Source organism: Xenopus laevis, chromosome 9_10S (genome assembly GCF_017654675.1).
Source record: "Xenopus laevis strain J_2021 chromosome 9_10S, Xenopus_laevis_v10.1, whole genome shotgun sequence".
Lineage (NCBI taxonomy): Eukaryota > Metazoa > Chordata > Amphibia > Anura > Pipidae > Xenopus > Xenopus laevis.
In genome coordinates, this window is record NC_054388.1 from 25,590,279 (window position 1) to 25,734,457 (window position 144,179).

The 144,179-nt window shown below is 41.2% G+C and overlaps 1 protein-coding gene across 6 annotated transcripts; it reads right to left on the reverse strand.

Moving 5' to 3' along the window:
• Positions 1–36,113: 36,113 nt before the first annotated feature.
• slc16a3.S (solute carrier family 16 member 3 S homeolog) lies at positions 36,114–99,119 on the reverse strand. Of its 6 annotated transcripts, none has more exons than XM_041577657.1 (7): positions 98,975–99,119; positions 86,522–86,679; positions 73,082–73,301; positions 59,852–60,093; positions 49,094–49,237; positions 38,167–38,937; positions 36,114–37,035 (listed from the first exon to the last, which is right to left on the reverse strand). In XM_041577657.1, exons 4-7 carry the CDS (start codon positions 60,072–60,074, stop codon positions 36,755–36,757), a joined length of 1,419 nt encoding a protein of 472 aa, XP_041433591.1. In that variant the 5' UTR covers positions 60,075–60,093; positions 73,082–73,301; positions 86,522–86,679; positions 98,975–99,119; the 3' UTR covers positions 36,114–36,754. The 6 variants fall into 6 exon arrangements, with proteins under 6 accessions (XP_041433591.1, XP_018096013.1, XP_018096012.1 ...); XM_018240524.2 differs by having other exon boundaries at positions 73,082–73,315; XM_018240523.2 differs by lacking the exon at positions 73,082–73,301 and having other exon boundaries at positions 98,876–98,993.
• Between the last annotated feature and the right edge of the window lie 45,060 nt (positions 99,120–144,179).

Below are 144,179 nucleotides of genomic sequence, written 5' to 3' on the forward strand. Positions count from 1 at the left end.
AGCTCACCACAAGCCAGAGGCACAAGGGGTCAGGATAAAAATGTGAGGGCAATGGACTGAGCAGCTTTCTCTGTAATCCCTTTGGCAATGTGTTAACCCAGTCTCCTCTTCCCCCTGCGCACCGTTAATACGCAGCAATACTGTGCTGCACACAATTTAGAACTTCTTCCACATGGTAGATATTTGTTAAAAGACCATTAAAGCGATACTGACACGTTCCTTTAAAAATCATAGGCACGTATCAGTATCAAATTTTAACATGACATGAAGCATCATGTGACAACAGAGTAAGCTTGAAATCATGGAGAAGGATTCGGCCAAATACCGAACCCGAACCCTAATTTGCATATGTAAATTAGGTGCGGGAAGGGGAAAATTTTTTGTTGTTTTGTGACAAAAAGTCATGCGATTTCCCTCCCCGCCCCTAATTTTCATATGTAAATTAGGGTACGGATTCGGTTCTGCCAGGCAGAAGGATTCCGAATCCTGGATTCAGTGCATCCCTAAAATAAATAAATATATATATATATATATACTGTATATATATGCAGCTAAAGTAGAACTAAACCTTTAAAATAAATGAAAGCGAATTGAATTGATGTTATGCTAAAAAGTTTTGCACTGTACATTATTTTTTTATTTCAAAATATTTGGGTATACATGTTCTGTTAACATAAATTAATTGTTACAACAGTGCCACGTGCTGGTCACTTTCCAACCAATCTGACCACCAGTAGTCAAGGAAGTTGTCAGGAGAAACAAAGAGGACTGCACTGATTTGTTATTATGGTTAGGAAAGATGTGAGAAAGGGTTACATTTTTTTCTAACCAGAAGAACATTAGAGCAGCCCTCTTTCTTTCTCCTGACAACTTCCTTGATTATTTGGTGACACTAGCAGGTGACACTGGTGTAACTAAATTCATTCTGTTAACAACAAATGTATGTTACAAAAGTACCAAGAAGTTTTACACACTTATTTTAAAGGTTCACTTATCCTTTAAATCTATTGGTTATTAATTCTCCCTGTAAGGTTTAGACAATGGTTTAACCATACTCCAATTGCCACACTTTCAGCATCACTATACAACACAGGAGCGGATACATGAAACCCATTTCCTCACCGGCCCTGCTCTCCAGTTTCTGTCAGTATTTCAGTCTAATACGTATTTTTCCCATATAAAACACGCTACTGTACAGCCATACGCACTACATTAGACAAACTAGTTGTGCTAAAATAGTAATCACGTGATGCAGATGGCTATGGAAGTGAAGGTGGTGTTATCCATGGCATTAACTACAGATACAACTTGGTCTTTGATACGGTCAATTGTAACGGTGCCAACACCTCCACTCTCTGCCCAGCCCCAAAGCCCTGCTAACCCAAAAGCCTCTCGAACGTGCCGCTTCCTCTTCCCATTGCGAATCCGGACAATTACAAACACACAGGTCCCCAAATAGCTCCTCTTCCGCTTCCGGTACCATCTGTGAAAATGAAAGGGAGTGACATTCTAGGACCAAGCAGCCCTGCTATTAGCCTGTCACAACTACTGTAACTAGGGGAATGTTAAAAAAAAAAATGTGTATGGGGAAGTTAAAAAGTGAGGGGGGAGGGGCAGAGTGGCGACTCAGTCTTTTAGGAACGTAAAATGTAAGTCATGCTTGCAGAGCAGCCTCGGTTAAGTATTTATTCCAGCATGTGTCTGCTTCTCGGTGCTCCCGGTGTTGGGAAAACTTTTCTCATGAAGATGTTAATCCTTTTGTTTAATGTAATATGATTCTTCCAATTAGAACACTGCCTCACTGGGCGCTGACAGCTGCAAGTAAGACTGGTGAAAACCAGTCTTACTTTAGTGTATCAGACATAGTGTATCAGACATAGCATCAACAATACACATTAAATATTGGCATGGTAATGTTTTCACCCTCACTGCAACACTGTACATTATGGTTACGTTTTATCGATGATGTATTTGCACTATGGGCGGGGCCACTTTGGACCTTGACAGAGTTTCACCATCAGATTAGCTCAAGGTTACCACATATAAAATTTACATTGCATAAAAGTGAATCAGAGATAGCCTTCTTGGACACCCTTGTGCTCAATTGTGGTGATAATTTAAAGGTGGTTCTTTTCACCAAACCCACTGATAAAAATACGCTTTTACATTTTGATTCTTTTCATCCGTTTTCAACCAGGAAATCACTTCCAAAATCTCAATTTCTACGTGTGAAACGTATTGTGACAGATGAGGATAGATCAAATAGAAGGTTGGATGAAATGCAACAAAAATTTCTTGAGAGAGGATACCCCATCTCCTTACTAAAAGAACAACGCAGGGATGTGGATGGGTAGAATGGGTATCGAGAACAGAAAATTAAAATCTAAAAATAAAAGAATTCCATTTGTTTCTAAATACACTGTATTGAGCCAAGAGGTGTCCAAGAGATGGCTTACCAACTATTGAGGCTTTTCATGATTCACCCCTCATGTCATATAAGAAAAATCGAACCATTAGATCCATATTGGTCAAATCTGATATAGGGGGTAAACAGCTAAAACAAGGTGTACTACGTCCAAAAAATGATGGCACTTTCCCCTGTTTATCTTGCAACTGTTGCTCCAACTGTCAAAAGGGAGACACATTATATCATCCCCGAAAAGGGAACCCGATCAAGATCAGGGGATATTATACATGTACATCTACTTTTGTGGTATATGTTATAAAATTCCCCTGCGGATATTTATATGTGGGACAAATCACACGAATGATAAGAGACAGAATCAGGGAGCATTAGATTAAAAAAGGTGGAGCAGGCGGTTGCATGTCGTTTTACCGAGAAAGGCCATGGGGTTCAACAACTTAAATTCCAGGTTATAGATAATGTTCCGATATTCCATAGAGGAGGTGATAGAAATAAAGAATTACTCAAAAAAGAAGCCTGGTGGATACGATACTTAGAAACAATGGAACCCCATGGCCTCAATCGGGAATATGATTTACACTCCATATTCCGATAAAATTGTTTTTAATTTGGTTTTATTTATGTTTTGATTTTACAGATATTGAGACACAAGAATCGTCTTGATAATTAGTGGACAGAATTGTTTCACCAACCAAAATGTGAATATTTGAAAATTTATCTGTACTGTAATGCTTTTCCAGTATTTTGCCACAAGATGGCGCTATGATATATAGTATAAAATGTTTCAACATGTGTGTAACATTAGCTTGATATAGGGCCATTGTTTGGCTTGAAACGTTGTAACTGTCCTGATCATTAAGCCTAAGCAAAGCAAAATAAAGGCTTTTTAAACAGATATTCCTGTTGGTGCTGTCTGCTACAGTGTTTGTGGATTTTCAGAGTCGGTTGGAGTGGACACCGAATGACGTCCACCTAACTACTAAATGGGAGATTTGAGTTCCTGGTGAGTGCTGGCTGAATTGTATTTTGTTGAATGTCTTCACCCTCGATAGACACCAGACTGGGAATCCCATCCGTAATTTAGCGCCATTTTAAGAGTAGACAAGACTGGAAAGTTGGGCAGAAAAATCAAGGACGATAAATGAAGGATTAAATCCTTCAAGCATTATTATCTTATCTAAAATGCTGCTATTTATAGTGAGCAGCGCATATCTTTACATTGTAATTCCACTCTACCTGGTAGAAAATATAATCTGAGGGTGCTTAATGGATAGACCAAATTGCCTGTTGCTAAGTAGTACTTAAAGTACTACCGTACTTTTTATCTGACACTGATCACCTGTTATTTTTAGATCCAAATAATCAATTGTAGTGTGATTAAAGGATCAAGTGAAACCTAGATTGAAACTGTTGTGGTTAAGATCTTCAAAAAACTTCATAAAAACAATCTCTGACCCTAGCCATATAAACAAAAGGTCATCCACATACTGCTTGTAAAGTTAGATGTCCTTAAATAAACTCCACTCCTCTAAAAATGTGGATCTCCTTCCATTAACTCATTTACAGGTTGGTGTAGGTGGGCGCAAATTTTGCCCCCATTGAAGTACCACGCAATTTGAGGTAGAAGACGTGAAGAAATTGTTTGTCAAAATAACTGTACTCTACGTTGTCCCATATAAAGTTGTCCAAAGTGATTAACACATCTTTTGAATCTCTCAAATATGAGTCTTAACGTTTCACTAAGGGCTGTAAAAACATAAGCTCAGCCAAATTCTCATTAAGGGACCCTACACAAGAGACAATGGGTCTACCCTCAGGTGGCCTTTTCTCCTTCTCGGTAAAATACGAAAAATGGACACATTGGCTTTATCAGGTACCTTTTGATGCTCTCATTATAGACACCTTCACAAAAAACTTCTTCGGCCAAGGCTGTTAACGCTTTCTTAAAGGAACCCTGTGGATTAAACCTTTTCACTTCATCAAAGTAATCCGACCTATCCATAACCACAACTTTTCCTCCTTTATCATCTTTACAAATAACGATATTAACATCAGATTTCAACTCTTTCAAAGTTGTTCTTTCATCCATTGACAGATAAGAGGAGAAATTATTCTTATCAATATCCATTTTCAGTTGTTTCAGGTCACTCTCCATGAGATCCTGAAAGACATCTTATGGCTTCCTTCACACATCCAAACTTCGGTCCAATGTCCCCTCCACGTTCCCATCACTTTTTCCCCAGTACATCACCCCTTTTTCTCACACATATGGGACCCATACATACATATTACACGTTTCATAACACAGGAAACACCACACAGCACAGTTCACATACAATATACTCATTCACCATTTCTTTTAGCTCAACACTTACTCACACTCTTATCCAATTTATTAATTTTTTCATTGCACATTCCCGTAAATCACTTTGACACTTCACACACACAGTAATTGCACTCGTTATTTGTTCTTCGGGAGGATGCCACCTAGCAACAGCTGTAGGGTTAGGCGGCAGCCTCCCGAATTTATCGCTGGAAACTTCTGATGCTCTGAAAAGAGCGGGAAGAAGTTACAGGAACAGGATTTCTTAACTCTCGCGAGATCTTGTTCCTGTCAGAATTTTTCACAGCGCTGTGATGGAGGACACATTTTCTGTAACGGCTACTGAGTCGTTAGAAATTTCTCCTCACAGACAGTTTAAAAATGTTAAGCAAAGGAGACGAATTCAGTCTCCAGATAATTCTTCATCCTCGGAAGAGGAATTCATAAAAAATAAGAAAAAGAAAAACTATAATATTCAAGACTCTTCCTCAGACTCTGGTAAGAGTTCAACAGACAGCTCTCCTAAGGCAAAAAAGTCTCATTTGAGACAGAAAGGAAAGGAGAAGAAAAGAAATTTGGTCCCGTTTGGGATTTCACAAAAATTACCCAGAAAGGGTCATTTTAAACATTATGATAGCAGCAGTCATTCTTCATTATACTCTGAAGCGGTTGCTTCTGATTCTGAGCCCGTAGCTGGCAAATTCAAAAATCTCTGAGGTGGACTGGGATTGTGAAAAAACAATGAAATCTTCAGCATCCTCTGTAAGAGGGAAAATAAGTGACACACAAATGTCAAGAGTTGATCTCCTGGGAAAAACACCTCCACCAAAGTTATTTAATGCCAGATGGGCACTTAATGATAAATCTGAGGTGTATGATTTCACAAAGTATGCCTTTCGCTCTTCTTTAATGAAAGAAGATGACTTGGTTTTAAGAAACCATATTGGAATCCCTGATATACAGGCTATGTTAGCACCAGAAGTAGACCCTGCACTACCCTCTATTACTGGTACAGTAACCAATAATGACAGGATGGATCAGTGCTTGCGCAACATCCAATTTAAAATTGCAGATGCAGCCGGTCCTTTGTTACTCATGCTTGATAAAGCAGAACAAGAAGGACAACAGTCCAGAAAGAATATTCATTCCTTGCAATCTTCAAAATTAGCACTTCTTAAAGCATCCACCAGGGCTGCATTGATGATTGGCCAGGCTTTTAACCATGTCACAAGTGTGAGAAGAGCTCGTTGGTTACATACTATGGGCATGTCGGACCTGGCTCCAAAATCACATGAATTTCCAAATTTTGAGGACTCTAATTTATTTGGTCCAGATTTTATTAAGGAGGTAAAATCACGCTATAAGGCAAGTAAATCATTTGGGGACTGGAAAAGACCTTCCTTTTTCAACAAAAAACCCTTTCGTGGAGAGGGACGTCCTTACAGAGTTCAGGGATCGTCCCGTGAAGCCTCACAGAGCTATAAAAGACCTTTCTTTGGCCAGAGAGTCCAGTCCAGTGGACGAACAACCAACCCAAAGTGGTCTACTGGTTATAAGAAAAGAGTGCCAGGTAAACAAAACTCAAGCATTTTCCCAGTCAGAAATTATACATTTATGGCAAACAATAACCACAGACAAATGGGTTTTAAACATAATAAGAAGGGGCTTGTACCTTCCTCTAAAATCTTTCCCACTTCAAATCTCAAACAGATACAGATACACCAGTGCAGTTCTAGACGGTGACTTAGAAAAGGCTTTGCTAGAGGGAAAGATAGAACTCTCAGACCTTTCACAGTCAGGCTGGATAAGTCATCTTTTCCCAATACCAAAGCCAGATGGTTCTGTCAGACCAGTCCTGAATGTGAAGTCTTTAAACAAATTTTTAAAAAGGAAACATTTCAGAATGGAAAGCATTGCAGATCTCACATACCTCTTGAAAGAAAATGCTTATTGCATAAAGATAGATCTAAAGGATGCATTCCATGCTATCAAAAAATCACAAAAGGTTTTTGAGATTCCAGTGGAAGCAAAATATTTACCACTGGAATGTAATGGTGTTTGGCCTCTCCAACGCTCCATACACATTTTCCAGGGTAATGAAATCAGTAATTTCTCACATAAGACAAAAAGGGATAACATGCATTTTTTATCTGGACGACATTCTTATTCTTAATCCAGATATTTCAGTTCTCATAGACCAAAGACTTTCATCACTTTAATGCAAAAATTAGGATTCACAATAAATTGGGAAAAATCAGTACTAAACCCTTGCCAATCAATAACATTTCTGGGATTCACAGTAGATACAACAAGGTTAACCCTTTCCATTCCCAAAGAAAAGTGGGAACATATTCAGGTTTTCATAGCCCAGTTGCTACCACTTCATCAAGTTTCCCTATGTTTAATTGCAGCAGCAATAGGGAAAATAATTGCTTTGTCCCCAGGATGCACTCAAGCACCTCTTCTGTGTCGGCATTCACAAATGTGGCTAGCACAAAAATTAAGGGAAAATATTCACTGGAACAAAAAATTAACACTTCCAAACAAAGTAAAAAGGGAACTCGCTCTGATAACCTGGAAAACCCAGCCTTTCCCAAAGCCACTTATAAAAAACGATTACGACATTATCATAACAACGGACGCCTCCTTAAGAGGTTTGGGAGCTTACACTCAAAAAGGAGCAGTCAGAGGTCTTTGGTCAGGAAAAAAAAAAAACACTTCACATAAATGTATTAGAGCTAAAGGCGATGTTATTAGGCTTAAAGGCTCTAATATCCCCAAATATTCAAAAGTCTGTGTTAATTCAGTCAGACAACAAAACAGCAGTTTCATATGTAAACAGAATGGGAGGAACAAAATCAAAAACACTTTGTTATTTGGCGTTAGACCTTTGGGATTGGGCTTTTTCCAATCAAATCACATTACACGCCACATATATTCCCGGAGAGGAAAACGAATTAGCAGACGCTTTATCGCGTCAAAAGATAACACTATCACAAGTCTCACTAAAAAAGGACATTTTCCACAAAATAGAGACACAACTGGGAGAAAGATCAATAGATTTATTTTCATCCCAGACATCAGCTCAAACAAAGAAATTTGTAGCCAGAACCTGGACAAGCAATGCATGGAGAATGGATGCACTTTGCCTTTCCCCCTCCATATATTCTCCCGAATGTTCTCCAAAAAATTCAAATTGAGGGAGTCAGAGATCTAGTCCTGGTGTATCCAATTTCGCCATCCAAACCATGGTTTCCACTGATACAACCCCTAATTTCAGGCAGGAAGGTTCCATTGGGGTTCACTCAGGACTGTTTTCAGGGTACACAAGAGATACTGAAGAACCTACCAACACTAATGTGGATTGCAGCTCCAATTTCTTATACCAAAATCCTTCATTGAAACATTCTACCATAAAGCTGATAAATTCTTCCCTTCGATCTAGAACATGTAAAAAATATAATTCCCTCATTGCGGAATTTAAAACTTGGATGTACCCTCATTTACAGGACTCAAATAAAGGGATTTCACTACACTCGGCATTAGATTTTTTAGCATACAAGTTTGAACAAGGGACAGCTTCTAATACCCTAAAATCATACGGTTGAGCACTAAATTTCTTAATTCCAAATTTCACGGATAGTAAACTCTATTTGAGATTAATCAGAGGAGCTTGTTTATCAAGAACAATTTGTCCTAAATATGACAACACTTGGGACACCGAACCTCTGTTGCAGTACCTATCTACGATAGATAATCAGAATGCAGACTTGAGAAGCCTTACTATAAAAGTGACTGCTCTCTTAGCTTTAGCTCTAGCAGCAAGAGGGGCAGAACTAACTCTCATCCACATAACAGACCCATGGTTTTTCTTCAACCCCAGGTGGTTTCCACATTATTCTTAAAGGTAGAACTAAAACGCTAATTGAAAACTCATCTCCAGTGGAAGTGGACTTAATAAGAGATGAAGAAGATACATCTTTATGTATTGTATCGGTTTTATCCACCTACTTAGAAAAATCTAGGGAGGTAAGAGGTGATATGTCGCAATTACTCTTGACAACAAGAAATCCTTTTCGTCCCGCTAAAGTAAACACAATAAGAGGGTGGATACTGCATGCTATGAGTCAGGCCTCGATTGATACTACCATATTTAAAGCACACTCACTAAGATCAGCCACAGCCACAAAGGCAGCATCAAAGGGTGTATCACTTCCCATCATACTTAAAGCCCCCAGGTGGTCTTCTCAGAGGACATTTGCAAAATATTATTGGAGACCTACAGAGCAAGAAAAACTCAATTTCATTCGGGCAACCACCAGGTGTGTGCTATTCTACCCAACAGCTGTTGCTAGGTGGCATCCTCCCGAAGAACAAAGAGGAGTTTGCAGGAATCTATGATCTGCGAACTCTATTTGTTCTAGGGAATAAGAATAGCCACCTAGCAACAGCGCCCATCCCACCCACCCAAGTTAACTGGTGGTTTAGTTTTACATGTGTTAAATTGATAAACAGAAAATAAACAAAGATTTTCTTTTCTCTTCAGGATTCAACAAGCCAGCTAAGGTGGACAATAACTCATCTACTAAAGATACAAAGTAGAAGATATTTCAGTCAAACAAGATACACACTGAAATTGTATTTCAATTGAATTACAAAGTATCTCATACCAAATGTCACTAAAGAATGTAATTTGTTACAATTGCAAATATCTTACAAAAAAGTTTCTTTATTATCTCTTCCTCTCAAGGAATAAAGAGTTACACTGTTTATTTCAAAAATGTGTTTTTCCCTCTTATTTGAAAACAGGTATACTTAAGGATAGTCATCACCAGTCTTCCGAAAAATTCTGACAGGAACAAGATCTCGCGAGAGTTAAGAGATCCTGTTCCTGTAACTTCTTCTTTTCAGAGCATCAGAAGTTTCCAGCGATAAATTCGGGAGGCTGCCGCCTAACCCAACAGCTGTTGCTAGGTGGCTATCCTTATTCCCTAGAACAAATAGAGTTCGCAGATCATAGATTCCTGCAAACTCCTCTATCTTTTCCGCTTGCACACTGAACACACAATAGATTAGTGTACACATGGTGTACAACACACAACATTTTACACTAACACGTTACCAACACCTTCAGGCTAGGTTTTTCCATTCCTCCCACCATAAGTCACACACACGGCCACACAATACTGTATATTCACGGCAATACACGCTCACATGCACTCAAGTTTATTTTCGCATTACACCACACACACTTTCATACATTCAGTACCCACATAGTATACACCCACAGCAGTCACCGATCTTAGTCATAACATTCACGCATGCCAACCACTTTTGGATATGAGGAATTGTGTCAAACAATATTGCTTCCCTTTTAAACAGCTTTGTTGTGTGAAGTATTTCTCCTTCATCAACTTATATTTTCATACAGTGAAATTCAGATCTCTCCCAATGAATTAATGTTCATTCAAATGAAATACCTAATTTAAACCATGTTTTCAAATTCAATTTCCATTGCTGTCATAATCCTCTTCGGAGCTTTTCTTCACTTACTATTTTCTGTTGTTTCAATTTCAGGCCGTAGTTCACAAATGCAATATATTTGTACACTTAGATATAGGGATATAACTCCAATTTTTGGCTTGAAACTTTTACGGGTCTTAGTGTAACTTATGTGCATAACAAAAACTTAGAAAATAATATGCATGGCTCACTTTCAACATAAGTATTGCATCCTTTATATAAATATGGTTACTTGAATAGAGATGCGGTTTTTGGTGTGTTTTCAACTTTAACCCGCTCTCTGCATCTGTTATTCCCCATCTAGCCATTCAGCTGCTCAAAAAAGATTTTTCTGCTTTATTAATTGGATTAACGTGTTAAATTAATGAACTTCATGACGTTTATGTATCTGAATTAAAAAAATTAAGTTAATGAATTCCATGCCGTTTTTGTATCTGACCAATGAACCTAATAATGATTAGTGATGGGCGAATTTATTCGCCAGGCGCAAAGTCACGGCGAATTCGCGCGATTCGCCGCCAGCGCATACATTCGTGAAAGGCCCGTGAAAATTCGCCGGCGTCAAAATTTTTTGAAAAAAAAAACCGCGCCGGCATCAAAAACGGCATCCGTTTCGCAAATTTTTCACTGTTTTGCGAATTTCGTGAATTTTTCAGCGAAGCGAAACGGCGCAAATTTCGCCCATCACTAATAATGATCAAATCATTGTGTAATTCTGCATTTAATAATTTGATGATCTTGCTGCTAAATTTATGAAGTGTAATTAATTTAACAATTGAAAGAATTTGGAAGCTTCAAATCTCGTATTTGAAAATTTGAAAATTTTAGAATTAAAATTTAAAACATTTGAAAGCCTTAAACCTCATACTTTAATGAACGTATATCAATGGTTTTATCAATATATTTATCATTTATTATATATCGTAGTTATATTCATACTTCCTGTTTGTTCAAAACGTATTTCAATAGTAACAATGTCCATTTTTTTGTAATGTATATTTTATACTTTATATGATTATGGTGTTAGAATAATAGACATTGAATTTATGTACCATAGGGTTAAATGTTTTTAATGAGATTCATTCTCACGTCATTTCCTCTTTTGAGGTTTAAAAAAGAGTAAAGGTTCATTTTGAATTTGTACCTATGACTACGTATCTTTGGATACGAAACGCATCAGGACGTTTGTTTTTACCCATGGAATAAAGATCTAAATTTTACAAACCAGGTGTGTCACAGGAGTGTGCGTGCCTTTCTACACATCTTCTCTGTATTTCACCCCAAGCTACGGGTTTGGGGCGCTGCACCCGGGCCACTCCTCATCATTGGTGAGTGCGAGCATTTTCATATTGACTGAATCACATGGTTTGGATTTTACAGTTTATTACACTACACCCTAAAAAGACAGACTTGGGGCATCGCATCCAAGTCAACCCTATCATCGGGTGAGCTTTTTTGGTTATTTGGCTTATAAATGCCATTCAAGATAAATTTTACTTGTTTGGATAGAGCTGCGAGTTTTTTTCTGTTCCCATTAAAAATTGCACAGCCTTTATAACTTTCCGAATAACTTTCTGAAACTCTGTTTCTGCTCCTCTTCTGAAAAGGCGACAGGGAGCGCTGGATTTCTTCTCCCTGGCTATCTCTCATATTCCACTGACAGCTTGTGAAGCGAGGCGAAGCTGCGCATCAGGGGCTAGTGATCACCCGGGCCTTCAAGTGCACTGGAATCTGGCCTTGCAGTGCTGCGCAGTGGCCCCTACCCCACATCCCGTGACTGATTTTAACGTTTAGTTTGTCTTGGGTTTTTTTTTCCGATGTATACTAACAAATTTTTTAAAAACTTTTTTTGATGTTGCTGGTCCTTTAACAACAGCTGAAAAAAGCATCTAAATCAGTGATCCCCAACCAGTGGCTGGTAAACAACATGTTGCCCTCTGTCGCCTTGGATCAGGTGCTTATTTTTGAATTCCTGGCTTGGGAGCAAGTTTTGGTTGCATAAAACCAGAAGTACTACCAAGGACTTCCTGTTCCGCGCCTGAGGTGATGGAAGCACAGAGGTAGAGCTCCTGCTTACCAGGGTCGAGAGTCGGCACATAGAAGCTGTTCTCTTCATTTGAAATTTGTTCGTGTTGGTTCCCGGAGTGAGGAGAGCCAGAGGAGCAGAGAGGAAGCAGGTTTTTGGTGGTTTGGCTTCGTATGACTGCTGAGGTGTTCCTGATGTGCTGAGCTCTTTAGTTACCTCAGATTCTGCCATTGCATTTGTCAAGCCCACGCTGTTTTCGAGATTCACCTGTGAACTTGCGGTTCTCTTAACCGGGGGCTCTGCTGCATACTGGTTATATACTACATTTTGAGTCAGTTGTGGCAAGTTCTAAGCAACATATTTGTAACAAAATGGTGGCCTCTGATTTCCTGCTGGGACACTGAGTTATCAGCTAACTTAGTCAGAGCTGCTTGCTGAGTTCTATTTTGTGTCACATTGTTTCAATTTTAGACAGGAATTTGTCACAAAAAAGCAGTTATCTCTCTGCTGACTAAGACTAAACATTGTTAGTGATTGCTGTCCTTACTGATACTTTTGTTACACCTTTATTGTATACAATGTTGCAAATGCTTGAGGAGGCTGATAGGCTTTCTTTAATTCTTCCCTCTATAAACTCCGAGGCCCAAAATGGTTTTATTAAGAATAGATCAGGAGTTAAAAATATTAGAGCTCTGATTCATATTTTATATTACGCCAAAAAACACAAAATTCCTAGCTCTATTCTTGGTATTGATGCTGAAAAAGCATTTGATAATATTACCTGGGAACATCTATTTTTTTGCCTTAAAAAATTCGGTATCACGGGCCCCTTCTTCGAATACATCAAATGTCTTTACAAAAATCCCAGAACTCAAGTACTTTTGGGGGGAGCTAGGTCGTCACCTTTTGAAATATTTAAAGGGACGAGACAGGGCTGTCCTTTGTCGCCACTTTTATTTAATATTGCATTAGAACCTTTAATTCGTTTCCTTGAACAATCCAAGTTAATTAAAGGAATTACTATTAATAATAGACATCTTAAGGTATTAGCCTTTGCTGATGATTTATTATTAATTATAAAAAATCCTGAGTCTTCACTAAAGGTTGTTTTTGATTTATTTCAAGACTTTCAGTCTTTTTCTGGTTACAAAATTAACGCTGAGAAATCGGAAATAATCAATATATATGGTTCGTTTTCCAATTCACTACTTAAGAAATTCCAATTTAAAAACCCAAAGAATCAAATTAAATATTTAGGATTAATAATTCCTTCAGATCTCAATAATTTATATTCTTTGAATATTACCCCAGCCTGCCAGCCTTCCATGTGTGAAAAATGGGCCAATTCTCCCCTTAATATTAAGGGACGATCGCTCTTTTTTAAATCCTTAATATTTCCCAAGCTAATATATCCATTGATTAATCTCCCTTTGCTTATAAAGCATTGCGATATCAAGAAACTTGACTCTGCCTTAACTAAATTTACTTGGAATGGTAAAAAGGCAAAAATTGCCCTCTATAAATTGAGAGCTCCAGTTAAACTTGGAGGATTAAACCTTCCTGATTTCAGAGCATTTAATCTATCAGCCCTCACCAGATATCTTATTGAGTGGATCTCTCGAGGCAACAAATTTATAAACCCCGACATTGAGATCTTTCAAGAACCCTTTTTTGATATACTATCTGTTTTGCATAGCAAATGGAGTAATGTCCCTTACGACTTTAAGAGGAATCCTATCTATCGTGACTCTATATATGTGTGGAAACATTTATTCTCTTGTCATGGTTATAGCTATACAGAAACCAAGGACATGCCAGCCAAACTCTTACTTAAACCTTCAGATTATCAGAAATCTGATACTTTTATATTTTCAATTAAGAGAAATTCACTGGTTTTGGTAAAAGATATATTTGATCCGCTTAAGAAAGCCTTAATGACTTGGTCAAAACTCAAAGAACAATACAAGCTTCAGGATTCTGACAGATACTATTATTTAGCATGTCAATGTCTCTGCTACATAATAATAAAAACCTGGTTTTAGCTGAGCACAAGCTTGCAGACGATTTGGCAGAGTTTTTGGAATTCCCTGGTCTGGTCTCTATTAGCTCTCTTTCTAAACAATTTTGGAATGTTTATAGTTCAGATTCTCACCCGTTATTGAAACCATCCACTAAATGGTCTGAGTTTTTACATTGTCAAATAACTCCCTCAGACTTGGTAAAATCTATTAGGGATTACAATAAATTCATTTTAGAAGAAAATTGGAGGATACAACATTTTAAGGTTATCCATCTAGGCTATGGAAAATTATTTTCAAAAACTTCCTCTAATGGCCCTATTTCATACTGTCCTAAATGTGATGAGACTAATGTGTCACTTTTTCATTATTTATGGTCTTGCCCAAAGATTGATATATATTGGAGGGAAATTTTTGGGTTTTTGAATTATCAATTGAAGATAAGGATTAAATTGTCTCCATGCTTTGCTTTTTTGCATCTAGATAATGTAGTGTTTCCTTCAGTTCCCAACACAAATTTTATTTCCCCTGAAAATAAATTATTGACAGTTTTTTTTCTAGCAGCTTCCAAGAAAGCTTTATTTAATTCTTGGTTACTAAAAGAACCCCCTTCGTTAACAGACGTTATTTCTTTTATGAACCAGCTTAGTTGGCAAGAAGCCTTATTAACCAAAACCAAAGGAAATAATTCCATTGACTCTTTTAAACTGATTTGGTCTCCCTTTTTGAACCTTGTTATTCTAATATAGGTGATCAAATAGGACGGTTTCTCAATTTATAAGATGTGCTTTCAGACATTCCAGTCAATGACTGGACATTTTTCTTTATTTCTTTCAAGATGTTTACATCCACTGGCTTAGTTAATTTTAGTTAGTTGTTGTCAGTCTCATTAAATGGTATTTAGTTTTTAATAATTTTATGCCATTGTATCGATTATAACTTGTCTTTCATCTGCATAAAATTTGCTGTCATACTGTTATTATTTGTTTATCATGAAAATCAAATAAAATATTTTCAAAAAAAAAAAATAAGAAGTACTACCAAATATGGTCTACCAAGATGGTCTCTGGGATTGTTACTGTGGGATAGTTTTTAGTAAGGTCTCAGAGAATGTTGCTGTTACTGTGAGATAGTGTTTTGTAAGGCAAGATGCTGTCCGGAATTGTTGCTGTAACTGTGGGATAGTGTTTAGTAAGGCAAAGTGGCAAGATCGAATAGTGTGTAGTAAGACAAACTGATATCCAGGATTGTTACTTTTTTGTTAGCATAGTGTTTATTAAGGGCAGATGGTCTCAAAGATTGTTGCTGTAACTGTGTGATAGTGTGTATAGTATGGCAATATAATCTCCCAAATTGTTTCTGTACTGTGGGATAGTGTATAGTAAGGCAAGATGGTCTCCGGGATTTTTGCTGTTACTATGGGATAGTGTTTAGTAAAGCAAGATGGTCTCCGGAATTGTTGCTGTTACTATGGGATAGTGTGTATAGCCAACTTCCCATGACTTGTAGAAGAACGTAGGGGAAACGTGTGATTGGTGAAAAACAAAAATCAGTTCATACAGAGACCAACATTAACAAACAAACGCAGCAATGAAGAATATTTATACATACAGTGAGTGAGAATTTAATCTGTATTGTCTGCCTTGTGGCTAGCCTACCTGCTTAAAATCACTAAAATACAAACCCTCAGCACTGCAAAAATGTGACTTGGGGGATCCCAGTATTTACTCCTAAGCAGGACTGTAACAATTTGGTGGAAGACAACCATGTGACTGATTGGGGGATTAGGGTTTTTATTGAAAACTTCACGTTACTACTATGACTTAGACGGACATGCCAGCCAACGAAATACATTTTTACAGACAGCGAAATTCACCTCCCCTCGGGACACTGACCAAATGCCCTGATGATGACAGACAGGCAGAAACAGCCTCAACCCAGATATCTTTGTTGCACCCGGTGGCCTGAAGTAGCAAAATTCAATGTAGCGTTGTAGGTGTTTCAGTGGAACTCATGCACAGTATCACGATATGTGTGTGTGTCTAACAGTTCAACCCTTTAATGTACTGTAGTTTTGAGAACCCAAAGTGATTTGGATGTGGCACCAATTATTTCCAGTTATTCTACTGACCCTAAACTGAGTACCTGCCAGGGATTTTTTAACAATAAAAATGTAAACATTTAACACAAATGACTGTGAAACCGATATTTATAGGCATCTTTCAAGCAGGTGGATAAAGAAACCACTGTTGTTTGTACACTGCTTGTAACCCCTTTACAAAGTGCTATTTACCATAAGGCTGGCCTTGGGCAGGTAGGAGAAGGGGGAATGAGTGGGTAGAAGGGGAGGATGTGGAAATAATAAAGGAGCAGGAGCCAGAGGGAAGATAGTGCTCTCCATACCCCTTGGGCAAAATACATGATTGCTGTATTGGGCTGGCAGTTGAAGAGTACATTTTGTCTGCTGAAGTCTTCTGGTTGGCAGGACCAAGTCCAGAGTGAGATATTTCAGTTATTTCTTCCAGTTTCTCTCTTTCCTCATGAACTTGAGCACTGATTATAATTTAATCCCATTAATTGCGGTCACTCTAATTAATTTAAATACCATACTTATTTATTCAGCACTACTAAGCACTTTAAATCCAATGAATTAATTCCTCAAGTTTATTTGATGGGGGAATAGAAGTATCCAATTTTCAAGCAACGTTGCTATTTACAATATTTTAGTGGTTTATATCCCAGCTAAGGGAATCTGGTGGTTTATAATTGGTTCAAGCTTGGGCATCAAATTTTGCCTTTTAAAATCGAATCACTGAATGAATTATATTGCACTGCATTTTATTAATTTATTAAGAATCAACTTTAGTAATTGTTTTTTTAAATGAATTAAATGCAATTATAGCACTGCACTTTATAATTTAAATCTTTATTTATAAGGTAATTGAACAAGGCTACAGATTAGCCTAATCTGTGACTGCTGTTATTTGTGCGATTAAGCGGGGTACTTTTTCTCTTTCTGATTTAGGTCAGACCTCTGCATTAATATAGGGATAAAAATCTGTATTATTTTACAAGGGTATCACTGGTGTGTTTGGGTTGGTGTGTTTTATCCTCATTTGTCAGGGGGATTTGAGAGTCCAACAATATGAACCAGCGCTCCAAAAAAATCGGGGGGTAGAGAGAAAGGTAAAGAAAAATAAAAAATATAGTGTAGTATTGTTTTGATATCACACCCGTTTTGTGATAACACTCTAATAGTGGCTTTGTGAGTTTTCCACACCTTGTTAGGTTAGGTTGTCCATTAAACGAAAAAAGTGTTTCACACTGCAGAGACGGTATAGAATTGAGATCAGAAGACAGAGGAAGACAAGACATTTCCCTGGGACACTCTCATGGTATGTATTATGACTTTGGTCGATACAGAACAAGCTTAGGCTTAGTCAGCATTGCCTAATAAGGCAATTTCTGGTAGTGGGCTGTAGAAGAGCTTCATAGATAATGGTTTAGAAGTTTTTTTATTATACTATACAGCAGATAGACAGCAGCCAGATATCCATTTATTTGGCAGGCAGTGTCAGAACTGGGGGAACATTATTACTGATTTTCCAACGCTTGGCTCTACATTGTCCTTTCAGATCCAAATTCTTTCTCTTGCTAATGAGGGGAGATTGTGGCCCCTCTGCTGCCTGAGGAAGCTTGCTGCTGCCCTCCCCCTCTTGTGCACTAACCTTTTCGCAACAGAGGGAGTTGAAGGGGAGGCCCACAATGTTGGCGGAGGGTCCAGGGGAAATGAGCTCTCAGCATTAGTGTTTAGGTTTTTTTTTCTTTTTTTCTTGGTAACTCATAGTATTTGGGAGATAAAATACTTCAAGGTGGAAGCTTTGAGGTGATTTTTGGTAAAGTAACCAAATCGAAAAATTTAGGAAAGGTTTGCGGCTTGGTGCTTTGTAGTAGAAAGACAAGCATACCTAATTTGTATTTGGGGGAATGTGTACTTTCTAAAAATATCTGTTTTGGGGTTAAAATAACATTTTTGACATTTGCCCCTTAAAAAAAATCTGTGTTCATTTTGCAGGAATGACAGAACTGATAGCTCAAATGGGGTGTCTTCCTTTTGGGGCCCTCATATGCCACATGTAAACCTGTACGTATACATGCCCGACCACAGAGCCAGCCTATATCAGTGGTACAAGGATATCTAATAGGAATAATTTCATAAAAATGTTATCTGTATTTGTACAGAACTGTCTCTTTGTTGTGACAGCTTGGTGCCACCAACCAGTGTGTCAATCAATAGGAGCTGCAGCCGCAGAGTGCTGTCCATGGTACTAAATGGAAAAGGCAGTTTAAGCTTCCCTCAATGGCTGCATTCGTTATTGCAGTATATGTACCATAAGTCATATGTTAGATATGTACTTACTATAGCAAATGTGTTTTATGTAACATAGTAACATAGATTGAAAAGAGACACAAGTCCATGAAGTTCAACCTTTTAAGTCAATATATAACCTGCCATTTGAAGCATGAGTCATATGTTAGACATGCACTTACTAGAGCAAATGTTTTTTATGTAACATAGTAACATAGATTGAAAAGAGACACAAGTCCATCAAGTTCAACTTATGTTATTGCAGTATATGTACCATAAGTCATATGTTAGATATGTACTTACTATAGCAAATGTGTTTTATTTAACATAGTAACATAGATTGAAAAGAGACACAAGTCCATGAAGTTCAACCTTTTAAGTCAATATATAACCTGCCATTTGAAGTCAATATATAACCTGCCATTTGAAGCATAAGTCATATGTTAGATATGTACTTACTATAGCAAATGTGTTTTATGTAACATAGTAACATAGATTGAAAAGAGACACAAGTCCATCAAGTTCAACCTTTTAAGTCAATATATAACCTGCCATTTGAAACCTCTCCAATTTGCCTCAGAGGGGAAAAAACAAGTTGACATCTGACTTGTCCCTGGATCAACTTGGGCTATGAGCTATCTTCCATAACCCTGTATTCCCTCACTTGCTAAACACTATTCAACCCCTTCTTAAAGCTATCTAATGTATCAGCCTGTATAAGTGATTCAAGGAGAGAATTCCACAAATTCACAGCTTTCATTCAGCTCTGGCGCTCTCTATACCATAGCTCTCATATTAGGTGCAATGTGTTGCTGATTTTTAGAGATAAATCACTTGTTCAGGACAGTGGAGATCCGTTGATGGCTAGAGGGCTCCCTAGGTTTTCCAACAGTTTGTGCAGGAGACAGAGGAAAGCCATATCCCTTGGCAGTGGCTTTGCTAACATTGATTTCCCTCTATTTCCCTCAGTTTATCAGAAAACTAGTTACAACACTTGCAAACTCTTCATTTGGCACAGTTTGCCCTGGGGCTTGTTATATCCTACAGACTTGTAGCAATCAATCCTGCCCTCCCCTTTACAGGGAACCCGCCTGCCTGTTTACCCACACAGGGGAGCCCGCCCACCCGCCCCTTTACCCACACAGGGAGCCCGCCCACCCGCCGCTTTACCCACACAGGGAGCTCGCCCACCCGCCGCTTTACCCACACAGGGAGCCCGCCCACCCGCCCCTTTACCCACACAGGGTAAATGACACCAAATCCTTTAGACTTCTGCTCTCTTCTGCATTCTCCTTATGATTACATGCTATTATACCCCAGGCCACCAAATTTTATATTCCAACTACCCCTTTTCAATAGGCAATAGGTTGTTTTCACCTCTCTCTCTGTCACTGATTGGTTTCTAAGGCAAATGCGACCCTAGCAACAACACAGCAGCTTTTAAACTGATTGATATTGGGGCTATTTGATACACTCTCCCATCTGCCTCTCCCTGTATATGTTACCTTGGCTTTTTTAAGGAACAACAAACCTTTATTCCCAGCCCCCCAATACCCAGAATAAACACACACACGGCTTCTTTGTGGTTAATCTGTGTAAGTCTCAGCTTTATTGATGGAATAAATTGGGCTTTTCGATCCTGAGGAAGGCAAAACCTTTGTGAAGCTTGGTCTAATCTGCTTCACTAGAGAGAAAAATTCCTTCCTGACCCCTTAACGGTGATCGGTTTTGCTCCCAGGATCAAAGCTCCATAGTTAAAGAAGGGAAGAAGGGTGAGGGACACAGAAAGAAATTTGGCAGCATACACATGGGCTCCATTAAGCTTCTAAGTGAAGGCTGCATTCCTCTTCATTACATTGGATCCCAGGCAGCCTGCATATCCTGCCTTTTGTAGTTTGAGGGATGGAATGAAAAGCAATACAGGGTCTGCTGAGTTGCTTAAGGGTGCTTCTGTGTATGAAACCATCTTGTAAGGGGGCACTGCTGTTGGAATTGTGGTGGAAGGAAGGGAAACAGAAGGGAATATGGCAGCATATTAATGAGCGCCATTAAGCTGCTAGGTGAACGTTGCATTCCTTTCAATTCCATTGGATCCCAGGTAGCCTGGAGACCCCGCTTCTACAGCCTGAGGATGGAGTTAAAAGCAATGCAGAATCCACCGAGTGGCTTAAGTGTGCTCCTGTATATAAACCATATTTTGGATGAAGGGAGGAGCACCGCTGGTATAGAATCATATTCTCCACAAATGCCAAAAATCTTGGTGAGTAAAGAGTTTCACCGAACAGCTCCAGAACCTTGGTTCAAGGAGCTGGCACCTTTACCCTGTTTGGATAGATGTAGTAGGGAAAACCAAGGAGATGGAAGCCTCAATAAAAGAATATTCAGTTAACAATATGTTTCTCAAATACAGTGATACTAAGCTCTATAGTTAGTATAGGTATGGGTATATAGAATTTATGTAAAAGTAGGGAGGGGTGTGTGTATGGATGCTGGGTTTTCATTTGGAGGGGTTGAACTTGATAGACTTTGTCTTTTTTCAACCCAATTTAACTATGTAACTATCTATGTAACAATGTGTTTGAACAAGGGGCTAAAACAGGGAAAATGCTAGCCCACTTAGCAAGGGTGGAGTCTGCTCCCCCTATTATTTTAGCAATTAGGAATATAGCAGGGGACATAATAGAAGATCCCAAGGCGGTTAGTACGAAATTTGGAACCTATTATGAACAGCTATACCAATCTCGTTTAGAACAGGATGGTGACCAAATATCCATCTACCTAGACCAAACTCAACTCCTAGTCCTACAAATTGAACATAGAAACAGTGACATAGAAACATAGTATTTGATGCTAAATTAAATTTCCTAAAATTAGAAATATTAAGTCCTTCTTCACATTTAGACTATCTCAATCTCACTAAGAAGATTTTTTTGTTTTTTGTTCTGCCAAAGAAAATTGCTCAAAATGTGGTCTAATTTTTGCACATCTGAATATTTCAACAATAAAGGAAGATTAAGGATGGGATAAACAATTTTCAGAAAAATTAACAATTTAAATAATGCCACTCTTAAATTAAGTGGGCTATTAATCAATTCCTAGCAAAGGGCATTCATATTCTGGATTAAAGGAGTATAATTTAAAGAGTATATTTAAAAAAGGACTGATGGGATTAGAATACCAAGGTATTTTATTTTACCAGAGGGTGGTTTAAGTTGAAGATCTACCAGTAATTGTTGTGGAATAGCATTACAGATATTTAATATGTCAGTTTTACTTGAGTTAATAATATAAGCTGAAAAAGTTATATAATAATCAAAAAAATTAAAGATATTTTAAGTGATAACATAGTATTACTGGGGGCGTGTCCTGATGCCAGAGTGAACAGACGCACTACATGAGAGCTCCGTCCAGGCCTGGACTAAATTTTCGAATTTCTGCTACTTAAAAGAATCATGAGGAGGCAAACTCGCCCCAACACCACGAACGCGACTCAGCGCACCCCACAATCCAGAAAAGATAAAGAAATTGACAGTTTCTTTGCTAAAACAGGCACTCCGCCGGACGAGCGGGAAGAATCCAATATGGCCGACCAGCCGAAGGAACAAAGGGCCCGACCCTCCCTAACACCGAGCCAAGAACGGCCCTTTCCACAACTGCCAACAGAATTGATGGACGCTATCTCTGCACTGCCACAGAAAGGTCACTTAAGTCGCCTCTTGGAGGAAATAAAAGCCACACAAAAACAAGAGACGGCTGAAATAAAGGCCGAACTGGGCGTCCTGACGCAGCGATTAGAGGTGATCGAGGAAGACCATCGCACTCTTAAGGACCGGGTGGCACACCAAGAAATGGAGGTTTCCGACCATGGCAAGCAATTGCTGGAACTACGTAGGCTGCTGGAGGACGCCGAAAACCGCAGCCGGAGGAACAACTTGCGGATCCGGGGCCTACCAGATGATGTCCAGACACCCGAAGCCAAACAGCTGCTGACCCAACTTTTTAACCGCTTACTAGACAGAGATCCCGACACCGAGATTCTGATAGAACGGATCCATCGAGTCGGAGCACCGAGAAAGGGCCAACCGAAGGACATGCTGTGCTGTCTCCATAACTACGCACTGAAGGAGCGAATTCTAAGAAAGGCCAGAGAGGCCAAAACCCTCAAGATAGAAGATGATGATATTGAACTTTACCAAGATCTCTCCTACTCCACTGTCCTGCAGAGACGGCTCCTCAAACCCCTAACTACCTTGCTGTACGATAAGCAGGTGAAGTATAAATGGGCCTTCCCTTTTGCCTTGCATGTATTCGCAGGTGGCCGCGTACATATCGTCAGAGACCCGCACGATGTCCCGCAACTTTGCGAGAGGCTGGCCCTTCCGAAGACGGACCTTTCCAGATGGACGACCTACCTCTATGGGCAGGGCTGGTCCTATCAAATGTGGGGCCCAATTGGGACCATGTTGGCGGGGCCCCTAGACAAAGTGTTGCTGGCTACTGACACACCAAGTATTTAGGAAAATAAGGGCATACAGGCACAAAATAGAAAGGAAAGGGGCAGACAAGGTAACATAATAGGGGCACACAGGGTAAGAGAGAGAGGGAGGAAATAGGAGAGTGGACTGGGCCAATTAGTTTGGGGCTGGGCCGATTCAGCTTGGGAGCAGGCTTGGTTGGATTGGGGGCAGGCAGGGCCTATCAAGGTTGGAGGAAAGCTGGGCCTATGAGAGTTGGGGGCAGGCTAGACCTATGGATTTGGGGATGGGCTGGACTCTCAAAGTTGGGGGCAGGCCAGGCAGCATCATGTGCTGAGGGAAATATTATCTGTGCTGCCCTGTGGTGCGGGGCCCCCCAGAGGTGCGGGGCCCAATTGGGCCCAATTGGTCCAATTGGCCTAAGGCCGGCCCTGTCTATGGGGACCTCCGCCCACCGTTGCGCGACGAACCGAACGCTACGGACTAGGAGAGGCCCGAACGCCTACAACGAACTGTAAGTAGCAACCCAGCCGGGCTTCCCCACGCACCCCCTCGATACCAGGATTAGCAGCCCCTCGAGACGACACTTGTTGTGAACTTTGCTCGTAGTTTCCCCACGATTTTTGAGACAGAGACGCTGCCTGCACCTGTACGATAACCCCGCTGTGCGACAGGCTGGTCGCGTCTGGCCTACTAAACGTTCATTTTAGCTAACCCTGTCGGTTAGACAGAGAAGATTGCCCTTATATCAGGTCAGACATCAGAACACTCTGCTTCACTTCTCGGATTCTGGACTTAATCGCAAGGACATAAATACTAATCACTACTACAGTGTTCGTTTATATGTATATTTGGAATGTTTAATGCCCTCATCGGGATGCCTTTGACCCAGGTAGCAGTTCATGCTGGATGCAAGAGTAAGTGGGAGAGGGGACAAAAAAAAAAAGAAAAAAAAAAAAAGAATTTACAATCAGAAAATAACATATAACAGGGGGGAATCTTTGTGAACATCTTTAGATTACCAAGTGCCCAGGCTGGCAAAGCTACTCAGCTATTCAGTTGTATTTGTTATTCATGTTCAACCTTATCGGTCCGCAGGACAACGTGCTGATCTAGTTCTGCACTTGGTTTTTTGTATATTAAATGTTGCAGGACTACTCTACATACGACGAGGTTCACATTATTGCATAAATGTGTGTTATTGAATTGTACTACGTTATTTCCCCGTTACTATTGTTGCATTGGTTCAGACAGTTCCCACGCAAAGGAGTAAGTCTCCCACTATGTTCCCAGGCGAGAGGTCCTTGTCTGTGACGGAGCTCTCAGAACCTTCATTACTGTCCCTACCTTACTTGGTCTTTACGGCTGAGACGACTTCCCCGGACCCCCCCCCAGATTAGAGCCGTGATTCACTACACTAGGTGCGCCTACAGTGCCTCCTGGGGTAGCGGCACATAACCTCACCCACCCCCCACAACTTTAACCCCCTTACTTCCCCCCCCCCCTTTTTTTTTTTTTCTCTTTTTCCTCCCTTTGTCTTTCTTTCCACGCATCCTTTACTCTATCCTTCCCTCTTTCTTCATCTTTTCTCCACTGGGATCCCACCTGCAGACACAAAACTACCGAAAAGATGACAACGCCCACTGTCAAAATACCAAATCAAGACTACACTTTTAACTTGGTGAGCATAAACACAAATGGCCTTAACTCTCCAGCCAAACGGATTCAACTTTCCGCCGAACTGCAAAGAGCACATGCAAATGTTGCATTTGTACAAGAGACTCATTTCAAAGCAAACTCCGTTCCGACATGGAATAACAGACACTTTCCAGAGGCTTATTTCAGCTTCCCTCAACCGACTAAAACCAGAGGAGTCGCCATCCTGTTCTCTAAGAATTTCCACTTCCAAGTTACTGCACACGAAGAGGATGCAGAAGGGAGATCGGTATTCGTAAAAGGTCTCATTGAAGGCCACAAATATACCTTTGCTTGCATATACCTCCCAAACACAGACCAAATGACCTCCCTGAGACAAATAACAGACGCATTTCGCAACTTCTCAGAAGGCACCCTGATTCTTGGAGGAGATTTCAACTTCCCTCTTGACCCTACGCTGGACTGCTCCAGAGGCAGATCCAGTATCCCCTATAGACACATTGCGAGAGGAAGGAAGTTGATCCATGACCTCCAGCTGATGGATGCCTGGCGGATACAGCACCCGAAAGAACGGGACTACACCTACTATTCCCACAGTTATCAGCAATTCTCTCGGATCGATTATATCCTCATCCCACAACATATTCTGTCTAACGTCCTCAATTCAGATATACACGTAAGGTCTTGCTCAGATCATTCTCTGATTTCTATACGACTTCGACTCCCTAATAGAAAAGCGACCAGCCCCACTTGGCGCCTCAACGAATCTCTTTTGTCACACCCGACCGACGTCGAGACCTTAACGCATACAATAGAGAACTATTTCACTGAAAACCGTGCAGATGATACATCCCCGCTAAACAACTGGGAAGCTCACAAATGTGTACTGAGGGGGCAGCTCATAAAAATGGGCTCTATCAAGAAGAAAGAAAGGGAACATAAAAGGACAACGTTGCTTAATAGAATAGTACAATTAGAAAGAACCCAGAAGTTATCACAGGTCATTCAAGCATCTCCTGATCTACTACAAGCAAGACTTGAACTGCAACAAATGTCAGACTTGTTCACCCAAAGAGCCATAATGTCCATGAAACACAAGTATTACGAGCACGGCAACAAATGTGGCAGAATGCTTGCGAACCTGCTAAAGATTAAGCAACGCCGCAATTATATTCCCTCGATTAAGACAAAAGAGGGGGCAACCGTGCATACCTCAGAGCAAATAGTGACTACTTTCACCGAATTCTATTCATCACTATATAATATCAGAAAGGAAGCCACGCAAGGCGATAATGCCACTCTGACAGACAAAATACGAACATTTCTATCCAGTGCCCCTCTTCGGACACTACACCCTACGGAAACAGAGGTGCTAGAGCAGGATATCACTTTAGCAGAGGCAGCGCAGGCTTTAAAGGACACCCCTTCAGGGAAATGCCCGGGCCCAGACGGCCTGTCCACAGTCTACTACAAAGCCTTTCAGAAACAACTCCTGGCACCTATGGTACTTGCTTTCAACTATCTGATGCAAGGACATGGTTTTAGTAAACAATCATTGGAGGCCCATATTACTGTCATCCATAAGACGGGGAAGGACCCACAGGAGCCAGGCAACTACCGCCCAATTTCTCTGATTAATGGGGACGTCAAACTACTGGCAAAAATTCTCGCGAGTCGACTGCAAAAGTATCTCCATAACCTGGTAGACGCAGATCAAGTCGGGTTCGTACCAGGAAGGGAAGCCAGAGACAATTTGAACAGACTTATCAATCTGATGTTCTACAATAAACAGAACAAAATACACAGCCTCCTCCTGTCTACGGACGCGGAGAAAGCATTTGATAGGGTGAGCTGGCCCTTTATGTTCGAATGCCTTCGACACTATGGGATAGGTCCTAAATTCCTAAGCTGTATTGAATCTCTATATGCCTCTCCAACAGCAAGACTAAAAATCAATCAAATCATTTCGAAGCCTTTCGATATTTCTAACGGTACCCGACAGGGCTGCCCTCTCTCCCCGACGCTGTTCATCTTGACTCTAGAGCCGTTCCTCGCCAGGATCAGACAGAATCCGAATATTACAGGATCCGTGATAGGAAACGTAGATCATAAACTAGCGGCTTACGCTGATGACCTCATCTTTTTTATAACGGAACCTGAAAATTCCCTAAAACACTTAGAACTTGAGCTTAACACTTATGGCGCACTGAGCAACTTTAGGATTAACCCGACCAAATCCTTCGCTCTTAATTTGTCTATACCGGAAGACCGGATAGACCAGCTGTCCAGGACCTACCACTACAACTGGAGGCAGACTACTATAACGTATCTGGGAGTGATGATCACAAAAGATTACAATGAATGGACCCATATTAATTTCTCGAAGATGCTGAGACAGATAACGGCGGACCTGAATAGATGGACTGTGAAACCAATTTCCTGGCTAGGACGGATCAATGTGATAAAGATGAATACACTACCGAAGCTACTATATCTATTTCAAACAATCCCACTGCATATACCCAAGAAATTATTTGTGAGCCTCAATGCTCTTATCCGGAAATTTATTTGGGCTGAAAAACACCCCAGGATAAGCTTTGCCACACTCACGAGACACAGAGATAAGGGAGGACTGGCATTACCACATCTTGAAAAGTACTATCACGCCGCCATATTAAACAGAATCGTAGACTGGTCCCATCACGCTGACTCCAAAAAGTGGATCCAAATGGAACAACAAGCGACTTTCACCTACTTACTGCACCTCCCCTGGATAGACTTAATCCATAGACGTATCAGATACAGGGACCACCCGGCCTTAGCCACCACAATGGATATATGGGACAAAATCAGATCTAAAGGGGAACTTCATAAACATCCTTCCCCTCTCCTTCCGATTATAAACAACCCTGCCTTCCCACCGGGACAAGGTGCCTCAAGGTTCCAAAAATGGCTCATCCACGACAACTTGCAATTAGTGCATTTTATGGAAAAGGGACAACTTATCCCGATCGATAAGCTCTCGCAAACGCACCCACTGTCCACGGCCAATTTGTATGCACTCTCCCAAATTCGACACTACCACGGCAGCTTGGGAGGCGACAGAGTACTCAACCGGGAATTATTACCATTCGAACATATGTGCTCAACAGTACACCCTCCAATGAAAACGATGTCAGCCTTATACAAAATGTTACAAGATCTGCCTCAGACATCACTGCCGGCAAATTTGCTGAAATGGGGTAGAGACCTAGAAATAGACTTAGAAGAGTCACAATGGAATACAGTAACCCGACTGCTAATGCACAGCTCAAGATGCTGCAGAATGAAAGAGACCAACTATAAGCTACTTTCGAGGTGGTATCTCACCCCGTCCAGACTCCACAAAATATGGCCAGCCACTTCAGACAAATGCTGGAGATGCCAGCAATCCACAGGAACTTTACGACATATTTTTTGGGACTGCCCCAAGATAAAGCCTTTCTGGCAACAAGTCAGGAGCCTGTCAGAACAGATCACCAAGTCTCCTATACCAGACGACCCGGCCTATGTGCTGCTATTTCATTTAGACAAACCGATATCACAATTCGTATCGACTATAGAACCACACCTCTTGAACTCTGCCAAAATGTTGATCCTGACAAACTGGAAACAGACTCAACCTCCGAAGATCCAAGATTGGCTGTCCAAAGTGAACGAGATTTACAGGTTTGAGGAACTTTCCAACCCTGCCCCGGATCAGATGACGAAATTCATTAACAGATGGGTGCACTGGGCTTCCTTCAAAGACTCTGATGAATACAGATTCTGGTTCCCTACGTTAGAGTGCTAGCCACTCAGAATTGAATATCCTCATCTAAATCCCAGGACATGCACTCTTCCTCTTTCATTCTTCCTCCTTCATGGCCTTTCCTACATTTACTCCCACTCCTTCCTATCCAAGCCTATCACTGGGTCCCTCTTTCCCCTCCCCCCCCCTTTTTTTTTTTTCCTTTCTTCTCTCTTAGTTGTTCTGTTCCCCCTCTCCCTCCCCCCGATTTGTTGTAAGACAGACACGTTGCACAGAAAATAACTTGCCTAAGATGCCTATTTTGGAACGACTGTCACTAGATTCTTTTGAGTTTACCACAGTTGGAAATCCAGAAATTGTTCCATGAAACATGTCTGCCATGAGACTTTGCCTTGTTGATGTGTACCATCGTGCTTTACTGTCTTATTGTACGCTGTAATAAAAATCATAATAAGAAAAAAAAAACATAGTATTACTAACAACCAAAAGGAGATCTTTCGCATATGCTAATGATGTAATGTGCTTACCATCAACATTGAAAAAGATTAGAAGAGTCTAAAAATCTGATCAGAGGTTCCATAGAGATATTAAACAAAAGAGGGGACAGCCTTGACGAGACCTCTAAAAAGACCAAAAGTTTCTGAAAACTTTAGGAGTTGAATAAACAGAGTTAAGTAAAGTAATACATTTCCCTCTAATTCCAAATCGGTCACAACATTCAGTAAGATATTTCCATGAAACATTATTGAAAGCTTCTTCAGCATCTAAACTTCATACTGAACACGGAGTCATAGATTTCTTGGCTTTATAAATGACATTCAACAAAGTACGTATGTTTTTAACACCCGTTCTATTCTTCACAAAGCCATTTCGTTGGGGAGAAATAATACTAGGTAATACCTATGATAATCTATCAGATATTATTACAATAAATTTAATTGTAAAGGTTTGTTAAGAAAGGGGCTATTTCCAGTTTTAATAACTCATAAATTGGAGATGTTAATCCATCTGGACCACCTGCTTTAAAATCATTAAATGAATTAATAATGAAAAGCACTTCCTGCATATTAATAGGTTGATTAAGTAAATCTAATTGTTCCTCAGATAGTTTTGGAAAGCTAATTTTTGAAAGAAACTGCAAACTTTCAGCAATATTTGTATGTGAAGGAGAATAAACAGATTCAAAATATTTTTTAAAAATATTTACTATATCTTTAGGTAAGTTAGTTGGTTTAAACTATTTCTAAGAAGTATTGGTTTATGTGGTCTATTACTAAGTTAGATAAAAATCTTGATTTATTATGTAAATTATTACATTTAGCCTTATAATATACCATTGAGATTTGATCCCTCAAATTAGTCCAATGTTTTAGATTATCTAAAGATTCTTTATATGTCTCGCTAATTCTTTATTTATTTTCCTCATAAAATGAATCTTATAAGATGTAATTTCTCCACGAATAACCGCTTTCCACGAGTCCCAGAACAATGGGAGTTTATCCTGATGTTCAACATTCTCCTTTAGGAAAATATTCCATCTGTCTTTTAGCATGCTTTTAAATTCTGGATTATCTTTGAAATAAATAGGATAATACCATGGTATATATGATTTTGGTAAAGGGCCCAATTCCATTTCAATCAGGACTGGGGCATTATCTGACAAGTTAATATTCCCAATAATTGCTGATCTAGTCTCATTTAGGATATCAATAGATGAAAATAAATAATCAATTTGAGTCCCAATCCCATGAGGATGAGAAAAGAAATTAAATCCCTCTCTGATTGGTGTAACATTCTCCAAATATCTACTAACTTAGTCTGATTTCCTAAGAGGTTGCTTTCGGGCTGGACAGCTTTTGTCTAAAGGCCATAAATAAGATTCATTAAAATCCCCTCCAATTATCAACTTGTTTTGTGGATAGGATACAATTTTCTGAGTTATCTGAGCGTAAAATTCCTCTTTACCTGAATTAGCAGCATAAAGAGAACCCACTTATGAAATGGAAAAAGCTACTCCGCCTTTCTTTTTCTTTACAGGAGAATAAACTATATTTCCAGCCCATTCCTTTTTCAGTTTTTCAGATTCGCCTTCAGAAAGATGAGTCTCCTGGAGCATGACCACATCTGATTTTAGTCTTTTCAACTCTGCTAAAATCCTTTTCCTCTTAATAAATGAATTAAGCCCATTCACATTCCAGGTAATTACATTAAGCATTGTAACTCAGGGAAATGATATGTTAATACCATAGAGAGAAAATTATTGAAAAGTGTCAAGCAAAGGGAAATAATTAGGTCCATAACAAGTCAAGGTCTTATAATATCTATACCTATAGAATAATATCTTCATAACAAACATTTAACATAAAAATACAGAAGTAAAATGCTAATAAATGTAAACCAAATAATGGTAAAATTCAAAACTACCACCCGACCTTGAAGCTTGGTAGCTTCTTGAACTTGGTATTATTGTACTAATACCTAAAAACCAAATAAAGTTAGTAAGGCAAAGCACAGAAAGTAAATCTATACACACACACATTACATATATTTTTGTTTCATTGTAAAGTAACCAGCAACATGGATATCAAACTGCAAAAGTCTCAGCAGTTTAGTTTATAAAAAATCTCACATCACAGTCCAAAATGACATAAAATGGATCCTAAGTACTTTTAATTAAAGTTTTAGCCAGAACACTACTTCCTGTTTTTCAGCTCTCTTGGTTTACACTGACTGGTTACCCTGGTTATCAGGCAGTAACCAATCGGAGACTTGATGGGGGCCACATGGGTCATATCTGTTGCTTTTGAATCTGAGCTGAATGCTCAATTGCAAACTCACTGAACAGATATGTACCATGTGGCCCCCCTTCCTGTCGTTGACTAACTCAGAATTATAGAGCTGAAAAGCAGGAAGTAGTGTTAGACATCCAGTCACTCCAGTCTTTATAGATTTTTGGCTAACTAACTATATTAGAAACATTTTTTATTTTGCACAGCCTGTCTATTTACACAGTTTTTATTTTCACACTGAACTGTTCCTTTAACATGGTAATTTAAAATGTGGCCTTTTCCATTAACAAATAAAATGACATGCACAGTAGTAGCACAGCTGTTGGATAAATGATCAATAAAGTAAAATGAATGTGTTTGATTAATTGTACTTTAGTTGTATTTACCAGTATTTCCATTAAATGTATTTATATTTCATATTATAGCCCAGCAACCTTTGGCTACCAACATTTTGCCTTATTGTTCTAATTTCCTAATTCTATTATCTTCAATTGAAAAAAATTAAAATGTTATTATGTATATTGACTGGCAAATAATTAACATAATAAACAGAATAACACCCCAATCCTGTCTATGTGTGAATTTATTGGGTAACATTGTTTCCCCTCTTGCCTTAGCAAGGGGGGGGTGGACGGGGGTAGAAAGGGGTGGGGAGTAGGAAATGCATGGGTCTGTTAGTAGAGAATGAGAGGGTCTATGAAGATAATTTGAGACAGGGGTTGACAAATGACTGTTACCTGGGTCCACAACTGTTGTATGTGAGGGCATTGCCAAACTAGCTGTATAAAGGTGGCAGGGGAGGGAGAGCTTGCATTTGGGACATACTGGTATGTAATTTACCCCGGGGTTGTTGTTAAATAAGATCTGATCATTTATTTTTAACAAGGTAAGTACTTTATTTTTTCAGGAATAAGGGCAGGAACACCTCTGGACCATTGAATGTACAGTTTTCCCAGAGGAGGTTCTGGAGGGTTGCTTAACACCAAGTAAAATTTCTTCAACTTAATTTGGTACTGTATCAATCTGTGACTGCCTAAACTGGGTTTATAGAATAAGGTGTAGTTATATATACAGAAAATACAGTACATAGTATAATTTCCTATATTAATCTAAAGCACAACAAGTGTTGCCTACACCACACACACTCTGGGGCAGATTTATCAAGGGTCGGATTTCGAAGTACAAAAAACTTCGAAATTCGACCATCGAATTAAAAAACTTTGAATTCTAATATCGAATTCAAAGTTTTTTCAACAATTTTGGCAATTCTGCGGTCGAATAAAAATCATTTGATCGAACAATTAAATCATTCGAAATTTTTTAGCGATCGATCGAAGGATTTCTATTCGACCAAAAAAAACTTAGAAAAGTGCTCTGGAAGGTCCCCATAGGCTAACATTGCACTTCGGTAGCTTTGCACAAAAATTGCTTTGTCCTCTGTGAATGTTATAATTTGTGAAATAGAGAGGTTTAAAATACTAACCTGACATATATTTTGGCATGGTCAATTCCAATTAGTCTGCCCCTCATACAGTCCTACACAGGCCTGGATTTGTGAAGAGGCCACCAAGGCCCAGGCCTAGGGCGGCAAGATTTTAGGGGGCGGCATGCTGCCTAACCACACCCACATTTGTTCAGAAACACTGGGGATGCGCAGGAGATACGGTTTCCTGTGCACCAATCCCCATAGCTCCAGTCCCAATGATGAAAATTTGAGCAAATAAAAGGGAGGCGATGGGGGTGACGAACAATAGCAGGCCTAGGGGCACCCTCTATGTAAATCCAGCCCTGGTCCCGCACAAATCACTTATGGCTTTAGGTCCTGTATGTGACGGTCAGGTCTTGCACATGCCTCTCGTAAAACATTAATGCTTCACTCTTGTTATTAACACACAACAGTAAATGTATCTTGAAGTAAAACAGACTCCTGTGCTTATATCCTTTTAGTAGTTGAAGAAAAAGTCGCTCTAACAAATTTCCCCGATTTCCCTGAAAAATTTAAAATGGGTGTCCTACTGTAGTTAATTGCCATTTTTCATATGGAATTATAATACAGATCTTTTAGGGGTTTTTCCCCCACAGACATAAACATCCTGTTTTTGGTTTTTTTCTTCGCATGGTATCACTATGTTTCTTCAGAAACTGAAGGACATTCTTGAAGACTTCCTCGTGGTGTGTAGGGTCACAAGAACATATTAAGAATAACCCCAAACTTCTGATGGATAGCAGCTTCAGTAAGTTACCTTATTAAATATACTTTTATATTTTTTGACCACAAGATAAATAACTATGTATGTTTCAACTTCTTGTTGACCTAATGTACCTTCATAAATGCCTCTGTTGGCCTGAAAGGCTGCAGTGTGATCCACTACGTGTCCCAGTTTGTAATAAAAGTAGTTTAAAGGTGGCTTTCTACAAGTGCTGTCCAATAACAGCATATATTCTATATAAGTAGAATTTCCAATTATGTTTAGACAATTGCATCTTTAAAGCTTTTATAATACTGGACTTTAAATGGTCTGCCAGAAGCCCCTTTCATTTTGAGTGTGTTTTTGTAATATTGCTGAATGGTAACTGTGCTAGGGGCAAACTTCAATCATTCTACTAATAGCAGCACCAATCTTCTGCTCAGCTTGGTTTTCTGGGGTGATGTACTGCAGCACTACCAGATCCCCCTTACTAAAGGGCCATTAGTGGAACACTGTGAGGAGAAAGTCTGATCCAGGTGTAATTTTGTCACCCCAGATATTGGGGTATAAGGGAACTATACAGTTAAACTTTGATTTTAAGTTTTCCCACATTTTACATGTTTTATTTGTGGTCCCCACCAATTTAAAATGCTTTTTAATGGGTACATTTCCCTGATTTTAAGTAATTTTTCCCTGGCTTTTACATAAAAATGTTGTCCCGATGTTCCCAAAAATTGCTTTGTCCTCTGTGAATGTTATAATTTGTGAAATAGAGAGGTTTAAAATATTAACCTGACATACATTTTGGCATGCTGCCCAACCACACCCACATTTGTTCAGAAACACTGGGGATGCGCAGGAGATACGGTTTCCTGTGCACCAATCCCCATAGCTCCAGTCCCAATGATGAAAATTTGAGCAAATAAAAGGGAGGCGATGGGGGTGACGAACAATAGCAGGCCTAGGGGCACCCTCTATGTAAATCCAGCCCTGGTCCCGTACAAATCACTTATGGCTTTAGGTCCTGTATGTGACGGTCAGGTCTTGCACATGCCTCTCGTAAAACATTAATGCTTCACTCTTGTTATTAACACACAACAGTAAATGTATCTTGAAGTAAAACAGACTCCTGTGCTTATATCCTTTTAGTAGTTGAAGAAAAAGTCGCTCTAACAAATTTCCCCGATTTCCCTGAAAAATTTAAAATGGGTGTCCTACTGTAGTTAATTGCCATTTTTCATATGGAATTATAATACAGATCTTTTAGGGGTTTTTCCCCCAAAGACATAAACATCCTGTTTTTTGTTTTTTCTTCGCATGGTATCACTATGTTTCTTGAGAAACTGAAGGACAAGAACATATTAAGAATAACCCCAAACATCTGATGGATAGCAGCTTCAGTAAGTTACCTTATTAAATATACCTCCTGTCCACCTTAGTGCAGGCTTACTGGAAGGAAATTGTCTGCTACATTGAAGATAATTTAACATTTCCCAAAATCTGACTACAGCAGAATTCTTTTTGGGCCCAGTGGTAGATTTATTCCCACTGAATAAAACAAGGTATCTTGCTAGGATACTTTTGTACTATACTAAGAATTAAGAAACAAACTCTGATAAAGCTCAGGGTTGCCCAGATAAAACTGAGAAAGTATTGGTCTTGGTTAGCTATTCCTCCTCCTTAACAACATGTGGACATCCTATAGTTCCACAAATTACAAATAGCTGAAAGGTATGTTTTATGGTCATTCCCCCACCTATATTTATAAATTTTTTAAAGGGAATCAATTAAATTGCCAATATTTAGCAACACTACGGGGGAGATTTACTTAAGGGCAAAGTGGGCAAAGGCTGGCAACATTTCGCCAGAAATCCCTTCTGCAGGAACATCGTCCATTTTACCAATAGGTGTAAGCGAAAATTCGCTAGTGATAGTGACCTAGTGATAGTGACCGTCACTAGTGATCGTTTGCCCTCTATTGCAAGATGACTTTTCGTGTGAATTTTACTGAACGTTACCTCTTTAGCCAGAGTTAACTTCGTCACCTCAGACCAGTGGGCACTTCAAGGGTTAAGAGGACTAATGAATTTTCTCTAGATAGAAGCGATCTCTAGTGTAATTTCGCTTTGAAGCGCTCACACTGCTGAAGTAACGCTAGCGAAAAGTTGCCAGTGTTCGGCACCCAGGACACAATTTTGCATTTTTATTGAATTAGTGTAGTGGTAGTCCCCTTGCGAAGTGTGGCTAAGCGTTCGCTGATGAAAATTTGCCCATTAGTGAATCTACCAGGCAGTTTTAGCTGGGGGCGGCACACCACCACCCAACTTTGCTCCCACTTGTGCATTGTCACCGCTCTCCAAAATGGCCAAAGATGTTTCATGCCTGAAACCCAAAATATGCTGCTTGAATCCCCCCCCCCACACACAGAGGGTGCCCTGTCCTGAGCTTTTAGCCTAATCATACTGTATATTTCTCCCCTCCATCACCTAAATGGGAAAAATCTGAGCAAGAAGATCACCTACAACACAAATTTGAATATTGAAAAAAAACAAGATTTATCTCATTTAACAACTTTTCAGTTCAATGCCAAATAAAACCCTTAAATCATAATTAACAATCTCCATAAATAACACACTGACTAGGGGGGACCCCACACATACACATGTAACAGTTAGGATTGCGTTAATGAAAACACCGTGCATTAGGTTTAGCTCAAACTTTTTAGCTAATCTTTAGTCCTCTCTGAAATGGATGTATAAGTCCTGTTCGTTTCATGCAGAGTTGGTTGTACTTGAGTTCTCTCCAAAAATAAAAGCTAAAATGGTTTACACCCCCCTCCCCAGATTTACAGAGAAGCATCACTAAATACAGCCAACTTGCTTCGTCTGACCTTTGATTCTTACTGGATTATGTACTAAAATATGCAAATCAAATAGCAGCCAGTCACCATTTTATATCAATCTAGTGCAGATAAAATGACAGCAATCAGCTCAATGGCTGTCATAGGTTAATAGACTATGCCAACTGTTTTACCCCCCCCCCAAATGTTACTATGCAACTCAGTGTTTCTTTCAACAATAAAAGTCAATGTTCAGGTCCAGTTAAACAGTCCATGATGATTGGCACAGTCCTAAACCTTCTAGCCCAAGAATATCCTAAAGCTCAGAGTGTTCAAACACTGGTCTCAGGACTAGTCACAACTTCTCCATTCTGCTCCTTTTCATCCTTCAAGAAATGCTCCACTTCTGCAGAACCCACTTTGGAATTTTCTGGAGCTGTGCCATCAAGTTTAAGTTCTTCTATTTCTGCATTGTCTTTATGATGCGGTTTCTCTACAGTTTTCTTAATGCAGAAGAAGTTTCCACTAGTGAGAACCAAAGCAGATAATACGACTTCGACACCAGCAACAATGAATATAAACATGTACTTCCCAGTTGCATCCAATATTTTCCCTGCAAGAGAAAGTTTATTACCAAATGTGCATAAACATTGGGGAAAAAAAAACTGTAAAAGGGAATAAGGATTTTAACTAGACCCAAACAAACAAAAACGTTTTGTCTATTTAATGGAATAAGCCAACCAAAGCTACTTGTACGGGACTTAAGCTGGCCATAGGCATACGTGTGTGGAGTGCCCTGACATTTTTCGTGCCATGGCAATCAGTCGTTCAGTCGATCGAACAGGTTAGAAAATTTATGTCGGCTGCCAATAATATCTCTGCATGTATTGTCAACCTGCCGATTTTTAGTTGGAGACTGTCACAAGTTTTTATCGGACATAAACTTTCGTACGATTGCTGTCAGGACAGAACATCGTCTGATCTGTTCTTTTTACTACTTTATTTAAACTGAAGGTTAGTGGCAGATCGGGAGATGGGGACGTCCGTTTGTTCATCCGATATTGCAGGTAAACCTGCATGTCTATGGCCACCTTTAGAGGTTTCCCGAATTAAGTGGTCTGAGATCTGACATGGCATGCCGTGAATGCAAGAAACAGGCCCAGGAGGCGAATATTGACAAAGTTGTATCTTCAGAAGGCCACTGTTTTAAGGACTCACACTAAATTTAGATATGATTTGCATAGGTTGAATGATGTACTAAAACTCTTTATAGCAAAGGGAAACTTCCCAATCCCTTTATTATACAGTATGGGCCAGATTTATCAAGGGTCGAAGTGAAAATCTGAAGTAAAAAAAATTCGAATTTTGTGGTATTTTTGTGTACATCAACTAGGGAACAGTCCAAATTCAATTAGAATTTGAAAAAAATGTGAAAATTCGAATATTGAAATTTATCATATACGGTCTCTTTAAAACTTCGACTATTCGCCATCTAAAACCTGGATACATTAATTTACCTGTATAGTTTCACACACACAGTTCGATTGACAGGCTTAGTGTTTGCCTGCGAGGGACTACAGAGAGAGCTCGGTGAAAATGTATATATTTATGTATTTTGTTACCCATCTCCCTACAGGCAGGCATACAGGCCACAATCTGCATAATGTGCACCTATTAAGGACATTTTACAAGTAATATGCTTAAAGCAAGTTTGCTAAAAATAAATAAATAGAAGAAATGTTACCTGCTGATGGTGGTCCAACAAGCACTGCACAAGCTTCTGCTAAAAGCACCAGCCCAATAGCACTGCAAAATTTATGTGTACCAACAATTGCCATCAGTACTTCAAATTGCAGAGCACCAACCATTCCATAGGAAATTCCAAAGAAGATGCAAAAGACAGCCAATCCACCAAAGGAATCTGCCATGGAGCCCATCAGATCAGTGAATCCATTAAAGATCATAGAAAATCCAAATAAGTAGACAGCGTATGGTCTAACCCATTTCAGCCCTGTAATTACTCCACATGTGGGTCGTGCAAAGATATCAGCGAATCCAAGAATGGTGAGGAGAAAAGCTGCCTTTGTGTCTGGGACACCAATGTCTTTTGCATAACTTACAACAAACACAGGTGGTACGAATATCCCAAGAACCATTATGGAAGCAGCCACAGTGTAGATAAGAAACCCTCGATCTTTGAAGACACTGAAATCAAGAAGCTTTTTCTTTGGTTTTGTTTCCTTGGTCTCCTTCACAACTTCTATTGCTTTCTTTGGAGGTTTGAGTGGTCTCATCAGAGCCCCACAAGCACAGCAGTTGAGGAGCAGTCCACCCAGAATAAGAAAGCCTCCTCGCCAGCCAAACTTATACTGAAGAATTTGCCCCAGAGGAGACAGGGCACAGAGAAACACAGGGCTTCCTGCAGCAGCCAGTCCATTTGCCAGTGGGCGGCGCTTATCAAAATATCGGTTCAGCATAATCAGAGAAGGCTGGAAATTGAGGGCAAGGCCCAAACCTGAAGAATATTGAAATTGGAAGAATACTATTAAGCACATTTCCTTTTCAATAAGGTCATTAACATGTACCATAAACAGTACGATCTAAAGAAAAAGGAATCTCATCATCATCATCATCATCAATCCCTGCACTGGCTTCGGTTACCTTTCAGAATCAAATTCAAATTAATGACACTGACTTTCAAAGTACTTCATAACTCTGCCCCACCCTACATCTCTGAACTCATCTCTATACACTCACTCAACCACTTACTACGCTCCTCTACTTACCTGCTACTCAACTCTTCTCTCATTACCTCCTCACATGCTCGCTTTCAAGACTTTGCAAGAGCTGCACCCCTCCTCTGGAACTCTCTCCCACGGTCCGTCCGACTTTCTTCCAACCTTTCTGCTTTCAAGAAATCTCTTAAAACGCACTTCTTTCGAGAAGCCTACCCTCACTCTGCTTAACTACCAAACGCAACACCACATACAATACCACATTTCTCACCCACTTAATTCGATCTTGCCCACTGCCACACCTTGTGTATTACTCCCTTCCCTTTTGAGTGTATGCCTATTCATAGGGCCTTCCTCACCTTTTTGTACCTGTATTGATTGTGATGTATGTAACTCCATATGTTCTATGTATTTAATTCATGTGATTTAGTTCACATTTACTTTACAGTGCTACGTAATATGTTGGCGCTATATAAATACATATTAATAATAATAATAATAATAATCATATCATTCTATACTGTTAACCTTTTAAATGCCACAGATCGTAGAATCTACGTTCTGTGGCAAAGGTACTTGAAATGCCACAGAACGTAGATTCTACGTTCTGCAGCATTTCCTGGTTCTCGAGCGGAGGAGCGGCTGTTAGAGCCGCTCGCTCCGTTCCTGCTCGATCCCCTGCCCCTAGGCAACGAGCAGAGCAGGGGATCGAGTGGCCCCTGGGGCGCGATCGCCCAGGGGCCCAAAAACAGCAGCAGGCACGTGTTACTTACGTGTCCTGCTGCTGCAGCCTACACCGGATCGACGATCTCCGCCCCCACAGCACACAGACAGGAACCACGAGGCAGATGTCTTCCAGGGGCTCTTCCTGATCGCCTGCAACAGTCTTCAGCGATTTTTTCAGGTTAGTGCAACAATTACACACACAAACACACCAACACACACTTATTACAGTAATACACACTTAGATTCAGACTTACACACACTTACACATACATTTTTGGGGATTGGGGGGGTCACTTACACTCACTGCACTTACACACACGTGCACACGCACACACGCGCACATAACATGTAATTTACCATTTGTACACACGCACACGCACATACATGGCATTGTGGCTTTTTTTTTTTTTTCTTATCGCATCGTTTCTTTTTTGGCTGAAAAAATGTTTTATTGCCATTACGCATAGCGTATTCGCTAACCGTACTGTGCAATACCTTTTGTATGTTATTTCGGTGATTATATTGCAATTTTGGGTATTTTGGTGCATTTTTAGCCATTTTATTGAATTTTTAGCCATTTTATTGCATTTTCAGCTCTGCATATATTGTGTTCACTTTTTTCTAGCCGTATAACCTGTTTGGCCCATCTAAAATATTCAAACTGTGATTCTGACGGCCGATAACACTAGTCTGGAAAAAAACATTGATTTTTGTGGTTTTATTGGATTTTTTTGCATTTCACCCTTTACTGCCTTATTTTGTTTTGCCTTGTAAATTTTATCTACTATATATCCATTTGGGGGTCTCTGTGCGCCACATAGTTTGGTATATCTATGCATATTGGGCATCAAAGTGTTCAGTAGACCTCTGGCGGTCATATTTAGGATGTTTTATGCTGATACGTTACGAAATGTGGGGCATATAATGGGGTAAAATGCAATCTTTCTGACAATTTTCAGAAATTTGATAAAAACCGTTATGTTCAGCATTGCTTTGCAGTTTGGCAGTTTGCAGTAGAAACACTTATTTACCCATATTGGATTCGTCAGAATGTGTACTTTCTGAAAATATATGGTTTTCTGGGGTCTCTGTACTGTTAGGTGGTCTAATGTCGCATATTACACACACCAGGTGCTTATATTGCAGCAGCCAGCGCGTCAGCCGTGAAAATGTATATACACTATTGTCATTTGGTGGTCTCTGTGCGCCGCATAGTTTGGTATATCTATGCATATTGGGCATCAAAGTGTTCAGTAGACCCCTAGCGTTCATATTTAGGATGTTTTATGCTGATAAGTTACGAAATGTGGGGCATATAATGGGGTAAAATTCAAGCTTTGTGACGATTTTCAGAAATTTGATAAAAACCGTTATGTTCAGCATTGATTTGCAGTCTGGCAGTTTGCAGTAGAAACACTTATTTACCCATATTGGATTCGTCAGAATGTGTACTTTCTGAAAATATATGGTTTTCTGGGGTCTCTGTACTTTTAGGGGGGTCTAATGTCGCATAATACACACACCAGGTGCTCATATTGCAGCAGCCAGCGCGTCAGCCGTGAAAATGTATATACACTATTGTCATTTTATGGGTCTCTGTGCGCCACATAGTTTAGTATATCTATGCATATTGGGCATCAAAGTGTTCAGTAGACCCCTGGCTTTCATATTTAGGATGTTTTATGCTGATACGTTACGAAATGTGTGGCATATAATGGGGTAAAATTCAAGCTTTCTGACAATTTTCAGAAATTTGATAAAAACCGTTATGTTCAGCATTGCTTTGCAGTTTGGCAGTTTGCAGTAGAAACACTTATTTACCCATATTGGATTCGTCAGAATGTGTACTTTCTGAAAATATATGGTTTTCTGGGGTCTCTGTACTGTTAGGGGGGTCTAATGTTGCATAATACACACACCAGGTGCTTATATTGCAGCTGCCAGTGCGTCAGCCGTGAAAATGTATATACACTATTGTCATTTGGGGGTCTCTGTGCGCCACATAGTTTGGTATATCTATGCATACTGGGCATCAAAGTGTTCAGTAGACCCCTGGCGTTCATATTTAGGATGTTTTATGCTGATAAGTTACGAAATGTGGGGCATATAATGGGGTAAAATTCAAGCTTTGTGACGATTTTCAGAAATTTGATAAAAACCGTTACGTTCAGCATTGCTTTGCAGTTTGGCAGTTTGCAGTAGGAACACATATTTACCCATATTGGATTCGTCAGAATGTGTACTTTCTGAAAATATATGGTTTTCTGGGGTCTCTGTACTGTTAGGGGGGGTCTAATGTCGCATATTACACACACCAGGTGCTCATATTGCAGCAGCCAGCGCGCGTCAGCCGTGAAAATGTATATACACTATTGTCATTTGGGGGTCTCTGTGCGCCACATAGTTTGGTATATCTATGCATATTGGGCATCAAAGTGTTTAGTAGACCCCTGGCGTTCATATTTAGGATGTTTTATGCGGATAAGTTACGAAATGTGGGGCATATAATGGGGTAAAATTCAAGCTTTGTGACAATTTTCAGAAATTTGATAAAAACAGTTATGTTCAGCATTGCTTTGCAGTTTGGCAGTTTGCAGTAGAAACACTTATTTACCCATATTGGATTCGTCAGAATGTGTACTTTCTGAAAATATATGGTTTTCTGGGGTCTCTGTACTGTTAGGTGGTCTAATGTCGCATAATACACACACCGAGTGGTTATATTGCAGTAGCCAGCGCGTCAGCCGTGAAAATGTCTATACATACTGTCATTTGGGGGTCTCTGTGCGCCACATAGTTTGGTATATCTATGCATATTGGGCATCAAACTGTTTAGTAGACCCCTATGTTTATATTTAGGATGCTTTATGCTGGTAATGATACATGGACAATACGATGCTGGAAAGTTGAAGCTTTGAGGCAATTTCCAGATATTTCACCAAAACCGCCAAATTTGGCAAAGCCTTGCGACTCAGTAGTTTGGAGCAGAAAGGCATGGGTACCCATTTTAGATTCCGTAGAATGTGTACTTTCCAAAAATATATGGGTTTGGGGGGTAAACATATATTTCTGTGTTTTTACCCCGCAAAAATGCAGTCAATGTGTTGATTTTTCATTAGCTGAAGTTACCCACAGCAGAATTTGTATGTGCTAACTTCATTTTGGGGCCTCTAAATGCCAGATACTTTGGTAAACTTATGAACAATGGCCACCAAAATGTTCAGAGGAACCCTGGCAATCATATTTAGGGTGCTTTTTCTTAGTACGTAATGACACATGGGTGATATGGTGCTGGGAAGTTGAAACTTTGAGGCAATTTTCAGATATTTCACCAAAAGCGGCAACTTTGGGAAAGCCTTGCAACTCGGTAGTTTGGAGCAATAAGGCATGGGTACCCATTTTAGATTCTGTAGAATGTGTACTTTCCAAAAATGTATGGGTTTGGGGGGTAAACATATATTTCTGTGTTTTTACCCCACAAAAATGCAGTCAATGTGTTGATCTTTCATTAGCTGAAGTTACCCACAGGACTATTTGTATGCGCTAACTTAATTTTGGGGCCTCTAAATGCCACATACTTTGGTAAACCTATGAACAATGGCCACCAAACTGTTCGGAGGAACCCTGGCAATCATATTTAGGGTGCTTTTTCTTGGTGCATAACGATACATGGGTGATATGGTGCTGAGAAGTTGAAGCTTTGAGGCAATTTTCAGATATTTCACCAAAACCGACAATTGTGGGAAAGCCTTGCGACTCAGTAGTTTGGAGCAGAAAGGCATGGGTACCCATTTTAGATTCTGTAGAATGTGTACTTTCCAAAAATATATGGGTTTTGGGGGGTAAACATATATTTCTGTGTTTTTACCCCACAAAAATGCAGTCAATGTGTTGATTTTTCATTAGCTGAAGTTACCCACGGGACTGTTTGTATGCGCTAACTTCATTTTGGGGCCTCTAAATGCCAGATACTTTGGTAAACTTATGAACAATGGCCACCAAAATGTTCAGAGGAACCCTGGCAATCATATTTAGGGTGCTTTTTCTTAGTACGTAATGACACATGGGTGATATGGTACTGGGAAGTTGAAGCTTTGAGGCAATTTTCAGATATTTCACCAAAACCGACAACTTTGGGAAAGCCTGGCGACTCAGTAGTTTGGAGCAATAAGGCATGGGTACCCATTTTAGATTCTGTAGAATGTGTACTTTCCAAAAATGTATGGGTTTGGGGGGTAAACATATATTTCTGTGTTTTTACCCCACAAAAATGCAGTCAATGTGTTGATCTTTCATTAGCTGAAGTTACCCACAGGACTATTTGTATGCACTAACTTCATTTTGGGGCCTCTAAATGCCAGATACTTTGGTAAACCTATGAACAATGGCCACCAAACTGTTCGGAGGAACCCTGGCAATCATATTTAGGGTGCTTTTTCTTGGTGCATAACGATACATGGGTGATATGGTGCTGAGAAGTTGAAGCTTTGAGGCAATTTTCAGATATTTCACCAAAACCGACAATTGTGGCAAAGCCTTGCGACTCAGTAGTTTGGAGCAGAAAGACATGGGTACCCATTTTAGATTCTGTAGAATGTGTACTTTCCAAAACTATATGGGTTTTGGGGGGGTAAACATATATTTCTGTGTTTTTACCCCACAAAAATGCAGTCAATGTGTTGATTTTTCATTAGCTGAAGTTACCCACGGGACTGTTTGTATGCGCTAACTTCATTTTGGGGCCTCTAAATGCCAGATACTTTGGTAAACTTATGAACAATGGCCACCAAATTGTTTGGAGGAACCCTGGCAATCATATTTAGGGTGCTTTTTCTTGGTGCGTAACGATACATGGGCGATATGGTGCTGGGAAGTTGAAGGTTTGAGGCAATTTTCAGATATTTCACCAAAACCGACAATTTTGGGAAAGCCTTGCGACTCAGTAGTTTGGAGCAGAAAGGCATGGGTACCCATTTTAGATTCAGTAGAATGTGTACTTTCCAAAAATATATGGGTTTGGGGGTAAACATATATTTCTGTGTTTTTACCCCACAAAAATGCAGTCAATGTGTTGATTTTTCATTAGCTGAAGTTACCCACGGGACTGTTTGTATGCGCTAACTTCATTTTGGGGCCTCTAAATGCCAGATACTTTGGTAAACTTATGAACAATGGCCACCAAAATGTTCAGAGGAACCCTGGCAATCATATTTAGGGTGCTTTTTCTTAGTACGTAATGACACATGGGTGATATGGTACTGGGAAGTTGAAGCTTTGAGGCAATTTTCAGATATTTCACCAAAACCGACAACTTTGGGAAAGCCTGGCGACTCAGTAGTTTGGAGCAATAAGGCATGGGTACCCATTTTAGATTCTGTAGAATGTGTACTTTCCAAAAATGTATGGGTTTTGGGGGTAAACATATATTTCTGTGTTTTTACCCCACAAAAATGCAGTCAATGTGTTGATCTTTCATTATCTGAAGTTACCCACAGGACTATTTGTATGCACTAACTTCATTTTGGGGCCTCTAAATGCCAGATACTTTGGTAAACCTATGAACAATGGCCAGCAAACTGTTCGGAGGAACCCTGGCAATCATATTTAGGGTGCTTTTTCTTGGTGCATAACGATACATGGGTGATATGGTGCTGAGAAGTTGAAGCTTTGAGGCAATTTTCAGATATTTCACCAAAACCGACAATTGTGGCAAAGCCTTGCGACTCAGTAGTTTGGAGCAGAAAGACATGGGTACCCATTTTAGATTCTGTAGAATGTGTACTTTCCAAAACTATATGGGTTTTGGGGGGGTAAACATATATTTCTGTGTTTTTACCCCACAAAAATGCAGTCAATGTGTTGATTTTTCATTAGCTGAAGTTACCCACGGGACTGTTTGTATGCGCTAACTTCATTTTGGGGCCTCTAAATGCCAGATACTTTGGTAAACTTATGAACAATGGCCACCAAATTGTTTGGAGGAACCCTGGCAATCATATTTAGGGTGCTTTTTCTTGGTGCGTAACGATACATGGGCGATATGGTGCTGGGAAGTTGAAGGTTTGAGGCAATTTTCAGATATTTCACCAAAACCGACAATTTTGGGAAAGCCTTGCGACTCAGTAGTTTGGAGCAGAAAGGCATGGGTACCCATTTTAGATTCAGTAGAATGTGTACTTTCCAAAAATATATGGGTTTGGGGGGTAAACATATATTTCTGTGTTTTTACCCCACAAAAATGCAGTCAATGTGTTGATTTTTCATTAGATGAAGTTACCCACAGGACTATTTGTATGCGCTAACTTCATTTTGAGGCCTCTAAATGCCAGATACTTTGGTAAACCTATGAACAATGGCCACCAAATTGTTTGGAGGAACCCTGGCAATCATATTTAGGGTGCTTTTTCTTGGTGCGTAACGATACATGGGTGATATGGTGCTGGGAAGTTGAAGCTTTGAGGCAATTTTCAGATATTTCACCAAAACCGACAATTTTGGGAAAGCCTTGCGACTCAGTAGTTTGGAGCAGAAAGGCATGGGTACCCATTTTAGATTCGGTAGAATGTGTACTTTCCAAAAATATATGGGTTTTGGGGGTAAACATATATTTCTGTGTTTTTACCCCACAAAAATGCAGTCAATGTGTTGATCTTTCATTAGCTGAAGTTACCCACGGGACTGTTTGTATGCGCTAACTTCATTTTGGGGCCTCTAAATGCCAGATACTTTGGTAAACTTATGAACAATGACCACCAAAATGTTAAGAGGAACCCTGGCAATCATATTTAGGGTGCTTTTTCTTAGTACGTAATGATACATGGGCGATATGGTGCTGGGAAGTTGAAGGTTTGAGGCAATTTTCAGATATTTCACCAAAACCGACAATTTTGGGAAAGCCTTGCGACTCAGTAGTTTGGAGCAGAAAGGCATGGGTACCCATTTTAGATTCAGTAGAATGTGTACTTTCCAAAAATATATGGGTTTGGGGGGTAAACATATATTTCTGTGTTTTTACCCCACAAAAAATGCAGTCAATGTGTTGATTTCTCAGTAGCTGAAGTAAAGTCCTGATCAATTTGGATGTGCTAACTTCATATTGGTGTCTCTAAATGCCAGATACTTTGGTAAACCTATGCATAATGGGTATCAAACTGTTCAGTGGACCCCTGGCAATCATATTTCAGGTGCTTTTTCTTGGTACCTAATATAGTTTGGGATATGCGGAGCAGCAAAATAAAACCTTTGAAATGATTTTTCAGAATTTTGAATTTTTTTGGAAAAACCGCTATTTTCAGACAAGCTTTTATGTTTGGTAGTTGGGAGTAGAGAGACATAGTTACCCATTTTGTAATCGGCAGAATGTGTACTTTTCAAAAATGTATGGTTTTCTGGGGTAAACCTACGGTTTCAGGATTTTTTGCCTTGGAATCTAAAGCATGCCGTTTTCTGCCTTAGTGCTTTCAAAATTCGGTAATATACTGCCGGGAGTTTTTGCTGTACAGAAATCCTAAATCTCCCTAAAACTATACATATCTGGTATTGGCACGTTCGAGAGACATTAGGCTTTCCAAATCAGTTGGATTTTCATCCCTAAAATGAAATATTTTTCTGGTATAAATTGATATACGATGAAAAATGGTAATTTTTCATTTTCTTTTGGTATTTAGCACTATAAATTTTTTTGCACAGGTGGAAATACATGAAAACTCAGGCAGATTTAGAAAGCTCAGTTTCTACCGAAAAAAACAATGTATAGTTTTCCTAGGTAAACTATAGGTTTCGCCTCAGAAAATGCCACTAAAGTGAGAGAGCACAAAATGTTTCAAAAACGGCTGGCATTTCGCGTAACCAAAATGTGAAATTCTGCTGGCACTTAAAGGGTTAATTACAAGAACATGAAATGGACTCAATGACTTTCCCTTTGCACTTTAAGTGGAGAATGTTATTGGCAACCACTGTTTTTACACGATAACTTTTCCCAGTTTAGTTTAGAAAGTGGTTTAAATGGTACACCAGATGCAATTGGCATACTCTTAAAATACTTTGATTATATCAAGCTTTCTTTCAATCCAAAAGTACCATACCAGAAGAAGTATTTGTAACTCAAATATTTCCTCTTAATTGTTGTATGGTGCCATGCTCAGAAAATGCATAATTTTACTACTGAAACACTGTTTTGGGATTGTCATTGTATGTAAAGCAATCAGTTACTCCTTTTCTTTTTTGCTGCTTTCCAACAGTGTTTGATGGGACAGACACTTGTTTCAGGACCTATGAATACCACAATTATTTTTTAATTCCAACTAAATAAAGTCACATAAGGTGGTATTTAGCACTTTTGCATTTCCATATTGAGGGAACAAAGTGGAACAGTAATGGCTTAATATAATTTGAATTTTTTTTAAATTTTATTTCACACCTCTAAATTGCAGTGTAGAAGCTTCATTAAAATATTAATGGTTGTTAGCAGCCTATTGCCTGTGTACAACTACTTGTTTAATTTTCATCCCTTGAACAAGAGGTGTAAAAGGACTAGTTCTAAAGTAAAACATGCATGGAAACTCTGCACAATTAACTAATGAAACAGAGATACAGCAGGTTTATTATTATTGTTTTAGAATAGTATATAGATAGTATTAGAATAATTCATATTGGTTGTGCTCTTCTGGATTTTTCTGTTATTATGGTTACTTTAGGTAATATTTGTTTAGTTAAAATTCCCCTCATTAAAAACAAGTTTCAAACTAGCAGCACCAACCATTTGCTACATGAGCAGAGAATTTCACTTAAGAGCTTAAAGGAACAAAAACATTAAAAAATGAAAGTGTTTTAAAGTAATGAAAATATCATGTACTGTTGCTCTGCACTGGTAAAACTGATCTGTTTGCTTCAGAAATACCACTATAGTTCATGTAAACAAGCTGCTGTGTAGCAATGGCGGAAATTGAAAAAAGGCTATATGGCACAGATTAAATAGTGGATAACAAGAGAACATCATTATGCTGTGTAACCTGAGCCTTTTCTCCTTTGAATGGCTGCCCCCATTGCTACACAGCAGCTTATTTATGGAAACAATTGTTAAATCTGAAGTTCTAATTCGAATAACCACAATTCTAAAGATTTGTTTAAGAAACTTAGGCAGCTTATAATTAGTATGGGGTAGTTTATAGAAAAAGTATCCAACAATATACATATTTGTATGTGACTCACCTGTTATGACCCCAGCAGTGAGGTAAATTGTGATAATACTTGTGCAAAAAGAAGCAGCCACCATTCCAAAAGAAGCAAAGAGACCACCAACAATCATTACTGGGCGACAGCCAAAGCGATTCACACAGATGCTGCAAATTGGGCCTGTATAGTAAATAAAAAAATAATCTGAATTCATATACAAATAAGTCAAATAGAAAGCCCTTTATTGTGCTACAGCATTCTGGTCAGTATCCTAGTCTCTCTGCCCCAATCAACAGATACACTTTAGGTTTATGGGTGAAAGTATACCTATGCCATTCATTTATACTATGCAAAGTGCTTTTGTGATACTAAGTTAAATAATAAATAAATACTAGCTAGCTAATGCAATGTATTTGCTATTGCTATTTATTCTTCCCCCAGCCCACCCCAATTCTGCCTCTGGTTCCCAACCCCCTCCCCATGACTTATTGCCTGTTCCCATCAATCCTGCCCTCTGTCAGCACCCAGTTAGGCTTCTGCAGAAGTGTGTTAACTCTAGTTGTGGTCATCATAGTTTCCTACCTTGCCTGTGCCAACCCTGCCCACAGTTTCCTACCTTGCCTGTGTCACCCCTGCCCAGACCCTAGCTATAAGATTTGTGTCCCTATCCATTTTGCCAGTTAAAGGGGTTGTTCACCTTCAAACATTTTTCAGTTCAGTTGGTTTCAGATTGTTCACCAGAAATAAAGACTTTCCAATTACATTCTATTTTCAGTTTGTGACCATTTTTCTATATTGAAGTGTAAATTTTCATATTCTAAAGTAGCTCTGGGAGAAAGGGTCACAGATCCTTAACTGTTCTAAATTGATACATTTGTTATCTTTGGCCCTGCTGAGCAGAATCTTTGGATTTAATTAAAGGCAGCTGTTAGAAATGATGAAATAGTTGCTAATGTTCCACAGATGCTGCTGCGAAATAGTTACATAGTTAAATTGGGTTGAAAAAAGACAAAGTCCATCAAGTTCAACCCCTCCAAATGAAAACCCAGCATCCATACACACACCCCTCCCTACTTTTAATTAAATTCTTCTTACCAGGGACCTATAAAAAGAGGCATAATTATGTTTTCATCCCTTGAGTTAATGCCCTTTTTTATGCAAGACAGAACTATATTTGCTTTAGTAGCCACAGAATGACACTGCCCAGAATTAGACAACGTTTTATCTACAAAGACCCCTAGATCCTTCTCATTTAAGGAAACTCCCAACACACTGCCATTTAGTGTATAACTTGCATTTATATTATTTTTGCCAAAGTGCATAACCTTGCATTTATCAACATTGAACCTCATTTTCCAGTTTGCTGCCCATTTTTCCAATTTAGACAAATCACTCTGCAAAGTGGCAGCATCCTGCATGGAATATAGCTATAGTTCTGCACAATTTAGTATCATCTGCAAAAATAGAAACAGTACTTTCAATGCCCACCTCCAGGTCATTAATAAACAAGTTGAAAAGCAAGGGACCCAGTACAGAGCCTGCGGTACTCCACTAACAACACTGGTCCAATCAAAAATGTTCCATCTACCAACACTCTTTGTAGTCTATCTTTTAGCCAGTTCTCTGTCCAGGTACAAATACTATGTTCCAAGCCAACATTCCTTAATTTAACCAGTAACCTTTTGTGTGGCACTGTATCAAATGCTTTAGCAAAGTCTAAGTAAATCACATCCACTGCCATCCCAGAATTGAGGTCTCTACTTACCTTCTCATAAAAAGAAATTAAGTAAGTCTGGCAAGATCTATTAAACATAAAACCATGCTGCCACAAACTCATAGTATTATGATTTGCTATAAAGTCCAGTATCTTATCCTTTATTAACCCTTCAAAAAGCTTTTCTACCACTGACGTTAGACTAACTGGCCTATAGTTTTGAGGCTGAGAACGGGATCCTTTTTTGAATAGAGGCACCACATTAGCAATTCGCCAGTCTCTCAGCACTATGCCAGATCTCAATGAATCCTGAAAAATTAAGTAAAGAGGTTTGGCAATCACAGAGCTAAGCTCGCTAATTACCCTGGGATGGATACCATCTGGCCCCGGACTTGTGTTAATTTTAACATGTTCTAGTCTCTTTTGAATTTCTTCATGTGTGAACCATGCATCATTAGTTGTATTACTAGAATTGGTACTATTAAGAAGGAAACCTTCACTTACTGGTTCCTCATTTGTGTAGACAGATGAAAAATATGAGTTCAGAATATGTGCTTTCCTGGCCACTCCAAATCAGCATTACAACCGGGAGCTCCTCCCATCCCTGCCCATAGACCAGAACGTCCCTCCCTCTCAAAATCTTTAATACCAACCCAGGAGACCACCTAACTTGTCTTTTTTCTTTCTGTCCTTGCTGACCGGAGGTTTCCTCTTAGTTGGTTAGATCTCCTGGGCAGTTGTAAACTTCCTTAGGCGAAATGGGCATGAGTGCTTTGTCTTCCTCCCTTCCTTGTTAAGGCTGGGACAGATAAGTGAGAACAGAGGTTATCCTTCCTAAAGGGTTTTTTTTCTCTGTATTCTTACGAGGCCATTTCATGGAGGTGACCCTTTTAGGTAGCCTGTGACATTAGGAGTCCTTATTTCTCATTTCAGGGGGAAGCCTTTTTTCCCAATGCAAGAAAACAAGGAGTTGCCTGGGATTACCACCCTCTCTCCCCCCTCATTCTCCCATGCTCGTCCCCTGTACTGGTGTCTGTGCAAGTCTCTTTTAGCTCATCCAGGGGCCTCTTAATCCTTCTGGCAATTCTTCCAGGACCCATGCGCTGCAGAGACATACTGTTCCCCTGTCCAGCTGAGAGAGATGCGGTGCTGCTGCTCTCTCCACTTCGGTTCGGCGGCCATCTTTCTTTCTGGCAGACAGTGTCTGTAGTGGGGTGGTGGCAGCCATCTTGGTTGAGGGCAAGCAGCGAAGGTTATATCAGTGTGCAGGCGGCGGCCATTTTGTTTATGGGCAAAAATCTTCTGATTTTCTCCTTCCGGTTTCCAGCTTCGCGGGCCTTTTAAGCCAGCGTTTACTCTGCGTTTGTGCTGTCAGTTCTCTCTACTACAAGTCCCATAAGGTTCAAGTCTCTTTTCTTTCGTGCCACAGTACAGGTAAGAGGATCAGGGGGAAGTCTCTGCATAGCACAGTTCGTTCGGGTCTCCTTTTAGCCTTCTGTTTTACCTTGTGTTTTCCTTATAGGCCCTTCTGCAGAGTTTCCTCTTCATTATGGACTCCTCAGCCTCAGGTGCCTCTGCCCTCCAAGCTAGGTAGGTCCCTCCATTTTTATTTTTTATTTTCTCTCTCTCTCTCTCCTTGTTCTCATCAAGGGTTTTGTCTCCTGCAGCTTGCCTGAAGATGTCAAGGCTCCTCACCTGGCTTCCCTGGAATGCATGGGTTGCTTTAGCCCTCCTCTAGAAGGCAAAAATTTTTGCAAATACTGCTGGAGGGATTTTTGCAGTTCGGCTTCTCCTTTTCCTACCATGGCCCCTGAAAATGCGGAGGAAAGTCAATGTTTAGCTTCTAAAGCTGGGAATGCTGGGACTTCAGCAGAGGATTCTTCAGAGTCCAACAAGATTCCTTGTTGGACTCTGAGGAGGAAGCAGATGGTTCCCAGGATACTTTTGACCTTGCCTTGGTCGCTCCGCTCATAAAACCGGTTAAGCAAACCTTGGGGGTGGAAGAAGAGGTGTCAGGTTCTACTACTCGAAAAGTTTTGCCTTCTTCTTCTTCAAACAGACATGTCTTTCCCCTCTTTCAAGAAGTTTCTGACCTCATCAGAGTCGAATGGCAGAAGGCGGCTAAAAAGGTGTCTTTTGTGTCTCAGGGGACCAGGTTCGCCAAAATGTACCCTTTCAAAGACTCAGAGGTAAAAGACTGGGTTACGGCCCCTGCAGTGGATCCTGCAGTCATTCATCTGGCAAAGAAAACCACCCTGCCAATTGATGAGAGACCCCATGGATAGGCGAGCAGACTCCGTTCTCAAAAAAGGTTTTTTAGTAGCAGGAGCTGCATGCAAACCAGCAGTAGCTCTTATCTCGGTAGCTAAAGCCATGACTTTCTGGATAGAGGGAATTGATAAAGCCCTGTCTGAAGGAGTAGACAGAAAAGAGATTTCCTCTAGTCTGGCAGAACTAAAGCTGGCCACTGGCTTTATTTCAGAAGGAGCAGTGGATCTCACCAGACTGGCAGCCAGATCCATGGCCATGTCCATAGCCGCTATACGAGCTCTCTGGCTCAGATCCTGGGCAGCAGATGTCTCTTCAAAGATGAGCCTTGCCTTTTGAGGGTTTGCTTCTTTTTGGACCAAAATTAGACGATGTCATTACAAAAGCCTCTGGGGGTAAAAGCCTATTCTTACCTCAGGAGAAGAAAAAGCATTACAACACCAGATCTTCTCACTTTAGATCTTCCATTTTTCGTGGCTCAGGAAGAACGGGATATGGTCGTCAGCTCTCCAGACCAGAAGGTGAGAGTCCCTTTGCATGGAAGAACGGTCAGGCAGCCTTCAGAGGGGACAGATCTAAGGTCTCTCAGTTTACCAAAAGACCCTCCTGACTATCCGTCCTCCATAGGAAGAGTAGGAGCCAGCTTAGCGGACTTTTTGGGAGTATGGCGCGCCACCATTTCAGATCAGTGGGTATTAGATATCCTGCGAAGAGGCTATCTTCTGGAATTCGTTTCTATTCCAATAGAAGACTATTTCACCATTTCTTCATACCCCAAGAAAGGGGAAAAAAGAAGAGCATTGGACCATCATTTACAATGGCTAGTGGAAGAGAATGTCATTACTCCAGTCCCACAAGCAGAAAGGGAAAAAGGATTCTACTCAGTACTTTTTTTGGTAAAAAAGAATTCAGGGGGTTGGAGACCCATATTAGATCTAAAGATAATCAACAGGTTCCTGAGCATTCAAAAGTTCAAAATGGAATCCATTTTCTCCATCATTGCTGCAGTTCTTCCAGGAGACTGGCTTCTTTCCATCGACCTAAGAGATGCATACATGCATATTCCGGTGGCAGCCTCACATCAACGATCCATGCGCTTTGCCATTGAGGGAAGACACTTTCAATTTCAATGCCTACCATTCGGTCTAGCCACTGCTCCCAGAGTTTTCTCAAAGAATTTAGTCACCTTAATCGTGGCGCTCAGGCTAAAAGGAATTTCCATATGGCATTATCTCGACAAAATTCTCTTGTCTGCAAGAAACCGGGAGGATCTGCTCAATTATCAAGATCAAGTCCTAAACTTCCTAGTTTCTCATGGGTGGCTGATCAATACAGAAAAGAGCCAATTAGTTCCATCCCAGTCCTTTACTTAACTAGGAGCCTGGTTCAACACAAGGGAGAATTCAGTATCACTTCCACCTCAGAAGATGGCGGTGATCATCAAGCTTGCTTCTCATTTTATGACAAATGGTCAGGCCGCAGCCAGAGATCTGATGTCCTTGTTGGGTTCTATGGCATCAACAATTCCTGTCACACAATGGGCACGATGGCATATGAGACCAACGCAGCATCTGTTCCTGGACCAATGGGACAGGAAACAGAAGAACTGGGAGCAATTAGTCCGTCTACCACTTCACTTCAAGGAATCTCTTCTCTGGTGGACCTTGGAGGAGAATTTGAAAAGAGGTTTTCCGTTATCTCAACCTCGATGGAAGATCTTAATCACCGATGCATCAACCTGGGGCTGGGGGGCCCACCTAGATACGAGATGGGTGCATGGAAGATGGCCTTCACATCAGATTGGAGTCCCCTCGAATATCCTGGAGATAAGGGCAGTGAAGTTAGCTCTGTTCGCCTTTGCCAAAGTTCTAAAGGGCTTCTCGGTCAAGATCCTAATAGACAATACTACGGCAGTAGCCTATGTAAAGAGACAAGGGGGCACCAAGAGCAAGTCCCTACTCCAGGACGTTCAGCCTATCCTGCAGTGGGCAGAGAAGAACCTGGTCTTACTGACTGCGGAACATCTCCCAGGGAAGAACAACATAGAATCGGATTTTCTAAGTCGAAACTGCATGTCAAGTCACGAGTGGTCCTTGAATCAGGAGGTCTTTCAGACTCTTGTAGAAAAATGGGGTCTTCCAGAGATCGATCTCATGGCATTCCATCTCAATGCAAAACTTCCAATGTTCTTTTCAAGGAGATTTCACCCGACGGCCCAGGGCTCAGATATCCCTGCTTAAGAACTGGCCCTTCTGTCTAGCTTATGCCTTCCCACCGTTTCCTCTCATCCTAAGGACTCTCCAGAAGGTAGTCCAGGAGAGAGTCTATTTGATCCTGATCGCACCAAACTGGCCACGCAGACCATGGTACCCATTGCTACTAAAGCTTTCAGTAGCTACTCCATGGTCCCTTCTGAGAAGGAGGGATCTGTTGAACCAAGGACCCATTCTTCACCCAAATCCAGCAGCCTTATCCCTTTGGGCCTGGAGACTGGGCGCAAGAGACTGGAAAATCTAGAACTTCCAAGTGGAGTTGTCGATACTCTATTAAAGGCAAGAAAACCTTCCACATCTTCATCATATTATAGGATCTGGGAAAGATTCCAGCTGTGGTGCATCCAAAATGGGTTTTCATGGGAGGAATTAACTCTCCCTCACATTCTAGGTTTCCTCCAATCCGGTCTAGAAAAGGGTTTACAGTACAGAACCCTAAGGTCTCATACTGCTGCCATTTCAGCTATGTCAGGTACATCCTGGGCTTCGGATCCAGCAGTACAAAGATTTTTCAAAGCCATTCTCTAAATACGGCCTCCTAGAGTCAAAACACTACCGACCTGGAGTCTTCCATTAGTCCTAGGTGCTTTATCTTTGCCACCATTTGAGCCCTTGGAGTCAATTTCTTTTTGGGACCTTACACTAAAGACCTGTCAATTTCTTTTTGGGACCTTAGACTAAAGACCTTATTCCTGTTGGCCATAGCTTCGGCATGCAGAGTTGGAGAATTACAGGCTCTCTCCTGTGCTCAGGATCACATCTCATTCCTGCATGACAGAGTTATCTTAAAGACGGTTCAATTCCTCCTTCCAAAAGTGGTATCAACCTTTCACTTAAGGAAAGAGCTCACTCTTCCCATTTTTCCAGAAGATATTCAAGGGCATAAGGATCTAGAGAAAATTGATCCAGTGCGATGTCTCAAGCGTTACCTGGAGGTCTCAGGTCCTTTTAGAAAAACAGACAGGCTATTTGTTGTCCCAGCAGGAAGCAGGAAGGGACAAGCTGCTGTCTCTTCGACCATCAGCAGATGGATTACCCTGTGCATTTCCAAGGCCTACCAAGCCAAGGGCAAGCTAGCTCCAGAGGGTCTGACGGCTCATTCGACCAGGGCAATCTCTTCTCCTTGGGCAGCCTTAGCAGAAGTCCCGGCATCCCAGATATGTGAAGTCGCCTCTTGGTCTTCGACTCGAACCTTCATGAAACATTACAGTTTAGATTTGTCCTCTTCAAGTAACCATACTTTTGCAACAGGAGCCCACCTGGCTTTCAGTAATCAATAAAATTTTTGCAGCATGATTGGTTGTATTTTTTCCCACCCTAAGGGAATTGTATGGCTCGGTATATCCGGTTGTAATGCTGGTATGGAGTGGCCAGGAAAGTGGAGAATTCCTATCATACTTACCGTAATTCTCTTTTCCTGGCCACTCTCCATATCAGCATTTCCCACCCAGGCAAGTCCAAATGCTTGGTAGTAGACAAGGTAGGTGGTCTCCTGGGTTGGTATTAAAGATTTTGAGAGGGAGGGACGTTCTGGTCTATGGGCGGGGATGGGAGGAGCTCCCGGTTGTAATGCTGATATGGAGAGTGGCCAGGAAAAGAGAATTACGGTAAGTATGATAGGAATTCTCCACTTTTATTTTGTTTTCATCAACCAGCTGATAGTAAGGGTCCCACTGATAGTAAGGGTCCCACCCCTTCCTGCTTAATTTTTTTACTATTAACATATTTAAAAAATAATTTTGGATTATATTTAAAACTGCTTCCTGCAATATCCTTTTCTATATCAATTTTAGCTTGCCTTATAGCTTCTTTGCATGATTTATTGGCCTCCTTGTAACTTATAAATGTTTCAGCTGTACCAGCTAACTTGAAAGCCTTAAAAGAACGTCTTTTCTTACCCACCTCAACACCAACGCTTCTATTGAACCAAAAAGGTTTTATTTTGCGACAACGTTCCTTGCTTACAAGTGGAATATACTGACAAGTATATTTATTAAGCAGCATTTTAAAGACTTCCCATTTTTGTTCTGTGTTTAACCCTGCGAAAAGCATTTCCCAATTAATATGTTGCAGAGATGCCCTTATACTGTCAAAGTTTGCACGTCTGAAATTTAGTGTTTTAGTTACTCCATTATAGAATTGCTTCTGCAACAGAATCTCAGAGGAGACCATGTTATGATCACTATTCCCTAAATGCTCACCCACACAAATGTTAGAGATGAGTTCAGTATTGCTAGTTATTACAAGGTCCAAAAGAGAGTTATTCCTAGTAGGTTCTTGAACGAGCTGGAATAAAAAGTTGTCATTCAGCATATTTACAAACCTACTAGCTTTTTCTGTCTTAGCAACCCCATCTGGATAATTGAAGTCACCCATAGCAACAACTTGACCCAGCTGTGAAGCCGCTTGTATCTGCAAGAGTAGCTGGGCTTCATACTCGACACTTATACGAGGTGGATTATAGCATACACCAATGATATGCTAAATGTACCGTAGAAAATTTTAACAGTTCAGAATGCTCCTGGATCACCAAGCTGCCAGACTGAAGCACTAGAGACGACATTAAACTTTAATTTTGGGAAACTGTAAAGAAAATAAATGGAAAGCAATTGTTTATGGTGAACAATCTGAAAACAATTGAACTGAAAAGTGTATGGAAGGCAAACCACCCCTTTTTATCGAGTTACAGGAGCACTGCCTGACACAGAAGAATATCACTGTAAGAGGCGCACCATCATGTAATGAATTCTGTATATTATAGTCCAAAAAAATCTATATTTATGATGTTGTTATAAAAGTTGTTTTATATCATATATAATTAAAATTTATATCAATAACCCCACATGGTGCCCAACATGTTTCATGCTTCCCCAGCCCTTAATCATACACAGTATTCCAAAAGACAAAACACATGTCCCCATGTATATATACATTTTCAAATAAACCCTCCTATCCGTTAAAACCAATCGTAGTTGAGCAAGATTATTATTGCATCAACACCTCATTAAGGTATTCCAGACCAGCCCACTCAACCTATCAGATTCTGAAAGATCCATGTTCAGGGATAAAACTAGAATGCACCGCATGCTGTCATTCACGCATGAGCGCGGGGGACCCTGGAGGTTTGTAACCTGGTGGGCCCCAATGTCCAGTCTGACCCTAAATATACCAGCATGAATAGAGGACTATAATGTGTTACCTCTTTTTGGTCACCAGAGGTCTCCATCATGTTTAATTTTTGTACTTTATACTCTATATAGATTCTGTAGCCAATACACTTTCTATGGCTATGAATTCTGTATAGCTTAACACATTTTTATGTTAAAGGAACAGTAACACCAAAAGACAAGTGTTTTAAAGGAATAAAAATATCATGTACTGCACTGGTAAAAAAAATATGTTTGCTTCTGAAACACTACTATAGTTCTTACAAAAACTGCTCTGTAGCAATAGCGCAAATTGAAAAAAGGCTATATGGCACAGGTTAAATAGTGGATTACAGATAACACTATTATGTTCTACAGAGTTTATCTGCTGTGTAACCTGAGCCTTTTCTCCTTTGAATGGCTGCCCCCATTGCTACCCAGCAGTTTATTTATATAAACAATAGTAGTGTTTCTGAAGCAAACAGCAGTTTACCAGTGCAGGACAACACTGCTATTAAATAAGCTTCTCTATGCCTTCCTTTCTACCGCAGGGAAATTCCATGTGGCTACTGAAAAGGCATTCTCTAGCATTAGTCACATGGTTGGAGAACTGGATAATGAGATAAGTGGTCTGGCTGCTAAAAAAAAAAAAAAAATCTCAAACAGGCACATATTAAAGTTGATTATAGGATATGAAACCTTATGGGGAAGTTAAGAATACTTTTATATATTGTGCTGCATTTATGGCTAAATCTGGTAGTGGAGCTGGAGAGGAAGGTACCTGGCCCTCCTGTGTTCAGCAGATGTGCAGTACAGCTGGGCTGTCTGCACATGCATCACTCACTGGCAGGCAAGCCAAGGTCCAGCACCTAGAGCAGCAGCGGACCAAAATACACCAATTCATATATTTCTGAAAAACTGCCGTATGGACTATATTCAAAAGGGGTTTTATTTTTATTATTCAGTCTAATGGGAAGGGATCACTTTCAATACTTCACCAATAGGATTATGAAGGTGAAGCTAGGCTTGCAATCGGTCTGCAAAAGAAAACCAGAACAAATGCTCCACTTTAAGGTCTGCATGGCTTTATCCATTAAATTGTCATGCAGGCTAAGCTACATTCTCTTTTCTAAGACTCCTTCAGCAAGTTATATTTATGCTGCACCATCTTGCTGCATGTACTTTACCCTGTTTTTGTGCTGCTACCATCTTCAGATAATTCATGTAGAAAGGCTGCACTGACTGCAGTAGTGCCAACAGCCTACACTAATTACATCCCTGATCTGGTAAGCTTAGGGATACAAGTGGTTAACAACTGTAAGGGTTGCTGGTGCTTGAGGGAGCCCAAGCCTTGAGAACAGCCCAAGGTGCACTAAACCCCCACTGCACTTACCTGTACCATAAAGCATAGCCAGTAAGATAGAAGATATCCATGCTGTGTCACTGTATCCTATCCCAAACTCCCGAATTAATTCTTTAAAAAACACACTGACAGCTTTGGGGAAAGCATATGAGAACCCAGCGATTACAAAACAGCCAAACAGAACAGCCCATCCCCATCCACCATCTGGGGCCTTGACGCCAGTTGGCCCATCATCCACAACTGCTCCTCCCATGATGTAAAAATCTTAGGTCCTGAAATAAAGTGAACAGTTATTTTTTAGATAAATAAATGTGATCAATTCAAGATGGTGGTGAAGTTAAAATAAAATTTTAACTTAAAATTACTATTGTAATTGTTACTGTTAGCAGAGAGCTGATATGAACTGCATGTGCAGCTTCTCTGTAAGTGAGGACAGGCACACCAACTTCTGTGTGAACAATAACTAGGTTGCTTTATAGAACTATGCATAACAGGTCTGCTACAGGAACTTTTCATAGAGAAGAAGAAAATCATACAGAGTTACAGGTCAAACATGACATCACAATGCTAAGCAACAATAGACCCTCCCTGCATTAAGCAACATGTAAAGGAACAATCTCTCTGTTGTTTTCCAACAACCCTTCTCAACAGTATGTAGATTATTCCACAAGATTCATTCTTTCAATCTGTTTCTCAAAACGATCCTTCATTTCAAAGTTTGCCTTTAATCTTTGAATAATATCATCACTGTCCCCTTCTTGCTCATAACAGACTAGCACATCACCCACATATATATATATATATTCTTGCTGTAAAGACAGATCTGCCTTGCTTCTGGAAAAGGATTTGATTTATTTTCTCATTCCAGGCTCTGGCAGCTTGTTGAAGTCCATAGAGGCCCTTCTGAAGCTTGCACACCAAATCTATTGTTTCTGGATTCACAAAACCATGTAGTTGTTCCATGTATAGTTACAAAAATGTCAAGCAAAGGGGTACAGCCCCAAAACGTTGCATTTCTGCAAATAAACACGCAAGGGTAGACCTACCTGCTTGAACTTGCCGTGAGTGTCAGTGTAATTTTGTAATTTGTAATTTTGGGAGGGTGCCGACCCCTCCAACACCGTGCACCAGGCATCTACCTTTGAAGGCCAGGGTGTGCGAGCAGGCCATATTGTTTCATGTATAGGTCTTCATCAATTTCACCACCACTTCATCATTCACTACTCACAGTTGTATGTTTCACTACTGGAGCAAAAGTTTCATCATAGTCCTGACCAAATTTTTGTGAGTACCCTTTGGCGATTTATCTAGCCTTGTAACGCTCAACTTCTCCATTTGCATTGTATTTCACTTTAAATATCCACTTACAACCTATTGCTTTGCGACCCTGAGGTAACTGAAGTCAAAGTCGATGTTTCATTTTTGTTCAAGGAATCAATTTCCTCTTGTACTGAAACTTGCCATGTTTTGGCTTCAGTTTTTGGAAGCTGAGTGATCTCTTCGCAGGAGTTTGCTTCTTGTGTGTAAGATTTGTAAGAGTATCTGGTAGCTGGTATCCCTTTTGTGGTGCGGGTTGACTTTCACAGTTCAGTTTCCTCTGACATTTGGTTGTTGAGTTGTACTTTGTGAATTTTCCATCATGTGCTTCATAGAGTCACCTGTTTTGGCAAGTGGTTCTACCCCTCCTGTCACAGATACTGTCTCCTCAGAGGATTCAGGTGTAGGGATGTGTAGTAAAGCCATCCCCAATATTATTTAGCAGGCAGTTTCCCTAGTGTTATAGACACCTAACTGGGTCCTAAAATACAGTTGCGAGGGGTAACTGTTTCCTATTCCTGCTTTATGCTATGCCCCTTGTTGTTTCCCACAGTGACCAGTAGATGGCATTGTGCTAGAGTATAAAAGGCTCTGAAGCCATGCTTTCAGTGTCCATCTTGTGCTGGCTCTAGCCTGTGCAGGAGGCAGAGCTCGAGTGGAACCTACACAGGTCAGGTCTAGTAAATAATAAATCTGTTCTATGGTTAAGTTATAAGAACCACTGGAGCCCAATTATTTGCACCCTGAATACAGTTACAGTTGCACTACACCCTGCTTCCACATCGCTGCAAAGGCTCACTCCCTAAGGTTTTAAGGTCTCATCATGAGCATATGTACTGGGAGTGAAGCTTATAGTAGAGTAAGGTGCACTCAATTTACTATAGCGCTACACAGGTATCATGGTTTTGATAAGGAAGACTCGAAAATATACGCTGTGGCTTATGGTCACTTTGCAGGTTTTAGGATTTAGAACTCTGTAAGCTTTACTTTGTTCACTGTCTCCAACCAATACACCTTCTGTAGCTCTGTCTCCCAGAATTCTAACTGGTAAAATGGGTGAGCTGGAGGTGCTGGTGGGAAAATATGATGTGATTGGTGTGGCCGAAACATGGCTGAATGAGTCGCATGACTGGGCAGTTAATATTAGCGGCTATACTTTGTTTCAGAGGGACAGAGGCAATAGAAAATGAGGAGGGGTATGTCTGTTTTTTAGGCAGGATTTAAAAGCTTATATAAAGGAGGAGGTTAAGTTAGAAAATGAGGGGGCAGAAGTCTTATGGGTGGAGTTCTTCACCAATTATAAAGGGTCCAGCAAATTAATTGTAGGAGTATGCTATAGACCCCTTGATGTAAGGGAGGAGGCTAAGTGTAACAACCACATTATCGGGAACCTTATTCAGCAACTGTACCTTGCGGCAACACAGGTGAAGCCTGTGGGTTCCGGTGTTCACAGACACCCTTTAGGGATCCCGGGCTTTTTGTGTGGAAACCAACAAGGAAGAGCATCAATGGTGGAAGGAAGTTCTAGACAAAAAGATACAGGATTAATCACCTCCTTGATCTTGAAGGGTCCCACATAACGAGGTCCAAACTTGGGAAAGGGTAGACAAAGTTTGATGTGCTTTGTGGAAACCCAGACAAAATCTCCAATTTGGTAGGGAGGATTTAGCACGACGGTGTTTGTCGGCCGTAATCTTCTGGGAAGACGAAGCTTTTAGTAGAGATTGGTGGGCTTTGGACCAAATGGTCTTGAAAACCTCAGGCGGAAGGGCAGAAAGATTGTAGCCGGAGAAAATCCCAGCGAGTCATGTTGTACGTTATTGTGAGAAAATTCAGCCCAAGGAAGAAGATCAACCCAATCATCTTGGTTCCAAGAGATAAAGCATCGTAAAAACTGTTCCAAGATCTGATTGGTCCTTTCAGTCTGACCATTGCTTTGAGGATGATAAGACAAAGAAAATTTCAATGTGATCCCCAAATGTTTAAAAAAAGCATAACACAATCTGGACACAAACTGCACACCCCGATCCAACACAATGAACTGCGGGACACCATGGAAAATGAAAACTTGAGCCAAGCCAGCAGCAGGATGTCCAGAGATCTTAGAAGAATGAGGTCATTCAGGACTTGGGAAACTCTTTGCTGAGGAACAAAAATCTTGCTGGGAGGACACTCAAGAGGACGTTCCACATTAGAAAAATCAGACCAAGAAAGAGAAGTAGGTGCCACCACTAAATCAGGGGAAATAATGGGCGCGGGCAGGATAGGACTCACTTCACTTTGAACCAAACACCTGGACAAGGCATCCTGCGTTCTTCGAACCAGGACGATCGGAAATGAAAAAATTGAACCTGGAGAAGAACAAAGCCCAACGGGCCTGACGAGTATTGAGTCTTCTGGCAGAAGAGATGTATTCAAGGTTCTTATGATCTGTTAGGATGGTAATAGATCCTTAGCGCTCTCCAGTAGATGACACAACTCTTCCACTGCAAGTTTAATAGCCAAGAGTTCACGGTTGTCTATATCATAATTCCTCTCTGCTGGAGAAAGTTTATTAGAAAAATAAGCACTCGGATGAAGGGTCCCTTGGAAGACAAGAATTAAGACAAAATGGCACCAAATCCAACCTTGGAAGCATCAACCTCCAAAATAAATGGCCTGGCAGGATCTGGATGGTGAAGAATAGGAGCTGAACTTAATAATTTCTTGAGGGTCAAGAAAGCCTGTGCTTGAGGAGTCCAGGAAGCTTTAAAAGGCTTTCTCGTAAGTGCTGTAATGGGGGCCACGGTCTGGGAAAAGTTCTTTATGAACTTCAGATAAAACCTGGCAAAACCTAAGAATTATTGAATGGCTTTCAAACCAGTAGGAATAGGCCATTCTAGGACAGTAGAGACTTTCACAGGATCCAGGGAGGAGATTTGGCTGGGGATACTGTTAAGGATAGGGAGGACCACATGTCATATGTTCAATATGGTACCAGTATTAAATGTATGTTTACAAATGCAAGAAGTCTGACTGGTAAAATGGGAGAGCTGGAGCTGCTGGTGTTGGAAGGAAAATATGATGTGTTTGGTGTGGCCGAAACATGGCTGAATGAGTCGCATGACTGGGCAGTAAATATCAGTGGCTATACTTTGTTTCGGAGGGACAGAGGCAATAGAAAAGGAGGAGGGGTATGTCTGTATGTTAGGCAGGATTTAAAAGATCATATAAAGGAGGAGATTATGTTAGAAAATAAGGGGGCAGAAGTCTTATGGGTGGAGTTCTCCACCAATTGTTAAGAATCCAGCAAATTAATTGTAGGAGTATGCTATAGACCCCCTAATGTAAGTGAGGAGGAAGAATAAAAGCTCCTAATGCAAATAGAAAAGGCTGCTAGTCTAGGTAAAGTAATGATAATGGGGGATTTTAATTACCCAGATATTGACTGGAGCAACGGTACTGCTAGATCAGTTAATGGGAACAAGTTTATAAACTTATTGCACGACAATTTTTTAGCACAGGTTTTTGAACCTACCAGAAAAAATGCTATTCTTGATTTAGTGATCTCAAATGACCCAGAACTTATTGCAAATGTGCAAGTCATTGAACCCCTGGGTAATAGTGACCATAATGTTATATCTTTTAATGTCTGGTGCAAAAAACAAAAATATACTGGGGCAACAAAAACCATGAATTTTGGAAAAGCTAATTTTAGTGCCTTGAGGGCTGCCCTACAGAGCATTGATTGGGGCATTAGGTTTTCAGCTAAAAACACAGAACAGAAATGGTTGTCCTTTAAAATGATATTAAATCATTACTGTTCTCAATTTATTCCCTTAAAGGGATACTGTCATGGGAAAAAAATTTTTTTTCAAAATGAATCAGTTAATAGTGCTGCTCCAGCAGAATTCTGCACTGAAATCCATTTCTCAACAGAGCAAACAGGATTTTTTATATTCAATTTTGAAATCTGACATGGGGCTAGACATATTGTCAGTTTCCCAGCTGCCCCAAGTCATGTGACTTGTGCTCTGATAAACTTCAATCACTCTTTACTGCTGTACTGCAAGTTGGAGTGATATCACCCCCTCCCTTTTACTCCCCAGCAGCCAAACAAAAGAACAATGGGAAGGTAACCAGATAGCAGCTCCCTAACACAAGATAACAGCTGCCCGGTAGATCTAAGAACAACACTCAATAGTAAAAACCCATGTCCCACCGAGACACATTCAGTTACATTGAGAAGGAAAAACAGCAGCCTGCCAGAAAGCATTTCTCTCCTAAAGTGCAGGCACAAGTCACATGACCTGGGGCAGGTGGGAAATTGACAAAATGTCTAGCCCCATGTCAGATTTCAAAATTGAATATAAAAAAATCTGTTTGCTCTTTTGAGAAATGGATTTCAGTGCAGAATTCTGCTGGAGTAGCACTATTAACTGGTGCGTTATGAAAAAAACATGTTTTCCGATGACAGTATCCCTTTAAGGACTAAACGTAGAAGCTCTAAGAATCATCCTGTGTGGCTTAATACAGAAGTAAAGAAGTTAATGGGAAAGAAGAGAAAGGCATTTAAAAACTACAAATCTGTAGGGACAGAAGCTGCATTTAATGTATATAAACACTGTAATAAATGTTGTAAAGCAGCAATCCGGAAGGCTAAGAAAATAAATGAAGAGTTAATTGCGGTGGAGGTGAAAACTAACCCTAAAAAGTTTTTTAAATATATTAATAGTAAAAAGACGCAGGTTGAGAGTGTTGCTCCATTAAATAATGGTACCAGTATGGTTGTAACAGATACAGAAAAGGCAAATGTGTTAAATCAGTTCTTTTCTTCAGTGTATACAATAGAGGAGTCTGGGTTCACAAGCTCACTTTATAACTGCACGAATGGTTCAGCTCAATCTAGTCAGTGGCTGACTCAGGATATGATTCAAAAGCTTTAATACAAATTAATGTAAACAAGGCTCCAGGGCCTGATGGCATACACCCCCGGGTTCTAAGAGAGCTTAGTTCAGTTTTAGACCAGCCCTTATTTCTGATTTTCTCAGATTCACTGTCATCTGGTATGGTGCCTATGGATTGGAGAAAAGCTGATGTTATTCCAATATTTAAAAAGGGATTACGATCTCAGCCTGGCAATTATAGGCCAGTAAGCTTGACATCTGTGGTGGGCAAATTATTTGAAGGCTTGTTAAGGGATCACATTCAAAATTTTGTCCTAATGAATGCCATTATGAGCAACAATCAGCATGGCTTTATGAAGGATAGGTCATGTCAGACGAATTTGATTGCATTTTATGATGTGGTAAGTAAGATTCTTGACAGTGGGGGGGCAGTAGATGTGATCTATTTGGATTTTGCCAAAGCGTTTGATACTGTGCCCAACGACTGCTTTCTAAACTAAGGTCTGTTGGGCTTAATGAAGTCGTTTGCACATGGATAGGAAACTGGCTACAGGATCGGGTACAGAGGGTGGTTGTTAATGGGACATTCTCTACTTGGAGTAAGGTTCTTAGTGGGGTCCCCCAGGGCTCAGTATTGGGTCCACTTTTATTTAACTTGTTCATTAATGACTTAGGGAGGGTGTTGTAAGTAATGTATCAGTGTTTGCAGATGACACAAAATTATCCAGCCCAATTAATTCCATCCAGGATGTGGCATCCTTGCAACACGATCTTGACAAACTGGCAATCTGGGCAGCTAAGTAGCAAATGAGATTCAATGTTGATAAATGTAAAGTCATGCACCTGGGATGTAAAAATATCCAAGCCACTTATACCCTTAATGGGACTGCACTAGGCAAATCCATTATGGAAAAGGACCTTGGAGTCCTTGTAGATGATTAACTTGGCTGTAGCAAGCAATGCCAGTCAGCAGCATCAAGGGCAAATAAGGTCTTGAGCTGTATTAAAAGGGGCATAGAGTCAAGGGAGGAGGGGGTCATTCTTCCACTGTATAGAGCACTTGTAAGGCCCCATCTAGAATATGCCGTACAGTTTTGGTCTCCATCACTCAAACAGGACATTATTGTATTAGGGTACAGAGAAGGGCAACTAAGCTGGTAAAAGGTATTGAAAATCTTAGCTATGAGGAAAGACTGGCCAAATTGGGGATGTTCACGCTGGAGAAGAGGCGCTTAAGGGTTGATATGATGACTATGTATAAATATATAAGGGGATCATATAATAATCTCTCTAATGCTTTATTTACCAGTAGGTCTTTCCAGCTGACACAAGGTCACCCATTCCGATTAGAAGAAAAGAGGTTCCGCCTAAATATTCGGAAGGGGTATTTTACAGTGAGAGCTGTGAAGATGTAGAATTCTCTCCCTGAATCAGTGGTACAGGCTGATACATTAGATAGCTTTTTAGCAAGTAAGGGAATACAGGGTTATGGGAAATAGCTCATAGTCCAAGTTGATCCAGGGACTAGTCCGATTGCCATTTTGGAGTCAGGAAGGAATTTTTCCCCCTCTAATGTAAATTGGAGAGGCTTCAGGTGGGTTTTTTTTTGCCTTCCTCTGGATCAACTGGCAGATAGGTAGATAAAAAAAAAAAAAAAAAAGGTTGAACTCGATGGACATGTGTCTTTTTTCAACCTTACTTACTATGTTACTATGTTTTCGAAAAACATCAGAGTCAAACATCAAAGTCTTTGTAAACCTCGGGAAGAAGAGGATTAGATGCTGGAAGTAACGAAGAAGCTGAAACTGGAACAATGGAAGAAGAAATGCAGTTTGAGCGGCAGAACGAACTCCAGGCCGTGAGTTCCCCAGTAGACCAATCAATGGACGAATTATGAAACAGAAGACAAGGATAATGGGAGTCTCCAGACATTCAACGAGCATAAGCACAAGATCTCCTCTACATGAAGGCTGCCAACATGAATTAGGACTGGAGCAGTAGCAGAGGTGAGAACACCTGGTAAAATTGGTATGCCATCCACAGCTCGGACAGAAAGAGGAATATTGAGAGGTATGGGACTCAGACCACAGGACTTGGCAAAGGAATTATCGATAAAATTTCCTGCCGCTCCACAATCCAGAAAAGCTTGGCAGGAAAACGTACCAGACAGGGTGGAAAGGGAAGTAGGGAGAAACATAAGAGAGTTGAAGGAAACTGGGAGTACAGAAATCTTTCCTAGGGGAGATCCCGAGTAACCAGCTCGTCCTTTAAATCCTCATGAAGCCCCCTCCAGAAAGCTGCAATAAGCACATCATTATTCCAGGACACTTCTGCAGCCAGAGTCCGGAAATTTATGGCATATAAGGAGGCCGTATTGGATCCTTGGTTGATCTTCATGAGCCGATCAGAGGCATTAAGCTTCCGGCCCGGGACGTCAAAAACCTGATGCAGTGGAAAGGAAGGCTGCAGAGCCCAAGCAAGCGCCTTTCCCTGAAGAAAAGCGATGATATACGACACTTGACCTCTCCGTCGTGAATTGTTTGGGTGCTAAAATCAAACTAAATAATAAGAAACACTTTGCAAGCATCTGGATCACCCCCAAAAAGAATTTGAACAGGAATCTTAGGAACCTTTGCAGGTGCAAGCGGAGAAGAGTGCTGCAGCGCTTAAGCGAGATGCGACTTGTTGGGCCTCCTCTGGCTGTCCAGACGCTTCATCATTACATCAAAAAATCCCTCCATAGTCAAGGACGCAGCAGCCTGGGAAGGTTCTATCTTGGCCCAAACTAACTGTAACAACCACATTATCAGGAACCTTATTCAGCGACTGAACCTTGCGGACGCACAGATGAACCCTGTGGGTTCCGGTGTTCAGCGACGCCCTTTAGGGGCCCCGAGCTTTCTGCTGTGGAAACCAACAAGGAAGTGCGTAAAACCAAACCATAAGCGAGGTACCGGCAGAGAAGTTGTAGAGAAGACGTAGTGAAAGTTTCAAGGCAGACGACAGAAATCGTAGTCAAGGGTCGGGCAGAAGTCAAAAACCAGGAATCCAAAATCACAAACAATGCTTCGTCAGGAATAGTAAAACAGGAACCAGCTTGGGCATTCACAAAATGGTTAAGCTGTCTTTGGCACCAAAATTCAAATTTGAACCACACTGCCATGGTGTTTTTTTCTTGTTAAGTAGAAACTAATTTTTTAAAGAAAAAAAAAAAAATGATGTTACTGGTCTTTTAATAGGAAAGAAGAGAAAGGCATTTGAAAAAAACTAATCTGTTGGGACATAAGCTATATTTAATGAACATAAACATTATAATAAATGTTTTAATCAGCAATCTGGAAGGCAAAGAAAGGAAATGAAGAGTGCATTGCGGCGGAGGCCAAGACTAACCCGAAAAAGTTTTTTTAAAATACATTAATAGTAAAAAGAGGCAGGTTGAAAGTGTTGCTCCATTAAATAATGGTACCAGTATGGTACATATGATATGATACAAAAAAGGCAAATGTGCTAAATCAGTTCTTTTCTTCAATGCATACAGTACAAGTCTGAGTTCACAGGCTCACTTCATAGCTGCACTGATGGCTCAGCTGACTCAGGAGATAAACCATAAAGCTGTAATAAAAATTAATGTAAACAAGGCTCCAAGGCCTGATAGCATACACCCCTAAGAGAGCTTAGTTCAATCTTAGACCAGCCCTTATTTCTGATTTTCTCAGATTCACTTTCATCTAGTATGGTACCTATGGATTGGAGAAAAGCTGATGTAATTCCATTATTTAAAAAGGGATTACAATCTCAGCATGGCGATTATAGGCCCATAAATTTGACATCTGTGGTGGGCAAATTATTTGAAGGCTTGTTAAGGGATCACATTCAAAATTTTGTGAATTTTGTGAAAGTGAATGACATTATGAGCAGCAATCAGCATGGCTTTATGAACGATAGGTCATGTCAGACTAATTTGATTTTTATGATTGATTTTTATGATGAGCTAAGTAAGATGCTGGACTGTGGGGGGCAGTAGATGTGATCTATTTGGACTTTGCCAAAGCATTTGATACCATGCCCTACAAATGAATGCTTTGTAAACTAAGGTCTGTTGGGCTTAATGAAGCCATTTGCACATAGATAGGAAACTGGCTACAGGATCGGGTACAGAGGGTGGTTGTTAATGGTACATTCTCTGCTTGGAGTAAAGTTCTTAGTGGGTCCACTTTTATTTAACTTGTTCATTAATGACCTAGGGGAGGGTATTGTAAGTAATGTATAAGTGTTTGCAGATGACACAAAACTATCCAGCCCAATAAATTCCATACAGAATGTGGCATCCTTGCAACAGGATATTGACAAACTGGCAATTTGGGCAGCTAAGTGGCAAATGAGATTCAAGGTTGGTAAATGTACAGTCACGCACCAAGCCACTTATAGCTTTAATGGGACTGCACTAGGCAAATCCATTATGGAAAAGGAACTTGGAGTCTTTGTAGATGATAAACTTGGCTGTAGAAAGCAATGCCAGTCAGCAGCATCAAGGGAAAATAAGGTCTTGAGCTGTATTAAAAGGGTTCATGAAGCAGGAAGCGGTCATTCTTCCACTTTATAGAGCACTGGTAATGCCCCATCTAGAATATGCTGTACAGTTTTGGTCTCCATCACTCAAACAGGACATTATTGTATTAGAGAAGGGCAACTAAGCTGGTAAAAGGTATGATAAATCTAATGGTGGCCATACACGGGCAAATAAAGCTGCCGATATCGGTCGTTTGGACCGATTTGACAGCTTATCTGCCCGTGTATGGGGGCTTCCGACGGGTCTTCCCGATCGATATCTGGCCACGATATCGATCGGGAAGGTTGGATTTTTACCCGACCGACCCGTCGGAGCCCCTTGGCGCATCGTAATTCGAGAAGGGCAACTAAGCTGGTAAAAGGTATGATAAATCTAATGGTGGCCATACACGGGCAAATAAAGCTGCCGATATCGGTCGTTTGGACCGATTTGACAGCTTATCTGCCCGTGTATGGGGGCTTCCGACGGGTCTTCCCGATCGATATCTGGCCACGATATCGATCGGGAAGGTTGGATTTTTACCTGACCGACCCGTCGGAGCCCCTTGGCGCATCAAATTCGAATTACCCCCGATATAGCCATGCAGTTAGTGGCATATCGGGGAAAGATCCACTCATTTGGCGATGTCGCCAAACGAGCGGATCTTTGAGTCTATGGCCACCTTTAGCTATGAAGAAAGACTGGCCAAATTGGGGATGTTCACGATAGAGAAGAGGCGTTTAAGGGGTGATATGATAACTATGTATAAATACAGTATATAAGGGGATCTTATAATAATCTCTAATGCTTTATTTACCAGTAGGTCTTTCTTTTTTTACAGTGAGAGCTGTGAAGATGTGGAATTCTCTCCCTGAATCAGTTGTACTGGCTGATTTTTTCCCCCTCTGAGGAAAATTGGAGAGGCTTCAGATGGTTTTTATTGCCTTCCTCTGGATCAACTGGCAGGTTAAAGGAGAAGGAAAGTCTAAAATAAAATAAAGCTTTAATTATTGGCCATAAAATGTATATATTACCAGCAAGCATTTCTTCATTCTTGCGCTGTAATAATTTTTCAAATAAGTGGCAAGCTGCACAGAAAAGGATGTCTTTGCTCCAGTTCATAAATCCTTCTAATCAGGGCACACGCATGTGCAATCCGTCTAAGAGGAGCCCTGCGCAATCGCACTATGATTTCCTGTCTTCCCCGAGAAGAGATGACGTTCGGTTCCGGTGATCTGCCCCTTTGTCATCCCTGACCTCTCGCTCTCTGCATTTATTCCCTCTTGATTGATGTTCCCCTTTGCCTGGTAACAAAGGGAAGCTTTGAAGCGAGCAGAGGACATGCAAATATACCCAGCATTCGGGTCTGTAAAACATATTGGGGCACTTGCAGGCTTATTCAAAGTATGTGCACTATAGATGCGACACCAATGCTTATCACTGTGTAACGAAGTTTACGCGCTTGTTTGGTTACACCACAGGGTCACGGAAGAGGCGCATGCGCACTAGAGACAAAGCGCAGGGAGGCAATTTGAAAATGGCGGCACCAAAGCTTTACACTATAGAAAAATTTTGGAATGGAAGTGCACAAAAACAGTAAAGCCATTGCAATTTTCAATGCGGCATTTCAGGAGGGGTATAATGGCAAAGCGAAAGAGGGAGGTTATTTTTTTAACTTTTCTTCTCCTTATAAAAAAGTTAAAAGGTTGAACTTGGTGGACGTGTGTCTTTCTTCAACCAAACTTTAATGTTACTATGTTTTGCCACTGCATGTTTTTGTTCATTTTTCCATATAAAGCAGTCTTTCTTTAAGTGGTCTGGCTTTTTACAGTGAAAAACCACACTCTGCTCTGTGCATCTCCTTTTACAATTCTGGTGCTTGTTTCTTTCACAGCTATGTTTTCCTTTCTTTGATTATATTGATCAATTAACTTGCCTTTGACATATTCTAGAGTTATTTCTGGACTGACTTCAATGGCATTTATCAAAATTCTCTCCCTGAATCAGTTGTACAGGCTGATACATTGGGTTGGATTGCTTTTTAGCAAGTGAGGGAATACAGGGTTATGGGAGAGCTCATAGTGCAAGTTGATCAAGGGACTAGTCCAATTGCCATTTTGGAGTCAGGAAGGAATTTTTCCCCATCTGAGGCAAATTGGAGAGGCTTCAGATGGTTTTTTTTGCCTTCTTCTGGATCAACTAGCAGTTAGGCAGATAAAAAAACAAAAAACAAAGGTTGAACATCCAGTGTGTCTTTTTTCTACCTTACTTACTATGTTACTATGTTATATGATTCAGGAAGGCTGTATAGAAGGAGAGCTGCTAAATGGTTGTCTTTAATTTCCTCTCCAATTCCTCTGGGCTGTTCTGCAATTTCTAAAGTTGCATTTAAATGTTCCTGTATTTTCTGATTTTTCTGCAGTCTCATGCTGTATAGCTTACGCAGCAGGTACAGTTTACTGTTTAAGTTTGATCTCTCATGGAGTGCCTGCAGTGCATTCCACATACCTTCTGCTGTAGATTCTTTCTTGATGTGAATCAGTTGATCATCTTCCACCAGTAGGCTAATAACTGCTTTAGCCTGTCTGTTTCTTTTATCCCACTCCTCAGGATTGTTTTCTGGTCTCTTTCCATAGCTGAAAGTTGCTGTTATTCAGCTTTGCTATGTCTTTCTCTCCAGAGATTCTCAGAACCAGATACCAGTGGTGCTATGATCTGGACCCATAACCTGTAACAGAGAAGCTGCACATGCAGTTCAGATCAGCTCTCTGCTAAGTGAGGACAGACACACCAACTTCTGTGTGAACAATAACTTGGTTGCTTTATAGAACTCAGCATAACATGTCTGCAACAGGAACTTTTCATAGAGAGCATACACAGGTAGAAAAAAATCACACAGAGATACAGGTCAAACATGACATGACATTGCTAATCATCAATAGAGCCTCCCTGCATTAAGTAACATGCACTGGAACAATCTCTGTCTGTTGTTTTCCAACACTTTCTAGTGTTGGCTGAACCTCCTAGGGCCTACAAATGCATCACATTTAGATGGTCCCAATTATTACAGATGTTTTAATGTAGGGCTGTGGTTGAAATAAAGAGCTGGGGCTGGACCACTGAAGATATGGGCAGGCTGATGTTTCAGATATGCAATTACATTTTTAGAGTTAGAACTCCCCTTTGTGGTTTGGCTATCAGACTGGGGCTTGCCAGGTATATAAAAAATATTTAACCCTTTAAGTGCCACAGAACGTAGAATCTACGTTCTGTGGATCAAAGGACCAAAGTGCCACAGATCGTAGATTCTACGTTCTGCAGCACTTCCGGGTTTGCGAGTGGAGGAGCGGCTGTTAGAGCCGCTCGCTCCGCTCCTTCACGATCCCCTGCCCCTAGACAACGAGCAGAGCAGGGGATCGTGTGGCCCCTTGGGGCGCGATCGCCCAGGGGCCCCAAAGCAGCAGCAGGGACGCGTTTCCTATGCGTCCTGCTGCTGCCTGCGCTGCACTTCCGCCCAGCTCCGCCCCCCCATGGCTGCTGACCGTTGGAGCTGGAGATCTGCTGCGTGGGACCCTTTCTCATGGATCTGATGCATCTACCCCAGGTAAGTGTAACATTTACACACACAAAAACACACCAACACACACTTATTACAGTAATATACACTTACATTCACACTTACACACACTCACACATAGATTTTTGGGGATTGGGGGGGTCACACACACTCACAGCACCCATGTACACTTGCACACGCGCACACGTGCAAATAACATGCAATTTACCCGTTGTGCACACGCATATGTACATATATGGCTTTGTGGCTTTTTTTTTTTTTTTTCTTATCGCATCGTCTCTTTTTGGGCTAAAAAAAATGTTTTATTGCCGTTCCGAATAGCGTATTCGCTAACCGTACTGTGCAATAGTTTTTGTATGTTATTTTGGTGGTATTGCAATTTTGGGTATTTTGGTGCATTTTTAGCCATTTTATTGAATTTTTAGCCATTTTATTGCATTTTCAGCTCTGCATTTGTGTTGTTCACTTGTTTCTGTCCGTATAATCGATTTGGCCCAGCTAAAATATTCAAACGGTAATTCTGGTGGCCGATTACACTAGTGTGGAAAAAAAAAGCATTGATTTTTGTGGTTTTATTAGTTTTTGGTAATTTATTTGCATTTCACACTGTTCTGTGTTTGTTTGTTTTGCCTATGTAAATTTTATCTACTATATATCCATTTGTGGGTCTCTGTGCGCCACATAGTTTGGTATATCTATGCATATTGGGCATCAAAGTGTTCAGTAGACCCCTGGCGCTCATATTTAGGATGTTTTATGCTGATAAGCTACGAAATGTGGGGCATATAATGGGGTAAAATTCAAGCTTTGTGACGATTTTCAGAAATTTGATAAAAACCGTTATGTTCAGCATTGCTTTGCAGTTTGGCAGTTTGCAGTAGAAACACTTATTTACCCATATTGGATTCGTCAAAATGTGTACTTTCTGAAAATATATGGTTTTCTGGGGTCTCTGTACTGTTAGGTGGTCTAATGTCGCATAATACACACACCGGGTGGTTATATTGCAGCAGCCAGCGCGTCAGCCGTGAAAATGTCTATACATATTGTCATTTGGGGGTCTCTGTGCGCCACATAGTTTGGTATATCTATGCATATTGGGCATCAAAGTGTTCAGTAGACCCCATGCACTCATATTTAGGATGTTTTATGCTGATAAGTTACGAAATGTGGGGCATATAATGGGGTAAATTTCAAGCTTTGTGACGATTTTCAGAAATTTGATAAAAACCGTTACGTTCAGCATTGCTTTGCAGTTTGGCAGTTTGCAGTAGGAACACATATTTACCCATATTGGATTCGTCAGAATGTGTACTTTCTGAAAATATATGGTTTTCTGGGGTCTCTGTACTGTTAGGGGGGTCTAATGTCGCATATTACACACACCGGGTGCTTATATTGCAGCAGCCAGCGTGCATCAGCCGTGAAAATGTATATACACTATTGTCATTTGGGGGTCTCTGTGCGCCACATAGTTTGGTATATCTATGCATATTGGGCATCAAAGTGTTCAGTAGACCCCTGGCGTTCATATTCAGGATGTTTTATGCTGAGAAGTTACGAAATGTGGGGCATATAATGGGGTAAAATTCAAGCTTTGTGACGATTTTCAGAAATTTGATAAAAACCGTTACGTTCAGCATTGCTTTGCAGTTTGGCAGTTTGCAGTAGGAACACATATTTACCCATATTGGATTCGTCAGAATGTGTACTTTCTGAAAATATATGGTTTTCTGGGGTCTCTGTACTGTTAGGGGGGTCTAATGTCGCATATTACACACACCGGGTGCTTATATTGCAGCAGCCAGCGCGCGTCAGCCGTGAAAATGTATATACACTATTGTCATTTGGGGGTCTCTGTGCGCCACATAGTTTGGTATATCTATGCATATTGGGCATCAAAGTGTTCAGTAGACCCCTGGCGTTCATATTCAGGATGTTTTATGCTGATAAGTTATGAAATGTGGGGCATATAATGGGGTAAAATTCAAGCTTTGTGACGATTTTCAGAAATTTGATAAAAACCGTTATGTTCAGCATTGCTTGGCAGTTTGGCAGTTTGCAGTAGAAAGACTTATTTACCCATATTGGATTTGTCAGAATGTGTACTTTCTGAAAATATATGGTTTTCTGGGGTCTCTGTACTGTTAGGTGGTCTACACACACCGGGTGGTTATATTGCAGCAGCCAGCGCGTCAGCCGTGAAAATGTCTTTACATATTGTCATTTGGGGGTCTCTGTGCACCACATAGTTTGGTATATCTATGCACATTGGGCATCAAACTGTTTAGTAGACCCCTATGTTTATATTTAGGATGCTTTATGCTGGTAATGATACATGGACAATACGATGCTGGAAAGTTGAAGCTTTGAGGCAATTTTCAGAATATTTCACCAAAACCGACAATTGTGGGAAAGCCTTGCGACTCAGTAGTTTGGAGCAGAAAGGCATGGGTACCCATTTTAGATTCGGTAGAATGTGTAATTTCCAAAAATATATGGGTTTGGGGGGTAAACATATATTTCTGTGTTTTAACCCCACAAAAATGCAGTCAATGTGTTTATTTTTCATTAGATGAAGTTACCCACAGGACTATTTGTATGCGCTAACTTCATTTTGAGGCCTCTAAATGCCAGATACTTTGGTAAACCTATGCACAGTGGGCACCAAACTGTTTGGAGGACCCCTGGCAATCACAATTTGGGTGCTTTTTTGTGATACATAACGATACATGGGTGATATGGTGCTGGGAAGTTGAAGGTTTGAGGCAATTTTCAGATATTTCACCAAAACCGACAATTGTGGGAAAGCCTTGCGACTCAGTAGTTTAGACCAGAAAGGCATGGGTACCCATTTTAGATTCGGTAGAATGTGTACTTCCCAAAAATATATGGGTTTTGGGGGGTAAACATATATTTCTGTGTTTTTACCCCACAAAAATGCAGTCAATGTGTTGATTTTTCATTAGCTGAAGTTACCCACGGGACTATTTGTATGCGCTAACTTCATTTTGGGGCCTCTAAATGCCAGATACTTTGGTAAACCTATGCACAGTGGGCACCAAACTGTTTGGAGGAACCCTGGCAATCATATTTAGGGTGTTTTTTCTTGGTGCGTAACGATACATGGGTGATATGGTGCTGAGAAGTTGAAGCTTTGAGGAAATTTTCAGATATTTCACCAAAACTGACAATTGTGGGAAAGCCTTGCGACTCAGTAGTTTGGACCAGAAAGGCATGGGTACCCATTTTAGATTTGGTAGAATGTGTACTTCCCAAAAATATATGGGTTTTGGGGGGTAAACATATATTTCTGTGTTTTTACCCCACAAAAATCCAGTCAATGTGTTGATTTTTCATTAGCTGATATATTATTCAAATTGCAGGTGAGTGATTGCTCACCAAAGTTAATCACATCTCAAAGGAGATAATTAACTGATTAAAATACAACTGTCACTTAAATTAAAGTGCACTTAAATATGGAGTGTGAGAATTGTCTGAACAGAAACCAGGTCTAGGGATACTGAGCAAAGTACCCCATCTATTGCCCACTGGTCAGCAAATTCTTTCAACCGACCAGTAAACACTGCTTGGGTGTACTCTGCTCGGATGCGGGAACGCACCAGCACTCGGAACAAGACCTCTGCTGGCAGAGGATTCCCACCTTCCAAACATTGCTTTCTAGATTTATGGATGACTAATTTAGCTAAAGCCAGGAGCAAGTTGGAGAGAAGGTCTTTCTCTTTATTGTCTCGGGATACTGGGCGTCCAAAAATATAAACATGAGGGGAAAAGTGTAACCAGAACTGCAGGTAAAGCTTCCTCAAAAGAGCCAATAGAGGTTGCAGTCTGGCACACGTAAAATAAGCATGAAACACAGACTCTCCTTTGCCACAGAATGGACAAGCAGCTGGGGAGTCTGTAAAACGAGCTAAATACTCTCCCGTGCTCAATGCACCATGCAGCACTTTCCAACTCAAGTCTCCAGTTGGTCTAGGCACCAAACTGGAATAAAGAGCTTGCCACTGAGGTCCTTCACCCTCATTAAGCACACGTCTCCAGATGGTATCATATCGGGAGATGAGGGCAAGGAAGTGTACAGTGTGAAGCATTAGAGAGTACAACAGCTTTCTTGTTATATCATGAAAGCGTGTCAATGGAAAATTCTCCAACTGGCTCAAGTTGGGGGAAGGAGGTGCTTGGGGGGATTAACGGGTTTTAGGTGCTATTATTATGTCTGGAGGTGAGGATTTCCAAGGTGGACGTGGCTCTCCAGCATGTAAACCCCATCAATGAAGGTGTGAGAATCAGGAGAGATTGTGTCCTTGATTTCCTTGAGAAGACGGTGTGGAACCCTAGTGGTGAGGAATCCCATGCGTTGCATAACTGCTTGAGAGTCCACCCAATCTGATTTCTCAAAATCCAGGAGATCTCCAACTCTGGTTAACCGAGCCTGGCAAAGGCGACGTCGGATGCTGATGGATTCTAACATCCTAGTCTTAAAAGATGGATTGTAAAGTAGGGGCTCATTTAGAATGTCTTCCCCTTCAATGGCTCCTTGCCTTAACACGGATACCATGCTCCAAGTTTTTAGCGTGTCTTGGTAGTAAGCCGGCAGGGTTGAAAGGTTTCTTAGGAAACCCTCAGGTTCAATTATAAACAATTGCCGGTCATATCCCATATTTCGTACCTGGCGATAAAAACTCGATGCTAGAGTACACCACTGTGGAGAAGGATCTGCATACAAGTATCTCTGTATTTGCTGGAGGCGGAAGGTGTGCACTTGAGAACGTATACACACGACTCCCTGCCCTCCCTCTTTCAATGGGAGGCTTGAGACACCTGCAGAAACCCAATGCTTTCCTATCCAGAGAAAGTCCAGTAACCTTCTCTGGATCTTAGCAATGAATTCTTGGGTTGGGCTAAGACATATCAGCCGGTACCAGATCTGAGAGGCCACCAGCTGATTAATCACCAAAGCTCTCCCCCTCATAGAAAGTACTTTAGCAAAACCCTTCCACTTTCCAAGGCGCGTTAGAACACACTCCTCAAGTTCAATGAAATTCTGTGAGACAGGATACTCCTCAGCTGATAGGTAGACGCCTAAATATTTAATGATTTTACTCTCCCACGAGATGTCACGAAAAGCAGGAGGCAGGAAATCTACCTTTAGAGAACCCTCCAGAAGGCCTGAGCTCTTGGACCAGTTGATCCGGGCAGATGAGGCAGCAGCGTAGACTTCTTGACACTCTTGTGCCCGCTCAAGATCAACTAGGTCCTGGGCCACAAGAATTACATCATCAGCGTAGGCTGAGAGAACCACCCTCATGTCAGGTTCTTTGAGCACCAGTCCCGTGAGCCTTTTCCTTAAGAGACACAGGAAGGGCTCAATGGCCAGCGAGTACAGTTGTCCCGACAAGGGGCATCCTTGCCGAACTCCTCGTCCAAAGGCCAGAGGTGCAGTCAGAGACCAGTTGATTTTAACTAAACACTCTGCAGAGGCATACATTGTTTTCAGGTAGCCCACAAACTGTGGGCCAAAGCTATAGGCTTGCAGAGTGCCTATAAGATATTGGTGATCCACCCTGTCAAATGCCTTCTCTTGATCCAGAGAGAGAAAAGCAAGAGATAGACCAGTCCTTCTCGCAAAATGTAGTAAGTCTCGGATTAAAAAGACATTATCAAAAATTGTCCGACCGGGGACTGTATAGGACTGGTCAGGATGAATCACCTCTGCCAGCACAGATTTGAGCCTAAGTGAGATAGCTTTGGCCACGATCTTATAGTCTGTGCTAAGCAGTGAGACTGGTCTCCAGTTCTTAATAAGACGGAGATCCCCCTTCTTAGGAAGTAGTGATAACACTGCTCGACGACACGAAAGTGGCAACTCACCTTTCTTGAAGGCCTCAGTTAGGACCCTATGGAAATCAGGGCCCAGAGTATCCCAAAAGAACTGGAAGAACTCTATGGTCAGTCCGTCAAGCCCAGGAGATTTATTGTGGGGCATTAAACGGAGTGCTTGAGAGAGTTCATCTAGAGTGATTGGTGTTTCCAACCTCTCTTTTCTCCTCTCACTGACCACTGGAAGCCCATCCCATAGCTCCTCACAGGCATCTGGAGAGATGGGATCTGGAGAAAAAAGGTTTTGATAGAAGGACCGGGCTCTGTCCCGGATAGCCTCCGGATCCTCAAGGGGGGTTCCATCCTCCGCAAAAAGGCATGCGATTTGTTTTCGGTTCCCCTTCTTCCTCTCCAGAGCATAGAAGAATCGGGAACCACGATCCATATCACAAAGTAACTGCATCCGGCTTCGCACAAAGGCACCACGAGCCTGTCGTTGTTCCATGTTACGCAGCGCTTCTTTCCTTTCTAGATATTCACACTGAAGGGCTTGGTCTTCAGAGCCTGATAGCCTTTGCTCAAGATCAAGCACCTCCCCATTCAGTGCCTCAATCTCTGCATTGCACTGCCCGCTCACACTTTTGGTATACTCTTGACACAAGAGCTTTAGGTGAACCTTGCCTACATCCCACCACTGGTTCAATGTGGCAAATTCATCCTGAAAGGCCCTCCAGCCTCTCCATGTATCCCGGACTGACTTTGCAAAACCCTCATCTTCTAATAAACTGTTGTTAAAGTGCCAGTAAGCAGCTTTTGGCAGAGATGGTGCGATTGACATTCTCAGGGATACACAATTGTGGTCTGAGAATGGTGCCAATCTAATGGTGCTCGACTGGGCTCGTGACATGAGATGGCTCGATATATATATCCTATCAATCCGGGATTGAGAAACATGACCATCTCTCACCCTGACATAGGTAAAAGCAACCGTCTCTGGGTTCTGTTCTCTCCAGACATCAACCAAGGAGAAATGAGCAATTAGTTCTCGCAAAACGGACTCAGACGAGTCTCTTTTCTTGGGTACATTGCGATCTCGAGCATCAAGGGTGTAATTAAAATCACCCCCTATAATCAAGGCTTCATCAGAGTCAATTGTCTCCATGTAGGCTGACAAACTTTCAAAGAAACGTGCCCTCTCTGGTCCGGTAGTAGGAGCATACACATTCATTAGATTATATGTTCTACCTGACTCCCGGACCCGAAGATGCAATAGACAGCCAGGGATGACAGAGGTAGCATTCAGGACCTCTGGCTGGAAGGAATCTGAGAAAAGGGTCACCACCCCGCATGATGTCCAAGTGAGGTGATTAAAAAAGACCCTTCCCTTCCACTCCAGATTCCAGCTTGCTTCAAGCTCTGGAGTGGTGTGGGTCTCTTGGAGGAAACTCACAGAGTACCCTCCTTGACGAAGAAAGGAGAGTACCTGAAACATTCGGAAAGGATTCCGACAGCCATTAGTATTAAGTGTGCTTATACTCAAGGCCATTACTGAGTCTTAGGAAGTGCTTTAACCTTCATCAAGGTCTGATGAGACAAACATTTTTTGTGAAACTTAATTATACGGAGATATTCCGCTGTTCCATAGTTCTTGGCCTCTTTTATGACCTTAATGTATTGTCTCACAGAATTGATAACTAAAGGCAAATCATGCCACTTCTCCAGAGCCATGTGCATCTTCTTCTCTAATTTAACACCAAGGGTGCTCTCAAGAAACTTTTTGAGTTCCTCAGCAGGGATGATTGGGGTAGAAGGATTTGCCACTCCTATGTCAACCTCCTCTTCGATGTTCCCCTCATCCATGAGCTCTTCCTGGCTAAGGGATTGATAATCTCCCCTCTCCACTAGAGCTTTGAGAATCTCTCCACAAGTTGTTACAGGAAAAGTATCAGAATCACTTTTCTGGAGACCCTGCAATGGCTCAGGTGTTCCCTCAACTTCACTTGAAACACATTTGGAAGTGTTTGACACAGGAGCAACAGAACTAATTAGCTCCCCAGCAACAGGTAGAGCTTTGGAGGCTCGATGGTTAGCCTCTGCCCTCTCTACTACCTCCTGTGCTTTCTGGATGGCAATAACATTTGGGTCAGTTGAAGACAAGGGAGGAGAGATTTTAGCATGAACAGTAGAGGTTGTCTGGCTACCCTCCACCGTATTTACAACTCCACCCTCACCATCCTTCCCAGCAGTTTTATCTGCAGGGTCCTGTATGGGGGTTAGCCCAATATTCTCCCCCTCCTGGAGTGAAATACCCTGAGGCACTAAAAACTGAGGCTGGTTGCAGTTGCCAAATCTCAGCACCTCAGGAACACTGACTGCCCACTCTGCAGGAGTCTCATTAGGTGTCTCTTTACACTCCAAGGGAAGATCTTCCAAATGACTTTGAGGCAGATACTGCACCCCTGACTCTGTGGGGAAACCAACACTGCCATGTTCACGGCCATGCAGACCATTAACCTCATTATTCCCCACCTGGTCTGGAGGCAAGAGTGCATGGTCTGACACCGGTTGATCGTGACCAACAGTTGGGCCAGACAATGTCACCACATGAGGAGCAGAAGTTTTGCTACCCTTTTTACCCTTGGATGGGGGTGCCCCATCATTAACCACTGATGCCCATTCCTCAGGTACCAGCCAGTTTGATTTAAATTTCCTCTTTTTCTTGGCATCTGAAGAGGAAAGGCCACTATCTGCCCCAACCCCAACAGGTGTTGCAATCATGGGTACCCCCACACCTTCAGGGGTGCCCATAACAGGGGTACACTTTTTGTGGTAGGAACCACTGTGACCCTGGGGGAAGCTTTGACATGTTTTCCCCCCTTCTCTTTTGCCGCAATTGTAAGACATGCTGCAGCCTTAGATGTCTTCAGTGAAGAAGGAGGAGGTTTGGATGTTGTAGAGGTGGGTTGTGTAACAGCCACCTTGAGGTTCTTTAGTGAAGGAGATATCCCCTTTGAGGACCCTGCTGAAATAGTCCCAGCAGGATAAGATGTTTTATTTGAGGCACTGGGAGCAGGAACAGGGGCTGTGGTCTTAATTTGCCCTTTGGGGCAACTCTGGCGAGTGTGCCCCAGGTTCTTGCAAAGGAAGCACCTCACTTCCTCTGTGCTGTAAAAAATTTTATACAGCACCCCTTCAAATGGAACCCCGAAAGACCCCTCAATAGTGTCTTGCCCCCGAGGTAAAAGTAGTTGCACCTGCCTTTTAAAGGAAAGGACGTGCCTCAGTCTGCTCTCCTTACATCCCAGGGGAATTCTAGACATATTTGATTTTAACTCCCCAAGGGCTTGCAGGTGGGGGTACAATAAGTGGTCTTGCAGGAAGGGCGGCACATTAGATAAAACCACCCTTGTGCCCAATCCTTCTAGGGGTTCTACAGGGACATAACTCCCTCCCACTGTGATACCCCTCTGTACCAGAGTATGCACTGCAGTTAGAGTACGGGCAAAGATTATGGCTTTCCCATACATTTTACTTGCTGCCACTACTGCAGAGTGGCCCACCACTTCAGCTGCAGCCTTTATATAAGCCTCTATGCCATGAGTGCTTGACATTAGGCATCTGACCCCATGCTTCCTTGTAAGCTTCTCTACCCCAGCAGTGACTTGGCTTGGGTTGCTGCCAGTAGCTACCGCGTGTGCAAATGTTTTAGCAGGGGTCACATTGGCTGCAGCAGCAGAAGTAGAGGCAATGGGGCTTTTTGACATGGGCTCTGACTGGTGTTTCCTTGCAGAGCTACAGCTGGGTTTTTCAGGTCCTTTTGCTTTAGAACCAAGAGATGTTTTTTTATAACTTTCCTTTTTATTCCCTCCCATTATTTTACACAACACCACACAAAAAGAAAGCTTTATACTATTGATTAACAAAAAAGTAAGTTTTAAGTTGAGAAGCTGTGGCAGGGAGAGGGTTAATGTGAGCAGGTGCCTGGGAGCTGCACTGCTGCTGCTGGAAAAGATTTTATATTTATACTTATATTAAATCCTTCTCCCTTTAGCTTTCTCTCCTCACAGAACTGAGTGCAAAATCAAAATATCCACTCAATCTGTACAAAAATTAAACAATTTGTGCTGAAACAAGAGAAAAATGCAAATGAAACTGACACCCAGGTGCGGGGGAGGGGTAGGGGATCTAACAGTGAGTTTGTAGCCCAGAGCAAGTGAAAGGAACTGGGCTAGGAATCACTCACCTTCAGGGTCAAAAGAAAAATCGATTTTTAGTAAAGAAAATCAACTCAAAACTTCCCAAATTTCACCCACCAAGTGGACAACACATTCACACACCAAGTGATAACAAAAAATCCTGTCTCAAACAGGAATTTCAATGCTTAATTCAGCACTAAACAGAGAGCTTTCTCCTGTGTGTTGATCTTTCATTAGCTGAAGTTACCCACGGGACTGTTTGTATGCGCTAACTTCATTTTGGGGCCTCTAAATGCCAGATACTTTGGTAAACTTATGAACAATGGCCACCAAAATGTTCAGAGGAACCCTGGCAATCATATTTAGGGTGCTTTTTCTTAGTACGTAATGATACATGGGTGATATGGTGCTGGGAAGTTGAAGGTTTGAGGCAATTTTCAGATATTTCACCAAAACCGACAATTTTGGGAAAGCCTTGCGACTCAGTAGTTTGGACCAGAAAGGCATGGGTACCCATTTTAGATTCTGTAGAATGTGTACTTTCCAAAAATATATGGGTTTGGGGGGTAAATATATATTTCTGTGTTTTTACCCCACAAAAAATGCAGTCAATGTGTTGATTTCTCAGTAGCTGAAGTAAAGTCCTGAACAATTTGGATGTGCTAACTTCATATTGGTGTCTCTAAATGCCAGATACTTTGGTAAACCTATGCATAATTGGTATCAAACTGTTCAGTGGACCCCTGGCAATCATATTGCAGGTGCTTTTTCTTGGTACCTAATATAGTTTGGGATATGCGGAGCAGCAAAATAAAACCTTTGAAATGATTTTTCAAAATTTTGAATTTTATTTTGAAAAACCGCTATGTTCAGACAAGCTTTTCTGTTTGGTAGTTGGGAGTAGAGAGACATAGTTACCCATTTTGTAATCGGCAGAATGTGTACTTTTCAAAAATGTATGGTTTTCTGGGGTAAACCTATGGTTTCAGGATTTTTTGCCTTGGAATCTAAAGCATGCCGTTTTCTGCCTTAGTGCTTTCAAAATTCAGTAATATACTGCCGGGAGTTTTTGCTGTACAGAAGTCCTAAATCTCCCTAAAACTATACATATCTGGTATTGGCACGTTCGAGAGACATAAGGCTTTCCAAATCAGTTGGATATTCATCTGTAAAATGAAATATTTTTCTGGTATAAATTGATATACGATGAAAAATGGTAATTTTTCTTTTTTTTTTGGTATTTAGCACTATAAATTTTTTTGCACAGGTGGAAATACATGAAAACTCAGATTTAGAAAGCTCAGTTTCTACCGAAAAAAACAATGTATAGTTTTCCTAGGTAAACTATAGGTTTCCCCTCAGAAAATGCCCTTAAAGTGAGAGAGCACAAAATGCTTAAAAACGGCTGGCATTTCGCGTAACCAAAATGTGAAATTCTGCTGGCACTTAAAGGGTTAAAAAAGAAAAAAACAAAAAGGAAAATAATATGTTAAATGTAAATACTATACAGACCTAGAAGATTAGCAGGCAAAAAACAAAATTTACATGTGGCTAGTCAGTTGACATACAAAAGAGAAAACAAATGCAGAAAGATGATAAAACATGTAGTTTCTTTCGTTGCTGAATGAGGAAGTAGTTTGTCTTCATTTGCCGCAGTATAACCGCAAATTCTCAAACAGGAAACAAGTTAAGGTCTGATCAAACAATACTAATTTATACGACACCAATAGTGTTACTTAAATGCAATTTACCATGACAGTGGCACATAGTCCTATCAGTTAGATTTTAGAAGCACTCCCACAGCAGGAGGGCGATAACTGTCAACAGGCGACAGTCTAACCATTGGGTTATTTGGGTTAATAAAGACTTGCCTGGGATTTACAGGTGTTTACAGTCAATGGTCTCATGCTCAGATCTAACCAATTCTTTGGAGACTATAAGTGTGCACATTGCAGTTTGATACTAGAAATACCTTTGCATAATTAAATTATTTCGACTATCCACTTTTAATGCATTTGTTATTTTACCCACAGCACTGCCATGTTGCAGATCAGCTGCTTTTGGCAGCTGTCTGGTGCTATGGGTCAAGAAGATAGAAATTACCATGTGATGGCAACATGTCAAAACACCCATGTGCACGAGTCCTTATTTTACACAACATGAAGGCTTTTGCCACGTTCAAATATGTCAAGAGTGTCCATTCTGGTTACAGATGAAGGAATAGAGAAGCCAATTTTTTAAAAGAAAAATTTTGCAAGTATAAAGTCTTCAAACTGTAGCCACTGAAGGATTAAATTGGATATCTAAAAACCCACTATATTTGTGAATACATACCACCAAAACTTGTCTCTTGATTAAGTGTCTTCACTGCCTTTGGAGGCTTGGTTTCAGGGCTTGCATCTGGTAGATTCAAATTCTTTTAACAGATCTACTGATAATTACTTTCAAGTTTCTGATGCTCTTTACTTCATATGGATTTTCTTTGCTATAATCTACAAAACAAAGAAAAAAAGTGAATCAAAATATATTCCCTTTATTCTACTTAAGCATTCTAGAGAAAGTTTAGAAGCATTTAACAATAGTTACACACAGGGGGTGGGTGTATGATCTGCTAATCTGAATATTCACCAATTATAAAGCAGCCTAACTAACATTTCAGTTACCAACTGATAAATAATTGTCCACAGCAACAACAGCTGTATTGTGTACTATGAGGAACATATTCCTAGTAGATAAGCCAGGGCCTTTCCTGGGTGTGGAGTATAAGTGCTTTTTTATTCCATAAATTTATAGAACAAGTTCACTGTTTTATTATTATTTCTAAAGTGTATTTTTAAAAAAGAAGTCTGTTTTTCAGGCAAACTATCTTCATGGAGATTCTGCATAATTTTCCCTGGCAAATTATGCCAGCATAAGGAAATTATGACTTGCTTTGATACTTGCCAGAAGTCAAGAATTTTTGATATCAATTATTCAGAATGTTTTGATCTATATTGTTTGAGGCTTAGAGAGCTTGCACACTGTGTTGTAATATATTTTTTAAAAGACTAGATTATTTCAAAAGAAAAATAAAAGAAATAAACTCTGCTGGGGGGGTTCATTTCAACCTGCAGAAAAAAAAAATTGTACTTAAAACTGGGCAGAGGTAAAAAAAAAATAAAAAATACGTTAAAGTCTTTCCCTTAGTATGTTTTATGTATTTATTAGTTTTACAAGCATGAGACCTACTATCCAAAAAATGAGGCCCTGGTGTTTTCTGGATAAATGAGTCTTTCCATAATTTGGATTTCCATACCTTATATCTACAAAAAAGTAAAAAAGTTTCTAATATGAAAACACCAATGTACTTGTTTTGCCTCCATAAGTATTAGTTACATTTTTTGTTATGAATACAAGGTTCAGTTCTATTTTGGGGGGCGGGTGGAGTAATTTAGATTTTTTTATTAAAATGGGGTCTATAAGAGATGGACTTCCCATAATTCAGGATCTGTTATGGATCTTTTTGGAAATTGGAATTTCCGATTACTAATCCCAAACCTCTGGTAAATTAAAATTCAACCATTTGCTAGATAATACACCATCTGGTTGGGACCAGGCCCAGATTTGTGGCAAGGTCACAAAAGACCCAGGCCTAGGGCAGCAGAATTTTAGGGGGCAGCTGTCAGGATGGCACTCCTGTCTCCAACGGTGCCGCTTCCAAGATGGCGGTGCCCATGAACCAAGTGGGCCAACGTCAGCGTGATGACGTCATGTGCCCGGCGCAAAATTCAAAAAATTCAAGAGCTTGCCTAAACTTTGACTTTCCTATCTGCCTGCCTTTGGACTTCTGTCTGGATATGGACCATGATTACGCCTGATCTTATTTGTGCCGCAAACTTTTACTTTAACCCCTAAGGTTTCCTCCTTGGTCCTGATTACTCCCGCTGGGAGCCGATAGGCCCCCTGACATTACAATTGGGCCATGGACCCCACTGAGGAAGCTATTGCCGGATGTCGGAAGAGCACTTCGGGGGCTGGCGTCCTGCATGGAAACTTGCGGCTCACAGGTAATCCTCCCTCTGCAATTACTCCTTCAGTAGCGCATCCCTCCTCCACCTGGCTATAATGGGGACCCACAAGCCTGTCTGTCATGACGAAGCCAGTCATGTCTGACAAAGGGGCCCGCAGCACAAGACTTGAATAAACACGCAGGGGTCCGCCCTGTGCATGTTGGGACTTAAATATATGGATTATCGTTCCTGATTATTACCTGTTCCTGTGGTGTTGGGGTTACCCTGGCTTTGTCTGCACAATCCCTCCAGTCAGAGGAGTCCATTTTGCCAAAAACATTGTTTACCTGCTACTCCTCTCCACCAGGTGTCCCTCACTGCGGCAGAGCTGCAATCCTTGCCCTCAGTGTAAACATTTTGCGAATGTCTTCTGCAAGAAGTCTGCTGAGACTCTCCATCCTCATCGCTCTTACGACTGTCCCGTTGAACTTCACCCAGGTACCATGTTCCCCATGGGGCGTACCTACCACATGCCTCCTGCTGAGACTTCCGCAATGAATGAGTATATCCGAGATAACCTCCAGCATGGATTCATTAGACCCTCCTCTTCTCCTTACTGTTAGGTATTCTTCTTCAAAGTAAAGAAGGATGGCGGGTTGCATCGATGGTATTGGTTACAGGGGCCTCAAAAAGATCACAGTGAAGAACCGATATCCGCTACCTCTCATCTCTGAGCTATTCGATCCCCGAGGAGCTTACAGCCTAATCCGCATCCTAGAGGGGGACGAATGGAAGACAGCATTCAACACCAGAGATGGGCACTATGAGTGCCCTTTGGCCTTTGCAACGCTCCCACCGTCTTCCAAGAATTTGTGAACGACATCTTCAGAGATCATTTGGGGCAATCCGTAGTTGTGTACTTGGATGACATTCTAATCTTCTCCAAAGACTTGGAAACTCACCGAACCCGGGTGAAAGAGGTACTCTCCCGTCTGAGAGAAAACTCCCTTTTTTCCCCAAGTTGCAGAAATGTGTCTTCGAAGTGCCCAAGATTCCGTTCCTGGTATACATTATCTCTCATGAGGGGTTCGAGATGGAACCTTCCAAGGTTTTGGCAATCCAAGACTGGCCTGTCAGGGGGCCTATCAGCTCCCAGTGGGAGCAGTCTGAACGAAGGAGGAAGCTTAGGGTTTGTGGTACAAATAGGGATCCGGAGAAATCGTAGTCAATATCCAGGCAGGAGGTGAATAGGCAGGCAGATGGTAGCAAGGTCAAGGTTCAGAAATCCAGGAATCAATATCAGACGAAATATCAAGCACCCAGGAATGCACATTATTGGCTATTATCATTTATTATGCTATTATCGGCATTGAACCTGTGACCTTGGCATCTATTTCAAATTGCGCCGGTGACGAGACACGGGTGCCACTACCCACGTGGGAGGCATGGGCGCCGACATCTTGGGAGCAGCGCAGACGGAAGCGACATCGAGCGCTCTGGACATGGCTTCTCCCCACAAGTACCAAGGCCATCCAAAGATTTGCCGGTTTCGCTAACTACTACCGACAATTTATCAAGGGGTTCTCCTCCCGTATTGCTCCTGTCTTGGCTCTTATAAAGAAGGGAGGAAAACTGAATGCCTGGCCCCCTCATGGTCTGGAAGCCTTCCAGTCCCTGAAAGATTTGTTTGCTTCGGCTCCTGTCCTTCGACATCCTGACCTTTTGCAACCCTTCAGTGAAGTAGATGCTTCTGACATCATGGCTGGTGCCATCCTCTCTCAGAGACAAGTCGCAGATGGGAAACTTCACCCTTGTGCTTATTTCTCTAAAAAGTTCTCTTCTGCAGAGCAAAATTACGACATGGGGAATCATGATCTACTTGCACTCGAGGAGCTACTAGCTACTAGCTTCCACCCTCCTGGAGTCTTTAGAGGGTTACCGAAAAGCCAGTTTGCCAGAATTAGACGCATTACATCTAATGACGATTTGTACAATCAAGAGTCTGATAAAAAGGTGGAAAAGTTCAAAGAAAAAGGATACAAACATTCTGAACTTTTGAAAGTAAAAAATGTGGTTTTACAATGTTCTAGAAAGGAAATGCTTAATAAACAGAGACAGGAAAAAAGGCAGGTAGCTAGGATACCTTTCACCACTGTATTTGATTCTAATTCTAAAATCATTAAGAATACTGTGTTGAAATATTGGGGGGTTGTGAGTGCTGATGTAAAATACGGGAATCTTTTCAGTACACCTCCATTATTTTCATACAGGAGAGGACGGTCAGTAGGGGACCTAGTAAAACAAAAGGCGGTTCAAGGAACCACATTGCAAAGTACCCTTACAAGTATCAAACTACAGGGCACCCACCCTTGCCACAATTGTGGACACTGCAGTGGGATCATTGCAGGGGACACGGTTACACATCCCCTTAAGGGTTCTAAGATCAGTATAAGAGGTTGGTTCACTTGCGACACTAAGGCTGTAGTGTACTACAGGGCACCCACCCTTGCCACAATTGTGGACACTGCAGTGGGATCATTGCAGGGGACACGGTTACACATCCCCTTAAGGGTTCTAAGATCAGTATAAGAGGTTGGTTCACTTGCGACACTAAGGCTGTAGTGTACTGTATAAAATGTCCGTGTGGACTTGCTTACGTTGGGCAAACGAGTAGATCAATAAAATTACGCTTGAATGAACATAAAAGCACAATACGCAATTACCATCCCCTGTGGACCAAAAGGATGTAAATGAAACCAATAAAAAAAGAAGGGAAACGGCCTTGGCCAGACACTTTTTTGATAAAGGTCATAGGGTGGCATAACTAAGATGGTTGATTCTTGAAAAAATTACCCCAAATAATCAGCAAGATAATAAAAAATTATTATTCCAAAGGGAATGCCACTGGATCTGGGCATTGCAGACAAGGGTCCCACGTGGATTGAATGAGGAATTCAATCTAGCTTGCTTTCTCTGAGATCCCTTGCTACTTTTAAATATATCTACAAAAGGTTAATATGTTGCCTCTCCTCTCTATTTTGCAGATATTGAGAAATTGAATCGATTTGTTGCAAAGGCAAGGTAAAAAGTAATCTTTTTGATGTGATAAGACTAAGGGCAAGATAATGTTTCAAGCCTGGGCAGAATGCCACAAAGTTTTTAATGGTTTTTACGCTCTATTAAAGGAATTTTTTAATGTTTATACTAATATACTATTTAACTTTGTTCACAGGATTTTTTCAGTATAAAATTTTTTTCTCAACATTTGTCTAATATCTTGGGAACTTTATTGGGACTTTTTTGGACCTTTTTACTTATGGTGTTTTCACTGATGATTAATTATCCATGAATGGTTTTTCTAATTGTATTAATTAAGGGTTAAGTTATCAATCATGTGTGGGTAAATTCATGAATATGCATTAAGGTATGTTTAAAAGGTCCACTTTGTGGTGTGATTTGCTGTCTGACGAAGGGGCACGCCCCCGAAACGTAACGTTGTAATAAACACGCAGGGCTTAGCCCGCATGCATGGAGCTCTGAGTGCCGGTTTTCTTCTATTACTCGAGGAGTGGCGACATTTCCTGGAGGGAGCCCCTCACCCTGTGACCATTTACATCGATCACAAAAACTTACGAGTTCATCCAGACTCTCAAGAGATTGAATCCCTGTCAGGCACTCGTTACGTATCGCCCAGGCTCCAGAAACCGTATGACGGATGCCCTATCCCGAAGGGCACATCAGTGAAGATCACAAGCCATTTGTTCCTCCCACGTAGATCATTGCTTCCCTATTCCCAAAACTGACCAGCCAGATCCTATCTGTCCAGTCGTCAGCTCCGGCTGATACCTCCATTGGTATGATTTGCGTGCTATCTGAATTCCGCATACCCATGGAAGTAAGCTAGACATCCAGGTACTCAAAACTCAAATCCTCTGGTGGCCTTCCCTATGAAGGATGTGAAAGACTTTGTGGCGGCCAGTGCCTCGTCTAAGTCCAGCCACTCTCGCCCCAGGGGTATATTACAACCTCTGCCCACTCCTTCTCGTCCTTGGACTCATTTGGCTATGGACTTTGTTGAATTACCACCTTCCAAGGGGAACACTGTGATATGGGTGGTTATAGACCACTTCAGCAAGATGGTGCACTTTATCCCTCTTCGCAAACTTCCCTCTTCTTCAGTGGTTCATTGAACAGATCTTCCGACTCCATTGCTTCCAGCTGAGATAGTATCTGACAGAGGTTCCCAGTTTGTGTCCAAGTTCTGGCGCTCTGTGTAAAAACCTGGATATCGCTCTTCAATTCTCTTCTGTCTATCACCCTCAATCCAACGGGGCAGCTGAGAGAGTAAACCAAGCACTGGAACAATTCCTGAGCAGTCATGTATCCCTCTGCCAGGACGATTGGGCCGATCTACTTCCCTGGGCGGAATTCGCTCACAATAACCCCCGCCATGCCTCCACTGGAGGATAGCCATTCTTGACCGTGTAAGGACAACATCCTCAAGCTTTCCATCAGGACTTCCTCTTCTCTGATGTTCCAGCAGCCAATGATCATGTAGCCCACATGTCTGCCATTTGGTCGGCTACCAAAACCAACAATATAAAGTTGGGGACAAAGTGTGGTGGCTCTCTACGAGGAACATTCATCTCAAGTTTCTTTCCCCCCAAATTGAGCCCAAAATTTGTTGGTCCATACTCCATTGTGGAGATTATTAATCCTGTGGCTGTCAGACTTCAGCTTCCCCCCCCCCCCCGAGATGTGAATCCCTAATGTGTCTTTGGTAAAACCAGCCATCACTAATCGATTCTCTTCTTCTTTCGGCTATCTCCGTGGACGGTCAGCAAGAATACAAGGTAGAGAAGATGTTGGATTCAAGAATATCTAGTGTCTCTACAGTTCCTGATCCAATCGAAGGGTTTCGGTCCCGAAGAATGAGGTTGTATAAAACAGGCTGATGTTCACGATCCCAATCTGGTATGGGAATTTTACAAAACAGTTTCCAAAGAAACCACAAGATGGTGGTCCAGTGGCCCCCCCCTGGGGGAGGGGGTACTGTCAGGAGCGCCACGACCAAGATATATACATATATACACACACATCACATTTCCCAATGACTATCTGAAGCTTTTTCCACTACAATCACACCTTTGTATCAACTTCCATTGTTACAACATTCTTTTATAAGTGGCCAGACTTTACTACTGACAGGAACAGTGAAGCATATTATAAATGTAATAAATGTGTCTTTGCACAACCTCATCTCTTTAGCAGTGAGGAGAGGGTTAATTTTACTTTGCATCTTTGTATGTCCTTTTTACAAGTGTCACAAAAAAAACCACAACATGAGTCTGTTCATAATGAAACAAAATATCACGTTAGAAAACGAATGCATTTGAATGCTTTACCTAATTCAGTTGACTGGCTGTATTAAGGGTAAAGTGCAGCTAATTATATTTCTACTATGTGACTGCCACACTATAGGAAAATAAAGTTTAACTATGGTGAACAACTAGGACATTAATAGTGCTAGAATGTTCAGCTTGTTCATGCAATTTATTATGAACTACAATTGCCAGAATGCTTTGTGTTCGCGTCAAATGCTGGAGGGCAGTAGGTCAGAGACAGCTGTTACAGAGTATGTTTCAGCACTACACAGCTTGAAACCTGAAGCAGTGAGAAATATTTATACCAGTGATAAATCTGCCAGGCTGCTCTTGCACGTACCGGTAAAAAGTCTTCTCCTGGGGTATTCTTAACCCGTTCTGGAGTGTGCAGGGTCAAGAATGCATCTTTTTAGGGACCACAGAATAACTTGGTGGCAAAGGGTAAAGTGTCCTTTCTGTGACATTCACACCTCAGGGAGAGAAGACCATTTCTTGCACATACACTAGAAATAACCTGAACTATTTTGGGCTGCTGCCCTTTTGGTTGGATAGCTGCCTGGTTCCCATCTTGCTGCAATTTGTCTAGCTATTATGCTGTGTAAGCACAAGCCTGGATCTAATTCTTTTTAGAATTTCTATAAAGGCAAAAGCACCTTTTCCTATAATTGGAGATACATGCCTAAGTTATGTTCTGTACACACTTAACGTGAAAAAGTATCTCTACTGTTTTACACTCTGTATGTGATTCCTTATCTGGAAGCCAATTGTCCAAAAGTTAGGAAGGCCATCTCTCAGACCATTTTTAAAAAGGTTTTTCTCTGAAATAAATGGTAAAAATGTTACATGAATCCACATTGGTGGAAAAAGAATCCTAATGTGTTTCCCCAAATGAGTGGTTCACTCTTAATTACCTTATGCAGAATGGCCAATTCTAAGTAACTTTTCAATTGGCCTTTTTTTATATTTGCCTATTTCCTTCAGATTCTTTCCAGCTTTGAAATGAGTCACTGACAACCCCACCTTTAAAAAAAAAAAAAAAAAAAAAGCAGATGCTCTAAGGCTACAAAGTTATTGCTGTCTTGTCATTTATTAATATTCTAGTAATGTATTCACATCAAGGGGTGGTTGCTAGGGTCATTTGGACCATAGCAGCCAGATAGCTGATACCAAAAAATAGCAAAAAACACAATTGCGAATGGTCTCAGAATCACTCTACATCATTCTAAAAGTTAAAGGAAAAGTAACATCAAAAATGAAAATGAATGATATATTGCAGTGTTTTCCTACACTGGTAAAACTGCTGTATTTGCTTCAGAAACACTACTATAGTTTATATAAATAAGCTGCTGTGTAGCAATTGGGGCAGCCATTCAAAGGAGAAAATGCTCAGGTTACACAGCAGATAAGCTCTGTAGAACATAATGGTGTTATCCGTTATCCACTATTTAACCTCTGCCATATAGCCTTTTTTCAATTTCTGTCATTGCTACACCGCAGCTTGTTTATATGAACTAAAGTAGTGTTTCTGAAGCAAACCGATCAGATTTACCAGTGCAGGGCAACACTACATTATTTTTTCATTACTTTTTAAAAATACATTTTTGGGCGTTACTTTTCCTTTAACACAAAGGCGGACAACCCCTTTTAGGGTTATTGCTTGGGCTCCCCAATGTCGCCCGAAGTTTACTCGTGAGGCAACTTCGGACGACTTCGGGAAACAAATCGTTCTGAGTGCCATCCCACCGGCGATCTACATTCTAGCCGGCAGGAAGGCATTTAGAAGAGATTAGTCACCTGAAGAAGAGGCAATTTGTTGATGGGCGACTTATCTCCCCCAGTAGCCTCATCTGCCATCACCCTTAATGTTTAAATTATTTTTACCAGACCTAAGTGATCTAAGTTCTGGAAATATCCCAGAGAACCCCAGGTCCCAAACATTCTGGATAATAGATCCCATAACTGTATAAAAATGGTTACCAGGCAGAACTGCCTTTGTTTGTTTGGGTGTTCATTTCACCCATTCATACGGTGCATAAGCGGTGGTAGTATCTTTAGTTTTTCTTTAAAGAACAGTTGTATCCCAACAACAATGGGTAGGGAAGATAAGAGATCAAACAAGATAAAGCAACATCGAACAAGACAAAAGAGGTCTATGACTTGGTAGCTGCTTCTGATAGGCTGTAGAGGGCGGAGGAGTGTGTTTGTATTTAAAGCCTGCATTATAGCCATGCACTAAAGAAATAACCAGTGCTGGCACTGGTGAGGGAGTGGAATCCGTCTGGGTAGAGATTTTGACTGGGCAAAAGGTTACAAAGAGAATTATCATTGGTGTATGCTATAAACCCCCTCGTATAAGTGACGAGTATGAAGCCCAACTACTCTTGCAAATAGAAGCCACTTCACTTCTCAATTCTATAAGGGAGTAACTAAAACACTAAATTTCAGACATGCAAACTTGGACAGTATAAGGGCATCTCTGCAACATATTAAGTGGGAAATGCTTTTCACAGGGGTAAACACAGAACAAAAATGGGAAGTCTTTAAAATGCTGCTTCATAAATATACATTTCAGTATATTCCCTTTGTAAGCAAGGAAGTCGTTGCAAAGCAAAACCTTTTTTGTTCAATAGAAGTGTTGGCGTTGAGGTGGGTAAGAAAAGGCGTACTTTTAAGGCTTTCAGGTTAGCTGTGACAGCCGAATCATTTATAAGGTACAAGGAGGCAAATAAATCATGCAAAAAAAGCTATAAGGCAAGCTAAAATTTATATGGAAAAGGATATTGCAGCAAGAAGTAAGAATCCAAAAATATTTTTTAAATATGTTAATAGTAAAAAATTAAACATGAAGGGGTGGGGCCTTTAATATCAGAGGGGGTCAGCTGGTTAATGAAAACAAAAAAAAGTGCAGATTCTGAACACATATTTTTCGTCTGTCTACACAAGTAGGAAACCAGTTAATGGTTTCCTTCTTGATAGTCCCAATTCTAGTAATACAACGAATGATGCATGGTTCACACATGAGGAAATTCAAAAGAGACTAGAACATGTTAAGATAAACAAAGGTACAAGGCCGGATGGTATTCATCCCAGGGTACTTAGCGAGCTTAGCTCTGTGACTGCCAAACCTCTTTACTTAATTTTTAAGGATTCTTTGAGGTCTGGCATAGTGTCGAGAGACTGACGAATTGCTAATGTGGTGCCGCTATTCAAAAAGGGATACCGTTCTCAACCTCAAAACTATAGGCCAGTTAGTCTGAAGTCAGCGGTAGGAAAGCTTTTCAAAGGGTTAATAAAGGATAAGATACTGGACTTCATAGTAAATCATAATACTAAGAGTTTGTACCAGCATGGTTTTATGCGCAATAGATCTTGCCAGACTAACTTAATTTCTTTTAATGAGAAGGTAAGCAGGGACCTCGATTCTGGGAGACAGTGGATGGGATTTACTTAGACTTTGCATTTGATACAGTGCCACACAGAAGGTTACTGGTTAAATTAAGGAATGTTGGCCTCGAACATAGTATTTGTACCTGGATAGAGAATTGGCTAAAAGATAGACTACAAAGAGTGGTGATAAATGGGACATTTTCTAATTGGACCAGTGTTGTTAGTGGAGTACAACAGGGCTCTGTACTAGATCCCTTGCTTTTTAACTTGTTTATCAATGACCTGGAGATGGGCATTAAAAGTACTGTTTTGCAGATGATACTAAATTGAGCAGAACTATAGGTTCCATGCAGGATGCTGCCACTTTGCAGAGTGATTTGTCTAAATTGGGAAACTGGGCAGCAAACTGGAAAATGAGGTTCAATGTTGATAAATATAAATGAAAGGTTTACACTAAATGGCAGTGTGTTGGGCATTTCCTAAAATGAGAAGGATCTTGGGTTTTTTGTAGATAACAAGTTGTCTAATTCTGGGAAGTGTCATTCTGTGGCTACTAAAGCAAATAAAGTTCTGTCTTGCATAAAAAAGGGCATTAACTCAAGGAACAAAAACATAATTATGCTTCTTTATAGGTCCCTGGTAAGCCCTCATCTGGAGTATGCAGTGCAGTTTTGGACTCCAGTCCTTAAGAGGGATATAAATGAGCTGGAGAGAGCACAGAGACGTGCAACTAAACTGGTTAGAGGGATGGAAGACTTAAATTATGAGGGTAGACTGTCATGGTTGGGGTTGTTTTCTTTGGAAAAAAGGTGCTTGCGAGGGGACATGATTATGCTTTACAAGTACATTATCGACAAATAGCAGGGGACCTTTTTACCCATAAAGAGGATCACCGTAACAGAGGCCATGGATTCAGACTAGAAGAAAAGAACTTTCATTTGAAGCAACGTAGGTGGTTCTTTACAGTGAGGTCAGTGAGGTTGTGGAGTGCACTGCCTGGTGATGTGATGGCTGATTATGTTAATGCCATTAAGAGTGAATTGGATGATTTCTTGGATAGACATAATATCAAAGGCTATTGTGATACTAACTTCTATAGTTACTATAGATATGGGTATATATTATTTATGTGAAAGTAGGGAGGGCTGTGTGTATGGATGCTGGGTTTTCATTTGGAGGGGTTGAACTTGATGGACTTGATGGTCATTTTTCAACCATGTAACTATTTATGCAAATAAGCAGACCAACATAAGCAGCTAACGGACCAGCAGTCAACTAGTCAGTGAAGAGTGCAAGGCAATATGTACTGGATTGTTAAAAAGACAATGCCTTATAGAACAATTGTGATAAAAGTAGCAAAAGAAATTCTATCCTCAACAAGCAATAATTTTTGGTGGTGGGTTGGGGGTCAGCCATCCCCATTTCAAAGATGGGGAGAAAAAAAAAAAGTCAAGTAAAAAAAACTATGAAACCCCCCCACACAATTCTACATTTAAGAATACGATATACTACAACACACACAATGTTACCACAGAGGTGAATCACCAATATACAATTCTATCACATTCTTCCATAAAAAGTTGAGTAGACGATATCCGCTTAAGAGCAGATCGCTAAATTAGCGCAGTATGATGGTTACAGCCCCCATTAGTAGCCTTGAAAGCACGCACTCACCCATATAAGCCTTGTGCAGAACATGACCCTCTTGCCGACCCCGATCATTGTTTTCAACAGGGGACCCTCCCATATCAGCCTTATAATAACAGCACCACCCAGACTGTGCCACATGCAAACACTCCCTCACTCAGTTCTTTATCCCCTATTACAGGAGGGACCTGTAGAACGCAAGGCAGCCGACCCCCGTCTCCAAGTTCCCCAGAAGATGACGCCACAGTAACTCCTTTTTATACCCTAAAGTTATTGCTCACCTAGCCAGTGTCCGCGGTGACACCTTTCTATATAAGTCCACTACGCAGGTCTCTGGTACCCAACGGCACACGATAAACACACAGCAGCAGCACACTTACCTGTAGCCGATATAATACTGCCGAGCTGACTGACTAGTAAGCAGCTGCTCTCGCTTTAACTAGGCACGTCCTTGTGACGTCACGAGAGGCTGCAGCCTTTCCGGATCTTGGAACCCACAGGGCAGCGTGAAGGTTAGATGAAGTGGAGCGGTGGGGGGTGGAGAGGATCCGCTGATGCTGCTCAAAAGTGAGTTTGATGGTGATAAGGGTGCATTTCCATAAACACAAAAAACAGGTTTTGGCCTGGCACCACTAAAGCCCAAAGGCAATATTCCTGGCTGGAAGGTATGTGCTTGGGCACCAAACAAAATGTTTTGAACAAATTCCAGTGCATATTGAAACACATCCTTTAGTACTTACCAATCCACATCACAACATAGTTTTTAAAGCAACAGATAAAGTTAAAACACACAAGAACCTTGCTAATATCATGAGCTATCCAACTGCGTAAATCAAGTAGGCACCTGATTCCTTGGCCATACACCTACAGATCAGCGGATACCATGCTGCTCCAAATATTGCTGATTCAATAGCTGGTGTAGGGGCCAATGATTTTTAGATCATACAGATGGGCCTACAGACCTGTATTATGAGGACCCATCAATGCACCTATGTGGGCATTGGATGGGAAAATCAAATCTGCCCAGTTGGTACTTGGCAGGCCTGTCAGTAGCCCCAAATATCTCTCCCTGCTCATTTATAGCTCTGGGCTCAGATTAAAGCAGAGAAGGGGGAGGGGAGAGGAGCAAACTGAGCATGCTCATGCCTGGGGTAAGGAGTTTTAAGCTGAAGGCAGGAAGTCTGTTACAGAAGCCAATTTGTGTACAATAGAAGGAAAGAAATGCAGTGTTTCTTTTGACAGAGGACTCAGATAAACACTACTTTGAGGGTTAACTGGTGTATTTAAGTGGACCTTACTTACTTTTAAACTTTCCTTCTCCTTTAAAGAGGTGGTTCACCTTTAAGTTAACTTTTAGTATGCTAAAATATCTCTCTTCAAAAAGTATCTCTCTTCAAATCAGTGCCTTGGTTCTAGGGTAATTGGACCCTAGCAGATGATACTGCAAACTGGAGAGCTGCTGAAGAAAAATCTAAATAACCCAAAGACTTCAAATAATAAAAGATGAAACCCAAATGCAAATTGTCTCAGAATATAACTCATAACAACAGTGTCGGACTGGCCCACAGGGATACCAGGAAAACTCCCGGTGGGCCCAGGTGTCAGTGGGCCTTTCTGCTTCAAAACATTTGGCCTATTTCATGGCCATTACCTATTTCTATGAGAACAAAGATACTAAAAGCTTGAATAATAGATTATAGCATGTAAAAAAAAAAAGAGACTCGCAGAATAGAGGTTCAGTGAGGAGAGGAATTATAATAGTACTGAGAGTGGGCCCCTGATCTAAGATGTTTTGGTGGGCCCCTAGTCTAAGGTTTTTGGGTGGGCCCCTGATGTCCTAGTCCGACACTGCATAACACTCATAATATCTCTACATCATGCTAAATTTAAAGATGAACAACCCCTTTAAAAGCCTCTGTAATCAGGCGCAAAACTGCAGAGATCAAATAATTCTGTATGACCAGCAGTGTACCTTGAAAGTGCTGGGCCTCCCTGCAAAGAAAATCTTTGGAGGGCCTGGCACAAAAAGTACCTCCCCCCCCCCTCCCGGGCCCACTCTCTCCCATTCCATTTGACTCGTTGCAACTGTGTCTAAGTAACACTTCTTTCCTTAGGCCAAAGGTGACAAGATAGGCAGATCACAGCTCAGTAACACTTTATTGGGTGTTTCGGAGCGGTGGTCTGCTTATTGCTCACTTATTTGTTTTATGAAACCCAATTACTATATATCACCATGGTATCAGGAGACAGGCAGATGGGCTGCTTATACATTTGGTATTTTACTTCTGATTACAAAACACCCTATAGGCCTAAAGTTGATCATACACTTAAAGATCCACCTTGAAGCGGGCTATATCAGGCTGACCACAACAGCAAATGAAAACTAGGGCAACATTACCAAGCCAATTTGGCCCTTGCCCCAACAGGAGTTTTGAACCTACCTGACCAATTCTCAGTAAGGTATCCAGAGTGCCCTATACACAGGCCAATAAGCTTCCAAATTTTAAAAAATCTGGTGCTTTTGGAGGGAGTTGGGTGTGGATTGACAAATACCCAGAGTATTCCGTCAGCATACTGGTAAAAAAATCTAAACTAGCAAATGCTTAGGACAGTTATTATTATTATCTGGAATAATATTAGCTGATTTTGTCTCTGTGTGTCTTAAAAAGTATGTTATGTGGTATTTAGTATAAAACTGTGCAATAAAAATGTAACTTTAAAAGTGCAGCACGAATTTTACATAGTGCTTGCGCATAAGGAAACCTTTGTCCTATGCATACAGGACCAGACAGACAACATAGAGGTCCTTTGAATTAAAGTAGGTATGTCAGGATGTTCTTTACAGTGAAAACACCCTGACAAGAGGATGCTCTGCCTTGGGTGATGCTTTGTTTACCTGCACTAAATATGCAGCTTGAACAAGGACTAACTTATCATTATAATGTACTAATATATACAACTAATAGTTTCTTCATTCACTCACTAAATGAGGATACTGTGTAACGATCTCGTTATCGGGAAGCTTGCTTAGGGATGGGTACACTCCGAATGCACAGGGGATCCCTGCGAATTCTAGTGTTCACTGACGCCCTTTTGGGGCCCCAGGCTTTCTGCTGTGGAAAACACTTGGTAAAGTGTCCATAAACGAGGTACCAGCAAGGATTTAGAAGAGACGTGGTTAAGAATCAGGAAAAAATTTCAATGCAGGCGGCAGGAATCGAAGTCAGAAGTCAAGCAAGATTCAAAACCAGGAAAACAATCTCAGATGAAACACTTCAGGTGGAACAGTAAACTGGAACCTAGTTTGGGCATTTTCGAAATGAAAACTTGGCACTTTAAGGAGGATTTGTCACCAAATTTTTAATTTGGTGATTCTTCGTGACATCATGACGCTATGCATCATGACGCTATGCATCATGATACTGACGTTAACCCGGAAGTGCGCGTCTGTGCACCAAGAGCCTTCGAGAGACACGATGGGAGGTAAGCAATCTCCCAGTGCGTTTTACAGTACCCCCCCCCCCCTTCAGGAGTAACCTCTGGGAACTCCGAAAACTTGTCTAGAAATTTCTTGTGGTAAGGCCCTGATCAGTCAAGGAGCATGAGTGTCAGCAGCTCTTACCCAAGATCTCTCCTCAGGTCCAATGAACCAAATATTGGACCTTGCCTCGCACCTTCCTGTAGTCCAGAACCTCTTGAACCTCACATTCTTGGTGATCATGAAGAATAATGGGATCAGGAGGAGGTTGATCAATTGAAAAAATGTTCTTGACAAAAGGTTTGAACAAGGACATGTGAAACTAATTTGAGATGTTCATGGAAGAAGGCAGATCCAAACGGATAGACACAGGGTTGATTATCTCCTTAATCTTGAAGGGACCCAAATAGCGAGAACCAAATTTGGGAGACGGCAAACAAAGTTTGATGTGCTTTGTGGAAAGCCATTAGGATTCGCATGACAGTGCTTGTCAGCAGCAGCTTTCTGAGAAGAAGAGGCTTTGAGAAGGGATTGCTGGACTTGGGACCAAACGGTCTTAAAATCACAGACCAGTGCATCAGCTGCAGGTATCTGAGTCTCAGAAAACATCAGGCAGAAGAGCAGATGGATTGTAAACAAATGCGGAGAAAAACGGAGAGCAGCCCAGAGAGTCATGTTGAAGGTTATTATGAGCAAACTCAGCCCAGGGAAGAAGCTCAACCCAATTGTCTTGATTCTAGGAAATGAAACAACGCAGGAACTGCTCCAGGACCTGATTGGTCCTCTCCGTCTGCCCATTGCTTTGTGGGTGATAAGCTGAAGAAAAATGTAACTTGATCTCCAGATGTTTAGAAAAAGCTTGCCAAAATCTGGAGACAAACTGCACCCCTCGATCAGACACGATAGACTGAGGAACTCCATAAAAATGAAAAATCTCTTTGATGAAAACTTGGGTTAAGCCAGCTGCAGAGGGAAGTCTCTTCAGTGGAACAAAATGAGCCATCTTGGAGAAGCTGTCTACTACTACTAAAATAGTAATCATATCCTGAGACTTGGGTAACTCGACAATGAAGTCCATAGCCACATCAGACCAGGGCCAAGCAGGAACAGGTAAAGGTTGGAGAAGACCACATGGCAAAAAATGAGGAGTCTTTTGTTGTGCACACACAGTGCCGGCTGAGACAACAAGTTTAACATCTTTGAGCATAGAAGGCCACCAACAATATCTTGAGATGAAATTGTGAGTCTTCTTGATGCCGGGATGTCGGGAAATTTTAGAAAAATGCTCCCACTCAAGGATTTGGGCAACCCTTCGATTGGGTACAAAAACCTTGCCAGGAGGACACTCAGGAGGGCGCTCCACTTTAGACAGATCTAATCCTAAAAGAGAAGTAGGTGCCACCACTAAGTGAGGGGAGATAATAGGAGCGGGCGGGATTGGATTCACCTCTTTCTGAACCAAACATCTGGACAAAGCATCCACTTTAGTGTTCTTTGAACCAGGATGATAGGAAATGAAAAAGTTGAATCTGGAGAAAAACAAAGCCCAACGGGCCTGACGAGGATTGAGTCTTCTGGCAGTAGAAATATATTCGAGATTCTTATGTTAAGTTAAGATGGTAATAGGCTCTTTTTTAGCCCATTCAAGCAGATGCACCTTTCCTCTAGTGCAAGCTTAATGGCCAAAAGTTTGAGGTTACCCACATCATAATTCCTCTCGGCTGGAATTATGAAAAAAATAGGCACAGTGATGAAGAGTACATTGAAACTCTGCACATTGTGACAAGACGGCCCCAACTCCCACCTCCGAAGCATCGACCTCCAGAATAAAGGGCAGGGCAGGATCAGAATGAAGAAGAATCTGAGCCAAACTGAACAATTTCATGAGTGTCACAAACGCCTCCTGTGCTTGTGGAGTCCAAGAAGAGTTAAACAGTTTCTTTGTGAGAGCCATAAAAGGGACCACCGTCTGGGAAAAATACTTGAAGAATTTACGACAAAAATTGGCAAAACCCAAAAAACTTTGAATAGTTTTGAGACCATTGGGAACAGGCCAATCAAGGACAGCAGAAACCTTAGCAGGATCCATCTCAAACCCGGAAGAAATAATGTAACCCAGAAATGAAATTGTGGATTTGTGAATCTCACACTTCTCAAGTTTAGTGTAGAGACGATTCTCCCTTAACTTGCACAAAACTTGCTTCACTTGAGAAATATGTTCAGACATTGAGGAGGAGAAAACCAAAATATTGTCCAGATAAACATGACACATGAGTGCAGAAACTCACAGAGGACATCATTGATGAGATCTTGAAAGACAGCAGAGGCGTTGCACAAGCCAAATGGCATGACTAGGTATTCGTAATGGCCATCCCGAGTGTTGAAGGCCGTCTTCCACTCATCTCCTTGACGAATACTGTTATGTTTTGGGTAGCCGAGGATGAGTAGAGTATAAAAGTGCTTTATAAGCAGACTCTTGCAGCTATTACACAACAAATTGACGATGAGATGGCTCTTCTACCTCTACAGCAGCCTGCACCTTTTCTTCCAAACCCTGGTGAGCCTACCATACCTTTTACTGCTTGGATCCGTATGTTTGAAAATTACATTATTGCTGCTGACCAAGGGAAGATTGCTGCTGCTTAAAAAGCGTGCTTTACTTATTCACTGCCTGGGATCAGAGGGACAGTGTATATTCTATACATTACCATTACTGTAATAAAAAGGGTTTCACTAACTTTCTTTATTAAATTGTTTCGTAAAACTACAGTACACACAAGGGTAAAATTATTCGTAGAAGGGAGAAGAGAGGAAAGAACCTTGCTTTGTGACTTCAGTTTCTGCCTTCTCCCACTTTGTGGTGCTCCTAGGGACTTAGAAAAAACATAACTAGAAATCTTGGGAGCAATTCCACCAACTATCTTTTTTCACAATTCCTCTCTTATCCTCAAGGAGCGGTTGGGTTAATTTGCAACTGAGTAGCACTGTTTTAAATCTACTCAATAAACTTTTTTATTAATAGCACCAGTCACTTTTCTATATTACTACCTCAATTATCACGATACAAATGATGTAAGAGGTCCGTTATCAATTAGTGGAGCACAGGCACTTTACAAAGTATATCAATGATTTATAATTCTCTCCTTTTTTAATATAAATACTAGGAATTGCTAAAGTAATTAGTACTAGATTTTTCTTAGAATCAACAATTGATAAAATATACACAGAGTCGGTGTAGCGACAATCAATTTTTTATTGGTTATATTTATTTAGGCACTGCACTTTATGTTTTCGGTATAAGTTGAGGAATTTTATATACTTCCACTAACTGAATGGTGAATGAAAAAGTTGGTCGCTGAAAGAATCAATACATGGTCTACAGAGGTGAGGGTTGGTTTTAACCGTTGAAGGCAATTTGCAGTCACAAAGCAAGGTTCTTTCCTCTCTTCTCCCTTCTACATTACCATTACCTGATGATACTTACGAAACTGCTCTTACTGCTATAAAGAACTTTTTTATGCCAAGAGTAAATGTGGTTGCTGAAAGATATAAATTCCGCCAACGTGGAAGTAATGGCGAATCCACATAACAAAAAAGAATAAGGTCGTACGCCCCCCGAAACCTAATTTGGTAAAAATCGTGGCCCCTTTCAGCCTATCAAATAACTCAGGAATTAAAGGCAAAGGGTAACGATTCTTAATCTTGTTCAAGGCACGATAGTCAATACACGGTCTTAGACTGCTGTCCTTCATTTGAACAAAGAAAAAACCAGCTCCAGCTGGTGATGTTGACTTCCTTCCTCGTGGCTTGGGTCTCAGGAACAGATAAGGGATATGTTCTTTGCCTAGGAGGAATGGAACCGGGAACCAGATCAATCGGACAATCGTATGGACGGTGCGGTGGAAGAACCTCAGAATTTTTCTTTTCGAAAACTTCAGCAAAGTCTTTGTAAACAAGTGGGAGAATTGGACTCTGTGAACAAAGAAGCGGCGGCCACAGGAATAACTGAAGAGGCCATGCAATTAGAGCGACAAAACGAACTCCAGGCTGATTCCTTATGACTTGATATAGAACTTTTTCTCATATAAAATAGGACAATAGACAGTTGGAAATATTTTATTTTTAGGTTCTATGTTTAAATGTGAAAAAAAAAACACTTGGCATAAGTGGTCCATTAGCAGAAGCAGAATGCACATCTTTAGTAGATGATTGTGTAGCTCTGACTTGTAACAGTGTTCTTTTATGAAAACAAAAGGACAAGAATGTCCAAGAAGAATAAACTGGTGCTGAAAAAAGTATAAACAGTCATGTAATTTCTGTTGTTTTGGTGTAAACATAGATATTTTAACACAGAGAATACTATTATACAGATTTACACCTACTCCATTTACATGGTACTAGTGGTATTAGTATTTTATATAGCACTATTTAGTAGTGTGAGAATTCATAGTGTTACTGTTCGAAAAAGTGATTTTTAGAATATACTAAGGTTTTATAAGCAAAAACTGAGACCTATTAAAATGGTAGACTGCTCCCAAAATCAGATTCATTGGTGAATCTGTCTTACCATCTTTCTTACCTTTTCCAGTTGTGCTATGGCAGACGTCAACTTATACATGTACAACAGAGCAACATTTTCAGATTTTAATCTACTGTGCATGCACAAGTCTGCTTCAGGGCCAGCTTGGGGTAAGCAGAAAAGGTGTGTTCCTTGGGTGCTCTGGGAGGATAGGGCAATGCTAGGGTTGTAGACATAAGCCTCTGCTGTGAAAAGACGGGGTCTGCAGCAATTGGATCATCTGGTTCAAATCTTTGGTTTCTATGCTTACAGCAGCCCAATGCATCATTCAGCAAAAAATAAAATGGTGAGCTACTGGGCTAAAGCTCTCCTGCTCTCCTGCTAAAGGACTGCTGTGACTTTGGATGGCTGTAAATATAAGTTGTAGCATTTCTAGATATGTTTTTTTTTGTACTTTTCATTAAGCAACACCAAACGAGATAAGATATTCACTGGTGCAAACTGTGTTATTCCAACTTTTTTCTGTAAAAAACTAAAAGTGATCATACGTTCCTGGGGCCCTCATTTATTGTGACCTGATTGTTTGGCTATATAATCTGGGAGGAAGATCCACTTGGGGGTGGATCTTTCAGTATATAGCCATCTTAAAGGGCACCTGTTGGACAAAAAATATTATCCTCTGCAATTTTTTTAAGGAGGGTGCAACAGGTACAAGTGGCCATGTTGGGCCAAACACATGCTCATTATGTGCATGCGCTTGACATCAGAAGCGCATTTGTGCATTTACTGTGACTGTGGGAGTTCCTTTGTGTCCTAGCGCTTGCGGTGGGTAATTAAAAAAAAAAATGACTGTTACCCCCAACCGGACTGCATCTTTGTTTGGGGATAATATTTTTGTCCAAGTGCCCTTTAACACATTGTATGGAAAAAATTTCCTTTCTCTAGAATTATTTTTTGCAATTGTTGTCAGATTAATTTCTGCCTAAACAAAAATATTTCCTTCAGTTTACCACTGCTTTATTTTTTCACAGCGCTGTAAATGGACATTTTAGCCCCCCCTCCAAGAATTATACATCTGAAATCACAGCACAGAGATTTGCCATCTTTTTTTATTATTCATTTCAAATTTGTATTCATACACACACACACAAATATATATGCAGAGGGCCTTGAGGATCGTAAAGAATGAAGGGACAGGGTTAGGAAGCGGAACTGGAAGTTGGTGAGCAAGGGATTGTGGGAATTGTAGTTCCGGGAGAATAAAAGGGGAAGATGAAAAGAGGATACAGAGAAGCTTTCGGCACCAATGTTATTAGCAGAAGCCCCACCCACCCAGTTATGTGAAGATATGAAAATGGGGAGGAAAACTCAGTCACAGCTATGGGGAAGGAAAGTAGTGTTGGAACAGGGTACAAATGTTATTGCGGAAGATGTGAAGGTCTGAGGCTGGGAGTTGGTGGATATTGCCCACTGTGAAGAGGGGAAAAACAAAAACAAGGGAATAGCCTCAGAATGCAGATATCCAGTTGCAAAGGGATCTCCAGGACAGTTGTTATGATATTAAGATGTTGGAAATGTGGAATTACGCGATGATTCATTTTTGTAATAAAAGTGGCTGTGGCCGTTTCAATCCATTTAAAAGTGTCCAGTTGTGTCGGGAGACCGGTGGGTTGGATTGGGAAAGGGTCAGAAACTTGACGCTGCCCATGTCATGGTCCTGCTGGCCCATACCACACAGCCTGCCTGCCTTCCCGACCCCCACCCCCGCCTGATCGTAGAAATGGCAAGCACAGGTAGGTGAGGGGTTAGGGGTGATTTGCGGCTTAGGAGGGGGGCCCGAAGGGGGAGGGGGGCCCTGATGCGGCAGCCCCAGTGGGCCCAGACCCCCCCAGCCCGACACTGTATATATGTCCAGCTGTACGGCAGCTAATTCACACCTGAGTCTCTCTAGTTATTGTTGAAATAACTTCTGTTATCACCGTTAATTAAGCAGAAGTGAGTTAACATTTTATAAAATAAATCTGGCTGCTGTGCGGAGAATTGAGTATGTCCTCACTACTCACCTCGCTCTGTGCACATGCGTATACTAGAACATGCCTCTTCTAGCAACATTTGTATGAATACGTGGCTAGCGCTTGGTAACAAGGCACCGGGCATGCACACTAGATTCTTTGAGTTCGGAGATGTGTTTATATCGCAGCCATAGTAAGTATTAGTCATCGGCATACAGTGGTTAGCAGCAGGTATATTAGCAACAGAATTCACATTTGCGCTTTATTGGCACCAGCCGCCTGTGTGCACAGGTGGGTCCCATTCATTCCTTGTCATTGTAGACACGACAGTTACACTACTTATTTGGGTAGGTATTATATAGTGAATAAAGTACCGAAAAAACTTTGGAGCTGGCATTCAATGAAGGCTCTGAGCCTATGATTAAGTGTTTATGACACGAAACGCGTAAGGCTGTTGACGCAATAAACTCTCTTCACTTTGAATTTATCTGCCTGGTGGAAGTTTTCCTTCATTGAGTGCCTGCTCCAAAGGTTTTTTCTGTTTGTCTACTCCCCGTGCTGAGGGCTCAGGGCGGTGCACCTGGGCCTCTTCCTTTATGTGGTGAGTTATCACTTTTCTACTTGGAGACCCTAAAATCCAGATTTATTATTGATAGTGAATAAAGGACCCCCTATTGAAAAATATAAGGATATTATAAGTCACTGAGGAGCACTCGGCCGAAGGCCGAGTGCTTTTATACAGGTCATGGAACTCCAAGGTTACTTCTAATATCCTCATATTTTCCAACAAGGGGTACTTTATTTCTTATAATACACAAGCTTTAGTGAGTCATGTGACAGAAATTACATCACTACTCACCGTTTATAACTGGTGACATCACTAGTCATCGTTTATAAGGATATACTTTACAAGATATTCATGGCTTTTGTGTATTATATATAATGGTAGAGTTTGTACCAATGCCAAAAAAATATAAATAGGTGCTACTCAAGAATGATTAATAATGCAAAAGCAAATATTAAGTAAATCTTGGAGGATATACTCACAGTTCACCCCAGTCCCAGGGTGCAAGTCCAAGACAACAATTCAAAAAGAAATGTGAGTACCTCCAACAATAATAAATCAATCAGTGAAAAGTTGAAAAAATTATTAAGACATAAAAGACAAGACCTAACGCATTTTGTGCCTATGGGGGCACAAAACGCTTTAGGTCTTGTCTTTTAGATACGTTTTTCAACTTTTCACTGATTGATTTATTATTGTTGGAGGTACTCACAACTCTTTTTTGAAATGTTGCTTTGTGTAGTAGAACCACATATATCCACGCTACAATACAATGCTGTATTTAGGGAAGTAACACTTTAGGGAGACACCTTCAGCTCCAATAAGAGACAGGCAATCACACTTATAGTAATCAGACAGACCTGTAAGAAAATGAGGGAAGAATGCTGCATACCTACTGGCAACAAGACTTTCACCATTTTCACTGCACAGCAAAGACTTATAGAAATAATGTAACTGTAAAGCCCTGCAAACCATGGTCAGTTCGGGATAGATGGATTTGTAGAACAACAGATGGAGAGTGGTTCCTGTTCTAATGAAATCCTGATTTTGACATCTTGCCTGTTGCTTCAGTAAGAGCAATTTATAAACTAATTGAATACATATTTTGATATTGCAAAAAGACAGTAATGCACAGAGCAAGCAGCCCTAGTTAAAAAAGGAGGGTGTAAAAAAAAACAAATGGACCTTCCCATTCACCCTACAAATATTCGCAGGGGGCTGGGTACATGTCATTAAAGACCCACATGAAGTCCCGCAGCTATGTGAGCGACTAGGCCTGCTGAAGGTAGAAGTAAAAACCAAAATTAACCCAACAGCGAGCAATAAAGAGATGCCTGACTTATGAAGGGACACAGTAAGTAATTAAACAAATCTGTATACCCCTCACACTTCTGCTTTTGAACTTGAGCTAACTATGACTCATGCTAGCAAGCCTGATGGCTTAACATTGACTACACTAAGAGACAGCCAGGAAACACACCCCAAGGCCCAGCAGCCCTACACCCAATTAATGACACAGCAAGCTAACACATGATAACAGACTTTAAGAGAGAATCAAAATAGAATCATAGAGACACTCAAGAGTCTCTGACAAGAATGGACTGCCATGCCAGCGGAGCAGATAGATGAGATGGGGGAAAGGGGAGGGAAAAAATTAGCAGCAAAAAGACCTTAATAATTTAAAACCAACAGACATGCAGAGATGATACCGAAAGAAATAGAGAGACTTAAAGAAATATAAAGGTCAAATGAACACAGCACTGCAACAGACAAGGACCTACACACAATTAATTGAAAGAACCAGGAGGGAAACAGACATCAGAAGAACAAACAAACTCAGAACAAACAAACTCAGAACAAACAAATCCAGGAGGAAAAGAGACATATAGCCAGCAAAAGATGAAAGGTACAAGAGACAATAGGTTCAAGCAAAAGACAGTACACGCGCAGTCGGGCATACTGGAACAAAAATAGACACAGTCATTGAAATTAAAGTTTAATGCTTGCTGGAAAGAGACATACAACTAACACAAGGGGAAATGCACAAGAAGAAACTTGCTTTAGCAAAGGACAGCCCATGAGTATACCAGAACAAAAATTTTTATTTGACACTAAAATTGAGTTTTAACATTTCAAATTTTTTTAAATGTTTATTGTTATATCTGGGGTATGTGAAAAGATGGGAGAGGGGAAGAGATATACATATCTAAATGGTTAATAGGCTGCCGGCCCTGACCAACGCAATTACACTTTACAACATAACTCTTCCCTTCACAGGGATAATACTAACCACATCACCTCCTATCCCCAGTTCTCAAGAAAGGCCCACATTTGAGAAGGAGCTCTCAGGAATCTCCCAACCATCCAACCTCCCAACCACCACTTCCCATTTGAGATCCTACGGAAACCTAGACATTACAGACCTCCCCCATGACCTGCACCAAGACTAACTACATAGGGGGCACCTATAGAGCCTCCCCGTGTAGCGGCACTTAACCCCACTAACCAACCCACCACCACCCAGGTTCTCCCACCCCTCTTCTCACCCCCCTTCTTTCTTCCTTTCTTTCTTTCTTTCTTGCTAGGCACATAGTACTTTCTTCAGAACTACAAAGAATACATGCAAACGTAGCCTTCAGACACACTATAAAGCAAACTCAGCCCCTAAGGGGAATAATAGACACTTCCCAGAAGCATACATCAGCACTCCACAAGAATCTTAAGTCAAGGGAGTAGCCATAATGTTCTCAAAGAATTTCCATTTCCAAGCCACAGAGCACAAAGCAGGAGCAGAAGGAAGATCCGTATTTGTAAAAGGTCTCATAGAGGGACACAAGTATACTTTTGCATACATATACCTCCCAAATACCGATCAACTGACCAGCCCAAGACAAATCTTAGATGCACTGAACCAATTCACATAGGGCACCCTGATCCTAGTAGGTGACATAAACTTCCCCCTAGATCCCACACTAGATTGTTCCAGTGGCCGATCAAGCATCCCCTACAGACAAATCGCCAAAAGCAGGAAACTGTTCCATGACCTTCAGCTACTACTAGATATCTGGCAAATTCAACACCCAAAGGAGTGGGACTACACTTTTTACTCACACAGCTATAATCAGTATTCTAGAATCAACTATATTTTCACACCACATCACACTCTACCAAACATCCTTAAATCTGAAATACAGACAAGGACGTGGTTAGACCATTCTATGCTTTCCATACAACTACGGATCGCGAACCGAAAAGCTTCCCCTCCCAACTGGCACCTAAACAAACCACTCCTATTAGATTCAGAAGTAGTACAGAACCTCACAAACAAAATAGATACTTAATTTAAAGAAACAGAAGATACTTCCCCAATAACGAATTGGGAAGCCCACAAATGTGTTTTGAGGGGCCACCTTATCCAACTGAGCTCCATTAAGAAGAAAGATAGAAAGAAGGCAAAGACCGCACTGATTGACAAAATCACAAAACTAGAGAACACCCACAAACTATCACAAGCGATACAAGTATCACCGGAGCTTCTCCAAGCCAGAACCGAACTCCAACAGATGACGGATGTGTTCACCAAAAAAGCCATAATGGCCTTGAATTATTATTAATACCCTTAAGAAACTACACCCAGTAGAGACAGAAACCCAAGAACGGGATATTGCCATAGAAGAGGTCACCAAAGCACTACAAGATACACCTAACAGGAAGTGCCCAGGCCCAGGCGGCTTTTCAACAGCATACTATAAAACCTTCCAGAAACAACTCTTGCCATAACTGGTACTCACTTTCAATTATCTAACACAAGGACACTCCTTTAACAAACAAACATTGGAGGCACATATTACAGTAATACACAAAAATGGAAAAGATCCCCTGGATCCAGGCAATTACCGCCCAATATAATTGATTAATGGAGACATCAAACTCCTGGCAAAACTTATTTCAGACTCCAAGCATACTTAACTTAAAGGAAAACTATACCAAAATGAATACAGCAACAGATAGTTTATATCATATTAAGTGGCATATTAAAATAATCTTATCAAACTGGTATATATATTTAAGTAAATATTGCCTTTTTACATCGCTTGCCTTGAACCACCATTTTGTGATGTCTCTGTGTTGCCTCAGAGATACCTGACCAGAAATACTACAACTTTATCTGTAACAGGAAGCAGGAAGAAGTTTTGAAGCAAAAGACAGAACTCTGTCTGTTAATTGGCTTATGTGACCTAACAAGTATGGTTTGTTTGTGTGTATGTTTGTGTGCACAGTGAATCGTACGATCCCAGGGGGCGGCCCTTATTTTTTAAAATGGCAAATTTCTGTTTGCCATTACCAATGATTCATACTACTAGAAAAGTATATTATCATGAAAATAGTTTATTTCCATGAAGGGTTTTACATATGAGCTGTTTTATGCAATATCTTTTTATAGAGACCTACATTGTTTGGGAGGGTATAGTTTTCCTTTAATATGTAGATACAGACCAGGTAGGGTTTGTACTTCTACGGGAGGCCAGAGACAACACAGATAGACATAAACTTAATGTTCTATAACAAAAAAGAACAACCTACAAAGCCTTCTCCTCTCCATAGACACAGAGAAGGCCTTTGACAGGGTCCTTCATGTTTGAATGCCTTAAAAACTACGGAGTAGGACCTAAACTTTGCATCAGCTCTCTGTACACCTCCCCAGCAGTGAGACTAAAATCAACCAAGCTCTATCAGACCCATTCGCCATCACCAATGGAACACAACAAAGGTTGCCCTTTCTCCCCAACGCTGTTCATTCTGTTCATATCCCAAATACGACATTACTATAGTAGCCTAGGAGGGTCGTTGATATTACTGTTGATATTATATATTATTGGAAATGCAATAAAAACCAGAATTAAAAAAAAAAAGCCATCAACCAATTTAAATGAGTCATTGAGGATGGAAATAGAGATGGGTAAGAAGAAATGTATAGTGCTTGAAGTGGCTAACACACAATGGAAATAATTTAATTGTAACCCCTGTAAATTTGTATTTTGATGTATACGCCCGTTTATTGTACAATACTGTGTAATATGTTGGCTCTCTATTAAATATGTGATAATCATGCTAACCCCAAAATGGCATTCTATGCTGGGTATTGCCATTTATATTGCAGTTATTTGCATAAGACAGGGAAGGGAACTGTGTGCATGCTTAATTCTTTTAAGTGGTCCTCCACCCAAGAACCGATTGTTTTTTACATAATGAAAGAAAATGAAACTTTCCAGTATTACATTTTAAAGAACTTCAAAACCATGTTATTAATGTATATTGAAAGTTGCTTATAATTACATTTTCTTTCATTTTGAAAATCAAAACCGTTTTTGAAGGAAGACCCCTTAAAGTAGAAAAGAATTCTACAACAAATTGTTTTGCATGGGCCTGCTTTCCTAGAAAATGTTTTGTTCCAAGATAATTCTACCCATCCATATGAGCAACACAGTCACACTTTGGTACTATACAGGCCTGCTCTTTCATAAAGTCTATCTACAATTAATATGCAATAAAACAACATTAGCAACCTCTTTGTTCGTGCTGTAAATTACAGAATATTCTTTCACGAAGCAGTAAAATCCATTTAGCTCTTATATGAATGCAGTAATCATGTTGTATAAATATTTATCCTGTGACACTTGTTGAAGCTTTGTGTGTTCTTGTTATTCAGCTTGGTTCTGATATATGAAAGTGGCAGCTTATCAAAAATTTGGTACACCAGTCATGTGCTGATATAACCTTTTGACTTGGCTCTTGCAAACCGGGTTGGTAGCTTATTGGCCTGTATATGGAATGAATCAGATCAAAGTTAAAATGGCAAGCAGTAACAGTATCACTAGTCACAGCCAAGGTTAACTGTAAAGCAAACTTTCCATTCACTGAGAGGGTGGCCATGTAAACTGGAATGTACAGTAACTTGAAAAGTGGCAGGGCACACATGAAAAATATACACATTGATAAAATTGATAAAACTTTGTACATTTTGTTTAAATGAGGGACATCAAACATTTACATAACACAGCAGTCGTTTTGGTAATACCAGGATGCCCTGCTATTTTAGAATTATGAACTTCACTGAGTACCTGCTCCCTCAAATTTTCAGGAACAAAAAATCTCCCAGAAGGAGTATCCCCAGGAGCCGAAGTTTGTACCTGAGATAAAAGTTTGGCAAGATCTGACCTGCCCCAATCATCTCCTTAGTAAGAATAGAAACACACTCTAAAGGTTCAGACAGGCTTGATTGAAAGCTCCTAGAGAGTGCATCAGCTTTATGATCAGTGTATGATCAGTGTAAACTGTGATAGTATGTTTAGCATCCTCCAACAGGTGTCACCATTCCTCAAAGGCCAATTTAATAGACAACAACTTTCTATTACCAATATTACCAATATTGGCTTCAGCAGACAAGAATTTCCTAGAAAAAAAGCACATGGATGCACCTTGTTGGTTACTGGATGCCTTTGGGAAAGAACTGCTCCTGCTCCAATTGCTGAGACATCTACTTCTACAATAAATGGTAGGGTATTATCAGGGTGACGAAGAATAGGAGCAGATACAAATTCCTTTTTTAAGTACTCAAAGGCTTGAATAGCCTCAGGAGGCCACATACTGGGATCTGCACCCTTCTTGGTCAGATCCGTAATTGGGGTCACAAACATAGAAAATGTTTTCATGAATTGCCTGTAATAGTTTGCAAAACCTAAAAACCTTTGGGTTGCAAGTAATTAGAGGGGTTGAGCTGTCAGTAGTCAGTAGTCCAAGTTAGAAGAAAAAATTAAAATGTCGTCGAGATATACCACTACAAATAACCCCAGTAAATCCCAGAAAATGTCATTGCCACATTCTTGAAACACTGCAGAGGCATTGCATAAGCCAAACAGCATGACCAAATACTCGTAATGGCCATCTCTGGTTTTAAAGGCCGTTTTCCACTCATCCCCTTCAATAATACGAATGAGGTTATATGCACGTCTAAGATCAAGTTTTGTGTAGATGGTAGCATTTTTAACTTGGTCAAACAACTCAGAAATTAGCGGAAGGGGATATCGTTTTTTGGTTGTAATCTTGTTAAGACAATATAATATATACATGGGCAAAGGCCCCCATCCTTTTTGCCCACAAAAAATAACCCAGCACCTGCAGGAGAATTGGAGGGTCTAATAAAACCTCTTTCTAGATTATATTTAATTATAATCTTTCATAGCCTGGGCTTCAGGCAATGAAAGAGGATATGTTCTCCCTCTAGGGGGAGTAGACCCAGGAATGAGGTCAATAGTGTTTCAGCAGCTTTTTTTGAAAACACATCCGCGAAATCAGCATAGGAAGAAGATAACCCATCTAAGGAGGTAACTGCCACCATTTGAGGAGAATTTAGACAAATATCAACACACTTTTAGAGGAGAGGAAGAAGAAGATTTTTGTGTTACCAGACCTGACCCAAGTGTACTCTTATCAATAGACAAAATTCTCATAGAAGGAATAAGGGGAACAAGGGGTATATTATAAGTTCCCCGCGGAGGGATTTGCTCGGCCCGCCCCTGCCGGCGGGAAAACCACGGCAAAATTATCAACAGAACCCCAAGACCAGGACAAACTGACTGGTACTAAGATCCTAGAGGAAAATAGGGGAGAGGAAACTTCTTGACCCAAATGGAGCTCCCTTTCTCCATTTAGGCTTTGAAGTTTCCCAGCCTCTTAGGACCCTGTTTGAGAAAATGGCCTTTATCCCCACAACACATGCAAACACCTTGTGCTCACCTTCAAGCCTTTTCCTCAGGGGACAGATGAGTAACCCCTAATTGCATGGGTTTTTCCTGAGGAATAAGCAACAAAGGAATAGGTGTTTTATCAGCGCTACTGGTTGAGGAAAAATAGGTACCCCTTTCAGCCCGCCTCTCCCTTTGTCTCCTATCAATCTTGATGGCCAACCTCATAAAGTCATCCAGAGTGGAGGGTAATTTACCAAACTGTCCTTGACAGATTCAGAAAACCCCACCTGAAATTGGCTACGAAGAGCAGTATCATTCCACCCTGTTTCTACAGACCAGTACTCCTTTATGATCCTTTTCCTCTGGCGGAGTTTATGAATGGCAGTATCTGCAGAGGTAGCACAGTATGGGTAATAATACAATAATGCCATGGTTCTAAAGAATACCTCTAGGGAAAAGCAGTCAGAGGGGGGTAAACCTTAGTGCCCAAATCTGTGGGTCCCCTTGTAGCAAGGTCATCATGAACTTTCCCTCATAGGGAAGGAATGAGGGAAGAAGCTGAGGTATAACCTACATGTCCCCACTAAATTTGTCTGGGAAGGACATTTTTGGTTCATGGAGATTACTCCTACTACCCAAAGCAGCCGAAGTGGAAGGACTCACAAGAGATGCAACAGGAGGTTGAGCTGCAACCTGAGAGATAGGCTGTGCAGGCCTTGAACCAAATAATCTGGTTTCCGCTCTTGTTCCTCCAAGCGCTGCAGAAGGGTGGTGAGGAGCACTTCAGTGGAAGAAGGGGCAGCGGCAGCATGACCTTCAGCATCCATCTTTGGCCCGTTGTACTGTCACGACTGTCACCCTAAATCCAGAACAAGTGCTAGGCTCCCCGGTCTCTGCTCCGCTTCTGCCTGTGGCAGGCGCCTCTCACTTCGGGAAGAGCCCTCCGCTTATTGGATGCTGCCAGGTCTTAATAAGAGAGGAGCCAAGCAAGAGTTCTGGACAAGCAAAGGGGCACGGTCGTTAAAAAGTCTTTGGATGGAAGGCACAGTTCTAGTAATATAGTAACATAGTAAAATAGTAAGTTAGGTTGAAATAAGACACATCCATCAAGTTCAACCTTTTACTTTTTTTAACCTGCCTAACTGCCAGTTGATCCAGAGGAAGGCAAAAAAAACCCATCTGAAGCCTCTCCAATTTGCCTCAGAGGGGGGAAAAAATATTTCCTAACTCCAAAATAGCAATTGAACTAGTCCCTGGACCAACTTGTACTATGAGCTATCTTCCATAACCCTGTATTCCCTCACTTGCCAAAAAGCCATCCAACCCCTTCTTAAAGCTATCTAATGTGTCAGCCTGTACCACTGATTCAGGGAGAGAATTCTACATCTTCATAGCTCTGACTGTAAAAAAAACCCTTCCGAATATTTAGGTGGAACCTCTTTTCGGAAAGGGTGACCTCAGCTGGAAAGACCTTCTGGTAAATAAAGCATTAGAGAGATTATGATATGATCCCTGTATGTATTTGTACATAGTTATCATATCACCCCTTAAACGCCACTTCTACAGAGTGAACCACAATTTGTCCAGTCTTTCTTCATAGCTAAGTTTTTCCATACCTTTTACCAGCTTAGTTGTCCTTCTCTGTACCCTCTCTAATACAATAATGTCCTGTTTGACTGATGGGGACCAAACCTGTACGGCATATTCTAGATGGGGGCCTTACCAGTGCTCTATAAAGTAGAAGAATGACCGCTTCCTGCCATGAATAAATGCCCCTTTTAATACAGCTCAAGACCTTATTTCCCTTGATGCTGCTGACTGGCATTGCTTGCTACAGCCAAGTTTATCATCTACAAGGACTCCAAGGTCCTTTTTCATAATGGATTTGCCTAGTGAAGTCCCATTAAGGGTATAAGTGGCTTGGATATTTTTACATCCCAAGTGCATGACGTGACATAAAGACAAATACAAGAGTCCTCTGCACTCAACCCATTATCAATATATTTAAGACAGAGACATTTTGTCTTAAATATATTGATAATGGGTTGAGTGCAGAGGACTCTTGTATTTGTGTATATGTATTTTGTGGTCACAGCCTCATTGCACCCCCGCCTAATGGTTTTTAAAAAATAGTGGTGAGCACAACTTTCCGTTGTTTGTTATAGCATGACGTGACATGACATATCCTTCATAAATCCATGCTGATTGCTGCTCATAATGTCATTGACTAGGACAAAAGTTTGAATGTAATCCCTTAACAAGCCTTTAAATAATTTGCCCACCACAGATGTCAAATTTACTGGCCTATAATTGCCAGGTTGAGATCGTAATCCTTTTTCTAAATATTGGAATGACATCAGCTTTCCTCCAATCTGTAGGTACCATACCAGGTGAAAGTGAATCTGAGAAAATCAGAAATAAGGGCTGGTCTAAAACTGAACTAAGCTCTCTTAGAACCCAGGGGTGTATGTCATCAGGCCCTGGAACCTTGTTTACATTAATTTTTATTAAAGCTTTATGGATCATATCCTGAGTAAGCTACTGACTAGATTGAGCTGAGCCATCAGTGCAGCTATGAAGTGAGCCTGGGAACTCAGACTCCTCTATTGTATACACTGAAGAAAAGAACTGATTTACCACATTTGCCATTTTCTGTATCTGTTACACCCATACTGGTACCATTACTTAATGGAGCAACACTCTCAACCTGCATCTTTTTATTATTAATGTATTTAAAAAACTTTTTGGGGTTAGTCTTAGCCTCCACTGCAATTCACTCTTGATTTTCTTTCTTTGCTGTTTATAAACTTGTTCCCCTTAACTGGCCAGGCAGTTCTGTTGCTCTATAATAACAGAAAGGAAAGAACCTCTCTTCTATCCAATACTCCTATGGTTCATTTCTAAAAATCAAATTCATCAACTTGCTTGATACATATAATTGAAAGTGGTTACACCTTAACTGTATGATTACGTGATGTTAAAAATATAAAAAGTGGATATATCAATTCATTAAAATGTCATTATTAAGTTACAGAATTTATAGTTTTTAAATTAAAGTGCTAATTCATTGAATTTTTTAAGAAGGGCAGACTAAATCAATTTAATTCTACCAATTCATTAATTAACAATTAATTCATTTGCAATTGATCCTAAAGTTCATAGGTGTTAAAAATAAATTAATTAAGATACTTAAAGTGCAAGTGCATTAGTCCAACATAGGTGTAATCACTTTCAATTATATGTATTAAACAAGTTGATTTTTAGAAATGAACCATAGGAGTATTGGATAGAAGAGGGGTTTTTTCCTTTCCTTTCTGTTATTACAAAGCTGTACTGAATGAATCAGACCTCTCTGTCTACCGAATCGATAAATTAGTATTAAGGGCATCTTCTCTTTCAATTAAGTACTGTTGCTCCAGTCACTATCTGGGTAATTCCAATCCCCAGTTACCATTACATTCACCAAACTAGCAGCCTTTTTTTATTTGCATCAGGAGCTTTGCTTCTTCCTCCTCACTTACATTAGGGGGTCTATAGCATACTCCTACAATTAATTTGCTGGACTCTTTACAATTGATGAAGAACTCCATCCGTAAGACTTCTGTCCCCTCATTTTCTAACATTAACTCCTCCTTTATGTAAGCTTTTAAATCCTGCCTAACAAATAGACATACCCCTCTTCCTTTTCTATTGCCTCTGTCCCTATGAAACAAAGTATAGCCCCTGATATTAACTGCCCAGACATGAGACTCATTCAGCCATGTTTTGGCCACACCAATCACATCATATTTTCCCTCCAGCACCAGCACCTCCAGCTCTCCCATTTTACCAGTCAGACTCCTTGCATTTGCAAACATACATTTAATACTGGTACCATATTCAACAAATGACATGTGGTCCTCCCTATCCTTAACAGTACCCACAACCAATTCTACTATATCATCTAACCTGTCTTCCACTGAATCTTTTACTGAACCCTCTCCCCCACGCCTAGCTTAAAATCCCCTCCAGCCATCTTCTCCCCCAAAACAGCTGCACCATCATCATTGAGGTGTAGCCCATCCCTAGCAAAAAGCCTGTAGCTGACTGAGAAATCAGCCCAGTTCTCCAAAAACCCAAAACCCTCCTCCCTACACCAATCTCTCAGACACACATTAATCTCCTTAAAGGAATAGTTCAGTGTGAAAATAAAAACTGGGTAAATAGATATAGTTAGTAACCAGTCAGTGTAAACCAAGAGAGCTGAAAATCAGGAAGTAGTGATCTGACTGACTTGTTATACATCAAATCACTCCAGCCTTTATACATTACATTTTTGGCTAACTAACCATATTAGAAACATTTTTGCACAGCCTATCTATTTACCCAGTTTTTATTTTTACACTGAACAATTCCTTTAAGCTCCCTCTGTCTTCTTGACATTGCTCGTGACACAGATAATATCTCTGAGAAAATTACGTTGGAAGTCCTCGCCCTCAACTTTACACCTAGTTTTTTTATAATTGTTCTTGAGGTCTTAACCACCTCCTCTCTAACTTTGTCATTGGAACCTATGTGTACCAAGACCGCTGGGTCTTCCCAATAATCTGTCCACCACATGCTGAACCCTAGCACCAGGCAAGCACTAGTCTGTTCGGCATGAAGGGTCCTTACGGCAGATTACCCTATCCACCTTTCTAAAAATTGAATCCCCTATAACTAAAACCTTCCTTTCCTGCCTTGCGCTCCCCCCCACCCCTATTAGAGACACTGCTTCCCAGGGTGCTTTGAGAGCCAGCCTGCTCCATACATGCAAGTTAACAGCTGTCCTCCCCATCATCTTCAGCCAAAATGGCGAATCTGTTGCTTTGGACAAGCTGTTCACCAGCACCCCTATACTTCTGTCCCCTACTTCCCCTCTTGACTGTAACAAACCTGCCTCCCTCATTAGCCTCCACTACCCCATCTCCACCCCCCCACTACACTGGTTCCTGCCAGTGGTTGCTCTGCAGCCTCCTTTCCTCCCCCATGTTTGCTGCTGCCCTCAGTGCTGTAAGATCCCCCCGTAGAGTCTACTGTTCAAATTCCAATGTAAAAATGCACCGACATCTCTCACATGTAAATACTGCATGGAACTGCTGCTCCTACACCACATGTGACAAGACACACACTAAGTAATAACGGCAAACCCACTTGCACTCATATTTACACTGGCTACTTACAGTCTCTCAAGTGTAATTCCTCGGCTTTTAGGTTTAAACTCCTTAAGGTTTTTAATGCTGCTTTAAAGTTTCACATGCAACACGTAGATCACATGCAACGCTTAGATCACATGCAACACTTGCTTAGCAGCTCCCATATTTTGAAGTCAGAAAGGAATTTTTTCGCCTCTGAAGCAAGTTGGAGAGGCTTCAAATGGGTTTATTTTGGTCTTCCTCTGGATCAACTAGCAGTTAGGCAGGTTAAAAGATTGAACTTGATGGACATGTGTCTATTTTTAACCTAACTCGCTATGTTACTATGTAATGAAAAGAAGAAAATTACAGACAATAGGCGTGAATTGTATAGCAGCAGCAGTGTAGGTTAAAAAGCTATAGGATCAAGGAAGCAAATTATATAGTTACATAGTTAAATAGGGTTGAAAAAAGACAAAGTCCATGAAATTCAACCCCTCCAAATGAAAACTCAACATCCATTCACACACCCCTCCATACTTTCACATAAATTATATATACCCATATCTTTACTAACTATAGAGTTTAGTATCACAATAGCCTTTGATATTACAGTATGTCTGTCCAAGAAATGCCACTCTTTTTTTTTAAAAAGTTTTTATTTTTGCAATTTTCAACAACACAGCACATACACATAGACAAAAATACAAAAAAGACAAATCATACATAATGGACGTGGAACCAGCAGACAGAATATCATCACACATAGACCCCAATCTTAATGAGCGGCTTCATATTCCAACCACGCTCCCCAGACGCCCTCGAACTTCTTGGGGCACCCTCTTGTGATATAAACCAATTTTTGGTAAGGAAGGACGTTGTTAACCTGACTTTTCCAGAAGGTAACGGTTGGGGGTTCAATCGACTTCCAATGCAAAAGAATAGATTTTTTTGCATAATATAGCAGTTGTAGGTAGCAAAGCTTAACTGCAGGCTTCAGCCCTAAATTATCCATTATTCCCAAAAGACAAACTAACGGGGTTCTAAAACTAGGGACATCCAAGACCAGAGAAGTATGGTGCAGGACCTCACCCCAGAACCCCTGGATTCTCGGGCAGTCCCAGAATACATGCATAACCGTGCCTACCTCCTGATTACATTTGGTGCATTGGTCTGAAACCGTAGGATATATTTTTGCAAGTCTAGAAGGCGTAAGGTATACTCTGTTCAGAAACTTAGTTTGGATATACCTGTCTCTAACAGACATGGTAATGACTGGGACCTGTTTCAGTGCATCCGTCCACATCTCCTCATCCAGACCTGGAATATCCCTAGACCATTTATGTTGTACCCTGTCTAGTGGATCGGGACCAGCCCTTTCCAGAATGGCGTAGAACCAGGAGGTGGGTTTCCTTATGCCCTCTTTCCTCAAATAGACTTCTAGGGTAGTCTCCACAATTTCAATGGGCCTACTGGGAAATTGGGTTTGAAAGGCATGCCTGAGCTGGAGGTAGCGGAAAAACATGGAATGTGGCAATCGGAAAGTACGCTGAAGGCTCTGGAATTGTTTCAAATCCCCATGCTCACTGACATCGGCCAAGGTTTTGACACCCCGACTAGCCCAACAATTCACTTCCGGTATATCCCTGAGGTGCGGGAGATTACCATTCCCCCATAAAGGCGTCCAACAGGACCACACAGGTCTAGCCTTATGGACCAGCTTTAGTGCTCTCTGGAACACCCCCACCACTGTGGCCATTGGCACAGTAATCGAACACTGCAAGGAGGTACCTCTATATAGTAACTTAGCCAGAGCCTCTAAGGAGCCCATGTGCACAGCTTCGAGCATGGTAGAAGGGTTGTCGGACCGTGGAACAACCCACCAATGCGCATAGACAAGTTGGCTCGCAAAAAAATATGACCTAAGATTGGGCAAAGCAAGGCCTCCCCCATTTGTGGGTGCCTGTAGGGTTCTAAAGTTCATCCGAGGGTGTTCACCTGCCCAAAGGAAGGTACGCAAAATGGAATCGACATACTTAAACCACTGGTTCCGGGGAATTATGGGCGAGTTGTGAAATAAATATAAAAACTTGGGGAGGAAAACCATTTTGAATAAGTTAACTCTCCCCGGGAGAGAAAGAGGTAGATTCCGCCAGACCTCCGTTTTTGTACTAAGAGCTTTGACAACTGGGGTTAAATTACACTCTTCAAACTTTTTAAAATCTGCCTGTATTACAACCCCAAGATATTTAAAGGATTGTACCACCCTCAATTGCCCCAGTCGCTCTGGTGTCCCTGGGGGTAGAGGGTCGAGCGGAAAAACAACTGACTTCAACTGGTTAATGCGCAATCCAGAAAATTCCCCAAATTCCTCAATACATTCCAAAGCCTTAGTTAAGGCCCTGTGGGGATTGGCCAAATATAGAAGCATGTCATCGGCATACAATGATAGTTTCTCCACAATTCTGCCAATGTTCAGACCCTCTATGTAAGGGGAGTCCCGAATCATTGTCGCTAACGGCTCTATGGCTAGGGCAAACAGTAGTGGGGAGAGCGGGCATCCCTGTCGATTCCCCCTCCCCAACTGCACCTCGTCTGATAGCAAACCATTCACCAGAACCTTAGTCTTGGGTTTAAAGTACAGGGCCCGGACCCAATCCAGAAAGCGCTGCCCAAATCCAAATTTAGTCAAGACCACCCATAAATAAGCCCACGAGATGGTGTCGAACGCTTTGGCCGTGTCGATAGACACCACTATTCTGCTGCCTTTATTGCTGTGGCCAAGAGCCAGGTTGTTATACAGTCTCCGAATATTAATGTCCGTAGCTTTGCTTGGCATGAAGCCAGTTTGGTCCGGATGCACTAATTCTGCAATCACTGTCTTAGCCCTATTAGCTAGGACCTTAGCAAAAATCTTGGCATCACAGTTCAGCAACGAGATAGGACGGTATGAGTCACAGAATTCTGGCGGCTTCCCCTCTTTTGGAATCAGGACAATGTGGGCCATATAACAGGACTCTGGGAGGCACTTACTGTGTAAAACATTATTAAACAATGTAGTTAGTCTAGGAGTAAGAATTTTAGCGTGGGCTTTGTACCACTCAGCCGGAAGGCCATCTGGACCCGGGGAGCGTCCTGCAGGCATATCTACAATGGCACTCTCTATCTCATCAGTTGTTATGTCCCCTTCTAAAGCATCCCTCAGAGGACCCGAGAGACGAGGAAGATCAATTCGGGCCAGATAAGCTACTAAGTGTTCTGTGGGAATCGGGGGAAGAGCAGCGTATGTATCTTGAAAGTATTGCCTAAACCGATCAACCAACTGCTGTTTTTACACTAGTAGATCTCCTCCTACACCAGTAATACTGTGTATCACTGTATGTGGGACTTCCCCCTTAGCTAGAAGGGCCAACAGCTTCCCGTTTTTATCCCCCTTATCATACCACGCAGCTTTCTTATATAGTTCACTCTGGGAGAATTTATCAATCAGCAACAGGTCGATATGCCTCTGCGCTGCTGCCAGTTTTCGTTTAGCCTCATCCGTGGGAGAAGTGACTAGCTCTCGCTCCCGAGTGGTCAATTCCACTCTGGCTCCCTCAATGTCGGCCTCAGTCTCTTTACGTTTGGCAGAGATTAGTGATACATACTCTCCTCTAGTGTGAGCCTTCCCTGCGTCCCATTCTACATTCTCCTGAGCAGTCCCTGGATTTTCCCGCCAATAGTGTTCTAGGGATGGGGCGTACCTTTCTGCCACAGTAGGATTACAAATCCACTTGGGGGAGAGCCTCCAAAGTGACGCAGTTGCTATGGTATGTCCCTCTAAAGATAACACCACAGGGGAATGGTCGGAGCACAGCCGAGTGGAAAAGTGAATTGTATCTACTTTCCTAAGCAAATCACTAGTAACCAATATAAGATCAATTCTGGATAATGCTGAAGAAGAAGTGGTGTAGCAAGTAAACTGTTGCCGTTGGGGGTTTTTCAATCTCCATACATCAGTAAGGCCAGTAGCATCTAACCAATGCGCTAGAGCTTTGGAGTCACCTAATATGGGACGGAGTCTATCCAAGGTGGGGTCAGGAACCATGTTAAAATCACCCGCCCAGATTGTGGGAAAGCTGCCCAGTGTCGCTACTTTCTGAAGGATCTCATTAAGAGTTTGAACATCAGCTGGGGGTGGAAGATACACATTAATAAAAAGATATGTGCTGCCGTTCACCTGAGCTTTAAGTATCAAATATTTCCCCATCCTGTCTGTCATTAACTGTTCAAATTTGAAGCTGAGGGACTTCCTCACTATAATGGCCACTCCTCTAGAGTATGTAGAGTACTCTGCACGTGGGAGACCCAGTGTCACTTTAGGGCCCTCACCCTCTGTCCCACAAAGTGTGTCTCCTGCAACATGAAAAGGTCCGCCCCCGACTTCCTTAATTGGCTTAGTATCACTGACCTCTTAACCTTGTCGTTAACACCCCTAACGTTCCAGGACAGAAGCGTAAATTTAAATCGTACCGCCATTGCAACACATATGAATAGAAATACATTTGAGATTGGGAGTAGCTCCCAAGTCACCCTTCATTTTGGCATGATACTGTAGCAGGTTCCACTGAAGCGAAAAAAAAGAGTTATTACAAACAGACTCAACATACACAACCCCAAACCTTTCCCCCCTCCCGGTATCCTCCCCAAACAGCATAGGAGATACATCATTCCCAGAATAACTTTAACCAGTAACTAGTCCATCAGTATTCACCAAGTCCTGTGAAACTGTAGTGTCAATTCCCTTTTTGGAACCCAAAGGGCTTTGTTAAACTTACAGAGCAATCAAAACAACAGTCAGAGAGTTGCTCCTTGATGGATAATATACTGACCCTCGAATTACGATACCACAGGAAAAGTGGTCGACTGCGGCAGAACACAATGGGATGTAAGCGACCCGGATGTTGCCCCGAGGGGTCCCAACTGCCCCAAACAGAAAAACTAGCAGGGGGACTGCCTCATAAGAAGAGCGGGATTAAATAGGTCCAGACACTCCATATTACTTGGGGGTACCCCGAAACAAAGTACTTACGGTACCCTTCGGTCCAAATAGACCCATACTTCATCAGGGCTGACGTGGAGGACTTCCTTGCGGCCCGGGCGGGCTCCGCTGCTGGGCTCGTGGATGGTTGTCCAACCAATGTTGGACATTGCCTGGTTGCTCAAAAAGCTGCACTTTGCCCCCATCTGTAATCCGCAGCTTGGCCGGGAAGATCATGCTGTAGGGAATCCCCAGGTCTCGCAGGCGCCTCTTTACTCCAAAAAAGGTGTTACGCTGGCGTTGCAGGGCAGCAGAGTAGTCAGGATAGAAGGACACTCGAGCACCCTGGTAGTAAAGATCACCTTTGGCTCTTGCAGCTTTTAGTGCCATATCCCTGTCGCGGTAGTTCAGCAGTTTTATGAGGAAAGGTCTTGGAGGGGCTCCAGGAGGCAGGGCCCTTGTGGGTACCCTATGGGCTCTCTCTGCCACAAATTGCTGCGAAAATATCTCATTTCCAAGCATCTCTTTGAGCCATTGCTCAGCAAAGAGTTCAGGAGTCTGACCCTCACTTTTTTCAGGCAGACCAACCACTCTGATGTTAGAGCGCCTTTGACGATTTTCCATGTCTTCCATGCGGTCAGAGGCTTGTTTCAGCAATTTATGCATCTGAGTGATCTCATTAGGCAAAGGAGCAGTGCGATCCTCCACGGCCCCCACACGTTCCTCCACGGCTCTTGTTCTTTCCCTGATATTTTGCACATCATGTTTAAGCAGCGAAATTTCAATCTTCACTTCCTCTATTTTAGTGGTAAGGGCTGCTGTCAGAGAGGATTGACAGGAGGATATGGCGGCTAGGACATCCTGCATGGTAGGCTCTGTGCAGCTCTGCTCCCCTTCCTCCATGCTGCGTGTCTGCTGCTGTCTAGGGGGGGAGGTGCGTGCACCCTTGTTAAGTGCGCCATTATCCTGCTCCTCCTGCCCCAGTTCGGCCTCTACAAGTTCCCGTGGCTTGTTGAAGGCAGGTTTGTGCGCTGCTTTTTTATTTATAGGGGAGCCTGCGCTGTCAGCCGAATTGTGCCCCCTAGAGACTGGCTTCTCCGGAGACGGGGAGGCAGGGGAAGAATTGCGGGCGCCATCTTGTTTGGTGCTGCGGGCGTACTGCTCTAGCTTAGCAGCCGTGTCCGAGCGCACCCGCTGGGCATTGTGAGCATTCCGATTCATACCTGGGACGATGCGGAGTCTAGAGAGCCGTTACGGTCGCCTGTAGCCGGCGTTCGGGTCAGTATATGGGCTGTGCAGGAGTATTGCGCGACGGAGCTCCTCAGCTATGCTTCCTACCGGCTCGGCATGCGGCTCCGCCCCCCCAGAAAGAAACGCCACTCTTAAAGGCATTAACAGAATTAGCCATCACAACATCACCCGGCAGTGCATTCCAAAACCTCACTGTCCTCACTGTAAAGAACCACTTACATTGCTTTAAAGGGGACCCGTCACCCAAAAAAATTATTCAAAATCCTATTTTATCACATCAGTCAAGCAAAATTAACTTTAATTACACTGTATAAATTATTTGAATCTTGTTTCCTTCAGTCTGGGAATTCATAATGATAGCAAGCAGGCAGCAGCCATTTTGTGGACACTGTTAAGACAAGCCTTGTATCATCATCTCAGAATCTTGTTTGTGCACCAGAATGGGGGACCTGATGTCCATCCCCATGTCCTGGCTACACAATTAAATGGTAAAGAGAACAGGGGGAGAGCAGTGACATCTAAGAAGTGCTGAATGGAAAGTGAAAGTAATTGTCTGCCCCGCCTCTATGCACAGGCATAGAGGAGGGGCAGACAATATTTGATTGACAGCTGAGATTTTTAAATGAGTTTATAACAGCTATGAATGCTTTAATAAAAAATAGAAATTGGATTTCATGTTTAATTTGAAAAGGACTTTTATTGTACCGATTTTTGTGTCTGGGTGACAGGTCCACTTTAAATGAAAGTTATTTTCTTCTAGTCTGAAGGGGTGGCCTCTGGTACGGTGATCCTCTTTATGGGTAAAAAGGTCCTCTGCTATTTGTCTATAATGTCCTCTAATGTACTTGTAAAGTGTAATCATGTGCCCTCGCATGCACCTTTTTTCCAGAGGAAACAACCCCAACCTTGACAGTCTACCCTCATAATTTAAGTCTTCCATCCCTCTAACCAGTTTAGTTGCCTCTCTCTGCACTCTCTCCAGCTCATTTACTGTACATCCCTTTTAAGGACTGGAGTCCAAAATTGCACTGCATTCTCCAGATGAGGCCTTACCAGGGACCTATAAAGAGGCATAATTATGTTTTAATCCCTTGATTTAATGCCCTTTTTTATGCAAGACAGAACTGTATTTGCTTTAGTAGCCACAGAATGACACTGCCCAGAATTAAACAACTTGTTATGTAGAAAAACCATAGATCCTTCACATTTAAGAAAACTTTCAACACACTGCCATTTAGTGTACAACTTACATTTATATTTTTTTTGCCAAAGTGCATAACCTTGCATTTATCAACATTGAAACTTATTTTCCAGTTTGCTGCCCAGTTTCCCAACTTAGAGAAACCACTCTGCAAAGTGGCAGCATCCTGCTTGGAACCTATAGTTCTGCACAATTTAGTATAATCTGCAAAAATAGAAACAGTACTTTCAATGCCCACCTCCAGGTCCAATTAGAAAATGTTCCATTTACCACCACTCTTTGTATTCTATCTTTTAGACAGTTCTCTATCCAGGTACAAATACTATGTTCCAGGCCAACATTCCTTAATTTAACTAGAAACCTTCTGCGTGGCACTGTATCAAATGCTTTAGCAAAGTCTAAGTAAATTACATCCACTGCCATCCCAGAATCGAGGTCCCTGATTACCTTCTCATAAAAAGAAATTAAGTTAGTCTGGCAAACCATGCTGGCACAAACTCATGGTATTATGAATTTGCTATGAAGTCCAGTATCTTATCCTTTATTAAGCCTTCGAAAAGCTTTCCTACCAGTCAGACTATAGTTGGCCTATAGTTTTGAGGCTGAGAACGGGATCCCTTTTTGAATAGTGGCACCATATTAGCAATTCGCCAGTCTCTCAGGACCATGCCATACCTCAATGAATCCTGAAAAACTAAGTGAAGAGGTTTGGCAATCACAGAGCTAAGCTTGCTGGGATGAATACCATCTGGCCTCGGACCTTTGTTTATCTTAACATGTTCTAGTCTCTTTTAAATTTCCTTGTGTGTGAACCATGCATCATTAGTTGTATTACTTGAATTGGGACTATTAAGAAGGAAACCTTAATTAACTTGTTCCTCATTTGTGTAGACAGATGAAAAATATGAGTACAGAATCTTAGCTTTTTTTTTTTCTCATCAACCAGCTGACCCCCTCTGATATTAAAGGTCCCACCCCTTACTGCTTAATTTTTTTACTATTAACATGTTTAAAAATAATTTTGGATTCTTACAGTTATAAGTAATGAGGACAAAACTAGCTGAGCATAAAACAATACTTGTATGGCTATACATGGGCTGATAAAACCTGCTGACTAGGTCCAGACTAAGTTAACAGCATATTGGCCCTTGTCTTGAGCCCTACTGAGTGATGTTTGGCAGAAAATGACCCAAATGTTTATTGAGCAGGTTTCAAAAACCCATCAGGCAAGAACTGCAATGGTACCTTTTATTCACTCCAGCCCTGCCCCAAATCCCTACTTCCAGTTTGGCCTCTTCTGCCCTGTTCCTGCTCCCTGTCCCTATCTTACTAAATTTCTGACATTTGTCCCCCCCAATCACTTCTGTCACTGCCCTGCCTCTTTTACGTCACCAAACTACTACCCTATCAGTGCATCTGGATTTGTTCTTCTTTTGAACTAAAGGCATATGGCATTGTCTCAATTTCTATGTGTCTGTATGTTTCCATCTTATTTCTTATCACATCTGTGTTTACAATTTGAAAGCAAATTGTAAGAGCCCTTAAACAAAGAATAATCAGAAAGTCATGCACAGCACTGAAAAAATCTATCAAGAGCCAAATCTGACCGTTATGAAGTTCTATGTCTCTTGATAGATTTTTCAGTGCTGTGCGTGACTTTCTCATTTTGCCTAAGGGCTTAAAGGGATACTGTCATGGGAAAAAAATATTTTTCCAAAATGAATCAGTTAATAGTGCTGCTCCAGCAGAATTCTGCACTGAAATCCATTTCTCAAAAGAGCAAACAGATTTTTTTATATTCAATTTTGAAATCTGACATGGGGCTAGACATTTTGTCAATTTCCCAGCTGCCCCATGTCATGTGACTTGTGCTCTGATAAACTTCAATCACTCTTTACTGCTGTACTGCAAGTTAGAGTAATATCACCCCCTCCCTTTCCCCCCCCCAGCAGCCAAACAAAAGAACAATGGGAAGGTAACCAGATAACAGCTCCCTAACACAAGATAACAACTGCCTGGTAGATCTAAGAACAACACTCAATAGTAAAAACCCATGTCCCACTGGGACACATTCAGTTACATTGAGAAGGAAAAACAGCAGCCTGCCAGAAAGCATTTCTCTCCTGAAGTGCAGGCACAAGTCACATGACATGGGGCAGCTGGGAAATGGACAAAATGTCTAGCCCCATGTCAGATTTCAAAATTGAATATAAAAAAATCTGTTTGCTCTTTTGAGAAATGGATTTCAATGCAGAATTCTGCTGGAGCAGCACTATTAACTGATTCATTTTGAAAAAATTTTTTTTTCCCATGACAGTATCCCTTTAAGCACATAAATGCGAGACTGTATTTCAGTACCAAAATCCACCATGGGTGCCTGCACCCAGACCGATGCAGTGATTCAGGGTGCAGGCAAGGTAAGGGGCTGTTTGCTGCATAGGGGCTGATCCCTGGCATTTTTCAGCAGACCGAGTTTCAGGCCTGTGTGGCATTGGCCTCAAAGGAGAATTCAACCGTTTACCAAAAAAAAACTGTTGAATTCTCCTTTAATGAATTGATTCACACAGCCCTGATCTAGGAACCTGTTGTACCTTTACAATCTATGTTTAGTTATAAATGATGGAGGCACCAAAATAGTTTTGGTCATGTTTACAGGACAATCCCAGATGGTCTCAATAGTAAAATGCATATCATACCGGGCACTCAGTAAATCAGACTGTACATTAAATAAATAGCCCACATAGTAATGTATGTTCAGCATGATTAAAATTAGTAAATGTTTATTAAATGTGTATCAGTTAACCAAAAGGGAATGTTTCTCAAGTCTCTCTGTTGTGAAATCCTCACAATTAGGGTTGCAATCATTTTTGGCTCCTGTGTGGTGCTTTTATTGGTCTGTTCTTTAGGTTGAGTATTTCCTGCTTTTATAGAATACATTTTATCTGATATTGGATGCAGTTTGGTGGCCGTTGCCATCACATAGACAACTTTTGGCATCACAGCTGCTATACTTTTGTACACGACTTGCAGCAGGATGTTACACAGTGGGGTTCATTTATAAACATGGGCAACCTTGCACCTGGGTAGTAACCCATAGCAACTAATAACATTTGTGTTTTCACTACTCAACCTGCAGCTGGCTGAAAAAAAGACAACCCATGATTGGGTTACTCCCCATGTGCAAATTTGCCCAGTGTTTATAAATGAGCCCTATGATGAATTACTTAGATAAGAGGCTAGTAATCTGTTAGTCTTGTGACTCCTGGAAGCAGGGCCAGAACTAGATGTAGGCAGAGTAGGCATGTGCCAAAAGATGGGGGGGGGGCGCCAGTCACGTACCTCCTTTGTCGCCTACCCCATGTTCATTCCCCTCTCTGACTGTATGTTCTATTTGCCATAAAGATCTTAAGGTGTCTGATCTGTTGTGGAAGGTGTGCTATATGTGTTGTCCATGTATTAAAGAATTTTGATATGATATGTTCTATTCTGGTTATTGATTCTAACCAGTCCATATGGAAAATATGGTGTAGTTTTTATTTTGCCAATATTAATCATGGAGGATCTGTATTTAACCTTTGCTACAGTATTGTCTTTCTGGCTGCTATTGCTAGTCTACCCATTAAATTATTTTCGGGTTTTGTTAGTTGTGTAGATAAGGTAGTGTTGCGAAATAGTGCCCATTCTACAGTATTTGTATTTGTAGGGGTATTCCAGCCATCTGTGTACCGTATGAGGCCACCTCTTCCCAAAAGGTTTGTATTAGGGGACATGACCATAGGTTATGTATTAAGTCAGCTTTAGGAAAGTGGTATCTTAAGCAATTATCAGAGGAGAGATTACCCATTTAATGTCTTCTAATTGGGGTTAAATATGAGTTGTGAAGAATTTGGAGTGGTATTTCCTGATATCTACTTGCTGGGAGTAACTTCATAATTTTTGTATGTTGATTAGGGATCCCAATGATCCATTTAAAGCTAGGTTTGTCTTCATTTTCTATCTCTATCCTCATCTGCATTTTGAGGTGACAGCTGTGCCATGCATATGGTAATTTCAATCACCTACAATACAAAGTGACTGGACAGCAACTTCCAGTGTCCAGCAGCACATAAACAATAGTTAAAGTAAGCTTGGAGCTGAAGTTCGCTTTTTGTAAAATAATTGGCCTAGTGTGAAAGAAGTATTATGTTAAACACAAACATGATAATAAGAAATAAAATGGAAATCCCTCTAGCATGCATACATTTTATTGTATAGAGAAACATTCAAGAAAATCAGATGAGAAGAAACCAGATTAAAGCATGATCAGGATTTATTTCAGTGCATTAATTTCAGTTGGATGGGCTTGACTGAACAAGGCCATGGATACATTTTAGGGCTGTCACACTTCAGTTTTACAAATTGTGGAGTTGAATTACCCGGCACACAGACATGTGTTGTAATAATCATGTTGAGATAATTATCAGTCAATGCTGGAAAGTTCATCACTGCCAATCTGCTGAAACCTGATAATGCAATTGCAGCAGGTATTGGGAACAAGGATTTAATGAACCTGCAATATAAAAAAGTAAAAATATTTTATTTACATTAAAGGGCCTGGCACACAAGGAGAATTGTCACCCCGTGATTAGCTATCTTTAGTGTGGGCGACTAATGCTCTCCCACTGGCAATAATGTAAATAGCAGTTGGGAAAACATACGAGTCGCTTAAACTTTCCAAAATCCCCCCAAGTTTCCTCATGAGGCTCACTCATAATGTACTAATTAAAAGTAGAGAGGGGTGTGGATGCTGGGTTTTCATTTGGAGGGGTTGAACTTGATGGACTTTGTCTTTTTTCAACCCAATTTAACTATGTAACTATGTACTTGCAAGTGACCAATCCTACATCACACATTTGTACATGATGAGCAGGCCTGCAATCAAGCTCATAGATGTCCCCTAAAATGGAGCTCCCTTACAGTGAGTGGGGTTTTGAAAAATATTTGTTTCCTCTACCTGGAGCACTTTGATAGGTGCCCTTTAAGCATTCTGTTTATATTTTTCTCTAATCAGATATTTCATATACTGTAGGTTTTTTTAGTTGGGAAATACCATTTTTCAAGCATTAAGACAGAATAATAAAAGCCTGGTTTTCTCATAATTTAAATCTATTTAAATATATTTCAGAATTATTAGTGTACAATATGAGGTTTGCTGGACTAATGTTAGTTTTAAGAAATGTATTCAATTAAACAAATTAAATATAATGTATTGATTGTGTATTAACTACATTTTATTTGTAAAATAACTAGCAATTCAGCTAGTTATATATAGATTCAAAAGGTTGAACTTGATGGACGTTTGTCTTTTTTCAGCTTAAATTACTATGTAACTATGTCAGGGGTTTATTATACTCCAACATTTATTCTATTTTAAACACGTTATTTAGTGTACAGCAAGAATTGTCTTGTGTAGCTGGCCTAAGTATATTCCAAAATTAGGTCATTCCATATACTGTCTATAGGTTCATTTTAACAATTTGCTTATTTCTTTATGTTAATAGCGTGGCTACATCTGTCGAGTGGGCATCCGTAGGCCCACGATATACAAAAAAAATTATAGGTAAATGTGCAAAAACCAGTGCAATGCACCATACAAGTGAACACTAATGTCTGGTATTCAGTGCAATATTTTGCACCTGATAGTGGTAGGTGCAATTATGCTGGAATTCTAGAATGGAAATCTAAATGCAGGGTGCACTGTGTGTGTCCAAAACATTCCTTCTCTGTATTTTTCCTTCTCAGTTTTTTCAAAATTGAGGTAATAGAAATGCAGCAACCAGTAAATGCACTACTTAAAATGTGAAAATAAGAGAGCAGGTCTGTTGTTGAAGGTCAACAGGAGGGCTACTTGGAAATGGACCTGGGGTATATAATAGATTGCCATTTGACAGAAGTTTTTTAAAGGCCCCTATGAGAATCTTAGACTCACAAAGATTCCAATTACTACAACTTGCTTAATACATAGAGCATTTTACCACCAAAACAGATTGCATCATATGTACGCAAATGTCTCCTCTGTCTGTCTCCTTATGTACACATAAATGGGCCATTTATCTCAGCACAAATGTATCTGGAAATTCTTTACGTAAAGCAATGTTCCATTATGAATGTATTGAACCCACATTCAAATTTCTCTGATCATTTTGCACTATGTATCTATGTCATTACATGGAGTGTAAGGGGGTTACAAATTTATCTCAATATTTTCTGCTACAAATTCTGATCAAATCCACCTGGGTTTTTTATGCTTATTTGTTATTACATTTTCCCAAAAATTTGCTTTGCGGGAAAAAAAAGATTTTTACAATTTTTTTTCTGATTTTTTCATCAGAAAACTTCAGGGTATTGCACGAAACCCAGCGCACATCAAAAAATCATTGGGACTTCTCCCATTGACTTATATGCAACTTCGACAGGTCTGAGATGCCGGCTTTTCAGATTCGGACATTTCTATCTTCCGGGTTTAAATTCCGAAAAAATTGTGATTTTTTAAAAGTCAGATTTAAAAAAAAAAAAATCATGAATTTTTCGTGATTTTCATGATTTTTGCATTTGGAGTTTAGTAAATAACCCCCTTAATGTATACTGAGGATTTTTTCTTGTAATGCCTAATGTCTCATTAAACCTTGCATGAATTAAAAAGTAGAAGTAAATATAGTGAAGCTGTGCTATTTTAATGTATTATTTCAGAGCCCCGTATGCAAAAGAAAACATCAATGATATAACTGCAGATGCTTTCCAGAAAAATGCAAACTCAGGCAAGGTGCATGAGTGCATCCAGACTCATGTAGAACCAGTGACGCCACTGGTTTGTGCCAAACCCAATCTGGCGTAGAGAGCGCGGGTGCATCCGTGGGTCTTCACACATTCAGACTTCAGCAGTAGCTACAAGGGGTTGGGGCTGTGGATGTACAGTGGTGTGAAAAACTATTTGCCCCCTTCCTGATTTCTTATTCTTTTGCATGTTTGTCACACAAAATGTTTCTGATCATCAAACACATTTAACTATTAGTCAAAGATAACACAAGTAAACACAAAATGCAGTTTTTAAATGAGGGTTTTTATTATTTAGGGAGAAAAGAAATCCAAACCTGTGTGAAAAAGTAATTGCCCCCTGAACCTAATAACTGGTTGGGCCACCCTTAGCAGCAATAACTGCAATCAAGCTTGCAACGAGTCTTTTACAGCGCTCTGGAGGAATTTTGGCCCACTCATCTTTGCAGAATTGTTGTAATTCAGCTTTATTTGAGGGTTTTCTAGCATGAACCGCCTTTTTTAAGGTCATGCCACAACATCTCATTAGGATTCAGGTCAGGACTTTGACTGGGCCACTCCAAAGTCTTCATTTAGTTTTTCTTCAGCCATTCAGAGGTGGATTTGCTGGTGTGTTTTGGGTCATTGTCCTGCTGCAGCACCCAAGATCGCTTCAGCTTGAGTTGACGAACAGATGGCCGGACATTCTCCTTCAGGATTTTTTGGTAGACAGTAGAATTCATGGTTCCATCTATCACAGCAAGTCTTCCAGGTCCTGAAGCAGCAAAACAACCCCAGACCATCACACTACCACCACCAGATTTTACTGTTGGTATGATGTTCTTTTTCTGAAATGCTGTGTTACTTTTACGCCAGATGTAATGGGACGCGCACCTTCCAAAAAGTTCAACTTTTGTCTCGTCGGTCCACAAGGCAATCATTGAGATGTTTTTTAGCAAAATTGAGACGAGCCTTAATGTTCTTTTTGCTTAAAAGTGGTTTGCGCCTTGGAAATCTGCCATGCAGGCCGTTTTTGCCCAGTCTCTTTCTTATGGTGGAGTCGTGAACACTGACCTTAATTGAGGCAAGTGAGGCCTGCAGTTCTTTAGATGTTGTCCTGGGGTCTTTTGTGGCATCTCGGATGAGTTGTCTCTGCGCTCTTGGGGTCATTTTGGTCGGCCGGCCACTCCTGGGAAGGTTCACCACTGTTCCATGTTTTTGCCATTTGTGGATAATGGCTCTCACTGTGGTTCGCTGGAGTCCCAAAGCTTTAGAAATGGCTTTATAACCTTTGAAATTGAACTCAGGTGTGATAAACCACAGTTAAGTTATTTTTTAACAAGGGGGGCAATCACTTTTTCACACAGGCCCGTGTAGATTTGGAGTTTTTTTCTCCCTTAATAACGTAAACCTTCATTTAAAAACTGCATTTTGTGTTCAATTATGTTATCTTTGACTAATAGTTAATGGTTTTTGATGAGCAGAAACATTTAAGTGTGACAAACATGCAAAAGAATAAGAAATCAGGAAGGGGGCAAATAGTTTTTCACACCACTGTAGCTTTGGGTACCCACATGTCATTAATCCACCACTGCTATTGAATTGTATGAAATATAGGGGAATACCTACAACATTATGATATTTCTTTGCACAGGTCATAAGCAAACCCTGTGGGTTTGCCTGGAGTATCACCCTACTTGCCTTGTAAATGCTAAGCTGTATGCAAATGCACACTACATCATATGCTGTCAGCCATATTTGCGGAATACGGTGCTCTGTTCTGTTTTGGCTGGCATTTGTAACCTTTTCCCTCCAGAGAACAAAAAGTATGGCATGGTCCCTTTTTATGATGATCTTAGACAGTGAGAGGCAGATTTATAAAGACATGAATTGAAACGATAAATAGGGACAGGTCGGAAAGAGGCATGCAGGCATCTCTCTTACATATGCCCTACCCCAGGGGTGCCCAAAAGGCAGTAGACCTTTAGCTGGTGATCAGTGAGACACTGTCAACAAACAGCTTGTCTAAATCACCTTCTTGTTTCATGCTTTTCATCCAGATATTTTTTTGCGGTTACATAAGAAATGGTTGTTATAGAAATATAAATTCTTTCATAAATTAATATAATATTTAAATAATGTGTTCCATGGAACAGAATACTAGCAATGCTTTTATGGATGTAGATCTTAATGGGACAACATCACTAAAAGTAGACCTTACATTAGTAAACTATGGGCTCTCTTGCCCTACCCATTCCCTAACTCACATGTCATTTAGATATGAAAGTAATAGAATGCCAGGAGGGTGCAGACTGCAAGAGCACCCTGTCTTATGGTCCTATGGCAGGTTTTAAGGACAGGGCTCGTATGTGCCTCCTGATACTTTGCTGTACAGAGTGCATCTTTCCTCTTGTACCCCTCAGCGCTCTAGCATTTCCAGCCTGGGGAAATATAGAATGCCCTCTTACTGCTCTACTTTTAATTACTGTCTGTGAAGTCTGTGTAATGCTTATTTTTATAACCTATTTTTATATACCTTTTGGATTGCCAAGATTATACTGCAGGATTACATTACTTTAATGTTGAGCAGAACAGTTGGCTGTAGTGTCAAGCATTTTTCATTGTTTAGTATTGATCTCAGCTCACCAGTTTTAGCTGCTTGCATGACTGGCCAATCAATCATCCATACTGAAAGGGTAAACTGTGCAGCTGCTAGAGGCCTGCAAATCAGTCTGGCACTGGTTTTAAACAGGCACACCGACAGATATCAAGTGCAAATGTTCAAGAATTCAGACAGGACAGTACATATCCAATAGCAATAAACCATTTAACCTTGAAGTGTGGAAGTAAGGTCAGCTTCCCTGGTAACAGACAGGTACAACAAGTCTGAAAGGACACCAGTAACAATCTCTCCCTATGTCCCTGTGAATTTATCTGACCTTTCACATTTATTTTTGGATTACTGTTGTCCTGTGCAGCAGGGTTGGCCTGGGAGAGCTTCCAAATATGAGGGATAACAGAAGATAATGGATAACAAATGTATTTGCACTTGTTATTCTGGTTGCAGATGTCCAAGCATCAGACTAAAAAAGGGAATTTTACAATTGTAAGTCAGGAATGATTCTCCAACATGTTTTAAAAGGATACTATTAACATTTTGCCCTTTTAAAGGAGAACTAAAGTCTAAAATAGAATAATGCTAGAAATGCTGTATTTTGTATACTAAACATAAACACGAACTTACTGCACCAGAAGCCTAATAAAACAAATGATTTATGCTTTCAAAGTTGGCCACAGGTGGACACCATCTTGTAACTTTGTTAAACATTTTTGCAAGACTATGCACATGCTCAGTGTGGTCTGCGCTGCTTAGGTATCGTCATAAATTATCAAAACAGCACAAGTCAAGTAATTTTTTGTCACATAACACACTAAAAAAAAGTGTATTAAAAAATAATTCACTGCTGCTGAAAAATATGAGGATATTAGATATTGGAGTTCCATGACCTATTTCAAAGCACTCGCCTTTGGTCTCATGTCTTTACTGTATATGGATATGGAACTCCTCTGTTACTTATAATGTCCTTATAACTCTCCTCTTGTTCTTTTTCACTTTTTTGACAAATAGTTTACATGTCATCTGCAAATTCGTGCTCTGTATACAATTTCATTTCCTGAAGCAGGGCACTGTTTTCTGCCTAGCTCCTGTCATGAGCGCCGCCCAGTGCGTCCGTCTTCAGCACCGCTGTATCCAAGATGGCGGCGCTCATAGGTTACACGTTTGTAACAGTGATGCCCTGACGCCGGTGACATGACGTCGCGCGCATGGCGCGAAATTCGAACTTAAAAACCCTTCCAGATCACGGGTTCAATGCCCTATTATAGCGTTTGTTTGGAACATTCCTGGGTGTTTTATAATTCTAGTTAACCTGTTTTCTGGACTTCTGACCCTGCCTGGATCTTGACTTGACTTGACTTCGTCCTCCTTGGTCCTGACTACTCCCAGCTGGGAGCCGATATGCCCCCTGACATTATAATCGGGCCATGGACCCCACAGAGGAAGCTTCGCTGGATGTCGGAAGGGCCCTCCGGGGGCTGGCGTCCCGCATGGAAGCTTATGAGACGCAGCAAGTCCGCATTGGGCAAGTACTTGATACGCTTCTGTCCCGGACGTCTCCCACTCTTCCTGTTGCGGCCAATCCTCCTACTACAGCCACTCCTTCTGTAGCAGTCCCATCGGCCAGCAAGCCGCGTATCCCTCCTCCATCTCGCTATAAGGGGGACCTGCAAGCCTGCAGAGGGTTCGTTACTCAATGTCTTATTCAGTTTAAATTTCAACCTTCACAATACTCTTTTGAGCGGGCTAAAGTGGGGTATGTGATGTCTCGTCTGGAGGGCAAACCGCTGGAGTGGGCAACACCTCTCTGGGAGAAGGATTCTCTTCTGACCTTTGTGACCGTCATGTTGCTAATGCCTCATCCCACCTCCTGCAAATCCAGGCAGGGAAGTCATAGTGCCTGTGAGTGTATGCTATTGACTTTAGAACTTTAATGGCAGAAACCAATTGGAATGATGAGGCATGCAGGGTTGTCTTCTAGCAACGTCTGTCCACCCGATTGAAGGATTATCTTATATCCAGAGAACTTCCTGAAGTGCTGGAAGATTTAATTGCTCTCGCTATCAAGGTGGACACCCATCTTAGAGCGCATAAAGTTGCCAAGGAGCACTACAAGAAATTCCAACCAATACTTGCAATACTTGGTTTTGAGATGTATTCCGCTGAAGTTTCTGCGATCCAGAAGTGGACCCTTCCATTGAGCACCAAGGCCATCCAAAGATTCATTGGATTTGCGAATTACTACCGACAGTTGAAGGATTATCTTATATACAGAGAACTTCCTGAAGTGCTGGAAGATTTAATTGCTCTCGCTATCAAGGTGGACACCCATCTTAGAGAGCATCAAGTTGCCAAGGAGCACTACAAGAAATTTCAACCAATACTTGCAATACTTGGTTTTGAGATGGATTCCACCAAAGTTTCTGCAATCCAGAAGTGGACCCTTCCATTGAGCACCAAGGCCATCCAAAGCTTCATTGGATTTGCGAATTACTACCGATAGTTCATCAAGGGGTTCTCCTCCCGAATTGCCCCCATACTTGCTCTTATCTGTAAAGGAGGCAAACCTAATTCTTGGCCTCCTTCTGCGCTGGAAGCCTTCCAATCCCTGAAGGATGCTTTCACTTCAGCCTCGGTTCTCCGTCATCCTGATCCCCAACTACCCTTCTTCATTGAGGTGGAGGCTTCCGATGTTGGGGCTGCTGCTATCCTCTCCCAAAGACACTCTGCTGATGGAAAATTACATCCATGCACTTACTATTCCAAGAAATTCTCACGTGCGGAGCAGAACTATGATGTTGGGAACCGTGAACTCCTGGCAGTAAAGCTTGCTCTCAAAGAGTGGCGTCACCTTTTTCGAACCCGGTCACTATCTATACTAACCACAAAACTGAGATTCTCTGTCAGAGACTATTTCTGCCGAGAAACCATGCAGCCGAAAAATGGAATTCATACAAGCTCTCAAGAGACTGAATCCCCGTCAAGCAAGGTGGTCCCTCTTCTTTTCCCGCTTCAACGTCGTCTTAACCGAAGGAACGTCTCCCTGAAAGGCAAGATCCTATTATTCCTCCCGCCAGAATTATTGCTTCTCTTTTTCCACAATTTGACGAGCAAATCCTGTCTGGTCAGTCTTCCGCTCCTGTTGAAACACCTTTCCGAATGGCGTTTGTACCCTTGGAGCTTTGTCTGCCCATCTAACAACAGACCCATTGTTCTAAGCAGGCTGGACATCCCAGTTCAGAAAAGACCCTAGAGCTTCTATGACGCCTACTCTGGTGGCCAACTATCTGCAAAGACGTCAAGGACTTTGTTGCTGCCTATACCATTTGTGCTACCTCCAAGGCTAGCCATACTCATCCCTGCAGTCTATTACAACCTCTACCCGTTACCTCTCGTCCATGGACTCACCCGTTACCTCTCGTCCATGGACTTTATTGTAGAGCTACCCCCTTCTGGTGGGAACACTGTCATTTGGATAGTTATGGATCGCTTCAGTAGGATGGCACACTTTATTCCTCTGCGAAAACTCCCTTCAGCAGTAGGACTGTCCCAACTGTTCATTAAATTCATTTTTCGGCTGCATGGTTTCTCGGCAGAAATAGTCTCCGACAGAGGATCTCAGTTCACATCCAGATTCGGGCGTTCACTATGCAAATACCTGGGGGTCGTTCTTCAGTTTTCCTCTGCCTACCATCCCCAAACCAATGGCGCAGCAAAGCGTGTAAACCAAGCATTAGAACAGTTCCTGAAAAATCATACATCCTTCTGTCAGGATGATTGGTCTGACCTCCTTTGCGCATATAACAATGCATGCCACACTTCCACTGGAAGGTCTCCTTTTATGACAGTATACGGACAGCACCCTCACGCCTTTCCACAAGACTTTGTCTTGTTGGATGTCCCTGCCGCAGACAATCAAGCAGCCCATATGTCTGCCATTTGGGCCGCCACCAAAGCAAATTTGGAGAAGAGTGCTCTGGTGCATAAGACTTTTGCTGATCGTAGACGGAGATCCTCTCCTTTATACAAGGTTGGAGACAAGGTATGGTTGTCCACTAGAAACATTCATCTAAAAAGTTCCTCACCCAAGTTGAGTCCAAGGTTTGCTGGTCCTTTTTCCATTTCTGAGATTTTCACGTCTTTTTGGTTAAACCTGCAATGGCCAATCACTTTTCTCCAGACTAGTTTTGAGGACTCACCCTGGTGGTCTAGGGGGTCGGCGGGGCTGCCCGCCTCGTGGTCCTGCTTCGTTGCCAGCTGCCGGATACTAGGGCTTTGATGCTGGTGTGATGAAGTCATCATGGCGCAAAATTCAAACCTATTTAAATGGAATTCTGTCTGCAGTTTGTTACCCGTTGTTTGATTCATTGTGTCATAACTGACTATAAACAATCAGCCTCTCCGATGATGAATGCTAATGCTTCACTGGCTGATGAACTAAACACGTTTTATGCTCGATTCGACGCCGCAGCAAAAAACACAACAAATAGTTGTATGCGTACGGAGTGCACCAGCGAAGACAAAGCTTTTATCATCATAGAGCATGCTGTGAGGAATGCTTTCAGGAGGGTAAACACCAGGAAAGCAGCAGGACCAGACACAATCCCAGGTCAAGTCCTGAGAGCCTGCGCTGACCAGCTGGCACCGGTGTTCACGAAGATCTTCAACCTCTCCCTTGCTCAAGCAGTGGTTCCCGCATGCTTCAAACAGTCTATTATTGTTCCTGTTCCGAAGAAACAACAGCCAGCTTGTCTCAATGATTATCGTCCAGTAGCACTGACTTCAGTAGTGATGAAGTATTTTGAGCGACTAGTCAGAGACTTCATCACTTCCACACTCCCTGCCACCATCGACCCTTTACAGTTCACATACCGGACAAATCGGTCAACATGTGATGCCATATCACACCTGCTACACACTTCCCTGAGTCACCTAGACACTGGTAGAGGGAATTATGTTAGGATGCTGTTCATAGATTATAGCTCAGCATTCAACACAATAATTCCCACAAACCTCTACACCAAGTTGATGGATCTAGGACTCAGCTCATCCCTGTGTCAGTGGATCCTCAACTTTCTCACAGACAGACCCCAATCAGTGAGGGTGGGGGAACACGTTTCTCCCTCCATCTCGCTCAGTACTGGAGCACCTCAGGGCTGTGTTTTAAGCCCTGTTCTATACTCACTGTATACTTACGACTTACGACATCAGACACCTTCTCCATTGTCA

Excerpts from the sequence above, each read along its gene's own strand:
- slc16a3.S (XM_041577657.1), bottom strand. The coding sequence starts at position 60,074 with ATGGGAGGAGCAGTTGTGGATGATGGGCCAACTGGCGTCAAGGCCCCA. Across the intron at positions 38,938-49,093 it reads CACTGCTGGGGTCATAACAG|GTTTGGGCCTTGCCCTCAAT; the intron begins GTGAGTCACATA and ends AATATTCTTCAG. Across the intron at positions 37,036-38,166 it reads TGTTGGACCACCATCAGCAG|GGAAAATATTGGATGCAACT; the intron begins GTAACATTTCTT and ends TTTCTCTTGCAG.